Below are 144179 nucleotides of genomic sequence, written 5' to 3'. Positions count from 1 at the left end.
GTTAGTAAGTGACTTAGTGAGTAGATGAGTTAGTAAGTGACTTAGTGAGTTGGTGAGGGAATTATCCCTAAGTGAGTAGGTGAGTTAGTAAGTGACTTAGTGAGTTGGTGAGAGAATTATCCCTAAGTGAGTAGATGAGTTAGTAAGTGACTTAGTGAGTTGGTGAGGGAAGTATTAAGTGGGTAGGTGAGTTAGTAAGTGACTTAATGAGTTGGTGAGTGAATTATCCCTAAGTGGGTAGATGAGTTAGTAAGTGACTTAGTGAGTTGGTGAGGGAAGTATCCCTAAGTGGGTAGATTGAGTAGGTGGGTGTGCAGGTGAATAAGGTGAGTTGGTGAGTAGTAAATGTGCATGTGTGTTGGTGAGCAGATAGATGAGGGAAATAATCTTTCATTAATTTGTCACTTGCATTCGAATATCTCATTGCTTTATCATTAAACGGTAAAGTATATCGCTCTCAATTATTGTGTTCATCCCAAAACGTATAATTTTATCAGCTCCTAATGGTCATACACATCAGCAATATAGTTTTAGCATTAATGTCAGCAAAGGTAATTGTCACATCAAAGTGGAGACCCATACCATTTACTTTTGAGAATCTGAGCCCTGAAGGTTCAACTCCACACCTTCCAGTGAGATTCCAGTGATACCAGAGTTAACAGACTGGCGCAAATCTTATTTCACAGAGACAGCAACAATGATGCTGGTGACACCATGAGCTTGTGAACTGATGTGCATGTTTGGCCGATAGCCTCTTTTTTGGAGGACGCATCGTGGCAATTTCAGACACGCTTTGGTTCCAAGCCGGCGAGGGGATAGGTGGAATAACTTTTAACATTTAAAGCCGTCAGTACTTCGTTGTTTCACCACCACCGCTATTTGGAATGAAACATGCAGCAAGATTCGATTCCTTTTCAGCCGGACGAACAACACTTTTCCTCGGCCTGAGATGATTTCTCAGCAATAATCAAGTTATTAATGAGAAGGTGAGAGAGTGGGTAAGTAATTAGGTGAGTGAGTTGGTTAGTGGGTTGAGTAGATAGTAGGTGAGGGGATGATTGAGTGATAAGGTAAGTGAGCAGTCCTTTGAGTAGTTGTCAGCTGATGAGTAGGAGAGTAGCTGAGTGAGTAGTAGATAAGTAGGTGCGTGAGTGAATATGGAAGTGTATGAGAAGGTAAATGAATGCGTGTTTGAGTAAGTGATCTCGTGGGTGAAAATGTGAGTGAGCGTTTGATTGAGTAGGTGAGCTCATCATTGAGAATGTGAGTGAGTGCTTGATTGAGCAGGTGAGCTCATGAGTGAGAATGTGAGTGAGTGTTTGATTGAATAGGTGAACTCGTGGGTGAGAATGTGAATGAGTGCTTGATTGAGTAGGTGAGCTCGTGGGTGAAAATGTGAGTGAGCGTTTGATTGAGTAGGTGAGCTCATCATTGAGAATGTGAGTGAGCGCTTGATTGAGCAGGTGAGCTCATGAGTGAGAATGTGAATGAGTGTTTGATTGAGTAGGTGACCTAGTAGGTGAACATGCGAATAAGTGCGTGGTTGTGAAGGTAAGCTCGTCAGAGAGACGGTGAGTGGGAAGTAGAGTGACTGCGTTAGTGAGTGATATGAACATATTTTACACTGCACTCATGCGCATCTCTATTGCCCAATGTCTACCGTGTGATCTAACTGTGAACTCACAGCAGAAGATTCTAGGACAGTTTAAGCTCATTTCCAGCGAAACCTGTGTCATCTCAGTATCTTCCGGTGTAATGTATGTGTGTATCAGATGTATTCCGGTGTAAGTAGTGTATTCTGATGTGACTTCAGTATGTCTCCACTGGCTCCCCATCAGATACAGAATCATGTTTAAGATTCTCATCTTTGTGTTCAACTCTCTCCATCTTCTGGCACCAGTATATATCAGTGACTTGATCTCACTTTACAACCCCAGAAGAGCACTGAGACCCAACTCCTCACGAGTGCTACAGATTCCACTGACAAGAAAAACGGATTTCGGTGACAGAGCTTTTTCTAAAGCAGGACCGTGTCTGTGGAATAACTTGCCACCAAACATCCAGAACATTGAAGACCTTGAACAATTCAAATGTGTCTTGAAAACTCACTTTTTTGACAGTGCCTTTGCCTACGCGCCTCTGAGCAAAGTTGTTGGAAAAGGCGCTATATAAATACTAACTTTATTATTTATTATTATGTAATCCCAGAGAGTATCAGATGTACATCCGGTGTAATTACGGTTGTATTCTGATGTAACTTTGATGAACATCTGACTGAATCAGTGTCTCCCAGTTTAACCTGAGTGTACATCGGGTATAATCCAATCTCATCCAAAAATAACCCAACATACACAAGATAATTAGACAATTAGTTTTATTAGAAAAGTTTAACATACAAACTATTTACATCAATGCAGATTACATACAAGGTTCTGCAGTGTAGGCGATGTAAGCTAACATTATACAAAATATACAAATATGAGTGGCGTCTACATGCTGGAATGTGTTACATGGAACTAATGAATGCCGCATAATCACAAATAGTTTCTGATACCAGGCCTCCAAAATAACAAATGAAATTATTTTAATGGATCACAACAAATGACTTTTTTGTAAACGTGCAAACATTTCCAGCCCAAATCGGCAGGGAGGTAAAATTTCCGGATAAATAAGATTCCGGACTAATCAGGTTGAACTGTATATCTGAAATTCTTTGTGTGATTAATTCCGGTGTATGTCCTTTCCGGTTCATGGAATGGACTAATGAAAGAAGAATCTGAGAACAATGTAATGAAAAACATCAGCATCAGAATAATCTGTCTCGACTATCCAACAAACACACTCGGCGTAACATGCAACACAGAGGTGACAATTGTATTAATGAACCACTGAAACTAAGCCAGGAAGTGTCTACATTCATAATGAAACTTGATTATGTGTTTGGTGAAAGCTACAATAATTATGACTTGCAAAACGTTTTTGATATAATCCTGTCAATGATTGAAGTGATGTTGATTTCATAATCTATGCCACCTTAACGTGAAAAGACCATTACCATAAGTAACCGCCCTTCCATATATGTAAACAAAAGTGAAATTAATTACATCATCATGTCATGGACAGTTGTAATTCGTCACCGGCTTGTCAGGCACATTGTTAAGTCTCAAGCACTATAACAGTGGGTTCTGTTTAAATACACTGTATTACCTGTGGTATTATCTGATATTATCATTTGTCCAATATGAAGTGTCAGTTCCTTGACAAGTTCAAAAGCTTGACTGGAACTGACATAGTTTGATTAGAAGTGTCATTGCTTGGTTAGAAGTGTCATTTCCTGATTGTTGTGTCATTGTTTGATATGAGTTGTGTCATTGCTTGACTGAAGTGTTATTGCTTGATCTGAGTTGTGATTGTTTGATTAGGTGTGTAATTGCTTGACACGAACCGAAATAGCTTGATAAGAAGTGCCATTGCTTCATTGTAGTTATTATTGCTTGATCAGCAGTAAATATGTCACCAAGGACATGACAAGTCCTGAGCACACAGTCACAGAATCCCCAGCGTTAGTTATCTTCTCGTCATCTGTATCATCATCTGAATGGCGTCTTGATTTCAGTCCCACCTTCAGCCCCAGCTTCTCATCGTCCTTCAAGAATGGTGGCAGAGTCTTGAGGATCTGCTCAGGGACCTTGTCCCCAGAGAGTCCAGGAGCTTTGTCTTTAGGCTTGTGTGTGCTGTCCACAGATGACTTGGCCGTAGCTGTGTAAGATGGGGAGTGTTTCTGGAAAGGTGACACTCCCAGCAAGGTGGCGGTTTCCTCTGACGTGCGGAGAGGTTTGTTCGTGGTGACATCTCCTGTGGAAGTTATAGATGAGTTGCTGTCCGAGCATGTGTTGGGCACAAACGATAGGATGAAGTCAGCGTGCAGGTTGGCTTGTTGTTCACCACAGTTCTCCTTCACGGACGCCCGTTGACACTCAGCAAGAATATTGAAGAACCTGTAAGCCACAAACAGGTTAGTATATAGGAGGATGTTGAAATGTAAGAAATAAATATACGTAATGTTTGACAAGTGTTTTGATTTTAGGTATGTCGTGGTATTCGTTCAATTCAAACTCAAAGACCACACGTCATTTCGATAAGGCATCAATGAATCAACAACAAAATTTGTGAACGAACTGTCGGTTCTTATCGCAAGAGGATGGGTTGGGTAGCCAAGTGATTAAATCATTCGCTCGTCACACCGGGTTTGATTCTCCACATGGGTACAATGTGGGAAGCCCATTTCCGGATAAAAACCATACTCATTCATTCTTATCGCAAGAAAGTTCCTTAATCCCTTATTGCACAATTCAACTCTTTTGCTGCTCATCTGATTGTTCTTGGACGAATTGTCACGATATGGCTGAAATACTGCCGCTGTGACTATAAACTTTAACTCACTCACTCACTCTTGGGCGAACTGCAGTGTGTTCCTGTTCGCAATTGTCTATTCAGGTCCCTTTGCTGGGTGACAGTGTTATATATCACGCTGATGCCTTAGTGATGTATACACTACACCCACCTGCACTGCACGATGAACAAGGCGGAGACATTACGGGGAGTCTCGGCCATCCCTTTCTTGATCATCTCCTTGGCTGAGTTCTTGCAGTTGGAGTCCCGCGTCATCTCTCGGTTCAGGCACTCTGCAGATCCTTCAATCACTAGAACAAAGACGATAGGAAATTAATGGCTTTTCTTAATCACTGTGTTTATCCGGGTTAGAAGTGGTCTTCAGTATCCAAATCAGAGAGCCGGACCACCGATCCCGTTAGTCGCCTGTAATGGCAATGCATAACCGCACCTTATGACAAGCTTGCTGAGGGCCTGTCATTCTCACCGCATTTCTAGCGGGGAAAGTGTGTCGTTAGACATGTTCTAATGAAACGCTTAATTTCCTAAAGGATATGGATATCATGTTTTAGTTAATTATGAAAAGTAAATTCAAATTCTTCTAATAAAATATTGCATAGTCCTTTGACCAAATGACATAAATATACTTACAATCAATATTTCCGCATAGATTTGGGACACTTGTGCGCACGCGCTCAGGATTGATGATCTGAAGTAACACTTCCGCTTCCTGTGCGTTTTCACACTGTCGCTGCAGATTGTCAATGCATGACAGGAAACGGGTCATGTGACCTCCCCTGAAATACAGAAAACCATTGGGTTACACATCAGCGGATCCTGTATCTAAGGTAGGTAACTGTACGTGTTGCCCCGCGTTGGAGCGTTTGGACAACCAAACCACCCAAAAGAGACATATTGTTATATGTTGACTCGCTGAGCCCTAATTATATACCTACAACATAATGCAGGAGATTATTATACTTGAAACCTGAGATTAATGGAAACACTTTAGGCTGAAATACAATCGAGACACTAGCTTTTAATTTAGATAACAATACATTACGTGTTTGGTCACGATAAAAGCATCAGAGAGCAATTGCGTGAAATACGTGAACTGGTTTCGCTTGACTGCCCATCGGCGAGAACCTGTTGCTCTGTTTGTCCATATACGTATTCAATGCAGTTACCACTTTCAAAGACAGGTTATTATTAATCAAGAAGATACATTCTAAGAGAACAAATTAAAATGAAGCTTGACTGTGCTTGTTTTCTTTTTGGTTGCTGTTTAAAGTCGCACTCTATAGGCAGGCTGTAAGACGAGGGACTGTAAATAATCGAAATATACTCTTAAAACAAGCAGGGGAGCATTTTTACTTTACGATTGAAAAAATATGGGAGGTATATCGGAGTCAAACAATGTTGATATGATAACAATAATGAATATTTTGAGAATGCATCCCCGGTTGCACTTCCTTATGACCATAGTTGTTTGTACACTAATCGCTCTTGAAAGATGATTGGTGTTTGACGAGAAATTTGCATGTGTACGAATTTCATTTTCAAACCAAAAAACGGCTAGAAACAAACACTAACAACTGTGTGATGCAAGATGATTGTCAAAATTAATGGTCTTCAGTGATTTATCGACCTTGAAAAACGTCAAAATCAATAATGACACCCCATGCACGTGTATGGGGGCTACTGCGTTGTGCACGTGTATGTGTTGTGTTTAGGGGTGGTGATCAAGAGAACTGGTGGTGCGTTCATAAGACGTCTGTCTTTGGAAAGTTTGTTAAGGCTTAAAGGTTCCCCTACGTTTTTTTAAGTGATTGAGGGAATTTAGTTTTACGCCGCGCTCAGCAATATTCCAGCTATGTGGCGGCGGTCTGTAAATAATCGAGTCGGGACCAGACAATCCAGGGATCAACAGCATCGATCTGTGCAATTGGGAACCGATGACATGTGTCAACCAAGCCTGCGAGCCTGACCACCCGATCCCGTTAGTCGCCTCTTACGACAGGCATGGGTTAATGAAGGTTCATTCTAACCCGGACCTTCACGGGTACGTTTTTTAAGAGTATATATAAAATATGTCTGGAACGTCAACGCCAGACAAAAATAGTTTTGCGAAAATATATGTACATGTGTAACTCTGTATCATTGACAGTTTCATTAAAATAATATATTACTGAGTCCACAGCTTCATATTGAAGATATATTGATTGCGAATATGCCGTTAAAAGACACGGGCAAGTTCTTACTATAAAACTCAAAATAACAACAAAACATCCTTAAATATTAAAAAGCATCTATAAACAATTACTTCCACCTATTCGCGAACACCTTGCATCATTACTAATTATAATATATGATGAATCGTATATTGTACACTAATGAATTAGAAATGAATGTTACTGTTGCTATATTTGAAATAATTTTCAGGTGTAGTGAAAGAGAATCAATTCGGAATGTGTACATTTTGAAAAGTCAGGTATGTGGCAATGATATTTAGACAGGCTTACTCTTGACAATATTCTCTGATCATGTGGTAGTCCAAAGGCATGGATCTTGCAAACTGAGCGGGCTGACCCTTAGTGACCCCTGATGCCAAGTCCGAGAAACATCCCATAGCCTTTTTTAATGATATCCTTTGGACATTCGCTGGTGGAATCACTCGCTGGTTGGGACAATGCACCTGCAAGACAAAATATGTAACAGCGGTTTAATATATATATATATAACCTCTCCAACTGGTAGATCCATCTTGACTTGTCAAGTTTAGTATAACAAAGAAGGAAAATCAAATTTGCTGTGATCACGAAAGATCAATATCTGAATTCTTCTGGATGTCTTCCACTCATATATAATTAATGTTGGTTAGTATATTTCAACACTAGTAAGACTCTCGACGAGGAAATGTGAACTCGAAATGCATCAGACCTTGATGTAAGTACTGTTTGGTTTGACTGCCATTACAAATACCAAATACAATTATAGCAATACACCTGATTTTTATATTAGTGTTAAATGTGTGCCTATAATGTGCTGTATGCCAATGCTATTGTCTATTGTGTAAATGGAGGCAGCAGTGTTTCATGTATATAAGGAGGCACTAGCGCATCGTGTGTCGAGAGACAATGGTGTTAAGGGTGAAATAGTGTGTCATGGCGTGGAGGCAATATTGTATGATGCGTGATGCACACAAAGGGATGTCATGTGTCGTGAGAGTATAAGAAGCCAGAGGTCATGTTTGTGAAGACATTAGCATGTCATGAAAAGACAATAATGACAAAGACGGATAAGGAGTGAGTGAGTGAGTGAGTTAGTTTTACTCTGCACTCAGCAATATTCCACCTATATGGCGGCGGTCTGTACCTAATCGAGTCTGGACCAGACAATCCAGTGATCGACAGCATGAGCATCAATCTACGCAACTGGGATACGATGACATGTGTCAAATAAGTCAGCGAGATTGACCACCCGATCCCGATAGTGGCCTCTTACGACAAGTATTGGTTACTGAAGATCAATTCTAACCCAGATCTTCACAGGTCAAGACGGGCAAGGAACATGAGTATGACATCCATGGTCATGTCAAATCTATCAACCAGACACGAAACGAAGAATCCCTCTTTTCTGTCATGAGAAGGAAATGACAGTTTCCAGCGACAGTTTTTCAAAATACAGCATCTCGTAGTATTTCTCAAACACATGTGAATTTTCCCTTTCTCTCTTGCCCAGATTGGAACGAAATCCTCAGTTTGATGACTATTGCCAACTGTTTGCCAACAAATCAATTTGTCACCTCGTCAAATAATTATAAAAACATCAAATATTTCTACTTTAAACAAAGGATATGAACAGAGCGTGAGAGTCTCCCGGTTTCTAACAATGACGTCATACCTTAATTCAGTTACAGCAAAGGCCAAACAAGTATCCCATGTAATGTATTACTTAACCAAACGAGTATACTTGATGACGACCGAGAGGCCGAAAGCTTGAGACAATATTTATATACATGTATTCATTTACAATCCCCAATGAAAACAGGCATGAAAGAAAACATAATATCAGGGTTACTCAAAAAATACTGACAATTCAAATTTTTCTATTTCTATATTTAGTAGAATAGATATCAGTACTATAAGAAGGAATTGTTGCTTCCATCTCCATCGAAATTTGCATTGAAAGAATGAATAATCAAAACATTGAAATCCGATACGAAGACCAATCATCTTATCAATGATAATAATTATACTCCCAAACGTGTCTTCAAGAATCTCTATAAAATAACATGTATTCGGGATCGAGCCCACCTGTGACCGGGTGTAAAAACCTTGGAGTCAGCTTTGTGTGCAGACTCTTTCAGTGTTGGCACAACCCCTAGTGTACAGGACACAACCCTGTGCACTTAAAAGAACCCACGAATCCGTTGGTATTTGACCAGATGGTGGCCACATGAATACGTGCAAACACCTAGTTGCGGGTACAGCAACGTGCAGTGAACATGGACAAAGTACTGTGACTATGTGTCCCAGTCCACCCAGCTGTGAATGGGTACCTCGTTAGGATGAGAAAGCCACAATAACTCGGTGCGCCTAGTGGCTGCAAGAGTTGTATACTCCCCAGGGAGTTGAGATTGATAATGCGATGTGCCGTTGAGATTGACATCCAATGATCGAGAGAAAAAATACCAGCTCCTTGAGCATGCACTAGTGCGGGATATGTGCGCTATATAAATATCCTATAATAATAATGTATTTTACGTGGTATATAAGATTTCGATATTTTATTTATATGTTTTCCTATATGGATCTCACATGGTATATGTGAAACAATGTCTGTTATGACCTTTAGTTCACACAGATATTGGACAACACGAGATGCTCTGTAAACATAACACAACCGAAAGAATTAAATATGTTGGCTTAAACTAGGACAGCAATACCTTCAGCCGGATATTAGACGAGCTTCGATTATGACAGAAATGTGGGGTCACAAGTATCATTGATCCAGGAAATCGGGACAAAAATGTACGAATGTTATCTGTGGGACGTGAATATGATTTGTTAGTGGCGTGTTTGTTGTCAATGTTATGATATTACATTGAGAATACCATAGGAAACAGGGTGAGAAGATTGATGTTTGTTCTCTTTTGTTCTGCATACTCATCATAGTTGGACCTTCTGGAGCAAACAGGTACACACAACACACGTCACAAGATATGGTGTATGCCATTTCCCTTGGGAATAACAGGTTTAAATGAGTGTTACGTTTGCGTTTTATTTTGTAAACGATCGTGGTCATGTTTGATATTTATATGAACTCACCACAAATATTTTCAGGTCTTGAAAGATACCTGAACATTACCTCGAAATGTTTTACATTGAATAGATGTTTGACATCATTGACTGAAATATTAGTTTAGTATTTTCGAAGGCAATTAATGAATGCTAACAACTGAGTACAGTTATATAAAATGTATCTCTGGAGGAAATGATTTTACAATAGTCTTAAATACTATTTACTATTTGAATTTAGATAAGCCTTGTTATGTTGTTATGTTTGAATCAGGGAGTATTCTAGTAAAAGAAAATTAATAAATCTGATAAATATATCCACATAATCTGGACCATGTTACCTATTCTTTCAGACAAAATGTAAGCATTGCATTTAAGATTTAAAATCAAAAACTTGCCTTTTAAAGAGCCTTGACCTCGCCCCATCAACCCCATTTTGAAAGGAACAGTGAGGCTAATGACTCCAGTTCCAACACAATGTGTAGTCAGTGAGTGAGTGAGTTTAGTTTTACGTCGCTTTTAGCAATATTCCTGCAATATCACGGCGAGGGACACCAGAAATGGGCTTCACACATTGTACCCATGTGGGGAATCGAACCCGTGTCTTCGGCGTGAAGAGCGAATGCTTTCACCACTAGGCTTCCCCACCGCCCCGTGTAGTCAATGGGCTACATAGGGTTATAGGTAATGGCTGAAAGTGACATATATATTTAATACATAGAGTAAACATAAACATATAATATGAACAAGGGAAATCACAGGTTCATGGTAATTTACGTGTCATCGTGTATATTTAGGACATTCTACCACCGTCACTAATTGTGTTGCTATGATGTATAAGTTCATGATCAAAACTACAGAAAATTATCATTTTTGGCTTGATAATGGTGTTAAGATTTACACCGAAACGTCGCATCTATTGCAATAACGAAGTTGTCTATCCACAAAAAGTACTCATCTACATCGTACCAGCTCCTAAATGTCACTTACAGATGCAAGAAAATTGTCATGTAACAGTTTGAATCAAAGTAGACAAATACGATATATGTTGATTGAAAGACCTTTCTCTCAGAATATTTCACAATTATCAAGATCAAGATAATTTTCAGGAATGATGCAGTTACTGGAATGGTATTATCAAGTTATGATCATGTATATCTAGTTATGTTCTTGTTAAAAACAACATTCCACATAATGTAGACCATGACTTAAAAACTTGTATCTACTGATGTCGTCAATTTGGACAGATTGTGTTCATATGTAAATATGTATGTACACCAATATTGAACTATTTTAGCATTTTAGTCATGAAGGTTGTCATAAATATTGTCATAAAAACGTGTTGGTAAAGTTCTACATAACGGGTATTACCGGTACGGCTGATATGGTCAAACAATGTCGAGACACCGGGTGTTCAGAGTATTTGCATTGTTCCAAGTGTAACGGGATTTTCGTACATGACGTCATGCATGTTAGGCCATCTTGACGTTGTCTCTAACTTCAACAACGATATTGAAATGTCGTGCTTCCTAAAACCTTGTGTTGACATCATCATGTAGTCAAATTGGCATTACGTTCCAACAAACATCAGAACGATTCACATATTGTTTACTTCTTTCGGTGCCATTGTGATGAGTAAACACGCATCATTCCATGAATAAACATCATTGATAGCTTTCCCATAACATGTTAATTATCAATGGCAGACGGAAATAAACACGTATATACATTTTTTCAAACGTACTCATGGTACCTTTGATATTGTGCATTTGAATCTCGAGAGAAATATTCTCAAGAACAACTATTCTCAAATTGCTTTCGCAGAGCTAGAGATTTCTTGTAAACAAAATTTCTGTGAAGGGAATCCAATTATGTCTACAACTTAATCCTTTGAACTGCAAGACAAAGCTGGAATTATTTGTATAAGCTACATATATTGATTTGCTATACGATCTACAGCGTAGAGCTTCCCTTTAATCCAAGACCTTTTTCAGACTCTTTGCAGAACCAAGGAAATTATGACAGTCACGTCGGAGCCGATTTGTGGTGTTTGAAGACCATGTTGACTGTTTGGGCAGTTGGGTTAATATTGACAGTGTTTGTCAACAAGCGGCGTGTCTAACTGCCCTCTTGCCACTACAAAGGGGGCTTGAGGACGTGAGGGACGAACAATTAACACAAGGTCATTGTCGACGTAATGACGGGAAACACAGCGGTGACCTTGGCCGAAATTGGTCAAGTGCGGAGGACTCATATCACGATAGCAAACACAGACCTTTACTATTTTTGTGTAATCGTTAATAGCACTGGGATGTCAGGAACATCATCAACGTTATATGGAGTTTGATCAAGAGATAAAGGAGAATTGTTTATAGTTGAGGGCGGTATTTGATTATGTTGGGCTGGGTTTGTATGAAGTTGTATCAGAGGATTTTGTACGAAAACTATTTTCGTCCCATGATCTCGCTGGAGTACACCGCATTTTAGAAGACGTTATGTTTGATCAGCATACGAAGGCATCGTTTGATCATAAACTTCATAATTATTACAAATGCAATTGAGAATATTGACAAGATATACTGAACGAAAACGTTCTGGCATACACATGACGTGATTATTGGTGTGTAATTCAAAATGAAATCGGAAATTCATCGTTTATGTGAAAAATATATTTAGGTGAATGCAATAAATGTTCACAGGACTTAATTTGCCTGTGTGTGCGTTGTGATAGGTGCCTCTGGAGGCAGGGTGTGTGGACGGAATCGAACCATTAACTCTGCTTTTAGCAAAGACTTCTTATTATTGTGTAAGAGTATTGTATTTTAAATCAGATCGCCTCTGTGGTGTAGTGGATGGACCCTCTGTCAGGTGGTGAGTTTGAATCTTGGCCAAAAGATGATCTGTCAAGTCATGACTTTTGGGGGACAAGGACAGGATCGTTTGCCTCGTGGGTATACTGTCAGGGGTAGGTGTTATCTCAGTGAATTGACTCTATATAAATGTAAAACGCAACCACAGACACATACACGTGCATGCACAATGCAATGTAAGCGTTATAATCTTGAACACTTAAAGCTCACCTCATCTCACCTCACTTCACCTCACCTCGTCTCACCTGGCCTCGTCTCACCTCACCTCACCTGGACTCACCTCATCTCACCTCACCTGGACTCGCCTCACCTCACCTCACCTCACATCACATCACATCACATCACATCACATCACATCACATCACCTCACATCACATCACATCACATCAAATCACCTGGCCTCGCCTCGTTTCACCTCACATCACATCACATTTTATATCAGAATATAATCCATCTTCAAAAGAAGCCATATGTGATGAGACTCAACCTTTTCATATCAATAATGCAATGTTATCATATTTCTATCGGTTAAATGCTATTTGTATGATTAAGATATGGTCATAAAAGCTGAACCAGGGCCACTACACTCCAAGAATTCGAAATACGTTAGCAACTGACAAATAATGGAATTAAAAGCATTGTGAACGTATGCTATAAGTTAGTATTGTATGGACTATATTTCTTCGTGGTTCTAGTGTTTAAAATATAATTTGATTTATATAGTTTGAAAAATCAACGAAAATAGCATAATACCCAACTTGATGTGTAGCATAGTCATAATTTGTCATTGAAAAATCAATGACTTTCAATTTTGTTTTTCTTTTCTTTTTTTTTACCAGGGGGGCACATTTTGAAAATTCAGTTGTAACCATTTCTTCATGAAACAATTTTTTGCATCATATTACCTCGCCACAAATTACAAACTGTTGCTGGAATAAGTGATCAATAAGATTAATCAAATTTAACAATAGTTCTTTCACATTTTAATTACATAAGAAACAAATACTTTCTATATAGTTTCTGCTTCATCACATTTTATCTGAGCAGGTTAAAAACAACTTGGTGTTTAGTTAGTTTAGTTAAACAGAATACATCATTTGGTGTCCCATGCCTGAATTTGATTTAACCTAAACCTTGTTTTTTTATGAAAATGTTTCCCTTGACATCGCCCGTCACATCATATGTTAAATCTGTGTATGCACAATGCAGCTGACTATCGCCCTTGACATATAGCAACATAACAGATTGGATGTATCGCTTACCATGTGTTCCCAACAAATACTGCAGACTCGGTGATAGATAACCCATGTTATCAGTGCAGTATTAACTCTTTAACAAGCCTGACAAATGCGCTTGTTATTAATATTGACCAAATTCCAAAGTGGCAACGGTTTAAATGTCATGGGGTGCCTTTCGTCCTCAAATACATTATTTGATTTGAATGAAGTCGAAGCTTTTAAAAATAAAAATTCGAGTCATTGAAAATATATGTTAGTATGTATAACCTTTTTGAACTGGTATACCTGATGTGCTGCATTTGTGTGTGAGACAGTATCACAGATTTCTAAACACGTGTGTGTGTGTGTGTGTGTGTGTACAAATATACATATGGGTGTGTCCTCATTCATTCAATCCATTCACTCATATATTTTATCTATTTACTTATATTAATGTTTAAGGAAAATATAATCATACAATTAGTCGCTATCATACATGCTGTTGTTCACAGATAAGATAATATTGATATATACTTTCAATACATGTAATGTTGAAGCTGATACATGACAGTGCAGATTCTTGAACTTATGGACACAGTTGTCGTATATTAAGCTAGGGGTTTATCTGAATTACAACTGGTCTTCAGCTACTCTAACGGGATCTGATGATGAGGCTCTCTGCAGTCCATCATTGAAGCAAGCCATCGTATCCTAACCGCATAGATTGGTCACGATGTCAGGTTGTTTGGTTCAAACTTGAGTATTTATTGACCGACGTCATGTAGCTGGAATACTGCTGAGTGCGGTGTTAAACAGCCAGTAAACAAACAATATTTTTATATCAAAATGCACTCTCTTGCTGGTTTAAGTGCCATTGCCTGCACAAAGTGTAAACAAATAAGTCTGTCTCCTGCAGCTAAGTACAATCCTTAATCCAACCAAAAACAAATATACATTGTATCTGAACTGTGACACATAAAGGCATGACATGAACTTGGGTGACGAGTGGGACTTGGCCTGGCAAATATACCCAACACGTAACGGTTTGTCATTTTGAATTTCAAAAACTCGACCAGCTTGAATCCCTAACGGTCTCACATACGACAAATAATCGCAATGCTGGGGTATCGGCGTTACATATTGGAGTCAACAGGCAAGCGTCTGAGAGGCCACCAAAGTGAATTCAAATTTGATTCTCATGACTAGGATGACATTCTAAGCAACAAAAACTGAAACATTCAGCGTTGGGAGGAAATATTAAACCGATTACACACACAGCGTATGAAATATTTCGTGGGCATGTACAAGACTATGTCACGTGGCTTTAAAGATTAGGAAACACGATCCGAACCCTTTCAACCTGCTTGCTTGTGTCGTTTCGCTGTTTCGTACAATGATTTCTATATTTTGACAGAGTTGTTATAGAATTATACAGGGGAAAAATGTGATAATTCGAGATCGCTTTTTTACTTTCCGCACTAATGTATGCATAAACTTATACATTCATAAACACTTGCTTACGATATAGTCAGGATCATATACTGGGAATTGCAAAGTTGAAGTTTCTGATGATATTGAAAATGGATTTATTGCGAATTATTTATATTTAAAAAATATGAATTTGTGCAGCGAAGTGAACATTCATTGTCAGGTGGTAATTGTTTGGATCTTACCAGGGAATCAAAGTTTTGATGATGGTTCCTACTTTATGTGAACATCATATAACTATTTTTTTACTCTTCGGTCTTGTGAAATAAATAGAGACTGGATACCTGCATGGAAAGATGCCCCCATTTTATGTTTGTTCGTTTTCTGAAAAGCCTAATCCCTTAAACCATTTATTAGTCGAGTGAGAGCCTTAACCATTTATTAGTCGAGTGAGAGTTAGGTTTCACGCCACTTTTAACAATATTCCAGTAATTTCATGACAGGGTACACCATGAATAGACTTTACACACAGTTCCCATGCGGGGAATAGAACCTGGTACTTCGGGGTGACTAGCGAAAGCTTTAACCACTAGGCTCCCCGACCGCCATTAACCACTTAATGAACATTAGACACTTGATAACAACTTCTGTGAGGAAAAGATAATATGTGAATTTGTAAATCTACGAAAGAAAATGGCATAAAACACTGATATGAGTACAAGACATTGAGACGAAGAAATGGTTTCAGAGTTCCGTTTGAAGTCTTCTACCCATACTATTGTAGGGATCACCAAGAAAGGGCTTTACTCGTTATAACCATGTTGGAATCGAACCCATGTTTTCACAGTTATTTTTCCGTTACACCAAGCGGAATTATTTTGCCATGCCCAATTCAACATGCCCCTCCGACGGTCTTACCACTATTCACTCACATCTACTTCTTTAAGTCGAACCTAACCTTTTTGCTTCCGTGATGGCATCAGAGATTTTGTTTATCCGTTCGTTACATCCAGACAGACAGGGCTGTCTAGTCCCTACTGAGACGAGACAAGCACATTGTGACACGTAAAACAATACAAGTCTTGTTCTGTTACAACAAAGACAACCAGTAGATGCAAATTGTTTTGTTATTTATTTCATTTTTGTTGCATGTGTGTAAACCATGCTTTACATTCTTTACAAGATATGTTTTAGGTTTAATGAATCTCTCTGCTCAGGTTGGGAACGTTCTATTTTAACGTATAAACAAATATGAGGTCAACTGATTTGCAAAACCTTGTTGTGTGGTTGTTTGCATAATATCAGACTGTTCATGGCATGGGTAAATCCATGTGAACAGGACATATTTATTATTGTTAAATATTTTTTTTTTTTGTTTTATATATTTGTTTAATGTTTGGTTTGTTTTTGTTAACGCCGCACTTCACAATGTTAAAGTTATATGACGGCGGTCTGTAAATATACGTGTCTGGATCAGACAACCCTGTGACTGATATCATGAGCATCGATCTACACAGGTGGGATGACAAATTGGAATGTTAGTTTGTCGTGTTCAGGAAATGTTTGTTTATCGTGTTCAAGGAAGCGGCAGATTGACCTGTTCAAGGCAGTGGTAGACTGCCGTGATCAAGGCAATGGTTGATTACCGTGTTCTGGGAAATGGTAGATTGGCTAGTTCAAGGCAAGACAGCAGAAACCGTCTGGATGATGTCCACATGTCCGTCACTGGATTGACTGATCCAGACACGATAGTTTACATCATCATCATCATCATCATCATCATCATCATCATCATCATGTCAGTTAAACTTCGCTTCAGCACTGGTCCACTGATGCCTATTTGATAATCTGTTTGATTGGCATTTTAGAAGTTTGTGAGTAATAAGAAAATAAGAGTGACTCTAAGTTGACAACAGTATTATAACCTGTAACGTTGCATCATAGCATGATAAAGAAGTTGTGACCCATAAAGTACCTTCTTTTCGTATTGCCTATTCAATAGACTGACACATTTCAGAGTTCGTTTTAATTTTCTTAACTTTCGACACCCTGTTTTTATACATGAATATGTCTGACATTTAAATGCAGGGCTGATCAGATATACATGTATGTTTGGTATGACAACACCGGATAGAGTTATTGACAGTTTCTTTTTTAAAATTGAATACACCCATAGCGTTAGAGACAATGAAGCAGACTAATGCCTATGCTTGTCAGGCCGATGACACAAGCTTCATCTCCCAACACAAGGAACGATAGATGCAATTGTCGCCCTACTGCAAATGACGTGAAACCAATGTTTCCATAACCAGCTTGCAATACGTTATAAGGCAGACTTGAAGTCATTTGCGAATGCTACGCACCAGTGAGATTTTAAGTAATTTCCGATTTTTACCATGTGTTTTCATGTGTGTTCAGGTGAACACTTGCCTTGCCTTTCCACGTGTTTGGGAGGATTTTTATACCTCATGACATGTAAGAACATGCTAGCATAATACAGTAAAAAGTATGTTGGGTTATTCAGTGAAATAATGGCATCAACAATGCAAAGATTCTGTTAGATACGCAGAATCTGATAAAGATGCATGTTTGCTATTTTGAAAGACAAAATATTCAACATTGTATTATTATTTTCAGAATCATATTCACAAGCATGAATAATGTGATTATCAACCTGTCCAACGAAGTGACGGCAATACAGACTATATATATATATAAAAGTATAACATATATATTTTAAGGAAATGCATAATCCTCTTTCACCATGCACAAAACATCACCCTCCAAATGAATGAATACAAGCGACAAAACCCTTTCTATAATCATGAAAACTCAGCTAAAAGCAGATCCCATTGTACGATTCCGACTACAGCCTAACTATATCTTAACAAATCACCATCCAAAAGTGCAGATAGCAGGTGGTTGAGAAAAGGCATGTATCCCTCCCCGATGGCACCCTTCATAAAAAAATCATATCAATTTACCTGTAATCAGCGCGATGAAGCAGGTAAGCCATCTTGTAGCGTCCATGTCTCAGAGATGTGGGTGGGGATGACTGAGTCCTGTCTTGGTTTGATGCCGACTGTTGGGTCACCAACTCTTTGTCTCCACGCAGTTCTTGTGTTTGCCTGGCGCGAACAGGAAGGTGTTTACAATGGAACGATGGGATCAACATTGAGCGCATGCCTTCGGGAGGGGATAGAGGGGGACAGAGAGATGCCATTTGGACACGCAAACTGAGGCTGGTTACATCATTTTTTTTCAATTCTGAGATACCTCGTCTATCAGGGATGATGGTTAACCGTCTGGCGTCTTTTTCATTATTTGAGAGTAGTTCGCCATGCATTGGGACATATAAAAGTGATGACGTATGCATGTTATTAATGTTATTAATAATTATGAGTGTAATACTTCATAATATTGTTCACGTTATTCTTAAAAATAATTTTGTTTTGAGAATTTATTAATAGTTTTCAAACATGTCTTTAGGATATTAATAATAAATCATTTGTCTGATCCTTCACAATCATTTATAATACCCATACATTGCTAATACATAATTTGTCTGCCCCTTCACAATTATCTATAATACCCATACATTGCTAATACATATTTGTCTGCCCCTTCACAATTACCTATAATACCCATACATTGCTAATACATAATTTATCTGCCCCTTCACAATTATCTATAATACCCATACATTGCTAATACATAATTTGTCTGCCCCTTCACAATTATCTATAATACCCATACATTGCTAATACATAATTTGTCTGCCCCTTCACAATTATCTATAATACCCATACATTGCTAATACATAATCTGTCTGCCCCTTCACAATCATCTATAATACCCATACATTGCTAATACATATTTGTCTGCCCCTTCACAATTACCTATAATACCCATACATTGCTAATACATAATTTATCTGCCCCTTCACAATTATCTATAATACCCATACATTGCTAATACATATTTGTCTGCCCCTTCACAATTACCTATAATACCCATACATTGCTCATACATAATTTATCTGCCCTTCACAATTATCTATAATACCCATACATTGCTAATACATAATTTGTCTGCCCTTCACAATTATCTATAATACCCATACATTGCTAATACATATTTGTCTGCCCCTTCACAATTACCTATAATACCCATACATTGCTCATACATAATTTATCTGCCCCTTCACAATTATCTATAATACCCATACATTGCTAATACATAATTTGTCTGCCCCTTCACAATTATCTATAATACCCATACATTGCTAATACATAATTTGTCTGATCCTTCACAATTATCTATAATACCCATACATTGCTAATACATAATTTGTCTGCCCCTTCACAATTATCTATAATACCCATACATTGCTAATACATAATCTGTCTGCCCCTTCACAATTATCTATAATACCCATACATTGCTAATACATAATTTGTCTGATCCTTCACAACCATGTATAATATATATACATATATAATACATCATTTAACTGCCCCTTGTAAAATGTCAATACATTACCAATACATCATTTATCTGACTTTTCACAATCATCCTTAATACCAATTCATTGTGAATACATCATTTATCTGACCTTTCACAATCAATCAACACATTAGCAATATATCTGACTCTCCCAACTCCAAATTGATACATCTATATTAAGGCCAGTACATATATGTAGTCTTTCGCGCTTTCCTCCTACAGTAACCCCTGAAGATCCGGGTTAGAATTGGTCTTCAGCATCCCATGCTTGTCGTAAGAGGCGACTAACGGGATAGGGTGGTCAGGCTTGCTGACATGGTTCACACAGTTCATCGTATCCCTAAAGGGAAGAATGATGCTCATGTTGTGGATCACTGGATGGTCTGGTCTAGACGCCATTATTTAAAGACCGCCGCCGTATAGCTGGAATATTGCTTAGTGCGGCGTTAAAAACAAACCAACCAACTTCCCACAGTAAGCTGACATGTCGTGATATAACTGAAATATTGATAAAGCGGTATTAAACCAGACACACCCACACAGACCAATGCTTTACACTTCGCGCTCTCCTCCAACAATAAGCTGATATGAGAGGTTAATTAAATACAGTCCCAGTCAAACTAAAACGTCAACAAACTCCAGGAATATCACGACAGGGGAATGGGCTTCACACATTGAACCCATGTGGAGTATCGAACCCGGGTCTTTGTTATGACGAGCTAACGCTTTAACCACTAGGCTACCCCAACTGCAAAATCAATGTATGATTACCAGCGTATTTACTCGACATCAATAGTTAGATCCTTCAAAGTCATGTACAATTACCACTGAATTTACTGCACATCATTGCCAGATTCATCAACCCATATAGAATAACAACTAAATGTACTTGACGAAAATCGTTAGATCAGTCAAAGCCATGTACAATTACCACTAAATCGACTTCACATCAATAGATAGATCGATCAATCCCAAGCACAATTACCACTGGATTTACTGTACATGAATAGCTACATCCATAATAGTCACCTGCAATTACAATTGACACATAAACAGTAAGACCGTCGAAAGGTGTGTATCAATGGATGTATAACAACTTATTTTTAGATCCAACGAAACCCATGTACAATTATCAATGGATTCACTATACATCATTGTCCCAACACATAAACAGTTCACTTATCAATATGCATGATTATGCCATCTTCTTCCAAACTGGAGCTCAGTCAGACTTCCTCATATTCAACCTCCTTAAGCTAAGGCTTGCATATCTTGAGTTTTACATCTTCATTCCAAACACACAAACATTAAATCCAAGCACGGCTTAAACGACATACATCACTATTGTTGAGTCTTCAATACTTCTTTCAATGTATTTGTCTTTACGTTGAAACAGTTTACCTCATCTGTTTACCAAACAATACATATTTGGATTCGACAGATATAAGCCCCCTTCTTCCTGTTTCTTATGATGGTATTTTTCCTGATGTTGAGTTGCTGGTATAAGAATACAATCTGGTTGGCAATGTGTCTGGTTGGCAATGTGTTTTCATCCGAGGTTGTAGTCGTTGTTTGTACTTCTTTATCCGATGTTGTATTGGTTATAGTTTGTGTCAACTGTCATTTATCATTGTATTCCTATTTAAAATATCCAGGTATGATGACAAGAATGTGTATGCAAATGAAGGTGCTTGCTGTTGATGGTGGTTGAGGATATTATGTTGTATATTTGTCTGTACTGATTGGAACTTGAGGATACGGTGTTTTATATCTCCTCAGCCGAATGAGGTATAAATGCTGTGGTAATCACTCTGTGTGAAACTGTTTGTATGGGAGGACACGTTCACTTTTTCGCGAACACCTGGCATCTTCACCAAGTGGTAGTGATTTTTAAACCATCATGATGACGTCCGGCTCTTGAGTTTATTTTAATTGATTATGAGCCAGGAATTCACTGGCTCTCTGAACGTACTTTAACAAGTAAACTTGAAGCAACTATTGGTCATTGTGCAAAATATCTGACAAATCAATTAATTTATTTTTGGAGGTTTAACAGATACTCGAGGTGATAAAGTATCAGGGGACAACCGAAGTGATCCGGTATCACGGGACACCCGAAGTAATGCAGTGTTAATTTGGAGATACACACGATGTTTGGTACTGACATACAAAGTATCTTTAACAATGTTGAGCTTATCTTGGATTAGTTGCCACGATGCCAGGATAATGACATATCTAAGGGGCGTAACTCTGCACATAGTATCGCTTTAATCTTTGCTGTTACCTGTCACATAGGAGGATTTTGTGTATTTCGGTGTCCAGATGATTTATAAACAAAAGGCAAAAGAAAACACACATAAACTTATTTATTTACTTGAACAAGCATGAACTTTCTCAGTTGTTACTAGGAATTTGTCACTTCTTTCTAGGGAACTCATGGTAATGTATTATAGACTATCTAAACAAAATGCTGTTCTATCATAGTATATATTAATTTACCTGACTAAATGTCAAAACGGTAGTTCTCAACACAGTCAACCTCTACACCACCTTGTACTGATCCAGATAATATGTGCGCGTCTCTCCGCCGCCTTAGCGTTCACCAGGTAATATGTGTGTAGCATCTCGCAGTGTGCTTCTCTCCGCCGCCTTAGAGTGCATCAGGTAATATGTGTGTAGTATCTCTCTCCGCCGCCTTAGAGTGCATCAGGTAAATGTGTGTGTAGTATCTCGCAGTGTGCGTCTCTCCGCCGCCTTAGAGTGTATCAGGTAACATGTGTGTAGCATCTCGCAGTGTGCGTCTCTCCGCCGCCTTAGAGCGTATCAGGTAACATGTGTGTAGCATCTCGCAGTGTGCGTCTCTCCGCCGCCTTAGAGTGCATCAGGTAATGTGTGTGTGTAGTAGCATCTCGCAGTGTGCGTCTCCGCCGCCTTAGAGCTTATCAGGTAACATGTGTGTAGCATCTCGCACTTTGTAGCATCGTCGTCTCCGCCGCCTTAGAGTGCATCAGGTAATATGTGTGTAGGTGCGTCTCTCCGCCGCCTTGTGTGTATATGTGTGTAGCATCTCGCAGTGTAGCATCTCGCGGTGTGCGTCTCCGCCGCCTTAGAGTGTATCAGGTATCATGTGTGTAGCATCTCGCAGTGTGCGTCTCTCCGCCTCCTTAAATTGCATCAGGTGCAAGGTGGTATGTGTAGCATCTCGCAGTGTGCGTCTCCGCCGCCTTATAGCTATAGAGCGTATCAGGTTATATGTGTGTAGCATGTGTAGCGCGGTGTGCGTCTCTCCGCCGCCTTAGCGTGCACCAGGTAATATGTGTGTAGCATCTCGCAGTGTGCGTCTCTCCGCCGCCTTAGATCTCGCAGTGTGCGCATCAGGTAATATGTGTGTAGCATCTCGCAGTGTGCGTGTCTCCGCCGCCTTAGAGTGCATCAGGTAATATGTGTGTAGCATCTCGCAGTGTGCGTCTCTCCGCCGCCTTAGAGCGTATCAGGTAACATGTGTGTAGCATCTCGCACTTTGCGTCTCTCCGCCTCCTTAAATTGCATCAGGTAATATGTGTGTAGCATATCGCAGTGTGCGTCTCTCCGCCGCCTTAGAGCGTATCAGGTTATATGTGTGTAGCATCTCGCAGTGTGCGTCTCTCCGCCGCCTTAGCGTGCACCAGGTAATATGTGTGTAGCATCTCGCAGTGTGCGTGTCTCCGCCGCCTTAGAGTGCATCAGGTAATATGTGTGTAGCATCTCGCAGTGTGCGTCTCTCCGCCGCCTTAGAGCGTATCAGGTAACATGTGTGTAGCATCTCGCACTTTGCGTCTCTCCGCCGCCTTAGAGTCCATCAGGTAATATGTGTGTAGCATCTCGCAGTATGCGTCTCTCCGCCGCCTTAGAATGCATCAGGTAATATGTGTGTAGCATCTCGCAGTGTGCGTCTCTCCGCCGCCTTAGAGTGCATCAGGTTATATGTTTGTACTATCTCGCAGTGTGCGTCTCTCCGCCGCCTTAGAGTGCATCAGGTAATATGTGTGTAGTACCTCACAGTGTGCGTCTCTCCGCTGCCTTATAGTGCATCAGGTAATGTGTGTGTAGTACCTCGCAGTGTGCGTCTGTCCGTCGCCTTAGAGTGCATCAGGTAATATGTGTGTAGTACCTCACAGTGTGCGTCTCTCCGTCGCCTTAGAGTGCATCAGAAAATACATTCATGTTACAATTAGTATCAGCGCTATGCAAAGACGAAAATACTTGGGTGGTGACATGAATGTATGAACATAGATGAATGTGCGTCAGGTGTTTCAGCCTCTACCATTCCACCAGGGCAGTATTATCAAATGAGGTATACTGGAAATGAGCCTCACACATTGAAACCATTTGGGGAATCGAACAAGGGTGGTAATTTGTGTTGGGGCTTCGACGAGGTGATGATAAACTGCACCAAGTAATATGCGGTTGAAGCACTACTTGGTGAGTTTCTTCCTATACAGTACCAGATAATATGTATGTGGACAGCAACAAGGTGAGTCTCTCCACCACCTTGGACTGCACCAGATAATATGTGTGGTGTGGGTGGGGGTAGGGGTGCACCAAGGTGAGTCTCTCCACCACCTTAGACTACACCAGATAATATGTGTGGTGTGGGTGGGGGGTAGAGGTGTAACAAGGTGAGTCTCTCCACCAACTTGGACTGCACCAGATAAAATATGTGTGGGGTGGGTGGGGGTGCAACAAGGTGAGTCTCTCCGCTACCTTAGACTGCACCAGATAATATGTGTGTGTGTGTGGGGTAGGGGTGCAACAAGGTGGGTCTCTCCACCACCTTGGACTGCACCAAATAATATGGGTGGGGTGGGTGGTGGGTAAGGGGTGCAACAAGGTGGGTCTCTCCACCACCTTAGACTGCACCAGATAATAAGTGCGGGGTGATTGGAGGGTAGGGGGTGCAACAAGGTGGGTCTCTATACCGCGTTGGACTGCAACAGGCGATATGTGTGGGTGGGGTGGTGGTGGGGTACACTGCACCAGGGAATAGGTGTTGAAGAAAGATGGAAGGGGTACCTCAAGGTGACACTTTGTGACCACCTTAGACTGCACTACGTAATATGTCTTTGAGATTGTTCCTTTGATCTATTTTCTCAAGTTGGGTTCGCCTCCTTTGTTTGCAAACATAATCCACGTTATGAGATCCCATTGTGTTCTAAAGCAGTACAACATACAAAGTCATTCTACAATTAGAGTGCTGTGGCCCATGATAATCTCAACTCGAGCTCTAGCATATTCATCACACCATCACACCACACAGACACTCACGTATAAAGGATAGGGTCAGCGTGTCTAGCTACACAAATAGTAATAGATACCAGTATGTGTGCTTACACATCAGTGTTAATAACACCTTATATCGTTCCTATTGTCATGCCCAATGATATATTGAATAACAAGTATATCCAAGAATGTATACCGATAATGAACATTTGAAAGCAATTATTATTCATTTATAAAAGCATATTCTGTTTACTTCAGTTGAAAACCGTTCAGGTCCAATTAATGCTTTCACGTTTCATCTGAAGGTAAAAGAACAAGAGACCATTGCAATTCTCTGTATGTGTTTGGTAGGGTGTATATTTCAGACATCCTTGGCCCGTCTACATTTACTGTCATCACCTCGCCCTCGTACACGTCTACAATGCGAGAAACTTCGTCAGACAGTCTTCCTCTATGTCCACAACACAGCCATGATTGTTCTCAAAGAAGAACATTTTACCTATCCCTTACATCAGCCTACTGTTATGTGGAGAGCGCCAGACACCTTTCCACACAAATAGTTCTGTGAATTGTTTTCTTGGTGGTGATTTATCGGAATGAATAAACATGGTTCGAACCTCTGAATATTTATTTGGGTTCTATATAAACATAGCTCGTCGGTTAGAGGTGGTGGTGTGGGAGTTTCACTTATTGTTTTCTCGGTTGTGGTTTATCAGAATGCATTAACAAAGTTCGAATCTTTAAATGTTTAGTTTTCTTATAGATTATTGGTTAAACTTGGTGTTCTTATTAAGTGGTGATTCGTTATCTTTCTCCAATTATTTTAAGTCCTTTTTTTAGCGTCCCCTGCCGTGTTATTGCTGGTATAATCTAAATTCGGCGTAAAACTAAACTCACTCTGTCACTATTTTTTTAAATTGTTGGTTAACCGTAGAAACACAATATATGGTTTATTGCGAACGTTTTAGAAGTCCTGAGACAATCAGTGTTGCATAAGTTTTTGTTTTTTCTATATTTAATTTTCTGAGAACTCTTACAGTAAATGTGATAATGAGAGAGAGAAAGAAATTTATTCAGTAGTATTTGGGCCATAAGGCCTATGATACAGTTGTCAAATACAATTTAAATTACATGCGATCATAAACATTTGGGTTTCATATTGATCTTATTTTGAATATTTCATTGAGACAGATAGCTGTTAGATGCTGGACATTACTATTTTGTGACATGAAAATTGCCTGAATGGTTAGTGGGCCTCTGTAGACTGATTGTAGCTTCTGTAGATATAGTCTAAGAGTTCTGGCTTGTTTATACTTGTCACAAACAAAAAATACAAGGTTCTCATCTTCATTAAGGTTATGATTACAAAGTTCACAGATGGGGTTGATTGCCGTTGTATCTTTATTGGTTCTTAGCTTATTTATCTTGAAGTTTGTTAAACTCACTCTGTCACGATTTTTTTTAATTGTTGGTTACTCTTCGACTGAGAAACACAATATATGGTTTATTGCGAACGTTTTAGAAGTCCTGAGACAATCAGTGTTGCATAAGTTTTTGTTTTTCTATATTTAATTTTCTGAGAACTCTTACAGTAAATGTGATAATGCTAGGCCATGATTTGTGCTATAAATGTATAGTTCTTATTTAGCTGCGTTTTCTGTAACACTGATTACGTCTGAAACTTTAAGCAATGACATATTAATAAACTTTACAATACTTCGAAAAAAACAGGACCACATGCTGGTTCGCACCCCCTGGTTTTATTACTATTTGATAGTGGTTCACAAACGCATCTTCATGATGTAATCAGAATCATCCAATCGACTCTGCAGTTCCCGAGATTTCTTATAAATATTAAAAGGTTCGAAGCTCAGTTGTTTTTATTAGCATAAGAATAAAAGCACGTTCAATAACTGTCTGTCGTACATGAATGGCAAACTAGTCATCAGTCGTGGTGCCTCAACCGTTGTCCTTGACTGTGCCAGTTCATGTTGTTGTTGGTACAGTACCATACGCCCCATCATGTGAGTCAGCAAGGTGACGAAGGTCTAAGGTCTGGATACCGTTGGGCAGTGCCTCCATGTGACTATAGCAGAGTCATGCCCCAACTCAATAATTCACTCCAGATAATCCCCAACAGATCAACAACTATAGCATAATGCAACATACGGGCGATCTGTCAACTCTGACACAGATGACGTCATATGCGGATTTAAAATAATGAGCTTTAAATGCGCTATTGAAATATGACAAAGCATATGGAAAGAATGAATGCAGTACACATTGACACACTTGGTGAGTTATAAGATTATATTAGGTCAGTTTCTACGGCGTGTTTGTACTTGCGTAATTGTCTGTGTGTGTGTGTGTGTGTGCGTGCGTGCGTGTGCGTGCGTGTGCGTGTGCGTGTGTGTGTGTGTGCGTGTGTGTGTAAGGGAGAGAGTGTGTTATCCAATACATTTAACTATCTCTACTGCTAACAAAAGCAACAAAACCCCTCCATAAGCAGTGTCCACTGTACGATTCCGAGTATAGTAAGCTACGGTTATCACGAACTCAAAGGGACCACTAATTTCAGTTCATAATAATCGTAGATCGTTATAACCGTAGTTCGTTATAACGAACTACATAACCGTAGTGCGCTATAACCGTAGTTTAGATCGTTATAACCGTAGTTCGTAATAATCGTAGATCGTTATAATCGTAGATCGTTATAACCGTAGTTCGTTATAACCGTAGTTCGTTATAACTGTAGATCGTTATAATCGTAGTTCGTAATAATCGTAGATCGTTATAACCGTAGTTCGCTATAACCGTAGTTTAGATCGTAATAACCGTAGTTTAGATCGTTATAACCGTATTTTAGATCGTAATAACCGTAGTTCGTAATAATCGTAGTTCGTAATAATCGTAGATCGTTATAATCGTAGATCGTTATAAGCGTAGTTTAGATGGTTATAACCATAGTTCGTAAAAAACGTAGATCGTTAAATGTATTTCGACTAAAATATACAGAAAGTGACAGGGACGAAAACAACGATTCGTTATATCCATCAGTTGGTTATAAACGTGTTCGCTATAAACGCGCTGCACTGCATATCATAAGCATAAAGACATCTTCTATTGTAATGTTTCTCTTCTTCATAGCATGTTTTATTTCCAACTCATAATCATCAATCATACTATATCATACATTCACATATATTCTCTTGGTCATAACATAGTGGTATAGTGTGTCATTCACCTCTGTGTTAATCAGGGACAAGGGTTAACGACCTGTGTACAATACTGTATCAATCAGCGCCTAATCTACCTATCGGTCACCTGGTTAAGGTAATTCCATACAACCATCCATCGCCAGAAATACCTCAACAGCTACAGTGGTAATCAGATTTAAGATCGGTTGTCATTCACGAGCGAGGGACTTGGGTTTCAGTGTATTCCACATTTTAATGGTGATGATATATATCATTAACAAAACTATGTTAATAATCATACGACGTTTCCACTAGAAGCAGAGTACTGTATATAGAAATCCAAATATACATGTCATAAGCACGCGTTTTATGAATCACTTCCAAACAGTGATGATACCAAGTTTTCGTGACTCTACGGTAAAAAGATAGGAGTGAGAGAGCGGCTGTTTTTATTAAATGAATTATTTTCATAAAGTTCTTGAAAACAACTATTTTTTCAGTTACCTAAAATGAGTTGAAAGGAAAGTCTGTAAATCAATGTATGTCTGTGACGTTTTCTGGTTTACAGATTTTGGCAGTGGAAAATTTAGTACGTAGCTCGAAAACAACATAATGCATTGTACGTGATTTTTTGTAATCGTCTTAAGTTTGCTTGGATCAGTAGGTCATAACAGAAAAAACTTTCCCTGTTTTTTCTTATAATTATTATAAAATTAGAATCATATAGGGGCATTTCATTGTTATTATATATTTTCAAAGCTATCTTAACCGTGGGTGTTATAAAAACTTGTCATTCCGATGCTTTCTGAAGTTTCCATTTCTATGTTGGCGAATCCATAAACAAATTAAACCAGAAAGTGTAAGGTCATACAAAAGAATGTGTTCATCAGACACGGCTTTCCTATCTTTTGGGGCGGTGGGGTAGCCTAATGGTTAAGGCGTTCGCTCGTCACGCCGAAGAAACGGGTTCGATTCCCCACATGGGTACAATGTGTTAAGCATATTTCTGGTGTCCCCCGCCGTGATATTGCTGGAATATTGCTAAAAGCGGCGTAAAACCAAACTCACTCACTCACTCACTCACTCACTCCTATCTTTTTATTAATCCAATCTGCATTATCCTATTTCCTGATATTTAATTAAGTTAGTCAGAAGAACATATTTCCTTAATGCATATGCATACGTACTGGCAACATAATTAGTCTAGTAGGTAGAGCGGCTGTCGGGAGAGAGGACGTTCGGGGATCGATCCCTACTGCGTCATACCAAACCTCGTTAAAATACGGCACTTGTTGCCTTGCCTGACGTTTTACATGTATGGGTGAAAGAAGGACTGATCGGCTCGGGGTCAGTATGCCGTGACTGTGTGGGGTATCTATGTTAAACTGATGCTTGGTAATTCAGTGGTGTAGCATCATAATACCGGCACAAGTTCCGACAAGCAGACCCGTGAAGATCCGAGTTAGAATTGGTCTTCAGCAACCATGCTTGTCGTAAGAGGCGACTAACAGGATTGGGTGGTCAGACTCGCTGACTTGGTTCTCACATGCCATTGTATGCCAATTACGTATATCGATGCTCATGCTGTTGATCACTGGATTGTCTGGTCCAGGCTTGATTATGTACAGACAGTCGTCATAAAGCTGAAATATTGTCGTGTGCGGCGTTACAACAACCGACCCGACAAGCAGACGTTGCAAACTTCGCTCACCTCACCTCACTTCAACTTTGCAAGTTTAAACACTGCAATAAGACAGTTAGTGGAGTTCTCATGTCGACAAGTATGTATATTCTGATGGCAACACTGACATACATCCACATCAATCCGGTCCAGTCGATTTGAGGCATCGATTACACCACAGTCGATTTCCTATATAACAACATCAGCCCTAAGCATTGCTCATCAACGTTATTGAACCTATGAATATTGACCATTTTATCTGAAGACGGTCCATGACTTGGCTATGCCAAAGTACAGACAGTGTATCGTCGGGCTGGGGTGTACAGGAATGAAACATTACTCTTTGTAATAAAGGTTATTTCTTTGCACACACGCAAATATATCACGTTAACGCCAAAATTAAATATTCTCTGTTGTCCGCGAAACAGATTCCACTTGACGTGAAGCAAATGGTGTTCAAAATTATACGGTTGAATCACTGAAAATATAGACCTGGTGCTCGTGTAAAGAGTAACCATGTCATGATCAACAACCAACGGTAGCACCGATGACCTATGTAATTTGCAGACCTGGGGCCCGTTCCTCAAAGCGATCGTAGCGCTAAGATGATCGTAACTCCCATACTTTAACATAGACTTACAACTGTCGTAGCGCTACGATCGCTTTGAGGAACGGGGCCCAGACCATCACTGATGGTGATGGACCAAAAATCCAGTGACGCGAAAACGCATTTAAGGATTTTTGAAACCTAACGCCATTTTCTCAGCAAAAAAAGTATAAGGAGTAAGTTCGTTGAGTATATCATTTTATAACTAGTTGTAATATTTGAAAGAAATGACATATTTCCTCTTATATAGTTTTTCATAGTTTATATATTTTCTTTATATATTGTAGTTTTCACTGAGTGCCAGGCTGTATATGATTGAAAACTGATAGTTGAAATAAAAACTGATCGGGCGGTGGAGTAGCCTTGTGGTTAAAGCGTTTGCTCGACACTACGAGGCGCTGGATTCGATTTCATGAAAGTGTGGAAATGAATAATCTATGAGGGACATTTCTGTGTGCCGCCGAAACAGTATTGCTAAAAACGGCGTAAATCACTCACTCAGTATAAAAGAATCTTTCCTCCCGGTCCAACATGGCAGAAGGATATGCTATGGAAAGTAGTCCTTGAAAATGTAAATATTTAATAATCACCGAATGACCCAATTTTAATATGAATCTGTGACGAGAAATGTAACACTGACATAACTTTAATATGCAATGATGTGGTTGAGGTTCTGATCAGTAGAAGGATTTACTTCGGGATAAAAAAATTTCATAGGTCGAAACCTTTGTTTGCGTGTTGCTTCCTGATAACTTTAACAATCGAACAAATTTGCTAGATTTTCACAATTTATGGAGTGAATTTTCTTTTTCGCCGTTGAAAAAGGCTTTCAGCTGTCAATCTGACGAAGCAGAAAATCTCAAAGTGATGCATGTCTCAACAATTGTTGTTTTACTTTGCTGAAACCCATGGTAACGGGAATGGTCTTAACAAACCTAGAAACAGGATCTGGGTTAACCCGGGATTCGAACCCACGACATGGACTCTGGTAAGCATATCGAAACACATCGCCTTAGACAGCTAGGCGCCGACCAAGGCTTTCGTTTGTAACCTCGCCGTTCACTGCCCTTTCTCACCCATAAATCCGTTCTCCTCTGCTGCTCTAGTACGAGGCTTATTGTCATATTCAATCAAAATTGCGCATTGATAGACAAGTAGAGCTTAGTCAACGATAGCGCCGTCGTGTTGCATGCTTGAGTGAGGCCACGCTAATAAGACGATCAATTTGTATACCCCTGGCTGTGAACGGTTTACAGCTATCATATGAAAAGGGAGTATGGGGACAGTGTGTAATGGATATATAGATACATACAGGGAAAGGTTATTAAGTGAATAGCTGGTCCATGTTCTCCCAGAGTGGAAGTGCCAACGTGACCAAACAGATTTCTCACATTTCTGGCAAAGTCGTAAACAATTTCGTTGACCTGTTTCTCGAAGACCTTCTAAGTGGTTTAGTTGCTAGAACGTTTGCGGAGAGGTGAAGGTCACATTTTCGATCCCTGACAGCGTCATGCTATAAGACGTTAGAAGGTACTTGTTGTTACCCTGCCTGCTCTTGACATTGACGGGCTTGAACAAGGACTGGTCGGTTCATATATATTCTTTTATTCCTCCATAGGGGATTACAAGAACAGCCGGAAAAAACAATTAAATTAGATCATTGATAGTTTGTTACTCGTGTAATTTAAGAGTCAGTAGAGTGACAGAGGCTGTAGAACCCCTCGATCAGCACAGACTGGTACAGCTGGAGGTCGTCTTCCTGCAGGGTGACTGGGGGCTGACAGGACAGGATGCAGGATACTAAGTCTGCGTCAGATCTGGTGTGGAGTCTGACACTCAGCTCAGTTGGGTTGATACTGTCGATGTTGCACCACAGAGTGTCTCTCACAGACTCGTTAGCAACACAGCAACATACAATATGTGTTGTGATCACAGCCACAGTCAGAACCCGTACCAGGAACTTTGTCTGGGCGCTATGCAGAACACATTTGCACTAGGAATGTGCACTTTTTCTTCAGTCTTGGAAAGACCTTTGCAATCTTCCAGGCTGGATGAGGTTTGATGGAAGAATGAATATTCAGAAAGTGTTTGAGGTCTGGATCTGACGACGTCCGGTGCAGCCACTCTTCCTCCGCCTGTTCCTGTATAGCTTTCTTCACAATTCTCTTCCATGATGGTTGAGGCATAAACCGATGAGTCTGTAGGAAGGAATGTAGGTGAGGCAGCAGATTATAATGTTCAAGAATTTGGCATATATCCGGAAGGAATCCTTGAGTATGTCCTGTGAATTTGTTCTTGAAGGCATGAAGTCTGTTGAGGAACACCTGGTGTGCAAGGAGATGGTGTTGGGTATTGCAGAGGATACCAAAGAAGAACAACTTTCTCATATGTATTGCTGCTTCCAAAGGGATCCATCCTATCAATGAGTTACAGATGTCTGTTCTTGTTGATCTTGGTAAGCCTTGGCACACTTTTAGGCAGAAACGTTGGGCTCGTTCGAGAGTTATAATCTCACCTTTAGTAAGGTTACACCACAACTCTGAGCCGAATAGGGCCCTTGGGATGCTTACAGTTCTTACAAGGTTTGCACTAGTGATGGGGTTTAAACCTTTACAGTGGCAGCCAGACTTCATCAGCATCATCGTTGAAGATTTCATTTTGGAGCTTGCACTGACCGTCCTGTCCAAGGAGTTGAATTGTGAATTAAGAAGAGTCACACCAACATGCTTAAGTGAGTCTGAGATTGGTATTTCTTTTTGACAGAGGATTATGTTGCAATCCGTCATTTTTGATTTACCAAATAGCATTACATTGATCTTAACAGGTGAGAAGGTGAATCTCCATTGTTTGCTTAAAGTCTCACAAAGAGCGACCATATCCTGAAGATAAGAAGTGATTGGGCTGATGAGACAGATGTCATCAGCTTGTGTCGGTGCTGCAATATTGAGGTCTAACACCATTGCCCCCTTCTTTGTCGAGTCCAGGGCTTTCAGAAGGTCATTGATGTAAACGAGATATAATTTTGCCGAGAGCACACTCCCTTGCCTCACTCCCCTTTCAAGAGTAAACCAGTCTGCCATAGTTCCATTGACCATTACACTGCTCGTCATGCCTTTGTATGTGTTGTCAAGGGCCTTCCATACGGATCTAGGTATATCTAGCTGGTTCAGTTGCCAAAGAAGCCCTCGTGCCACACTGTATCGAAAGCTTTGGTGCTATCAAGAAAGACAACTTGAACTTTATCATCCCTCTCCAATCTGTTCACTTCACCTTTCCAGAAGGGTTTGATGAACGACCTGTAGTGTTTCTTAGGAATCCAGTCATTTGCAGCTTGTGACAGTGTTTGTATGATGAGGCTATACAACATTTCTATAAGAACAGTGAGGTGGTGGAAGTTGAGATCCCCAGAGAGTATGTGAAACTTGAGAGGTGAATTCTTTGATAGAGTCATCTCGCAGAGCTTTGTCCCAGGCTGGCCTCGAGAGGCTGTGGTTAGGCATTTCATGTTCCCTGAAGCTAACGTTAAAAGAGCAAATCACCGGGTGATGGTCCGAAATATTGGGGGGATTATCTCCCCTGACCTCTGCACTGGTAATTGATGCCATTAGGTCCTTTGGTACTATAATGTGATCGATAGGCGATTGCGGACCTCCGCGTAGAATGTGTCCATAGGACCAGTGCAGATGTAATGCATGTTCACGGAAACAAGACAGGACTCCTTTAAAAACGTTTCCAGCTCTAGGCTTCTTTTGTCAGGGTTTACATTATATCTGGGTCCATTGATCCTGGCATTAAAGTCCCCAAGAAGTACCACATTTCCCTTTGGAGAAAACGCTTCATAAAGTTCATATCATTGCACAAGATAGTGTTGGAAAAGCTGAAATGATCGGTTAGAGGGCGGCATATATACACTGAATAGGAAGATTTTGTCGTGACCTGGGTTCCTTTCCTGCGACTCTGTTGTAATCAAGGTTGAGATCGTTAGTATATGGTTGAATTCGCTTGTGGCATAGAAACGAAGTACTTCCGGACTTCAGGGAGTTGCTCTCTGTATCCATATCATATGGACTGGAAGCAGCAGCAAAATAGTCCTGGTTGAGGGAGTCCAGAAAGGAGATGTTATGTATGCCGAGCTGGTGGTCGGAGAGTGCGCAGATATCATGCTCTTTGAGGCAGGTGTTGAGGTAGGGAACACTTGACTTTACACTCCGGCAATTCCATGCCATGGCTGTCAATCGTTCATGCATGTTTGTATGAGCGTTCATTACAGGACGCTATGGAGGAGATGCTTCAACATGTTCATCATTGTGAGTATTGTTGTCGAACTGTCGCCAAAATTTCTGTCTGCTCAGCCATGGTTTTACAATTATGTGGCGTTCCCAGACATCTGGGTTCTCAACTTAATTTTGTCATCAGCGAGCACATTCAACTGTGCCGAGGCAAAGTGTCTGTCTGGTTTGTTGAAGTACTTTATGTGAGTCACAGTCACTCCCCTTTGAGTGATATAGTTTCTTATAGTCTCTTCTGAGCATTTACTATTTATTCGACCAATGTAATATCTTCTGGTTCTGAACCGGGATGGAGCTGCACAGAATTCTTCATCTTTGAGATTCCTAGTTGCAGAGCATTGGTCTGTACCAACAACTACTTTAATAGAGTGGTTCGAGGACGAGTGTTGGGACATATCCTTCACTATATTGGATTTGTAACTTCCTCTGGCCTGTGATTATTCACTTGATTAGGGTGAACAAGGGTTCCTCCATGTTTGACGTGAAAGGATGGTATAATCTAAGCAATGTTTTCGCTGCATGTAGGATTATCCTGGTGGCATACGGGTTTCATAACCTGGTGTCTCCTAAGCTGGACGTCAGTTTCATCACTCTAGTAAGTAACGAGTCCGTCTCCTGCACGGGGTGCGTCTTTATTGTTTCTATCGCGTGTGTCATGGTTGTGCTCTGTCACCTGAGTTGTAGCATTGTTGTCTGTAGTAGGAATGACGTCACAAAACCTGACTGGTCACTTCTTTGTGAAAACTTTAACGATTGTGAATGGCTGAGTTGGTCCATACTTTTGGTGCAAATTACAGTATCTTTCTTCTGAGCACTGTTCCTTGTAATATCAGCGTATGTTGTTTTTGTTTCTTTCTTATCTCCTTCTCCAATGAGTTGAACAAGGACTGGTCGGTTCATAGTATATACTGTATAGTGAGACTGAATTGGATCCATATTAAACTGCGGCATGTTATCGCATTATAAAACCGACATGTGTCAACCAAATCAGAGACCACCCGATCCGTCAGTCACCTCTTACAACAAGCATGGGTTGCTGAAGACCAATTCTAACCCCGGTCTTCACTGGCGTCAATATAGAAAGACAATTTTAGCTATACTGCTGAAAGTGATGTAAAAGAATATCGATACTCATTCAGACTCATTTTAATCATCATCGAAGTTAAAATACAAGATGTTAAATGAAATGCGGAATAAGAGAAAAAATTTATCATCATAACATTCATGTTATTAATCTATGATAACTTTAACATACATGTTACCATAAAAAGTATCCTGGCCTTCGCGTGGTAACGCTTGCCCAGAAATAATATCCATAATAACAATAGATCCCCCTATTCACCGAACTGAATATAATAACAATGTGTTATTGTAAGCTAATACTACACAAGAGGAACATAGGAAGCCTTATCTATGTAATCACACTGCAAACATGTACAGGGCCACTGTAGGGTTGTCAAGCTGTCAAAATCATGTGCCCGCCGCCGGACTGACGTCAAACGTTTTTGGCTCGTTACAAGCGGTGTTAATTTTCAACAGCATGGTTAAATGTTGATATTATCCCTCCGGCGTTTTTCACACTAGGGTCGTTCCTCCCGCCTCACACAATGAAATCACATAGCCATGATTGCTGCCAATTAACAACGTTTCGAGCAAAGATTTGAACAACTGATCAGCTGGGTGTTATATTGGATTTCATTGTTTGACATAAGGATACATTCCTAACATTTTAGCATCAGTCTTCGAAATTCCATTCTGATTATACCCTTAATGTGTGCCTGAAACAGTAGCGTGTTTGAAGTATTATCTGCTTATAATTACTACAATAAAAACGTAATTAAAACTTGATATCGTTGGCATTATACAAGAAGATATGCTGATCCGAATGAAAAAAAACTGCACTAACAACAACAACATTAAATCAACATCATCAATTCAGCTCAATATGAAAATTCCCTGTGCCCCATCACGCAATGTACCCATGTGGAGAATCGAACCCTGATCTTGAGTGTGACGAGCTAACGCTTCAACCACTAGGCTACTCCACCGCCCCTTCATATTAGGCTATATTACTATAGCCGGGACGTATTTACTATAGGTATATGAACATTCGGGGTTCGTTAATTTTATCGTGTGGTCTGGCTTCGTGTGTCGATGTTGTTGAACCTTACCTCGATGTTTCTGACACCGGGCTCTGTGATAAAGGCACGATTGTCGTGATATAGTTTTAATAGCGAGGTATTCATGAACATTCACTACCTGCTATTCCACATTTTTTCTGACAAATAGATACGAAGCACCATCGTAAACTCCCACCAAGACGAACCCGTGAAGATACGGGTTAGAATGAACCTTCATTAACCCATGCTTGTCGTAAGAGGCCACTAAAGGGATCGGGTGGTCAGGCTCGCAGGCTTGGTTGACACATGTCATCAGTTCCCAATTGCGCAGACCGATGCTCATGCTGTTGATCAGTGGATTGCCTGGTCCAAACTCGATTATTTACAGACCGCCGCCATATAGCTGGAATATTGCTGAGTGCGACGTAAAACTAACCTCACTAACTCACTCACCCACCAAGACGCTTTGAGTTGATAGGCTAAGGTCATCAAACCGTATTATTTATGAAAAAGAATTCTTGCCATACTGACTACAAGACATAAGTAATGACAGTAACTTCGAATACAACATATATTTATGCATAACTTATTTTCATAATCAATTATTCTATTACTAGTATATAGTTGATCCTTGGGAATTTACACATACAAAAATATTAATGTCAAAATTTCAGTACAGATTACGTCCCTTGTTATGCGTGTGTGTGTGTGCGCGCATGCTTGCATCCGTAATCACAGAAATACGTTAAAACATTTCCCTTTTGTGAAATAGAAATATTCACCTGACTGAGTTTGTGATAAGCATTTTGTTCTCACTAGAATTTTAGAGTATTAAATACTCATTAACGCCCGCAAATCTGCTCAAGAGTATCAAACTGAAGTACAAAGAAAGTTGCATAACATGCACGTGTAATTCAACAAAAATCGCGATGGTCATGAAATTCCCCAGACATCGCTGTAAAGTATATTTACGTCTTTTTGCAACGTGTACACAATGTTTGTGACTTATAGGTCACCATGAAAACGCATTTCAAAATATTGACGTTGTTTTAAGGTCAATGATGCCCAAACACCAGGTGTCTACTTTCATCTGTACGTCAGTTTAATAGCTATCATGTGAATAAACATAGTCACGTATTCGTACGGATCTTTAAAAAAGGTTTTCTGCCTGATAATGGTTTAATATTCATTTGTCTTATAATGGCCAGTGCCTAATCAGCAGGTATTTGGAGATACTTGATTGGTGCAGATCTTTTCGTGTACACTTCCCCTTTAACACTACCTGTGATTTACACAGCCTGACTCTATCAGATTAGCCCAGACTGACGGATTAGCGATTATAACGCGCTCGTGGACGCATTGAAGCAATGCAATACAAGTTAACATTGTCAAGGTGGGAGGAAGGGTGACTCGCGACTCATGCACTCACAAGTCCACACCGGTATTTACAGCATGCTTTATGTAGGTAACACAGCCAGGACTAACGTATATCACTCGCTGCTTAATTCGAAATCAGTCATGAGCCTGTAGACTGTGCCAAGTTATGTCAGGTCCTTTTGTGGCGCGTTTCATGCGCTGATAATACCCTCTCGCGGCCTACCGGGCTTACACAAAACAACTTGGTAACGTCCACACCCGTTCCGATCCAGTGAGGAAAAATCCATAGGGCACAAAAGGCTATCAAACGGATCTAAAAAAATCAATGAGGCCCGTAGCCACCCCGTAACTGTGAGATTTGTCCATTTGTTTGTGGGACTGTGTTGAGAAAGCTTGGCGTGTGCTGGGCGACTCTGTCTTCGGGATTCGGGTAGATTTCAAGCACGGATTTAAACCAAGGCAGGGCGAGTTTAATGATTTACCTAAGAACATTAAAAGTAAGACTGTGGATACCTTAAGATATTGGATTAATTGGATTCAAACAGTTGACAGGTTCATGGGACTCTGAACTGGGATTGACTAAAGGTGGATGTGTGTGTCTGGGACTTTCTGGAGTGTCTTAAGACACGGTGTACACACGTGTATGAACTTGAACCACGGCCCGTTGATGGTTTCAGGATCCTCATCAAGATCTGGATACTTGCTGTGAGACAGAGATGAACATACAGAGCTTCATCACTCGATAGGTGTAACAGTGGTGTCCCTGGACAGACACAGGTGACGGAATGAGTGGCGTCACCCTACCCCCCATCCCCGGCGCTGTCCCGGCCCCCATTCCAACTGAGTCCCGACCCAGCAGCCGGAGCAGCACGTGCAGCACCTCCATGACCATCGTCCCCCACGTGTACTACACAGGTGAGTCGACAACGTCTCACAACGACGTTGCTTAGAGATATATTTCTTCAGACTGTTGAGCTTTCTCATTAGCCATATGGCCTTGTATCAGAAAATACATCATGGACCTGTTTGTCAATTGTGATTAGTCATAGCGATCCTTGAGCGATAAGGGGGTGGTGGGGTAGCCAAGTGGTTAAAGGGTTCGCTTGTCACGACGTTGGCCCGGGTTCTATCCACCAGGTACAATGTGTGAAGCCCATTTTTGGTGTCCTCCGCCGTGATATTGCTGGAATATTGCTAAAAGTGGCGTAAAACCACTCACCGTCGTGGAAAATCAACGTCCACAACGTCATTCACTGTGACGATATTTTACCCCAACTTCACCTGAGGCAGCTCTCTACTATACTCATGCCAATAATGGTTGTCACCCCTTCAATTTTTGAATTGGGAGGGGTGTGTGGGTGGGGTGTGGGTGTGAGGTGTGGGTGGGGTTGGGGTGGGGAGGGGTGACAACCATTATTGGCATGAGTATATTTGTTGTTGGGTTTATACTTTAATTTATACGATAGATAACTCTAAATCAACTGTTTAAATGAATTATGCATAGCCTAACTACCTTATAAGTGTCACTTGAAAAATGTCAGTACTTTCCAAACTGTTAGCCCATTATAAGTGCATTATAAACTGAATATTGAATGGTATAAGATTGTGTCAGTGCACACACACACAGACAAACACATGCAAATTTTTAACCTATAACAGATTAACTGGAACATGTTTTGAATGTCGAGAAACTCACTACTTAATGATACTGGATGAATTACCTTGCTGTCAAATATATACAAGAAATATCAGGGGGATAGATAATATACAACAACGATATATTCCAGACCTTGTTTTATAATTTATTCAAATGTTAATGGTAATTTTGTATTGTATGTATACAGAAGAATTACAAATAAAATCCTTCCTAAGGTCACTAAAGTTATGTATACAGCTCAGAAGAAATATATTAAAATTATATTGACGACGTATTAATCTGGCTCAATGCACACACTTCATATACCGTTTGGTTAACGTATTGACAGACAGAATTCTCACTACCGTGTCAGCAATCTGGAGACAAGGTATTATTTCCGGAGCAAGTAGTGGTATAGGCTTCCTTTCGTGTTTTATTATCCTTTCATAGAATAAGATTCTTTTATGATCACAGTGATACTCATTTAGCTTTGAGTTACCTTTAATCCTTGTCTGTCCTGGTTGTATGGAGAAGTAGTGGTTAAGATTGAACAGGAATTTCGCCTGCTATACTGTTACCGGTGTATTCATGTAACCCCAAACGCTCAATATTGTACGTCACTCTCAAATGATTTTTTTTTAAATCGGCATATGCATGTAGTAAATTTAGTTTACGGTGAAATATATTTCCTTTCAGTTCTGTTCAAAAACATAATACACTTTTCTGTATTACACTACAGATGAAACAAGAAGGTTTTTCGATGGAGATGAATTTGATAGGGGTATCATAGTTGGGTTTCTTAAACTTAATCTTTAGTATGTATATATGTATGTATGTATGTATGTATGTATGTATGTATGTATGTATGTATGTATGTATGTATGTATGTATGTATGTATGTATGTATGTGTGTGTGTATGTATGTGTGTGTGTGTGTGTGTGTGTGTGTGTATGTATGTATGTATGTTTGTATGTATGTGTGTGTGTGTGTATGTATGTATGTTTGTATGTATGTATGTATGTATGTATGTATGTATGTATGTATGTATGTATGTATGTATGTATGTATGTATGTATGTATGTATGTATGTATGTATGTATGTATGTATGTATGTATGTATGTATGTATGTATGTATGTATGTATATGTTAATGTGAATAGTCGAACTAAGAGAAAGCTGCGATAGAGATGGCGTGTCGTTAATCACTAATCATTAATCATATTAATAGCGAAATCCCTATCGATCTCAGATATATTAACGCTGGTCTATTGTATCAGGATATATGCAAGGTAGTTAATCCCTTAATAGCTTTAACTATTACATGAAGGAGATATACAGCTTACTTGCTGCATCATTAATATAATATATTATTGGAAAAAACAAATTGATTGTGCGATACTGTAGCAAGGCTGGATCAAATAATATTGTATATTACAATACAAGTACAAAATATCATGATTCTTGAAAACATAGATGTTTAAAGCGTATATTTCATTAATGAAGGGTATTTAGAAGTCGTATATCCTTACATTGTTTGAGTGAGCCACTTATTTTACCATTGCAAAGAAGCGCTTTACCTTTTAGTGCAAAACAAAGCGTTTTATCATTTAACGCAAATGAAGTGCATTACCATTTAATGTAAATGAAGTGCTTTACAATTTAGTGTAAATGAAGTGCTTTATTACTTATTACAAACAAAGTGAAACAATGCCACTCAGCAGAAACAGAAACCACTGTCAATGTATGTCTAGAAGAGTAATCAATACTTATTGATACAGAGGCCATTCCTAGGTGACCCAATTTGCATATTTATAGGATCATGGTACCAAAACCATCAGATTGGATTGTATCATCGATAACACAAGCCGTTACATAAATAACGTTCAAATTGTTTGAGTATTTGCACCAAATTCATATTTCAAGAATCTAAGAGGAGGTGGCGAGGTGTGGAGGTGTACAGAGTACTGTTGCCATACCTCCAATTTGTTACACAAAAAAGAAAGGACGATGTTCATTTAAACTGAATTGAAATTTCAATTATTTTTCGTTGAATAGTGACTGAAGGAATCTGCTTCGATCAATATTAAAGTAATGTCACAGTGGATGAACACCAGAAATAGGCTTCCGACGTTGTACAGTCCCATGTGCAGAATAGATCCCATGACTTCGGAGTGACGAGCGAACACTTTCCCGCAAGGCTCCCAATTGCAACCGACCCTTATGGGAATCGTGTCATAACGCGCATTTTCATGCGGATTTTTTGAAACAATAATCATTGTTGTCTTTTTTTGCAGAGACTGGTGGATCTTTAAATATAATTCAATATAATTTAGTTTGATTTAATTCAACGTGAACCTGTGCATGTTCATCAAGATCCAATTGTACAATTACTTGAAGCCTATTGCTTTCTTACTGGAACTTATTGCTTTTTTTCATACAATTACTTCAAGCTCATTGCACGGGGAACAAAACTGCCTCTCACATTCTAAACTTTATATGATTGCAAGTTATTGCAAAAAAATCAATCAGCGATCAATGTTTCTATATAAATTGGTCTGGTGTTCGGCAAATATCTTTATCGGACTGTAATAAATCTACAAGCCCTGTGACGTGGGTTATCAGATTCAGGCGATGACTTTCAGTAATAACACTAAGGTGAAACTATCAGGACTTTATCAACAGTTCCCACTGAGACTAGCAATCAAGATAAGTTGGGTATTAGCTTTATCAGAATCTTGTTCAAAGTGCGGGCAATGTGTTTGGAACGAGTATTCAGAGACTGGCAGCCGGGATTAAAGTCTCAGCCCTAATCCTTCGTCAGACGTATCATAATCTGACGGATTAAGTCGATAACTCACCTACCTTGCAAGAAGTGAATGCAGAATTAGAAGTCTACTTTGATACTTTTTGTTGATGTGATATTATTACATGGAAACCATTAAACCTAGTCTGTACATGATTGGCCATCTCATAGGACCAACAGAAGTACAGTTCATATTCGTGTTTTCGAAAACAAAAACAAAGCTGTTAGTACGACAGTTTCCATAACATCATCTTTGATCGAGTGGGTCTTTTTTGCATTTAGAATTATTGATGCAATTAAACGCTATCAGTGCAGTTAATCAAATTGGAATTATGCTAACGATGCCATTATAATTGCTTTTTTATTTGGTGTTTAACGCCGAAATATTCAAGCTATATGTCGGTGGTCTGTAAATATTCGAGTCTTACAACTCAGTGATTGAACTCATAAGCATCGATCTCCGAATTTGGGTTTGTTTGTTTCTTTATTGTTTATATCTATAAATGAACGGTCTGTAAATAAACTAGTCTTGACCTTATAATACAGTGAGCATCTATTTATCCGTTAAGGATGCAATGACAAGCAACAACCTAGTTACCGAGTCCGGCCGACAGATACACTTACGACAAGCACTAATCTGTGATCACCAGTTCTAATCCGGATCATCGCGGGTCCATTAAATTGACTGGAAGACGGAAAAACTAATCTATTTCAAGAAGTACCAGGATTCACACCACGTTCACAACAAAACTGTTTGGTCGAGATTCTAGGTGTCCTGGAAAACATATGTTATGAAACCCGCTTTCAGAGAAAACAACCGTCATGGAAAAATATTCTGCCCGTAACAAAAAGCTACGATCCCAGACCAAAATATTATTAGCTATGTTTTATACTGCTTTTTATTCCGTTATATTCCAGCAATAATACATGGGGGCATACAAAATAGGTGTCACACTTCATTGCATATCGAACCCAGGTCTTTAGCAAAAGCTTTAACCACACATACAATACCGCCAGCCCTTCCGATATGATATATAATGTTCGAACCCCATGCCATCAATGCATGGCAATGTATATGAATTATGAATTATGTATTATGTATAATGAATTATGCCATTCTCACATGGCCTGTGGCCTCAGTGGGTCGAGACATGGTTGCATATATCTTGAACACAAGGTCTATTCTACCTCATTACTATACATGGTTTAGTTAGGGTGAAGTTGGATTGTAGCTTTTACTGGCTTCAGTTTACCTCGTAAGTTATAGCAGCGAGTAACATTTATTTAATACCTGTGACTTTAACAGTTACACAAATTTCACTTAACATAAAGACATTTCAGATTCGTGTGACAAACCTAATAGTCCAGAGGTATTGCGACATTTGACAGTAATGTGTCTGGAAAATACCCCTGTAGTGTCGTTTAAAATAGAAAAGACCATTCTACAAAGCTGTTATTTCGACCGCATAACTAAAGCAGTTTATGTAGGATTTTGTTGACTTTTACACGTTACAGGCATGTTAATAAAATACTTTTTCCATCCTTTTAAAGTCACACTTCCAAAATGTACATTTTACAATTAATTCAACCAGATTGCATTACACAACCATTGTTAAAGCATTCTTCCAGTCGGCAGCGTTTGTGCTACTTCCCGAGATTAGCAACCAAGTTGTAAAAAGCGTTGTTTGCAATATGCGCCTTGTATGACTCCAGTCAACAAGTGAAACATTCGCAACAAGGAGAACTACGTCAAGTCTGCACAAACAAATTACTGGATTGAAATAGTGTAATCCTTGTGTCCGATACTAGGATACTGGGCAGTTGTATCTTATCTGCTCCTTCACATAGCTACCTCACGGCAAACACAACCTTTGAACATGAATAGATCGTGTACATACATTACCATCGCTGTTTGTAGTGCTGTGGAGGTTTTATAGAAGAGTTCGTGATCCCCAATATTTTCATTGTTAGGGGGTACTTGTTAAGTCTATCGATCTTGACTCTCTAAGTATGCGTAGTAGATTTATAGTCTTCTATTATTCATGATTTTTTCTTTTATTGCCTTTAAGCTAATTTTTATATTTTGTTTGGTTTGGTTGTTGTTTCATACTACACTCAACAATATTCCAACTGTTTAGCGGCGGCCTGTAATATAATCGAATCTGGGCCAGAAATTCATGGCTTCATATTATGAACATAGGCTTAGGGAGCGATGGCTCGTAATCAATTGCATGCAAGCGACTGTTATTTTAAGGTACCGGTATAGGTTGCTGTGGACCTATTTCAACCCCGAAGTATTGATCTTGACGTGAGGACATTGAGGAGAAACAAATTTACTATTTACAAAAGAATTTAACAATTTTACTTAAGGGGTCATTATTTTAAACCTGTGTTGATGCATGTTGATGTACAAAAGCTCATAAGACATTAATGCCATTGGCCGGTAATTAATCCTTTCATCATTTAACTAAGGTTATTAAAGAAGTATTGACACAGACCCTCGTCTTTACATGTTTACTCGATCCCTCAAAAACATTAAGGATTGAATAAATACTTGACTAGGCAGATTTCCACTTGTTATATAAGTGCAAAAAGCGTCCTTCATTCTCAAACATCCTCGGCACACAGCTCATCTTATGACGTAAGAGATCACGTGACTCAACGCAGAGATTTCAGGATCGCAGAGAATCACTTTTATAAGTACACGTTCCTGTTGCTGTGGTGTCACATCGTGCACGGTGTCTGTTGTCAATGATCATCAGTCAGTGATAAGGTGTTCCAGTGGAGTGATAATGATTATTAGGTTTAGTTAGCGTCGTAGTTATGCCTACATTTGTAGAACTCGTTGCTCCCGTTCATCTCAGTCAAACATTACTTTTTTGAAGGCCTAAACGCAATAACTTCCTTTAATGACATACACAATTAACCGGTGTTTAATTTAATTAAAATAAATAAAACAGACAATATTTTTAATAGGTCATTACCTGTCATTTCCCCGTTACCATATGGTAAGCAGTGTACTTTTCTTATCGCGTGTTACACCTGTTTACCTATATCAGCCAATCAACATACCTGTGGAGGCAGTGATACTGTGATTAACACAGGTAATAACAAGACAGCACTGCTCACACATGATATCGGTAGATATGACATGCTGCACACGTGGACGTTATAAACGTCCACGCTGTCGACAATTCCCGAGATAAATAATGTAGACAACACGTCCTATATTCCGAAATCCGATCCAGACATAGCCACCATTATGTAATCTTATGCAGCATTTGAGAGATATAATGACATGTTATTATGTGTGTAGGTTCCCCTGTGATACTATCAATGGTAACCGGTACATCGTGAACACCTGGTGTCGCCACTGATCTTCAGTGATTCATTTATACATTTTGTACCACTATGTTGACTTTAATGCCCAGCGGAATCCGTGACAGATATTCGAAGAATATTGTTTTCTGGCGTTGAGTGAAGAGGTGTGACTGAAAAGGTTATGCTTGCTGAATTGCGAGTCAGTTAGTTAAGCAATATTCCAGCAACATCACGGCGGGGGACACCAGAAATGGGCTTCACATATTGTACCCATGTAGGGAATCGAACCCAGGTCTTCGGCGTGACGAGCGAACATTTTAACCACTAGGCTACCCCACCGCCTTTTTTGTTGAATAGAGAAACGGTCATGATAAATGACTTGATTCATAGCGTCACAACATTCTCGACGGCTTTGGAAGTTGCTCTTACAATTAATCACTGGTTTGTGTGGTCAAACTTCGATTATTTAAGGCTGTTTAAACCTGAACAATTACTTAGTACACCTTTAATCGAAAAACTTCATTCCTTCAATGTCATCCTGGCTAAAATCCAGCCGTCGAGATATCGTTCAAAACGACGTTTCCGGAAGACACGTTGACGTCGTCGACGCGATCATCGAGCATACTGAACGACATGTTTTGGAACCATGATATTGAACTATTACACCTCTCGATAAAGGTTATCATGAATGTCATCATAAAGGTTATCCTGGTATGATCATTATTTGATAGTGGTCCAGATTCACATGGTCATGATAAAGTCGGAATCGTACGATTGACGATTCTCTTGATTTCTTACAGATCTGCAAAGGGTTTTATCCCTTTTATCATCGAAGTATATCAATCTGCTTGCATTTGTGTAGTTTACCCATGGTTAATCTTACCCTACCACTTCACAGCCCAGTCGCCGTCCATTAAACCGATTTATATTGATCAGATCCTTATGTCTTAAGGAATACGGTCAATATCGAGCTGACCATGGTCATTCAGAATTACCATTGCTCGATAGTGTATCTATAATTACCTGCGCGTTGATTAAGCCAAGCAGGTACAGGTCAGATGTAAGACGATTCCATCTACCGTAACTACACTGAGTGTGTTTGTTTGAAGGTCAACACCATGGAGATATGAATGTCCAAGAACATCTTGAGACACCATCTTCACAAATCAGACCAAAGGTGGCATTAACAGAGACACATGGTGTCATCACTGATGTTTCGGTTGTTTGCTCTTTGGTGTCGCTTATAGGAATATGCAAGCTATGTGGGCTCATATAAATCAGCACGTAATCGGGTCTGGACCAATATATCCAGTGATTGATATCATGAGCATAGATCTATGTTACTGACACACGATGACATGCTTTTATTAAGTCCCCGGGCCTGACCACCCGATCCCGTTAGTCGCCTCTTACAGGTATCGGTAGCTGGAAATCAATTCTAACACGTCTTAACGTGTAACCCAATTCGGTCGCCTGTTTCGACCAGCAGTGAGGTACTGGGGATGTATTCTACCCCGGGTCCCTACGGGGTGATTTCCAGGAATCTATTTTGCCTTTGATTACCGCGGATAATCGATGTTTCTGCTGGCGGACTGAAGTCCCAAAGTTTTATCATAAGTTCAGTAGAAACGGTAGTGGTTGTACTTAGCAGTACGTAGTAGTAGAAGTAGTAGTAGCAACAGGAGTAGACGTGTTGGCTCTAAGAGCGGTGGTGTTGTTGATAGTAGCTGCAGTGGCATTAGCAGAAGCAGTAGTAGTAGTAGTAGTAGTAGTAGTAGTAGCAGTAGCTGTAGTAGTAGTAGTAGTAGCACTAATAGTAGACCTGTTGGTGCTGGTAGTATTGACGGTAGTAGTAGTACTATAGTAGTAGTAGTAGCTGTAGTGCTGTAGTAGTAGTAGTAGTAGTACCTATAGTAGTTGTAGTTGTTTTTATTGTAGTAGTAGTAGTAGTAGTAGTAGTAGTAGTATAGTAGTAGAAGTTGTTGTTGTTATTGTAGTAGTAGTAGTAGCTATAGTAGTAGTAGTATTTTGAGGCTATGGACACATTAAATTCGATTTTATCAGCGTGAAAGAATTCGCCGGAACCTGACACAATCGAGAATTCGTCACATCAGAGTTATATTTAAGCTTGCTCAAGAGGCACCAATGCAATTCAGGCTAACGTGTCTCTTGAGTATACACATACATGTTGTAGAGCGATAGCTGTATATATATCGACCATGGCAGATGTCGCTTGCTGGTGATTCAAAACACCTGGTTATTACAATGGCAGGATATCTGTTCTGGACAGTTGATTGGCAGCGTGTAAGCTTGGCATTGTAATGGAAGGAAATAAATCTAGGTAAGACATGTTTAATGACTGATCACCAATGGTCAGCTGAAACGCGATATTGATTCTATTATTGAGTCATGTCCAAATCTACCGATACAATGGTCAGTGTGGTTTGAGGTCTTCTTACAGGCGAACAACACGGAGGAGTGGCAACCACTTATACAAGCTGGACACCTGGTCGCTTTTGCTGACCACAAAATGTCAGTATTGCAATGAGACCCTTCAATTCGAACCCCAAGTGTAATCGAATATATGTCGAAGAATCCGTAGTTCGAGACAAGTGGAATTCCCATGTTAGACACTGTTGAAACTGATTATATCGGAAACTTTCAGTTCTCCTGGACCCTGGGAGTGGGGAGGTGAGCCGGGAGAACTGTTTTTTTCTCTCTGTATTTTTTTCATTCCTTTCGATCCACCAGTCCAGTGAAGGTTTGTTTTTGTTTTGTTTTTGTGTGTGTGTGTGTGCGTGCGCGTGCGCGTGCGTGTATGTGTGTGTGTGTGTGCGCGTGCGTGCGTGCGCGCGTGTGCGTGCGTGCGTGTACGTGTGTGTGTGTGTGTGTGTGTGTGTGTGTGTGTGTGTGTGTGCGCGCGCGTGCGTATTTTGGTAATTCGAATGGAACATATGATCCCAACATCTTCTAGAACTGATTATCAACTGAACAAATGGTCGAATGGTCAGGCTGTTCATGGGTCGTGCTGTCCAATTGCTTTACCGCCTACAGCATTACCAGTCCTCAAAAGGTCGAAATTAGATGTCCAGTGTTTTGTATCTCAGACATGCTAGAAATTCAGGATCTGCAGTTAAAATCCTGATTCGCCAAGAAAAAGGTTTCTGGGTCTGACAACCCCAAACAAACTCCCGTTAGGTTCAGTAGGCAATAGGTGGGGTGAGGTGAAATTGGGTTTATCGTCGTGCTTGAGAATATTTCGCTCATATGACGACGTGCATGCGTGTGTATGTGTATGTGCGGCTGCTTGTACTAGCCCAGACTGAAGCTGGTTTTATAGTGCTAGCCCACTGAGATACCATGCCCCAGTGAAGCATGAATACCCCACTAGACACATTATACTGACTCCGAGCCGACCAGTCCTTGTTGTACCCATTAATGCCGAGCGCCAGGCAGGGACCAACAAGTACCATATTTTAACGTCTTTTGGTATGACACGGTCGGGGATCGAACCCGCGACCTTCCGCTCTCCGGGCGGACGCTCTTACCACAACACCACGGAGGCGGTCAGTAGGCAATACATCATGTGGACATGTATATATACATGTATAAGTGAAATACTTTTCGGTGGCGTGAAACTCAGTCTATTGTGACCGTATATTATATACATGCATAGAACACCACCTCCATGTGGTACTTGACGTCAACGTGGCGCATCACTGACTCCCAAGTACACACTGAAGCACATCTAGTACAGACTACTGACCCATATCACACTGACACAATGGATTTTAACATTGATTAACTGAATAGAGGGACGATGGGGTAGCCCAGTGGGTTAAACGTCCGCTCGTCACACTGAAGACTCGGGTTCGATTCCCCACATGGGTACAACGGTGAAGACCATTTCTGGTGACCCCGCCGTGATGTTGCTGGAAATATTGCTAAAAGCGGCGTAAAAGTACCCTACTCACTCAGCTAAATATATGGTTTGGGGTTGGTTTTGTTGTTGTTGGTTTTGTGTTTTTTGGTTGTTGTTGTTGTTTTTGTTTTGTTGTTTTGTTTTTTGGGAGGGGTATTTGGTTTGTTTGTTTGGGTTTTTTGGGGTGTGTTGTTGAACTATTCAGGAAACCTATGCTGATTGTGTAAAAGAATTCACAAAAACAAATACAATTACAGAAAAGCTGTCATATACTTTCAAGATCTCAAACCCAACTCACGTGTGGAATAAAACCCCAGTACTGTTGTGCGAGTCGACTAAAGTGATAATCGGGTGTTACACTATGGCTCTATGAGTATAATCGAACCGGGATGGTTGGATCGTTACTCAAGCTATTGACCACTGGTTTGCCTGGTCCAGGTTCGATCATTTTCTTTAAGGGTCGCCGTGATATCAACATCCGGGTTAAAGAACGTACATTTTAATGCAAAATTCATTACTGTTTACCTTGTAAGTACAAGTCTCTTGTTTAGGTGTATATCTCTTTTATATAATGGATTTAATTTTCATGGTTCTCGTATCAGGTACATCGTAAATGAATGCCCATGTCTTGTGTGTGTTAGCCACTGTCAAACTGGTTTGTGAATTTTCTTTTGTCCGGCACGTTAACTGAAATACTGCTGAATGCGGATTAAAACAACATTCACCCACTTTCGAAACACCACTGTTTTATGTCCATGTCAAGACAGAGGGATAAATGTATACGCTAGTAACACCGCGATCCTTTCAATATTAAACAAGTCCTCTTTACGTAAGTCGGACATTCCTTCAAGAACGTCAAAAGTCAGATGCACCAACCAGATTAGGCCCACGTAATCGCTGGATCAATCCAATACTCTATAAAACCAATGTATGCATTAGACTTTGATGCACATTTTGACAAACCGTTCTTGATCCAAAGTAGCCAGAGCCTGTGTCTTGATCACTGTGTCAATCCCCAGGTGTTCAGCGATGTCATCAGACATTTGACAGGCTCGTGTGATCCCTGGATCAGAGGAACATCTCCTGGTATGCGGATCTGGACAGTCGTCGTGGTGGCGATGTCACGTCCACTGCGGGGGACGGGGGAGTCGGAACCCAGGGATGTTACTGTGACAACGTCCAGTAACAACAAAATGAGAAACGTCACCAACAGGCGAGAATGTCGTTGTGGTCCGATACGGAAGTAACGAACTGTTTAAACATGTTCACTCGACCATTAACACTTGCTATCTCAGCTCAAACCGGTACTTTATAAAGCCACATGTGCATTTTACTTTAACACACATTTTGGCAACCATTTTATATTTAAAATAGTTCAGGTTTTATTGTGGGCATGTCTATCAAGTAACAATTGAATGTTAAACAATTGAACGCTCTGGCAATATAACTGCTCGAAGACCCCATCTGCGTCAGAATTAAACATTTGCATTTTAACACCATTTAAACATTCCTACAGATGTAATGTAATCTCAGTGTGCTGAAGGAAGGAAATGGGCTTCTGGAGTAAAAAGGTGATTAAGCAAATCGCTGGGTTGCGTAATTAAGGCACGCCAGGAACCTAGGTTCGTGGGTTCGAATCCGGTTCGTCCCGATTGTGTTTGTGGGTTTGTCTATACCGTTACCAGAGTGGTAACCGTCAAACTGTAGACGCTCCATTATGTAACTGGAACTATGATATTCAAAGTGGCGTTGAACCCAATTCACTCACTTACTCACTATGTTTTCTCAGTGAGTTTAGGATCAGAGGAAGGGACATCAATTAAATGAAGTGTCTTTACAGAGACTGTGATTTGTTTGCGTGTTTGTGTGTTTTTGTGTTGTTTAACGCCACACTCAGCAATATTCTTGTTGTAAATATTCGGTCTGTAAATAATTGAGTCTGAACAGGCAATCCAGTATTCAACAACATGATTTGTCGATCACAAAAAGTTGTAAAATGAGGGCAGCGAAGGGCAGTATGAATTGTATAAAAATATGCCCGAATAAAATTGAAGGATCAAACAAACAAATGTGATGGTGTGCTTTTTAATCTGGTCGCTTGTCTTTCTACTTAGCACAAACATGCATTATGAATTTTAAGAACTTTGCAAATTCTTAAACCAAGCTGTTTGTCCAGTGACTATTTGCCGTCTCCTCACGTCCCGTTAAATCAACAGAAGTCAAGTGTCTTCAAGTGTTGGACATATTGCCCATATCCTTACCACTGATGCCGCCCTATGATAACATACCCCGTAGTAAGTCTATCTCCCATCTCAGTTACCGGAACAGTCTGACTCCAAGACACAACAGAATACATTAAAATACATCTAACGAAAGACTAGAATGAAATTGGAAAGTCTAGAATGACAGGTCAGAAAATGATTAACACGAACGAATTTTTATGGACAGACAACTTCTTTATTGCATGATATATATTCTCCTTGTCCATAATGATGCGTATCACGTGCTTGATAACGGTGTTAGCATCTACACGGAAACGTGGCATCCATTGCAATAAAGAAGTTGTCTATCCATAAGACATCGTTTCTGTTCATCATACCAGCTTCTAAATGCCACTCAAAGAAGTCAGAAAATAATCATTGCTCTGACCTCTATTTTAGTATGTCTCTCCGACCCTGAGAAATAATTTAAAAAGGAGTCCAACTCAAGTTTAGAATGATTGGGCAACTCTCGATTGCCGCAGCCGTAGAAACATTTGGTCTAGCCTCCGTATGGATGTTATTTATTTATGTAAATATATTATCAATATAGAAATTATGTACTTTGCCTCTAAATTTCTTGCACTAAATGTCAGTCTAGGAACCATTCGGATTTCTTTTTTGTCTTTTTTATTTTATGATATTTTATGATGTGATAACTTTATTTCTGGCACTAATTATTCGTGTATTGCTGGCACCTCAATGCACTGTAGCGGGCTTAACACTGATAGGTCAAGTATATCTTCCGATTGTCAATAGGCTGATGTCCATAAAATGCCCTCAAACAGCTCCTTGGAAAGAGGGAGAGATTCAGTTTTATTTTTCGGATTAGAAAAGGTGAAAGCTATTTACTCATTGGCAACAGAAAGTAACTAGCTCAGGGGTTAAGTTCACGTACCGACACAAGAGACGTTCCCCTCTTTAAGTGAGTGAGTGAGTGAGTTTGGTTTTACGCCGCTTTTAGCAATATTCCAGCAATATCACGGCGGGGGACACCAGAAATGGGCTTCACACAATGTACCCATGTGGAGATTCGAACCCGGGTCTTCGGCGTGACGAGCGAACGCTTTAACCACTAGGCTACCCCACCGCCCCTTCCCTCTTTAAGGCTTGCATAGGACTTTGATGTTTCCATCGTTCCAAATCCATTCCACCCTATCCTAAACCACACCAAACACGTTATTACATGATATTTTAATTAATTTTTAACCAATTAACCCCCAGACCTAGTATAACTTCCCCATTCGCCCCTCCGCCCCGTCAGAGACGTTTCCCTTTTTCAGGCCTAAAATAGGATATTTTGATGATTTCATCATTCCAAATCCACCCCACCCTTTCCCAAACCAGACCAAACACGTTATTACATGTCTCTTCCCCAATTAACCCCCAGACCTGGCATTATTTCGCCATGCGCCCCTCTACCCCGTCAGAGTCATCGACGCTTCCATTTTTCAGGCCTTGTACAGGGCTTTTTCGTTTTCGTCATTCCAAATCCATAGCCAACTTATCCCAAAATATATTACAAAAACACGTTATTGCATGTTATTTTATTTATTTCTTCCCCAAGTAACCCCCGACGTCACATCTTCCCTATACCCCTACCACCCCTTCACCCACCTACTACCCCTCTAACACCACCCCCTCCACCGTCTGTGTCGTGTCCCCTACTTGAGAGACGATAACATTTGTTGTGATATTTCCAGCTGAGATAAGTCCCTCTCGTAGTGTGTCTACCTACTCGGGGTGCGTCTTAGCAACTCCGACATGGGCTTAACACAAGGATATGGTCCCTCCTATTGGTCCGTATCAAGGGCTTACGGATTAACTCATTGACAGTTTCAGATCGATTTTCTTCCGCGTTAAAATAGACACTGAGATATAAGTATCTATAGACCTGCCATAACTCCGGCATAATCCCTTGCAATGCATATATCTCACAACTCTGTTTATCTTTAATCGATAGTCTATTAAATATTCAACAGAAATACCTTCCACACTAACCACGTAATCGCATAACATATCAGAAATTTAATAACACGTCAAAATCCTAATAATCTGACGGACAAAAAGGTTAATATGGTTTCATTTCTATCAAATTAATTTCCTTTCGGGCTAAGCTAGTCATCAGATTACTTCACACCATATATACTGACGGATTAACATAGTATACTCCATGGCTGGTGGTAGCTGAAGCTGAAACAAGCAAGAAATGGTCATTCGATGGCGATGAATTTTGATACGAATATCATGGCAGGGTTTTAGAGTGAGTGGGTATGGTTTTACGTCGCTTTAAGCAATATTCCCGCAATATCACGGCGGGGGACACCAGAAATGGGCTTCACACATTGTACCCAATTAGGGAATCGAACCCGGGTCCTCGGCGTGACCCCACCGGTCCGCTAGGTGTAAGAGGCTTGCAGAATTTCGGCGACACTTTTCAGTTTCACACTGTGTAGATAAGGTTTGTAATCTTTCCTTCAAATGAAATTTTGCTCTTATTTGACAAGCTGGTCAATACAATTAGGTGTTTAAATCTATTGTCTCCCGACAGTTTGTATACGTGCAATGTGAGATAAAATATCAATATTAGTTCAGCAAACAATTCAATTTTTTAATCAGAAGCAAATCTTTTTGTGTACGTTAAATTGTTTGTTTTACGTAACGTAATTATTTTATGGTAATATTGATTCAAGCTCGTGTCATTTTTTTTATTATAACCAAGACAAATAATATGACACGACAATATATTTGTGTGTTCAACATGTGCCATGCACACTATATAGTTTCCCCATAATGGGACGCCATACCTGTGGGCTATCAGGTTACCTGATCTACCTGTGGCTAATCAATCACCAAGGCACCGCTCCTCTGCGCGCCGGATAGGTAAGAACTACTGGTGTTGAGTGTTACCTATTAAATCCGGTGGATGTCACATCAGGCGGATCAAACACTTCACACCTAGTGTTGTTGGATACAATTACACCAACAATAAATCAGTTGTGTTACACAACTGTAGAATGAGCTGCTGGTTAGTGGACTGACCCTAGAAGTACGGAAGTCTTTGGGGGCCATTCGGGGATTTTCATCATTTCCTTCTGGAAATGTCGGGGCGGTGGGGTAGCCTAGTGGTTAAAGTGTTCTCTCATCACGCCGAAGACCCTGGTTCGATTCCCCACATGGCTACAATGTGTGAAGCCCATATCTGGTGTCCCCCGCCGTGGTATTGGTGGAATATTGCTTAAAGCGCGTAAAACAATACTCACCCACTCTTGAAATATCAAGACACGATGTCGAAATTTCAAGACGCTACGGATAATGATCTTGAAATTTCAGGATAATAGGTTCCAATATGAAGATAATATGAATAATAACATATTATATATATTATATATATCATATGAAATTTCAACATAATGCATGAAACCTTTAATAAACATGTAACGTAAACTTTCAGCTTAGTGTCTTAACATTTCAACATAGCATCTTGACATTTCAACTATATATCTTGAAAAATATATAAAACGAATGGCCCTAAAAGGTTTCCTTGCAGAACGGCACGCTTAGTGGCCTATAAATCACGTGTGTATCAGTGAAGCCTTACTCTTTCCTGCAGGTGTGATCTATATGCGTACATGCACGTACTTTGTTTGCTGGTTAACGCTCACTCAGCAATATCCAATGACGGCGGTCTGTAAATATCCGAATCTGGACTAGCTAATGTAGTGACTGATATCATAAGCATCACCTACGCATTTGCAAACTTACAAATACGACCATACACTCCTGCTCCTCCTCACGCGGAACTAATGCGATATGGCCGCGTTACAATTGCGAATGTAACGCGTTAGTATCGCGGTATCATCGAGCGCGTTCGCGATACATTTGCGAAACCTACTGCCAAGAAGAGGTAATCAGTTTTGAGCAGTACTGTATTAATACAAACGTTATGATTCAATACTAATAGTATTTTGTTTTCTCTTCATTTACAGACCACTGTGTATTTAAGACTCCTCGTTCCAACGGCGTTCCAAGAGCTTACGGCAAGCTCCCGTCCCTCCGAAACAACGGGAAAAGGCTTGTAAGTAGACATTTACAACTTTCTGGGAGAATACAATTTGAACTGTGTTATTCTGCTTGTGAGCGTATATCCTAGTCTGCATATATTGTCCATAGCACGTTGATTAAATCGTAGGTACTGATCATCACCAGGACCTCGTCACGAACTGTTAAGTTGAAATCAGTGTTTTTGCAGCCAGTATCGACGGTGTCGGTCCAGTGCCAGTGTTACAATTGTATGGGTTTCGTGAGAAAGTCCTCTGGGGTTTCATTCTTTGCAATTGTTTCGGGTTTCCAAGATCAATAGATGTAGGTCGCGATGACATACTGTGATTTAATCACACCGACACGACAGAGTGGAGGAAAACAATGTTTTAGTTTGGAAACAAACAACGGATGATTCGGCAATTCAACAAGTACATCATTGATGTTTAGAAATAGTTGTTGGGAGTCGCCATTTGTTTGTTACATCTCTCTCTCTCTCTCCCCCCTCTCTCTCTCTCTCTCTCTCTCTCTCTCTCTCTCTCTCTCTCTCTCTCTCTCTCTGTCTCTCTCTCTCTCTCTCTCTCTCTCTCTCTCTCTCTCTCTCTCTCTCTCTCTCTCTCTCTCTCTCTCTGTCTCTCTCTCTCTCTCTCTCTCTCTCTCTCTCTCTCTCTCTCTCTCTCTGATATATATATATATCTCTCTCTCTCTCTCTCTCTGTCTCTCTCTCTCTCTCTCTCTCTCTCTCTCTCTCTCTCTCTCTCTGTCTCTCTCTCTCTCTCTCTCTCTCTCTCTGTCTCTCTCTCTGTCTCTCTCTCTCTCTCTCTCTCTCTCTCTCTCTCTCTCTCTCTCTCTCTCTCTCTCTGTCTCTCTCTGTCTCTCTCTGTCTCTCTCTCTCTGTCTCTCTCTCTCTCTCTCTCTCTCTCTCTCTCTCTCTCTCTCTCTCTCTCTCTGTCTCTCTCTCTCTCTCTCTGTCTCTCTCTCTCTGTCTCTCTCTCTCTCTCTCTCTCTCTCTCTCTCTGTCTCTCTCTCTCTCTCTCTCTCTCTCTCTCTCTCTCTGTCTCTGTCTCTCTCTCTCTGTCTCTCTCTCTCTCTCTCTCTCTCTCTCTCTCTCTGTCTCCTCTCTCTCTCTCTCTCTCTCTCTCAGTCTCTCTCTCTCCCTCTCTCTCTCTCTCTCCCTCTCTCTCTCTCTCTGAATAAGTAAAGTTCATTGTGTCGAAAAGCCTCTTTCTTTATGTCACCCTCGCTCTTTCTCTCTCATTCATGCCTTGTTAGAAGATATTACAAATCTCCTGTTAAGTAATTACCACAAGAATATGCAAACATCACAACGGTGCAAATTGTCGTGTTTTTCACAGTTCCTCTCTACATATTTTACACATCCCAGCCTTAAAAAACTAAAAATACAATCTAAAAATACAAACATGTTAGCGGAGACGTGTTTACTCGCCCTTCTTAAATTCATGGCATGGTCTCACGAGATGAACCTCTGCTGAAATCGTTTAATGGAATGATTTTACTAAATAGCTTCTTAAACGATCGCTTTGATGCTATTTAAACGAAGATTACTAGGTCAAGCGTTCGACAGGGCTTTGCTTTCAGATTTTCTTTCCACAACAGGTATCACATAACGACCACACATAAAGGGACAGATCCTGTCAATGGGTAAAAAGTCTTTATCAGTGAACGGGCTCCATCAATCAGACAAACAAAAAATATATGGTAAATTGATTTAATGTGTTGGGTGTTGACGAAGGTCTGTAACCCATGGCTCTGTCTGTGAGGAAAACAAATTCCAGTGTTTGATCAGACGAACAAGTTAACCCAGGACGTCAATATTTATTATTTCTATGGTGAGAAATCATGTTTTGTCACTGATTTCGCAATGTCTGTCTATCATATCATGAACGATTTAATATATTCGGGTTTCCTACTCAAAACATTTCCGTTTTTGTACTGATTATGTTTAAATTTCTAGTTTTGCAAGCACCATATTCGTGCTGGCTTGTTTCACCTAAAATTATAGTAATATATATGTCTGAAACTAACATCGCTTCCGACATTCTTCACACGTCAAGCTGAGACGCTGTATAATATTAACCAAAATACTCTCTGAAACTGCGTTCAGCTCAACTCACACACTTGCTGAAATAATAGCATGAATGTATGATTGAAGGGTTGCACAAAACCAAATATTTTCTCTAGATTTCTAAAGGGATATTATCATTGTTTGTTTCTGTGATTTTCGAGTGTGTTGTTATTTAAGTATTAAGCGTCCACCAGCTTATTACACGTGCATGTGTGCACAGGGGCGGTGGGCTAGCCTAGTGGCTAGCCCAAGGCCCGGGTTCGATTCCCTACATGGGTACACTTGTGAAGCCTGTTTATGGTGTCCCCCACTGTGATGTTGCTGGAATATTGCTAAAGCGGAACCCTGAAGATCCGGGGTAGAATATTGATCTTCAGTAACCCATGCTTGTCGTAAGAGGCGACTAACGGGATCGAGCGGTCAGTCTCGCAGATTTGGTTGACACATGTCATCGGTTCCCAACTGCGTAGATCGATGCTCATGCCGTTGATCACTGGATTGTCTGGTCCAGACTCGATTATTTACAGACCGCCGCCATACTGCTGGAATATTGCTGAGTGTGGCGTAAAACTAAACTCACTCACTCACTAAAGCGGATTAAAACTATACTCACTCGCCCACTCACTCACTCACTCACTCACTCACTCACTCACTCACTCACTCACTCACCTAAAAACAACCTTCAGCATACATCATCATGTTAAAAACTAAATATTGAAAATGGTCCGTTCCGACTACTGGGTGGATGTTCACTTTTTTTTTTTAAATTAACAGTTTTTTATAAAATCGTCTAATCACAGTTGCAAAATGTCTCAATCTGCACTGAAGACCCTCAGTCTGTCACACAGACTCTGAAAGCAATATATCCAATATAGTGAGTGAGTTTAGTTTTACGCCGCACACAGTAATATTCCAGCTATATGGTGGCGGTCTGTAAATAATCGAATCTGGACCAGACAATCCAGTGACCAACAGCATAAGCATCGATATGCGCAATTGGGAACCGATGACATGTGTCAACCAAGTCAGCGAGCCTAACCACCCGATCCCGTTAGTCGCCTCCTACGACAAGCGTAGTCGCCTTTTGTGGCAAGCATGGGCTGCTGAAACCTATTCTACCCCGGATCTTCACGGGTCTTATATCCAATATAGCCCATGCAAGTTTGGTTTAGTTTCAGGTTCTGAAAATGAAGAAAGACTGTCTGCTTCTTTTTATTATATTTTATCAACATAAGAATATAAGAACGGACTTTTCCTTAACATATGTTCATGTCAGAGACTATGAAGACCCTGTACGAAAAGCTGGTCAAACGACTCATTCTGACTTGGTGTAGAAAACCTGAAAACGATTCAATGATTTTACACGCGCATCTTTCAACTTATCCGGACAATGCGAACGGAGTTATTTCCCTTAGATCAGTTTCCCAATTCAATTGCCACAACCATTTCTCCTTCTCAGTACACAACCCGAACAGCGAACTTGATCATAAATCATATTCTTTAACAAGCATATGTCATAAAAATTGCTCGATATTGCAGTAAGTGTCGGACATAGAGAAACGATACATTTATATCAATATAAACTGACTATTTTGATGACGTGATTGTTGGGAATTCTAAAGATCTTTTCCACATCAATCCACATATTCAATGTTCATTTATGTTATTATGAACCCGAGACGAAAAAACAATTTTTTGCGACCATCACGTGTAAAGAGACATTTGGAATTATTGTTCCGGGTTTGACAAATGGGTCCTATACACAAGGCATTATTTGACACAGACTAACAGGAGACGTGAGTTTATATTACCCAAATCCCTTGCAGAAATATTCTTTATAGCACCATGACTAATTTAATCACACGAGGCTGATACATAAATATGTTTACGTTAGGGAAAGCAAACTACAAGATTTTATCTTTATGCAAATGATAATGAGTTATTTACGTGTTTATCAGTGATAATTCAAACGCTCCGATACTTCTGACACCCTCTGTGTCTCCAAGTAGCACACGTGCAAGGTTTTATGCTCAAGAAGCGCCACCTAGCGGCAGCAGTTCTAATTTCAGAGACGCTTGGTATCAACCAACAATCTTTACTTTCCCTTGATATCCATAAATATCGATCTGCCCGTTCTGATCGAAAGATTAAGCTTATTCATCGATACTACTGGCGCTGGAACCTACTCGCCCCCTCTCTACGAGCTATATTGATTAGGAAATAGTTAGGTTTAATTACTGTTAATGACCCCCAGCTCTTGAACCAACAGCAATTACTTTGCACGGACTTCTCGTGGTTTTGAGGTTGCATACGTCATTTGGACAAATATCACATTTGCCCTTTTATAGCCGAGAATAATATTGGCTTCACAACGCAAATGAACGACGCTCTATTGCTAACCACGGGCTTTTAGTTGTGTAAATATGGAATGGTTTAGCACAGCCTTGAACATCACTCACCTAGATTAGAAAAGAATTGTTTCAGCGCATCTTGATGTTCTTTTCGAAGAAGGAGCAATGCAATTAATGAACTTCAGTTTTTCAAGAAATAATCTAAACCTGTAAAGTTGATGTTTCTACATTTCGTAATTATTTTCATGTGCATGATATATGATCATATTGAGTTTGTTTTTTTAAATATTCTCGTTTCCTTGCAATAGACGTATAACCTCTCTTTGGCATGTTCAAGCGTAATACGGGTTCTGCTGTGTGTATGGTTTGTCGACCTGACAATCATCTTGTGACACGATCATTGTAACACAGAGACATTCTGTAGGTAACAGGAACATTGTGTCTGTATTTCTAGAATCAAGTAGTAAATTTCAGAGCTATTGTGTCAGTGATGGGAACATTGGGCTGGTGACAGGGACATTGTGTCAGTGATAGGAACATCGTGTCCGTGATAGGAACATTGTATCAGTGATAGGAACATTGTGTCAGTGATAGGAACATTATGTCAGTGATAGGAACATTGTGTCACTGATAGGAACATTGTGTCAGTGACAGGGGCATTGTGTCAGTGATAGGAACATCGTGTCAGTGACAGGGGCATTGTGTCAGTGATAGGAACACCGTGTCAGTGATAGGAGCATTGTGTCCGTGATAGGAACATTGTGTCAGTGATAGGAACATCGTGTCAGTGATAGGAACATTGTGTCCGTGATAGGAACATTGTGTCCGTGATAGGAACATTGTGTCCATGATAGGAACATTGTGTCAGTGATTGGAACATTGTGTCAGTGATAGGAACATTGTGTCTTTGACGGTAACGTTGTTAAAGGAACATTGTCAGTGATAGGAACATTGTATCCGTGACAGGAACGTGTCTTTGATAGGAACATTGTGTCAGTGAAAGGAACATTGTGTCTTTGACCCGTAACGTTGTGTCAGGAACATTGCCAGTGATAGGAACATTGTCAGTGTCGGGAACATCGCGTATGTGATAGGAACATTGCGTCAGTGATAGGAACATTGTGTCCGTGCTAGAGACAATGTGTTCATTGATAGGAACATTGTGTCAGTGAAAGGAACATTTTGTCAGTGAAAGGAACATTGTGTCAGGAGCATTGTCAGTGATAGGAACATTGTGTCTTTGACGGTTACGTTGTGTCAGGAACATTGTCAGTGAAAGAAACATTGTCAGTGATAGGAACATTGTGTCTTTGACGGTAACGTTGTTTAAGGAACATTGTCAGTGATAGGAACATTGTATCCGTGACAGGAACGTGTCTTTGATAGGAACATTGTGTCAGTGAAAGGAACATTGTGTCTTTGACCCGTAACGTTGTGTCAGGAACATTGCCAGTGATAGGAACATTGTCAGTGTCGGGAACATCGCGTATGTGATAGGAACATTGCGTCAGTGATAGGAACATTGTGTCCGTGCTAGAGACAATGTGTTCATTGATAGGAACATTGTGTCAGTGAAAGGAACATTTTGTCAGTGAAAGGAACATTGTGTCAGGAGCATTGTCAGTGATAGGAACATTGTGTCTTTGACGGTAACGTTGTGTGAGGAACATTGTCAGTGACGGGAACATCGGGTATGTGATAGGTGCATTGTGCCAGTGATAGGAACATTGTGTCAGGAGCGTTGTCAGTGATAGGAACATTGTGTCTTTGACGGTAACGTTGTGTGAGGAACATTGTCAGTGACGGGAACATCGGGTATGTGATAGGTGCATTGTGCCAGTGATAGGAACATTGTGTCCGTGACAGGAACGTTGTGTCAGTGCTAGGGACATTGTGTCTTTGATAGGAACATTGTGTCAGTGAAAGGAACATTGTGTCAGGAGCATTGTCAGTGATAGGAACATTGTCAGTGACGGGAACATCGCTTATGTGTTTGGTGCATTGTGCCAGTGGTAGGAACATTATGTCCGTGACAGGAACGTTGTGTCAATGCTAGGGACATTGTGTTTTTGATAGGAACATTGTGTCAGTGAAAGAAACGTTGTGTCTTTGATAGGAACATTGTGTCAGTGAAAGGAACATTATGTCAGTGAAAGGAACATTTTGTCAGGAGCATTATCAGTGATAGGAACATTGTGTCTTTGACGGTAACGTTGTGTCAGAAAACATTGTCAGTGAAAGGAACATTGTCAGTGACGGGAACATCGGGTATATGATAGGTGCATTGTGCCAGTGATAGGAACAATGTGTCCGTGACAGGAACATTGTGTCTTTGACGAGAACATTGTTTCATGGATAGAAACATTGCGTAAAAGATAAGGGCTAAACAGAAAACACCGAGGCAATAGGATTTGACTTTAGTAATATATCGACCCATTTGGGTCAAAAAGACAATAGGTGTATATCGCGTTATATATCGCGTTATATACCCCCCTATATACCTCACTCATTCAGGTCTCAGCTCTAGCAGAGAATACCCATTCTCTAGTCTTAACAGTAACAACCTATACTCATTCTTGTCTCAGCTACAGCAGCCTATGCTCACTTCAGCTGACCAAATTCATTTGAGTCTCAGCTTTTGCAGTTGATACACATACTGGCCTCATCTCCAGCGGCCTATACTCATTCGTGTATCATATCTAGCAGACTATACTCATTCTAGTCTCAGCTCTAACATCCTATACTCATTCTAGTACCAGCACTAGCATCCTATACTCATTCTTGTCTCAGCTGTAACATCCTATACTCATTCCAGTCTCGGGTCTAGCATCCCATACTCATTCTTGTCTCAGCTCCAATATCCTATAATCATTCTATTCTCAGCTCCTACATCCTATACTCATTCTATTCTCAGCTCCAACATCCTATAATCATTCTTGTCTCGACTCCAACATCCTATACTCAATCTTGTCTCAGCTCCAACATCCTATACTCATTCTAGATTAAGCTCCAATATAATATACTCAATCTAGTCTCAACTCCAACATCCTATACTCATTCTTGTCTCAGCTCCAACATCCTATACTCATTCTTGTCTCAGCTCCAACATCCTATACTCATTCATGTCTCAATTCCAACATCCTATACTCATTCTATTCTCAGCTCCAACATCCTATTCTCATTCATGTCTCAACTCCAACATGCTATACTCATTCTATTCTCAGCTCCAACATCCTATACTCATTCTTGTCTCAGCTCCAACATCCTATACTCATTCTATTCTCAGTTCCAACATCCTAAACTCATTCTTGTCTCAGCTCAAACATCCTATACTCATTCTTGTCTCAGCTCCAACATCCTATACTCATTCTATTCTCAGCTCCAACATCCTATACTCATTCTTGTCTCAGCTCCAACATCCTATACTCATTCTTGTCTCAACATCCTATACTCATTCTTGTCTCAGCTCCAACATCCTATACTCATTCTTGTCTCAGCTCCAACATCCTATACTCATTCTTGTCTCAGTTCCAACATCCTATACTCATTCTTGTCTCAGCTCCAACATCCTATACTCATTCTATTCTCAGCTCCAACATCCTATACTCATTCTTGTCTCAGTTCCAACATCCTATACTCATTCTTGTCTCAGCTCCAACATCCTATACTCATTCTAGTCTCAGCATCAACATCCTATGCTCATTTTAGTACCAGCTCCAACACCCTATACTCATTCTAGTACCAGCTCCAACATCCTATACTCATTCTAGTACCAGCTCCAACAGACTATACTCATAATTGTCTCAGCTTTTGCAGTTGATACACATACTGGCCTCATCTCCAGCGGCCTATACTCATTCGTGTATCATATCTAGCAGACTATACTCATTCTAGTCTCAGCTCTAACATCCTATACTCATTCTTGTCTCAGCTCTTCCATCCTATACTCATAATAATATTAGCTCCGACATCCTATATTCAATCTTGTCTTGGTTCCATCCTATACTCATTCTTGTCTCAACTCCAATATCCTATACTCATTCTTGTCTCAGCTCCAACATCCTATACTCATTCTTGTCTCAGCTCCAACATCCTATAATCATTCTTGTCTCAACTCCAACATCCTATACTCATTCTTGTCTGAGCCCCAACATCCTATACTCAATCTTGTCTCAACTCCAACATCATATACTCATTCTTGTCTCAGCTCCAACATCCTATACTCATTCTTGTCTCAGCCCCAACATCCTATACTCATTCTAGATTAAGCTCCAACATCCTATACTCATTCTTGTCTAAGCTCCAACATCCTATACTCATTCTTGTCTCAGCTCCTACATCCTATACTCAATCTTGTCTCAACTCAAACATCTTATACTCATTCTTATCTCAGCTCCAACATCCTATACTCATTCTTATCTCAACTCCAAAACCCTATACTCATTCTAGTCTCAGCTCTAACATCCTATAATCAATCTTGTCTCAACTCCAACATCTTATACTCATGCTAGTCTCAACTCCAACATCATATACTTATTCTTGTCTCAGCTCCTACATCCTATACTCAATCTTGTCTCAACTCAAACATCTTATACTCATTCTTGTCTCAGCATCCACATCCTATACTCAATTTACTCTCAGTTCTAGCAGCATATAGTTATTCAAGTATCAGCCCTAACAGGCTATACTCATTCCAGTATTAGCTTCACAGACTTTTTCATCGTCTCAGCCCGGAAAAGGAGGCACCTCAATTTCCCCAATACTCGTTGGCCCCCTACGATATATCCATAACTGTACTTCAGGAAAGTTATGTTCGTCTAGTGATGAAGCAAATATACAGGTTGATAGGCTTTATTAAAAGCCTCTTGTAATGAGTACTTTTGTTATCTGATAATACTTAAGATAGATCATTTCAGCATGTATGTGTATGTACGTTATTGACATCAGTCATGTAGTAGATATATTCATCAATGTCTCATTTGCGAATAATTATCAACGTCAACTCAAACCTTAGGCAACGCAGAAGACACAACAGTAGTCAATAACAATGTCAAATATATGTGTTTAATGTGCGTGGTGCGAAGGTCAGCTGTTCGTTCACAGACACAAAAGCATGAATCGGGGTTGAAGATGTAATGCTAGATAAAACAATGCCAAAACACTACTCAAAGAGTGGCTCTGTGTCTACCCCAAATATTGACAATGGCCTTTTATAGCGGAGTAATCCTTGACACATAGCATTGGGTCTAGCCATGCATACTGACGATATGCGGGTCACGAACGAGGGGATTTGTCAACATCTTATTGCGATACAAATTGATTCTGTGGTTATACAATGCGTTCAACTACCGTAATGTATGTGACCTCACACCTAGGAAAATTCATTGCTCAAAACTTTATTTATTCGTTCTTTCGTTTGTTCGTTCGTTCGTTCGCCCGTCCGTTTATTCACTCATTCATTCATCGTGATTCCTCTTCATTCGTTCGTTCGTCCGTCCGTCCGTTCGTTCGTTCGTTCATTCATTCGTTCTTGCTTTCATTTCTTCGTTCGTTCCTTCCTTCTTTCGTAAGTGAGTGAGTATAACACTCTTTTTCACAGAAATTTCATCTTTCTCTATTGTAATCTTGATGTCAGACGAAAGCACGAAATGATGTTAGTCCAACATCTAGCACAACGACGAAACCTACACTGGATATCAATTTAAACCGAGGATAAACAGAGCATGGTTTTGAGCTAACGTTCACTGAATCCTGGCTCCCATTGGGGCGCAACTCTGCATAAGCACATCATCAAATCAGCTGTACGTATTTTTTAATGAAGACGGTCGAAGGGAATCATTGCGGTATATGATACACAGTCACTATAGACGAGCACTCAAATCTGTAAAGAGAAGTAGACAGAAATCTAGACCCAGAAATAAATCGTCTTGATTTTAAAATATTCAGTATAGTATTTTAAAATATGCACCAACATTCAGTGAAAAGAAAAATTCAAATGAAGCCCAGAACAATGCTGAATTATAAAGAGGCAATCTAGACTTGCTGCTTCATAGGTTCTTTAGAGGAAAGGGTAATGTACTTATAAACAAACTGCACTTGGAATCATTGCATTGACGAACTCCTGTTATCTCAAAGTTAAAGAAACTAAATGATAATATTTATGTTGGTTTTGATATATTTCGAGACCAGCACATGCATTATGTTCGAGATACACGGATTTCGAAGTACACCGTGTGTTATCCTGTAATCGTGATTTACTTACTTATTCAACTCGCGTTGTCTCGAACTATGGCAAAGAACATAGATTAGTGTCAGTTTACGCGTATTGTTGTAATTAAAAAGTCATGTCAATCCTCTTGTTTCAAGACACCGTTATCTCGACGACCCTTTTGGTAAACGAACTTCGAGAGACCAGGTGACCCATTTATGCATATTCCTGTCCATACCACAAAACCCCAAATAAATACCTAAATTCGAAATTTTATAACGCGATATTACCTATACGTCGAACTTATTGCCCGGCACAAACCCTACAGGTTTACGTTTAAATATTGTCATTCCGGTTGTCACGAAGTTCGAGTAACTCGATATTACGCATCGGGTATGAAATAAACATATCAAATAATTTTTGTATTTCTTCTTATAAAATCTACAGTAAATATTTGCCGTACATATCAACGTTAACAGAAAATGAAGCATAAGCACAATCAAGTCCAAATATTTTGAAATATCTCTCATACCTAATTGATCTCGTGTCCTCAAAATCCACCTGCCGAGATTAGGCTAATACGATTTACCTGTACACACCTGGCGCGTTCAGTACGTCAGGTAGCACCCTGTCTACCTGGCTTAGTGTCTATTACGGTTCGTGACCAGGTACAATGAGCGCTACACTCAAAGTCGTACACAGAATACTGTAGACTACTCCGACTATAACGGGCTGTAAACATGGTGAAGACATGTCGGTGGGCGGAATGAAGACAGTCGGAAGGATAGATGGAAGGAAGAAGGGCAGCAGAAGACGAATACATGGGAATACTGTTGCTCCTGTTTTCAGAGATTATGATCATGAACATTTATTGAAATGTGCTGAGGAGATTCTGGGAGTCCAACATGAGGTATTGGAGAAGGTAGGCTAAGGTGTTGTATGGATGATTGACTCGCTTAGGATAATCACAGGTCCCAGTACAGACGGTTAATGGGGACTAACTGGTAATGGATATACTGTCACACACCGTGGGACTTATGTAAATACCTCGACTTATCCGAGGTTCGACACAACCACAAATAATTACTTAAGGTGGAATACACAGGGACCTAGGTTTCTATTTCGAGACAACAGTGTGTTCGACACATCCAAGTTCCACACATTTGACTGTAAACAAGGCAGATTTGGTTCGTCATGAGGATGCAAATATACAGTGATCATGTATTTATTGATTGTCAGAATACAATCTAGCACTTTATTATGGAACTAAAGACTGCATCCTTAACAATTGCAATGTGCGTTTCGGAGTAAAATCGTGAAGATCAGCGCGAAGACAACGTAATAAAGAGAACTTGTTTTTATATCAAATGACGTGTCTTAAAAAGGTTAATGTGGCTGCCTCACTCATAAAAATATCAAGTTGGTGATCTTGTCTCGCAGTGTCATAAACCTATGATTTATATTATTGTATAAGAAAAAAAACAGTATGAGATTACTCTAATACACAATTAGGTTGCTTTTACCACACGTCAGCATCTTGAATATATGCAGGAAGCTGTTTTGAATATATTAAGTCAGTGTTCAAGGTAAGTCGAACCACCTTGTGTCGAATTTGGATGTGTCTACCGGTCGTCTCGAATTAATCTTCCGGTCCCTGGGACTTCCTTCCAATATTTCAATTCGGATATGTCGAATACAAGTACATAACAAAGTGAAGAACATACAGCTGTTGATACTTCCATCTTATGACGGCCAATCGAGTATGAAGATGTTGGTATGACCTTACGTCATTATGTTTGTTACGTCATTATGTTTGCTTTCAGAAGTTCTGGCGAACACTGACATCGAGCTAAACCGTATATTACAATACCGTTTGTTTTTTGGTGTGTGTGTGTGTGTGTGTGTGTGTGTGTGTGTGTGTGTGTGTGTGTGTGTGTGTGTGTGTGTGTGTGTGTGTGTGTGTGTGTGTGTGTGTGTGTGTGTGTGTGTGTGTGTGTGTGTGTGTGTGTGTGTGTGTGTGTTCTGATCCACATACAGAAGTTACCTAACATATCAAGCTACACATAAATAACTTGGTAGGCATATATGAACGACAGGAGTACTGCTCTCCACGTCAGGACACAAACAGTTCTTTCCCCAAGAGCGGTGGGGTAGCCTAGTGGTTAAAGCGTTCGCTCATCACGCCATCACTACCCTTTTCGCGAACACCTGGTGTCATCACTACTTTTCATCAATTATCCATTTATATAGTTTGATCATTATTTTGCCCTTTACGACCAGTGAAATCTGTATCGGTTGATAATCGGAATAAAGTACAGATTTTGGTACTTTGTACATGTACTTAACTCAGAATGTGTAATCCCAAATATAACACCATATAAACTTGACCACTTTCTAAATGGCATTGTGTGATCATCTCGGGATCACATCTGTCAACAGTTACTCATTAATGCTGATGGTGTATTGTCTTTCACCAACACCAGTAACATGCCTATCAAGCATCTTACGTCAACCATGTTCATGGTACATTGTTTTCTAACAAAACCAGAACCCGTGCAGATACGGGTTAGACTTGACCTTCAGAAACCCATGCTTGTCGTAAGAGGCGACTGACGGAATCGGGTGGTCAGGCTCAATGACTTGGTTGACACATGTCATCGGTTCCCAACTCTATCGATCCATTGTCTTGATCACTGGATTGTCTGGTCGAAATTGTTTCTAACAAAACCAGAACCCGTGCAGATACGGGTTAGAATTGACCTTCAGAAACCCATCCTTGTCGTAAGGGGCGACAGACGGAATCGGGTGGTCAGGCTCAATGACTTGGTTGACACATGTCATCGGTTCCCAACTCCATCGATCGATTGTCCTGATCACTGGATTGTCTGGTCCAGATTCGATTATTTACAGACTGCCGTCATATAGCAATATATTGTTGAGTGTGGTGTTAAACACCAAACAAACAACACCAGAAGCTTGTCTATTGACTGTCAATCATCACTGCTAATAGTATATTATCTTATACCAACATCAGAATTATGTTTACCAACCACCAATCATGAATGGTAATGGTATACTTTCTTATACCAACATCAGGATCGTACCTATTACCTACCACTCATCAATACTGATGAGGTCAGTGTTTTAACCTTTCTTTTCCTGTTCATATCAGTCAATCCGAATAACAAGCACCAGACCCTGTATCTCCTCCAGACTTTGATACTCAACAAGACGGTATTGTTGTCTTTATTAGTGAGTGAGTATGCCGTACGCCAATATTCCAGCAACATCACGGCGGGGGACACCAGAAATTGGACTCACACACTATACCCATGTGGGAATCGAACCCGGGTCTTCGGCGTGACGAGCGAACGCTTTAACCTCTAGGCTACCCCACCGCCCGTTATCTGTAATAACACTAACAGTTAATCTTTATAGCTTCTACATGCTATGGCATCGGAGCCCGATAATGTTTATTCAAAATATGTTTTATTTCTGACACAACAAACATGTCATCGTATATTTGTTCTCGAAGGGCAAAGGACTTATGATATTCATAGAGATATTATCAGTAGCCTTGAGATGCCCCATGTTAACAGCATATGTTGATGTGGGGCAGCAATACAAATCACATATGACGATGAACATGATTACATGAACGCTGCATCATCTGAGGGCGTGATGTGACGCAAACAAGTGTTTCTTTTGTCACATTTCTCCCAGGTTCCCAGTTCTCGTGATAGAACAGGGGCCCTGGCGATACCTGATGATTCCTGCAAGTCGAGTTGTGGGTTTTTCTATCAGCATTTACTTGTTAACCTGTCAGGAGAGATATGTTAGAAGTAATGAATACATGAATGTAATACCCAGTTTTTCATTGATGGTGTGGCAATACCCAACAGAGATTAAATCATTGTGACTAGCAATGAATCCCTATGGACACAGACTTTATTGACAGATTCTCACACACGTGTCTTGACAATGAATACATCTCGAGAGTCTATATACATGTAACAGACTTGCTGAGGGGGTTTTGAACTAGTATCAGTCCAAATATCATTGATATCAAACGGTATTCTACAGATCATAAAACACATTTTACTATGTATTTTGAAAACCGTAATATGCAGTTTCTTGAGTGAGTGAGTGAGTTTAGTTTTACGCCGCACTCAGCAATATTCCAGCTTTATGGCGGCGGTCTGTAAATAATCGAGTCTGGACCAGACAATCCAGTGATCAACAGCATGAGCATCGATCTGCGCAGTTGGGAATCGATGACATGTGGCAACCAAGTCAGCGATCCTGACCACCCGATCCCGTTAGTCGCCTTTTACGACAAGCATAGTTGCCTTTTATGACAAGAATGGGTTGCTGAAGACCTATTCTACCCCGGATCTTCACGGGTCTGCAGTTTCTTGAGTTAAGAAAGCATGGAACCATGGAGATTCGGGCTAGAAATGGTCTTCAGCAACCCATGCTTGCGGTAAGAGCCAACTAACGGGATCGGATGGTCTGGCTCACTGACTTTTCACTGACTTGGTTGACACATGTCATCGTATCCCAACTGCGTAGATCGATGATCATGCTGTTGATCACTGGATTGTCTGGTCCAGACTCGATTATTTACAGACTGTCGCCATGTAGCTGGAATAGTGCTGAGTTTTCCGTTAAACAACAAACAAACAAAACTGACAAGTAAATTCATGTCTACCAAACTCACAAGAGTTTGTGATATCTTTTGTTTGTGACGTCACGGTAGCATTGTAGTGCAGTTTCAATAAGGTCATGTCACCTAAGCGATATCTCCTGTGGATTCCAGGACCGGGTGATAAATAGTACTACATAAATGCTGGACGTATATTACACGCATATACAGTCCAAAACGGCTGTGTCGAAGTTGCAGTGACCTAAGTAAATACTTCCAGTTATCCAAAGTTTGACACAACCCTCAAATCATGCCTAATGAAGAACACGTAAGCTTTTACTTCGAGAGAACCAAAGGTTCGACACATCAAGGTTCAACAGTGTTTGATGGCATTTTATAATTATGAAATTAGTGTAATTGAATACGGATAGGCATAAATATGAGACGTCAACACAAGAGTGAGTGAGTTTAGTTTTACGTCGCTTTTAACAATATTCCAGCAACATCACGGCAGGGGACACCAGAAATGGGCTTCACACATTGTACCCATGTGGGGAATCGAACCCGGGTCTTCAGCGTGACGAGCGGACGCTTTAACCATTAGAATACCCCACCGCCCCTCAACGCAAAAAAATAATCAGTTGGGTGTAACAGGCATTTAGTAGTGAATGAATCGATCCCTTCCGGCACCAGGTGTTCGCGAGTCCTATGTTGCGATGAATACCAGATGATTATGTTTTCTGGCTCGTTCATTTTAATCATAACGTGTCATTCGACAGAATATGAAATATACTTTCATGTGGTAAATATGTTTATCTCGCTTAATGACTATTTTAACAATCAGGCGTGCAGTCTTAATCTAGCAGACTACAATGCATTATTTAAAATTTTCTCAATTCCCAGGGGAGAATACACTGATAACGGACTGATCAAGCACGTTATGATTGTTATCCGTTGTACGGTTAGATTGACGTTTGTAATCATCTTTATGGGCTGATCGCGCCGATTAGGAACTGTTTATATCTTGACTCGTAGATAAATGCTTATGATATACATTCTGACACACATATGAATTAGAGCTGTCAATCAACATCAAATCTTTCAGAGTTCTACGCGCTTGTTGATACTTTTTTTAGGTTTCTTATTATATATACAGTTTGTGTCTCCTTGACAGACTTAAGAGTACGTATGTTTCTATTACGAAGAAGTCACCGCACTTTTTGATCGAGGAGAATTACTTATCCCCTTCTCAACTCTTGCAGCATCCATTCAACTCCACTGTTACTTCCTGTTAGTCAAGGAAAATGAATAAAAAGGGAAAATTTACCATTTACATAACCTTATTTCGGTAATTATGCTAGTCTACGAAAATGTGTGAAAGAGGAAGATTTACCTTCTACATAACATTATTTCTTTAGCTATATGTTAGTCTGGGAAATGTGAAACAGGAAAATTTACCATTTACTTAACTTTATTTCGGTAACTATATGTTAGTCTAGGGAAATGTGTGAAAGGGAGGAATTTGCCTTCTACGTTTGTCTTGGAAAATGTGTAAAAGAGGAATATGTTTTTTTCACCCTCAACATAACATTATTTCGGTAACTAACTCTTAGTATAGGAACATGTGTAAAAAAGGAAAATTTACCATTTACATAACATTATTTCCATAACTAAATGCTAGTCTACGGAAATGGGTGAAAGGGGAAGATTTACCTTCTACATAACATTATTTCGGCAACTAAGTGTTAGCCTAGGAACATATGTAAATGATGAATATGATTTTCTTTGCTTCATACGTAACTGTTAACTGATGTTGGCAACCATCCGTTAGACTAGAAATATGAAGAAGAAGCACTGATTGCATTGCCACGTGAATCATTGTTCCCAGTCCTTTCCTTGGGCTTAGATTGATTAACAAAGAACATGTAAACAGGAGTCCTTTGGGCTTACAACATGTATTTACGACAGGTAATCAGTTATGTGAGAATGGTGTGGGTGTTGCTATTTATTACCCATTAATAGACGGGAAGTGCAGAAAGTTTTAACACGCCGGTTTGACGCCAGTATGCCTTTGATTTACTTGGCAATCATTCACGGACTGACGGTAGACACGGGCATGTCTACATGTCCGAGATAATGTGTTTACTGATTAAAATAGAAAGGTATTGTTCAGTTCTGCATGTTTCTTTAATAATGAATTATATGCTGATGGTAAAAGAAGGAGAAAAAACATATAAATGGTGATGAATATTTTTTTCTGTTTGGAGGAAAGGTGGTTATCGATGGATTTAGACTGAGGGGGTTGTGTGGTCATGCTGTTGCTGAATGTTATATGATTTATTTCGGTTGCTTCCGGGGTATATAACGTATACCTTTATGAGTTGTTGTTTAGCTGGACAGTGCTTATGCTTGCTGGCTACTTTTCGCTCACTTACTCACTCAGTCACTCACTCATGAAGATCCGGGTTAGAATTGATCTTCAATAACCCATGTTTGTTGTAAGAGACGACTAGCGGGATTGGGTGGTCAGGCTCGCTGACCTGGGTAACACACATCATCGTATCCAAATTGCGTAGACCGACAGTCATGATGTCAGTCACTAGATTGTTTGGTCCGGAATCGATTATTCACAGACCAGCGTTAGTCTGTATCTCCAATCTCAAATTGGCTCCTTTTCAATGTTTGTTACTATCAAGAAACAAATGTATTTTCTGAGACTAACCATCTTTAGTCGTTTCTCAGACCCTTGAGAACAAATCCAAAATAGATTCCTATTCAAGTCAAGAGTAATGAGGCATGTCTAGATTGCGTCAGCTCTAGGTCTGAATTCTTCAGGGATCTTTCATTTTATTGATTGCTTTTGTGAGTATATATTTTTAAATAGGAGAACGTTATTTGGGGTCTAAAAGTCACCCTAAAACGTCTTCTGTAAGCATGAGACTATAACCTATTCCGCTACCACCCGTTGTGCCAGCCCTAGCGGGTGTAGGTGCCCTGTAACCCAATCAAGGGAGACGTGTGTTATCGCTCATATCTTTGTGCTCATGTACACCTAATTTCGCGGTAGGAGACTCCATATAATGGGCTCCTGGTTGAGAAGGATATATGACGCTACAGTGGTCATCTCCTCGTGTACTATTACCCCGCAGACAAATCAAGAACATGCATAGTCTTTGTCATTTAGAGGTCAAGTTTATCTGTAACTGAACGGCTCACCGCCAGGAATGTGACTTGACGCCCATGTTGGTGTGTTCGAAGATTGGGTTCTTTTTTGGTGTTTGGTTATAGATATGCTACCAGATTAACGAATAAAACTAATCAATTTGGGTTACATACAGATCATCATACTAATTGTACAACGTGATTCTAGATCGTTATGAAACCTTCCACTGACTACTAAAAAGCAGTAAATGTAAACTGAAGGACAAAAGAAAGTATACACCTAGGTATTGAAGGTGGCTGGTATGAAACATTAAAATTGGTTATTCGATGGTGATACATTTTATGCGAATATCAGACACGTCTTTCGGTTTTTTAGTCTGCAATGCATTGGCGATTGGTTGTAACCTAGTATAGTTTAAACAACATCTACATTGTTTGGGTCAAATTCAGAGTTTTTACATCCCCTTGCGCAGCAGTTTAAATGTGTGCTTCTTTCGTTTTATAACTGGTTTACCTAGACCTGTCGTGGAAATTGTCGGAATTCCATATTAAGAGTTGTGTCCCCTGAGTGTGGCAGAATCCGACCATTGTGGTTTCGATTCTCTGATTTGCAGCACCATATCCGGGCTTCTAACTGTAAACCCCTAAGACTGCATCATGTCGGGACATCCTCCCACATGAACCTCATATGCCGTGACACAACAAAACTACTGTTTAGACTGGTACTGAACTCAATTCACTCACTCACTCATTGTATAAGTTCCTGTCACGTCGTGTATAAACATTGTTTGTCGGCAACTAGTAGTTTCCAGATATGGACGCCGAATGCCCTCGCGTTCTTTTTAGGTAAATGGTGATACGTATGCATCAGTCTATTTTCAACCATCTAAACTTATAATCTTATGAAATAATTGAGTCTGGATCAGATAATCAGCATGAACATAAACTACGCAATTGGGATACAATGACACGTGTCAATCAAGTCAGCGAGCCTGACCACCTGATCCCGTTAGTCGCATCTAACTACAAGCATGGGTTGCTGAAGACCAGTTATAACCCGGATCTTCACGGGTTCACGATCACGGAACAGTGTTGGATGTCGTTTCACATTGCATTCACTAACTCATAAAATACAAGATTTAAAAATCGTTTGGAAAAATCAATTTTACAAAACATATTACTTACTGTCCTAAACAAATTATGTATGTGAAACATATGTCCGGTTACTGATCTACATTCGGTTGTTGGCAATCTATAGCCTGTTTTTATATTGTATTATGAATACGAAGAAACAAATGGTAGGAGAATCGTGCAGGATGTAAGTCTGAAGGTCTATATAGATTTGACATTTTCCATGTTTCAGAGTCGACAGTCATCAGAAGTGAGTGCCAGATATTCCGCGAAGTATAGACAGACCCCTCGCTCTGGTTCTGTTGTCAGTGCCAATTCTCCATATTTGCCTCAGGTAAGGGAAGTAACCCAAACGAAGAGAAGCAACTCTTCCTTAAAATATGTAATAATGAACGCCCACGATGAAGGTTTAAAGAAGTACAGATCTTTTAACATATCAAATATCAGATTTTGTGTAACATGCAATCAAGTTCAAAAGGTTAGGATAAATCAAATCAGTCGACATATTTTTCGTATCTTAATCTTTGTAATTTTATCCGACTACATGCACACTCGAGAAAATCGATCTGTTTACCGTTTCCTGTGCTCGAACAAACTGTAATTGAGATGAAAATAGGAAATTAACTTCTTTAGTCGGAAAGCAGAACCGTGTTCCTACGTCAAGAACATCTTAAGTTTGTTTCTAGCTCGGACAATTTAACTAATATGTATGTATCAAATGTGCATGGAATCCTTTGTTTCAGAGTACATCTGAAGAGTGCCTTAAATGCCTACTCAGAGTCCCACACAAGAAATGCGAATCGGTATGTTATTGAATTTACTTCTCAAAAGACAAATGACTCTCACAATTGCAATCATTAAGGACTGTTTTGTGATTAAATGCCACAGCTCATGAATTTCAGAGCGGACCTAACTAAAAAAATAGCTGACTTTATTCCCACACAAACGGATTTCGTTTCTTTAACCAAATTAATACAGATAATATTTGGAGATTAGGTACACAGACGTGTATGAAGGGTAATTGAAGTAGTTTCAAGTATGACAAAATTTACATTCTTTCGACCTCGAAAGCAAATACGAAAACACGAAGCCCCTAATTGTAACAGTTGAAGAGATTAACAATTTGTAACTTGTGTTTTGGGGACTTTCTGTCTTCTGGAAGAAGAAAACACTTCAAAGACACCGTGTATTTGGTCAGAATTAACACGACCTTGAGAATACCCTATTGGCCTTCGCTTCTGTTTTGTTGGAGGGAACGCTGTGGGTTTTTCTTTGTTGCTAAATATTCTCTTGTGCAATGTGGGGCTTTCTAGTCTCGTTAATGCCTTCTCTTGGTCAACGAGGGGTGACGGCGTTTTATCGACTTCCGCCTCCTTCATCAGCTTGTAAATACTGGCTTACGTTTTATGTCAATATTTCTGGATGAGCACAGAGAGTTGCTAACACTCTGTCCGTGTAATATTGAGTATTTTAGAGTTCATGTTTGCCTTGGAAATTACAGAATCAATTTTCTCAGTTTGAAGCATTTGATAATGAAAATCAAATTTAAATCTAATGCCAGGTAATGACAATCTTAAATCTTTGTCAACAAATTTTGCTTTCCTCTTTTCATGCCAAATTGGACATTTTCGACTCTATGTCTGTAATTTCTGGAATTCGTTTACGACTTCAAAAAACAATCTTTTATATGACATTTTTTAATTAAAACACATATGAAACATTTGTTTGTGTAGTGCAAGCATTCAATGAGAGCCCGATATTCAACGATATTTTTGTCAGACAAGTTATTTTAGCAATAATTATTCACCGGATTTAGAGAAATAGGTTAGAGCAATAATTATTTAGCTTGGTGTGGCGTGTTTATGGATGGGTAGTCCAATAATGAGACCAGAAAAAACAAATTAATTGTTGGTGTAGAGAATATTTATACATCAAGTAATTATACATTGTGTTTCTATCTTTTCACGATCTTTCATTTCATTTCTTTCATTTGGTAATAAATTTACTTATTTTCTAATGTTCCAGCACAAATACATCCGAGTAGGTGGAGGTTATCGCCATGGCTACTGGTATATCAAATGTCTTCTGGAAGAGTTGGAGATGCAGGTAATGTAAAATCACTACAATCACCATTATCATCTCCATCAGATAACCATCATATCACCATCATCACATCACGCCATTACATATCCACTATAATCACATCACCATCATCACACCATCACATCACTTCTGTCATCACACCATCAGCACACTCACACCATCAGATAACCATCATATCATCATCATCACATCACGCCATTACATAGCCACTATAATCGCATCACCATCATCACATCATCACATCACCTCTTTCATCACACCATCAGCAGCACATCAGATAACCACACCATCAGATAACCATCATATCATCATCATCACATCACGTCATTACATATCCACTATAATCACATCACCATCATCACACCATCACATCACCTCTGTCATCACACCATCAGCACACTCACACCATCAGATAACCATCATATCATCATCACACCATCATCATCATCACACCATCACATCACCACTGTCATCACACCATCAGCACACTCACACCATCAGATAACCAACATAGCATCATCATCATCACACCATCACATCACCACTGTCATCACACCATCAGCACACTCACACCATCAGATAACCATCATATCAGCATCATCACACCATCAAATCACGTCCATCATCACCAACATCATTACACGATTACCTCACCATCACATCATCTGCACCATCACATCGCCACTATCAGCATCATCACGACCATTACACCATTACATCGCATTACATCACCATCATATCACGTCCATCATCACCACCACCACCACCATCATCATCACACTACCACTACATCACGCCTTATACTGTCTCGTCAACCACCACGATATTGCCACCAGTATACCTTCACCTCACACTGCTCCGGATGTTCCACTTATCCTGATGATAAATGAACTGAAGACTGCTTATATAGCCCACAGACGTTGCACTACAGGCATGTTGGCTTACAGTATGATGTCCCCTCGATGAGTCAAAATCTATACAAGTCTCAATATATTGGTCTGGCGTCTTCTCTAACGTCCAGTAACATTTTTAAAATAAATATCAACTTTACAACAAGGGGCTGCAGTCTTCTCCGGTATTTCAAGGACTTTGATCGGGAAAACATTTTTCAACATGGAGTATATCGTATCAGCAACATCAATAACCTCACCACGCGCCTTTCCGTTGAACTACGTGACTGGCCCCAACAAAACTTATTTCGATGAACGAAAATCATCTGGAACCCATCTTAATTATATAAACCTCGCGCACGTAAACATTCTTAGGATGAACCTATCCACTATTCCAGTTGAAGATATTTAGTTGCTTCGTTTAGTAAGTGAGTGATCTAAGCTACGCTTGGCAAAGTATACTATTCACACTTTGCTAAGGATCAAATCATGGATTCAGCAGAAAGCTATGATGTGGGGTCTAATTTGGTTTAAATACCTAAGCTTATTGTAAGCATGGACCCTAGGTTTCAGTATGTCCTTTCATCTTGTGGATCCCATACCTGCTACTGACAGGTGTTGTGTACTTGTCAATGACTCGTTCCATGATTTGCAAAATGGTTGACTGGTGCCATGAAAACCATTCTTATGGTTATTTATGTATCAAGTGCATAAGGTTAGATTAAAGTGACTGTTTGCCTAAAGAGGTGTTACCATATTATTATCTATCCAGTTTTAAATGGATACAATTTAAAATTATGAATCTACGTTTAAGTAAAGTTGTGAATTTTTGTGATCCTTACAAAATGTGAGTAGTATATTATAGTTATATCACGACATCACAATTTAAGTATAACAAATTTACTGTTACGATGAAATCCACGAGCAGTGTTTGTTACTTACCAATTCACATGGTGTTAGTCATAATAATAACATTTCATTATTCATTGTATACAAGCCTGTTAATTTATGTCACTACTCCATTATATTGTTATTTATATTTCAGAGACAACGTGAGTTGTTGAGGCAACAACGACTTGAAGCCATCAAAGAAAGTAGTAAGTGATGTGTAAAATATCTTACATCACATGGACGTTTGTCAATTGAAGTTCATTAAATTCAAAATAAATAAAAAAAATATTAAATTCAAATGGCACTGGAGTCTTATGACAGAAACTAAGTAATGAAAGAATGAACAAACGAATGAATGAAAGAATGAATGAACGTAGGAAAAAATTGAAGGAAGGAAGGAAGGAACGTATAGTCCAACACTGCAGTTAGCAATAGTACTTCAGTTATATCACGAAGGTCTTAACATGATATGTTCCGTACAAAGAAAACAATGGGCCTCAGCTTCAGCAACTATGATGGCACACAATCAGCCAGGTCATACATTGTGATTAATTCATCCTAAATAATTCTGTTCTTTCGACACATGGTGATGAAACCCATTTTTACACCGAATCTACAAACCAGAGAAGCAAATAAGTATATTCTTGTTTTCCTGTTTTAGATGTGAAGGCAATCAAGACATACATACGCACAAAGAGTGGACGGTTGGTGGAGCGTATCGTGTTCCTGAACGAAGAGGACTACGAGGCCTTCAAACAGGGCAAGAATGTACAGGACATCCTGAAGCGATACCTCAACAAAGATGAGGCAGCAGGACTGGAGTCTTGGGACAAGGATGAAGTAAAGGCCATAAAGACATTAGTGAGAACCAAGAGTGGACGTCTCATAGAGAAGCTTGTGTATGTGTCAAAGAAGGACTTCGAGGACATCAAGGCAGGGAGGGTGGACGCCAAGAATGTCCTCAAGAAGTACGTGAAGACCGAGGACGGTGAGCAGATAGAAGGATGGGGAGAGGCCAAGATGAAGACAATAAAGACGTACGTGAGGACAAAGAGTGGACGGTTGATTGAGAAGGTGATTATGATATCACAGGACGATTATGATGCTATGATAAGGGATGGGAAGGATCCCAGTGAGATCATCAAGAAGTATCTTCCTCTGGAGGAGGGGCAGACGCTGGAGTCCTGGCAGAGTGCGGAGCCTATGAAGGCTATCAAGACAAAGGTGCGGACCAAGAGTGGTCGTATCATAGAGAAGACGATCTACGTGAGCGCTGATGACTATGACAAGATGACAAGGGGAGGGGGGGATCCGAACGATATTTTGAAGAAGTACCTGAACCCAGAAGACGGAGACACTATAGAGTCATGGGAGAAGGCTCCTGATGGGCAGCCAATGAAGGTAAGGCTTCCTTGTCAACAACAATAAACATGATTATATCCCACAACCTCGCTCTTCCATCAATCGCTTAGTTTTACCAATTGATAATGGTGTCAAGAATGGTTTATTAAAGTGCAGTTCTTCATGCAGAATGTTATTGTCCACTTTTGCACTCTTTTATGGGTGTGATGATCCTCTTGTGAAGCGTGTCAGGCATTGTGAGGTTTATATATAGAGCCAAGGTCTGAGTGTTGGTGTTGAAATAGATGATGGTTTTGTACCGCTTGACAGATCATCTGTCAACAAAGCGAAGTCCGATCAGCACAGGTTGTTTTTCAAGGGAAGGCTCTCTGACTGACCACTGCACTGAGCATATGTCCAGTGTGTTGAGAAGATGAGCAAGTTTGCAGAGTCATTTGTTTGGATGAAGTCGACTGGCCCGAAAAGTAAAATGTAGATTATGTAATGAAGTTTATGAGACTGCCAGTGATTACAACGCGTTCTCACAAACACAATACCATCCTCGTGATTTGGGTAGGCTGTCAGTTTTACCTGAAGTCATGGCGATGCATACCATAGAGATGATCCGTAAAAGTATGATCTTTCCTTTCGTTACTGTCTTCCCCATGGGAGCGGTGGGGTAGCCTAGTGGTTAAAGCGTTGGCTCGTCACGCCGAAGACCCGGGTTCGAATCCCCACATGGGTACAAAGTGGCGTAAAACCAAACTCAGTCAGTCAGTCAGTCAGTCTTCCCCATGCTTGTGGTTTTAACTCACAGCACTTCCTGGGAGAATTCCCATTCGAACTCTGGACGAACTCTGTGGAGGGAACATGGACCCTGAGCCCTGTAAAGTGTAATAGAAATAAGAATGATATAACTACCACACATCTTTCTACTTTTACGATAACTAATGATGATAATGAGGAGGAGGAGGATAACGATGCCAAAGGATACCGTTGATGTGTAATAGTGATAAAATTTATATTCTACTGAAATTTATCATACAGTAGACAATGGAATCGGTACAAAACATATGTAACAATCATTTGCTCCAAACAAGAAGATGGTTAGGCCACGAACTGTTATAACATCCATTGTATTTATTAAATGTCAGCAAAACCCTCTGTCTCGCCAGGTTGTGAAGACCTACATCAGGACAAAGAGCGGGCGGCTGATTGAGAAGCAGGTGCTTCTGACCGAAGACGAGTTCAGGGCGTTCCAGGAATCTGGAGGAGATCCAGAGTTCCTCAAGAAGTTCATCAAGCTGGATAAAGGGGAGATCATCGAGGACTGGGAGAAGGCGTCAACTATCTACTCTGCCACTGATGAACCCGACGTCCAAGCTGGTAAGGATGCATCTGTCTCTAAGTCATTGGAGAATACATTCAAAAATGAATCCAACTTCACTACAGAATGATTTGTGAAGATTCCCACAGCTTTCGGAACTTAAGGATTGTTTTTGGCTTCATTTAGAATATATTTGGTATATTGTAGAATGTAAATATTTCAGAATAGGAAACTTTATTTGTGGGACCCACAGCGGCTGTATGTTGAAATCGTTGACCAGCAATCGTGTTTAGCAAACAGTTCTATTTCAAAGTTAATCACGGATTGGCGTTGGAATCTTTGACTTTCGGTCATTTTTAGACAGACACTTTCATTTGGCGATTTATCGACAAAAATTGGGAATCTTTGACAATTAGTTGATGTGAGACTGTCTGATTTCACAAGTTGTCACGGGTGGGATTCTTTGACCACCAGACGTGTCATTAACATGAGATATATGGTACAATTAGGAACACTGTTCTTATGTTATTTTCAGCAAAACCCGGAACGCGCCTGGTGGGTAAAGATGGCGTTGTCTATGAGGTTGTTGTCGACCCGGTCACAGGGAAAAAGTACAAAAAGTAGGTATCTTGCCATCTCCCAAGTGCATAATATGAAACGTGCTTATTGGCTGTTCGTTATGTGCTAAGTGACTGTCTAATCTAGAATCCTAAATTACCACCCCGCTCAAAAATAAAGAATAAATAGTAAATAAACAGTGACATGACATTGCTGATTCTAGATCTGTTTTAAGCAGTCAGCTACCCTAAAAGAGAGATCGGGTAATACGAACTGGACATATGAGTGTCAACCATACGAATAAATTATCTCATTCCATGCACACCATTTTGGATCAGTTCGTACTGACATATTTTACACCGCTTTCAACAATATTCCTTTCATATTAAGTAGGATATACTAATTCCAAGTTGGGAATCGAACCCTATCTTTGGCGGGATGAGCGGATACTTCACCCACTATATATATATATAGCTAAGCAGCCCCACATCACTTCGAAGAATGAATTTCGGATGCAACATACCAAGGATAGATTTCAATTTATTACATAAATATTTGTTGATCGGTTGTTTAACACCAATATTTCGGTTACATTAACGCGCTCTGTATGTATTCTAGTTTGAAATTGGCAAGGGTAGTCTAGTGGTTAAAGCGTTCGCTCGTCACGCCGAAGATCCGGGTTCGATTCCCCATGAGTATAATCTGTGAAGCCCATTTCTAGTGACCCTGCGGTGATATTGCTGGACTATTGTTAAAAGCGGCATAAAATAGACTCACTTACTGAAATAACCAAACCAGTGATTGATATCAGCAACAACGTTGTCATCAAGCCTTTCGATCTATGTAGACGACTCGTATGACAAAAATAGGCTGTTGGGGATGTATTCAAACCGTGAATCCCTAGGGCTTAATGCATTGGTAGGCACGCAGATCGATGTCGCTGTTGACTCCTACGTGTTTGGAAGTATAATGATTTTACGTCTTTCAGAAAAATTGGACAACAAGAATCTGACGTCGACAGCGGCATCGCGTCCATGACTCGGGGTAAAGGGGGGAAGCGAAGAGGCGGTAAGGGAGGGGGGATTGATGAAGAAGAGACGCCGGAGGAACGACAGAGACGGAAACTTGGGCGGAGGGACGCTGACAGCGACAGCGACTACAGTTACAAAAGTCACCGAAGCGCCGGCGGCACACGTCACGTCACACGACGGCGGAAAAGGGCGGATGGCACTTACAGCGACGGTGAGTAAGACTGACCTTTCTGGGTCTTGGGTTTGACAACATCTCATTAACACGACCGGAGAACGCCACTTTGAGGTCATTACAGGGCATCTGGTCAAGGCGAAACTTTGTATTGGAGGGCAAATCGAAATGTTGGCAAACCGATCCGAATCATAACGGTATCGACGCTATTCTTTATGAAATTCATTTTTCTCGAGTCCCCTCTTTGTAGAAATCGGGTAAATTGATAAAAGGGGCAGATATTCATTATGCAGAGTTGCGTCCCGTGAAAGTGCAAGGATGTTGGTTCATCGCTTCCATTACGATTACCCATGTATGACTGGTTCTTTATGGATCTCACGAGAAAGGTAATATCTGCAAACTGGACTTTGCCACCTTGACCTGCCGTCCACTCTAATCTGACATGCCGTGAAAAAAACTGAAATTAGGTCAGAAATACACTTTTGTAAAATAATCTCTTTTCCAAGAACCCAAGTTCTCATTGCAATGGACTGTACCGTAAATATCTGAATTGTGATTTATTTTTCGATATTGGTATGGAACAGATGCATAGAGAAGTGAGAATACTGGAAGACACTGCTTAGGGTATTTTGTTGGTTAGACGGGATGACTTGTCATCGTATCCTAGCTAACTTCGTATGCTACTCATGATATCAGTCACTGGTTTGCCGGATTCAATCATGACTAGTTATATGCCTCCTTCATATAGCTGAAATATAGCTATGAATACACAATGCCATTTGGGATTACACTTTCTCACAACTTTCGCCCGTGGGAGCCGTGCCAATTTAAACCTGTCCGTGACCTAGACTACCAGTTGTCCGACTTCCATTTTTGTGGAAACCGTGACGGCTGAGTGGGTTAGATTACTCTGTGAACTGGCGATTAGGTGTCTGACTCTCAGGGTGTGAGTTCGAATCCCGGATGGGTCTCAACCCAACAAAAGTACTAGAATCTGTATTTTATTGAGAAAGTGTAATCCCAAATATAACGTTTGTTGTATAGCTGAAAATACATGCTGTATTCAATGAACATGAGCAAATGAGCGTAAAGTCAAAATGTCAAATGTAACGTTATCTCAGTGAGTGTAATACTTTTCCAACAGCTGAATCGTATCACAGCAGCCAAGATGAGGATGGTCAGGCTCGACGACGACGTCGACGACGAGAGAGGAAACACGGTTCAGATAGCGCTCATAGTTACTGCAGTGTCGTCAGTGCCGGAGGCACACGTCACGTCAAACGACGTCGTAAACGCGCTGACGGGACGTATTCAGCAAGTGAGTCCTACCACAGTTCTGACAGTGATGAACCTGGCGGAGGAAGAGCGAAGAACCGGAAGAAGAAGAAGAAGGAACGGCGTGAACATGGCAGCGACAGTGACCACAGCTACTACAGTGACGTCAGCGCCGGCGGCACGCATCACAGGAAGAGGAGAAAGAGAATCCGAGACGAGCATGGTAACGTCATCGGCCATGGCAAGGTCGAGAACTACACCAGTCCTGGTAAGCAGCTTATCTTCCACTGTAACTAGATGGTGTTGTATATTTCTTTTTGAGCGGGACAGTGAGGTAGCCTTATCGTTAAAGCTTCCGCTCGTCACGCCGAAAACCCGGGTTCGATTCCCAATATCGGTACAATGTGTGAAGCCAATTTTGGAGTCCCCCGCCGGATATTGCTAAAAGCGGTGTAAAACCTCACTCACTCACTTTTTGGTGCAGACCGTTGACCCCTGACGCGGAAGGTCGTTGTCTGATTCCTTGTCCACGTCATACCAAAAGACGTTAAATGATGGTACTTTTTGTCACCTTGCCTCTTTGCATTAAACGATTAAGAATTCCACTCGGCTCGGGGGCAGCCGAATGTGTCAGGAAGTGATGCATCCATATTAAACTGTGATGATATTTCAGTAGGTTAGCATCATGAAACCGGATTACGTGCTTAGAGACTTCATTAACGAAAGATTCTTGAATGTGACATTAATCACCACGTCACATCTCTTATTGTATCTGTGAAATCAGAAATAACGACTGTTCAAACAAAATTGTAAAGAAATATAATATTATTCGTAATTATTACTTTGTGCCTACATTAAGCAAACATTAGTTATGTTAGATGTTTAATCGTCTTTGACGTTGTTTCTGGAACATTTGCACAATTATTTATTAGAAACAGTTATTTCTTAAATTGTTTTACGACCGAAAACATAGTTAACTTGAAATATGAATGTGATGTTTTTTTCAATTCATTGATGCTTTATACTTTTTCAGAAAATTCCGACGATGAAAGGTATGATGTATATATGAATTATATTGGAGTAGTGGAAATTCGTCTTTCAATTTTAAAAGCGATTTCTTCAATTATTATTAATAAGGACACTTACATGTACAATATAAGTTTGGATTATGATTTAGTTTTCTAGATGTAATTTTTTCTACTAACGTGGATTATCGTACATGGTATTTATTTATTTCATATACTGAAGGGCAAAAGAAACAATACCGATTTCGTGTTTTTGTGATTGAAATCGAAATGCGATTGTGACTATAGAGCGTCAACCATTCCTGCAAATGTTTGTGACCTATGGGTTATTCTGTGTAAAAATATTTTGATTCAAAGACAACGGGGATATAAAGGCGACAAAATTATAAGAAATTGATTTTCTACCATATCACCTTTAGCATGTGTAAAAAAATTGTTCAAAGAAAGCAAATGTTATTTTCAACAGTAAGATGCCCCGGATAAACCTCAGTATTGTATTCCGCGATTGTATGTTTCCATTTCAATCGTATAAAAAGCATGTAGAAGTATTTTATGAATGATGACTAAGCGCCAGTATCATATAGTTTGTTTTGTGGTATCAGCAGCTAAAGATTTTATCAAACGTATGAACATCAACTCATGAACACATACTCATGCCAATAATGGTTTGTCACCCCAAAATTTTTAATTGAGGGGTTGGGGTTGTGAAAGTGTGTGTGGGGTTGGGGTGGGAGAGGGGTGACAACCATTATTGGCATAAGTATATTATGCCTTGCCCCTTCGTGTATATATCAGTCTCACATCAATTCTATTGTACTGTCTTAAGTTTGTTGTCAGTCAACTAACAATGGTTTTAGCATGGTATGGAATGTCTCTCGGGTCTTTTGGTGTAGATGTGGATAGATGTGTAATGTGATTGTAGTGAATAGAGGGTTAAGATGTCAATCATTGTTGTACATAACCAATGTTACAATTTTCTTCATTTTAGAAAATATGACTTTTATTTCTTCCAAACTTGTTAGTGTAACCATGAAAAGGGATTTTAGCACGTGTTTCAACGTAGTTGACATACGAACTTTCAGCTACATCTAGCCATTTTAATGTAACTGACATACGAACTTTCAGCTACATCTAGCCATTTTAATGTAACTGACATACGAACTTTCAGATATATCTAGCCATTTTAAATATATCTAGCCACTTTAATGTAACTGACATACGAACTTTCAGCTACATCTAGCCATTTTAATGTAACTGACATACGAACTTTCAGATATATCTAGCCATTTTAATGTAACTGACATACGAACTTTCAGCTACATCTAGCCATTTTAATGTAACTGACATACAAACTTTCAGCTACATCTAGCCATTTTAATGTAACTGACATACGAACTTTCAGCTATATCTAGCCATTTTAATGTAGCTGACTTACGAACTTTCAGTAATATCTAGCCCTGTCTCACAGCCGAAATACGCACTAGCCACTTTTAAATACATGTAGTAGATGTAGGAACTTTCACCTTTCAGGCTTTATAACGTGACCGACATAAGAATTTCAGTTAAATCTAGTCCTGTCTACGTAGCTGACATACGAACTTTCCGTTATATCTAGCTATTTTTATGTATTTAGCATGCGAACGCTCAGTTATATATAGCATTTTTAAGGTACCTAACGTGCGATTTTCAACTATATCTAGCCATGTTTACATAGTTGACATAAAAACATTATGATATATCCAGCAATTTGTTCGCAGCTGAAATAGGAACTTTCCGTTATATCTAGCCATTTTACGTTGCTGACATACATGCAATGATCATCTAGCCATATGACAATATCTAGCCATGACATGTGTGTGACAATCCCCCAGTGTGTACACCACGGTGTCGGATGGAAAAGGCGGCAAAGTCCGCGTGAAGAAGGAGAAACCCGGGAAAGGCGGTAAAGGCGGGAAAGGCGGTAAAGGCGGAAAAGGTGGGAAAGGTGGGAAAAAAGGCCGGAACTACACCGGCGTCTTCAGCGACGAATCTAGCGACGATGACGACGTTGATTTGTCGAATATGACAGAGGAAGAGAAGAAAACATATTTCGCAGAGAAGGCAAAGAGGAAGGCAGAACGAGAGAAGAGAAGAAGGGAGAAATACGGCGACAAATATGACGAGATGGTCGCCAAACATGAAAAGTTCGTAAAGCCGTATAGTAGCTTGCGTGGAATGTTTGACATATTTTTTATATATCTTTGACATAACACGTGTGTGCGACACGTATATCTCGAATTTGCACTGTTTCCTCTGTTACTTTCAACACATCTCTTTCCATAATGCATATAAACAAATCCGTCTGTGATTTCAACACATCGCTTTCCATGATGAATATAAAGAATTCCATCTGTGATTTCAACACATCTCTTTCCATATTGCATATAAAAAAGTCAATCCGTGATTTCAACACATTTCTTTCCATAAAGCATATAAACAATTCCATCTCTGATTTTAACATAGCTCTTCCCATAACGCATATAAACCATTCCATCTCTGATTTTAACATAGCTCTTCCCATAACGCATATAATCAATTCCATCTCCGGTTTCAATATACCTCTTTCCATAATGTTTAAGAACATTTCCTCCTCTGATTTCAACATTTTCCATAATGCATATATACATTCCATCTGTGATTTCAACACATCTCTTCCCATAATGCATATAGAAATTTCCAACACATCTCTTTCCATAATGCATATAGACAATTCAATGTGTGATTTCAACACATCTCTTCCCATAATGCATGTAGACAATTCCGTCTTGCACATATTCTTGATATCATAACTGTTTGAGAACGGCAATGGTTGTTTCAGCACGAACTGTTGTTTGACAATGCATTCTAACACCCTGTGCAATTATCGTGTTATCCTGTCTATATTCGCCTTCTGTGGCGATGTAACCTGAACTATTTCTTGCTAATGCACGCTGATTTGATACCTTTTATCAAATTATCTTTTCGATTTTTCGTACGGTTGAAATTCGACATTTTAGTGAACGACTGTCTGAAACGTCTATCGAAATTTCGTTCCAACTTTGTTTTTAACCATTGACCAAGTTGAGCTTCATGAGTTCTGGGCCCTGTTCTGCAATGCGCTGTTGCCCTTAGATAATTGTACTCCTATACTTTATATAGGTTCACGGTCGTCTTTCCTCTGAAGTTGAGTTATGGAATATGGTCTGATCTTTGAATTAACGTACAGTAAAATGGCTAATATTCTTATTTATGTGCCAATGGGTTTTAAAGATATTTACATAACATAAGTGCTTAAATGTTTAAAGGCAAGAGAAACTATTTTCCTTATAACTGTCTAACTGTTGGTATCGATGTATTATATGGTGAGGGTTCGATGATATCACTCCTTCAGAACTTCTTACCTTCCTGTTCTCCAACAATGTAGACAGATTTATCTAGATCGGACCTTATCCAACTCTGTCATGCACACAGACACCATCACTCATAAGACTCTATCTATCAGACTGAAGAAAGCATGGAGCAAACCCGTCTTCAGCGACGAATCTAGCGACGATGACGACGTTGATTTGTCGAATATGACAGAGGAAGAGAAGAAGAAATATTTCGCAGAGAAGGCAAAGAGGAAGGAGGAACGGGAGAAGAGAAGAAGGGAGAAATATGGCGACAAATATGACGAAATGATGGCAGAGCATGAAAAGTTCGTAAATTGCACCAACTGTTGCATGCGTTGTGCAGTGATTTACCGACCCACATATAATCCCAAACTCATATATAACACAACATCCATCTATAGCATAATCTTCATCCTCAATATATAACATCCATATATATAACTGAACCTGGACTTTCTCTAATCTTGCTGTGAATGAATATTAACTGCCATTAATACCTTCCGGCATATGACGTATTGCTTATCAGAGGTTGTGGGTTCATCGAAAAGGTTCTTCCAATTGCTTGACTCGTATTCACGCCTCCTGACAAATTGCGTTAGTGTTTGCATTTAAACCAGTCATGCATGATGCCAATATTTTCTGGTTTTGGGTGTTGTTATTGCTCAGCAACAGGTCCTATTAAACGCTTCTATTTAAAATTACAGAGCTACATGCGGCTATTCCGTCATAGTTCTACTAACAGGAATAATCACGTATTTTCTATCTTTGTGATGGTATCATTTGTAGCATGATCAATTAAATTATATTGGAGCTTTATTAACAGTTCGTTGATAATTGTATCGTATGGGTATCACTGTAGCGTGTACACGTCTGAGTTGCTGTCGGCGACCTGGGTAGCCCGGTTCACTTTTACGCCTCTAGCATTTATTGTACAGAGTTGCAGTTCAGAATCTGATGGTCATGGGCTCGAATCCCAGATGTGGTTCTGGTTTCCTGTCAGCACCAGGGGTCTGCTAAAGTTGTAAATGTCTTTGATCTGGATCTTTCTCACACATGAAGCTGACACGCCGTGATGTAACTGAAATACTGTCCAAAGCGGCTTTAAACCAAACTCACTCAATCAATCTTGTAACTGCGGCGGTGGGGTAGCCTGATGGTTAAAGCGTTCGCTCGTCACGCTGAAGACCCAGGTTCGATTCCCCACATGCCAGTACAATGTGTGAAAACCATGTCTGGTGTTCCCCGTCAATCTTGTATCTGCTTTGGTTATATGAACAATATTCAGTCTCATTTCGTCATCACTTGAGATTTTGTTTTATTTGGTATTTTGTTTTATAAATATACATTTCACACTATATTTCAATGCAATTCTTTTCCACTGTCCTATAATATCAGGGAATGCCATTTTGGTTTCTATAGAACAAATCATTAATCTCGGCACCCTGCCTTATCAATGGGACGAAGACCTCTCTCAGCACGACGTGTGTAATGGATTAGGCGTGATCAACATGGAGGCATTTGTCAGTATCACGTAACACTTTATCTTCCATCAGGGGATATATTCTGTCTCGGAAGGAATGTGTGGGACATGGGATATTATAATTATGGTAACCAATCACAGTCTCCTTTAGCCATTCCCTGCGCCCCCCAGCGAGACCCAATAACCTCGACATGAAACCCCTTATCCACCGATAAGTGTTAACATGCCATACTTTCATTAAATGTAACTTATGCCCAGTTCCTCTGATTATCTCCCTTGATCTTCACCTCCACCCGCAATGGCGTCGTATCACGTGACACGGGTTGTATCTGTCCCACTTTGTCCGAAGCATGGTTGCTTATGGTTCCCTTGTCACGCAACCTGGGATGACATCTTGATGTACTTCGTATACACACAGATCTCTTATCTTAAGAAACTGACGTGACATCAACCGTTGCCTAGCAGTACTGCAGCAGAAAGCGTTTGCAAGTTATATGGCGCTCACCTAGTTCAGGCTTTAAGGCGTTCAAGCTTAATATCCCCGTTACGTTAAAGAGGGTGTTTTTCCATTGAAACCAAGACTGGTTATGCGTCAGGATAACGCGAGTGGACTTTGATTCTTGTTCGTCGTTTCAAACGGAGGGATTAATATTCTCGGATTGTTCACTCTCCCAGTGCATCACGCCTGTAGGTTTATGAATTTATAATAGTAGCCACGAATCTTGGTCGTGTAAGTATACCAACCATTTACGATGAGTAAGAATGTCAGTTTCTCAGCCCCTTTGTCCTCCAATCTTAGACGTAAGAAAGATATACGACGTGAGGAACGTCGTCGTCTCGGCCTCAACAGCGCCTCCTCGTCTGAGTACGACGAACTCGGCAACAAGAAGCCCAAAACCAAAGGGGCCAGGAAGGATGGTCTAGGTGATGAAGAGGGTGGCCCTGATGGGTGAGTCCGGCGGTTGCTGTGACGCTGGTTCGAACCCTGTTTGTGTGAAACCCGATGTGTGTGCTGTGCTAAGGGTTCGAACCCCATATTCTGTGATGGGCGTTTTCTTTTCAGATTATTCGGTTTGAAGGAAATATATTTTTTAGTTTAGAGACAAGTACATGAATATTATTATAGCTGCATCTTGTGTCACGTGTTGAGTGATTACGTAACAGTTCCACCTTAGATGTAGATATTGAAAGTTATTGTTTTTCTGTGTATTAAATTTTATTTTAAGTATTTCAATCATTATAGTTTAACGAGTCTGATTTTTACAACCATATTTACGGATAAGTTATCGTTCTTCTGTTTGGTGACTAGGATCCATAAAGGGACCCAATGGAACATAACGCTCTTAATATGCTCACCGCGAGAAAGTGCTATAACGTCGTTATACAGCATGTGAAGTGGTCAATAGTATGTCTTCTTACCCAATTTGCGTGAATCGTTGCTCATACTATCAGCCACTGGTTTGCTGGTCGAATGTTATTATTGATTGATCAGCGTGATGCAGCTGTAACTAGTATGAAACAACATTCACGAACTTAGGACACAAAGATCTACATATCTGAAGACTGTTTATTGGTGTTGGGAATAACACATGACCTTGCTTGTTTTAGTACTAATTTTAAGGCTACGGTTAAAAATGATCAACACAATCCTCCAAATGGCCCAGTCGTGTGTGTTTTTATATATTGTTTTCAGTTTGTATTTTTGTTTCAGTGTAGTTAAGTCGTTGGTTTAAACAACCACTAGAGCAAGGCGATCTTGTTTTGCATGTTTAACATCGTACATAATCAAAAATGTTCTATTTTCGTTTTCTCTGTTTCAGCTGACTATCATTTAAAAGACTACGAATATTTCCATTTTAATTACATAATAACAATATCAGCCTTTTAAATATTTTAATTTCATATTATTTCCATAAATAATCATTTTCGAAATTATATTAAAATTCAATTATTTTATACACTTTTAAAACAAATCTTAAAATAGTCATAATTTTGTGACGAGTTCAGGTAACAAAATCTTTCATGTTTTAAAACTTTCCTGTTTTGAACTCAAAGTAACTAAATGGTTCTGTTTGTCAGGAGGAAGAAGGGCCGTAGAAATAAAGACGGCAACGAAGGTGATGATGAAAGTGACGATAGTAAGTATTGTGTGAATCACGTGACACGGTTGCCTAGCAATACACAAAAACAACACATGTTTAACATACATCCAGTAGTTACATTATTAACATTGATTTCAAATTATTTGATTATTTGTTTCAAAGATGAACACACGTACCTACGTTCTGATTCTAATAACGGATTCAGTTTTCAAGCATCCAGTATTCGCGTCGGACATTTTTCTTCGTTGATTTCAATAAGGAGAATACACTACAGTTGTGAAGTCATTTGTCCTTCAAAATAAAGAAGATATCTTGGTTCGTACCACCCCATAAATTATTTTTCCTGCACAAATATGACCCACATGCATGATTTATAACAACCGTTAGGTTGGTTTCATAGTTTTACTTACATACACCTTCGCACGTTTGAAGAATGCAACGAATCCCATTTCCTCGGATCTCTATATGGTTTAATGTTAATTGCCTTGCAAAATAAATAAAATTATAAAACATTTTTCATAAAAGTTAAAAATACGTTTAAAATGTTTAAGATTTTATTTAATAGAAAATTGAAGTTAAATAAACTTTGAAACTAACACTCACACACGTTCACCTTACAACCTGAAGGTACAAACACTGTTAAAGTCTTGATTTATCCGACACATGGTTCTCCAAAACAGTTTACTCAGAGGAGCATTTGCCAAATTTCTTCACACCTTGAACTTTTGACATAGTGTTGTACCTTTAGGAACTACTGGATGTGTTGATGTCACTGGTGCCCACGTTTTCTGTCACCTGGTTTGATTGGCACCCCTCTAACAACGAATGCATGCATTTGAAGGAAAACTTTGTGTTGATAATGTTCGACCAATTTTGTACAGATTATGACTTGACTGGCCGGAGAAAGAAGAAGGGAGGTCACAGACCAGGGTCAGGAGATGGTTATGAATATGTAAGTATGTAATAAAGTTTAACGTCGTATTCAAGGATTATTGAACGTATATTCAGTCATTTTCAGGTGATATTACTGTCCGTGATGAGATATCCGGTTGCTGTCTTTGTCAGCATAGTGGATGGGGTATCCGGGTGATATCACTGTGAGTGCAGTAGGTGAGATATCCATCGCATATCATTGTCCATGTAGTGGCGAGATATTCAGGTGATATCACAGTGCGTGACCAGATATTCAGGTGATATCACTGTCCGTGATGAGATATCCGGTTGCTGTCTTTGTCAGCATAGTGGATGAGGTATCCGGGTGATATCTGTGGAGTGCAGTATAGGTGAGATGTCCATCGCATATCATTGTCCATGTAGTGGCGAGATATTCAGGTGATATCACAGTGCGTGACCAGATATTCAGGTGATATCACTGTCCGTGATGAGATATCCGGTTGCTGTCTTTGTCAGCATAGTGGATGAGGTATCCGGGTGATATCACTGTGAGTGCAGTAGGTGAGATACCCATCGCATATCATTGTCCATGTAGTGGCGTGATATTCAGGTGATATCACAGTGCGTGACCAGATATTCAGGTGATATCACTGTAGTTATGAAATATTCTATTGATAGCTCTGTCACAATAGTTGATGATAGCACTGCGAGTGTAGTAAATGAGATATCCGTCGTATATCATTGTCCATGCTGTTATGAGATATACTGATGATATCACTGTCCGTGATGAGATATCCGATTGATATCACTGTCAGCATAGTGGATGAGGTATCCATGTGATAACACTGTGACTGCAGGAGTGAGTGAGTTTAGTTTTACGCCGCACTCAGCAATATTCCAGCTATATGGCGGCGGTCTGTAAATAATCCTGTCTGGACCATACAATCCAGTAATCAACAGCATGAGCATCGATCTGCGAAATTGGGAACCGATGACATGTGTCAACCAAGTCAGCGAGCCTGACCACCCGATCCCGTTAGTCGCCTCTTACGACAAGCATGGGTTACTGAAGATCAATATTCTAACCCGGATCTTCACGGGTGTGACTGTAGGAGGTGAGATATGCGTCGCATATTATTGTCCATGTAATGGTGAGATGTTCAGGTGATATCACTGTCCGTGCAGAAGATCAGATATCCGTTTGATATCACTGTCAGCATAGTGGATGATATCCCTGTGATTATAGTCGGCGAGATATCCATCGCATATCATTGTCCATGTAGTGGCGAGATATTCAGGTGATATTACTCTCGATGTGCTGTGTAGTGGGTGCGGAGGGGGTATCACCTTGAATGCTTTGGATGAAATACCCGGATCTACCTTCCTGTATGTTTACTTCATTCTGATTGGCCTATATTACAGAACAGATATTTACCAATTTTCAAACTAATTTCCACACCACGTTACATTTTTAAATTTCACATGTTTTGGGTTACAGAAATACGATGACAAGGGAAGAATCATCTCCAAGAAACGAATTAAAAAGGTAAATAAGGCACTACAGTTGAGTTCCACATACAAATAACTATTATTTGGTGTACCGGTTAGTGACGTTAACACTACAGAAACACTGGATAATGAACTTCCTTCTCTGTTTCAGGATGGTGACAGTAGCGGCTCTGAATATGAATATGAATATGGTAAGATATTATCAATATTATTGAAAGATAGTAGTAGTATCAGTAATAGTAGTAGTAACAGCAGCAGCATTAGTAGAAGCAGCGGTATCAGTAGTAGTAGTAGTAGAAGTAGTAGCAGTAGTAGTAGTAGTAGAAGTAGTAGCAGTAGAAGTAGTAGCAGTAGCAGTAGTAGTAGTAGTAGTAGTAGTAGTAGTAGTAGCAGTAGTAGTAGTAGTAGCAGTAGTAGTAGCAGTAGTAGTAGCAGTAGCAGTAGTAGTAGTAGTAGCAGTAAAGTAGTAGTAAGTAGCAGCAGCATTAGTGGAAGTGAGTAGTATCAGTAGTAGCAGCAGTAGTAGAAGTGAGTAGCAGCAGTAGTAGCAGTAGCAGTAGTAGTAGTAGTAGTAGTAGTAGTAGCAGTAGTAGTAGTAGTAGTAGTAGTAGTAGTAGTAGTAGTAGTAGTAGTAGTAGTAGTAGTAGTAGTAGTAGTAGAAGTAGTAGTAGTAGTAGTAGTAGTAGTAGTAGTAGTAGCGGTAGTAGTGGTGGCAGTGGAAGTAGTAGCAGTAGTAGCAGCAGCAGTAGTAGTAGAAGCAGTAAGTAGTAGCAGTAGTAGTAGTGGCAGTAGTAGTAGCAGTAGTAGTAGTAGTAGTAGTAGAAGCAGTAGTAGCAGTAGTGGTAGTAGTAGCAGTGGTAGTAGTAGTAGTAGTAGCAGTGGTAGTAGTAGTAGTAGTGAAGTAGTAGCAGTAGTAGTAGTAGCAGTAGTAGTAGCAGTAGTAGTAGTAGTAGTAGTAGTAGTAGTAGTAGTAGTAGTAGTAGTAGTGGTAGTAGTAGCAGTGGTAGGTAGTAGTAGTAGTAGTAAGTAGTAGTAGTAGTAGGTGAGTGGTAGTAGCAGTAGTGGTAGTAGTAGTAGTGGTAGTAGTAGAAGTAGTAGTAGTAGTAGTAGCAGTAGTAGTAGAAGTAGTAGTAAGTAACAGCAGCAGTAGCAGTTAGAGTGACATTAGTAGCAACAGCAACTAATAGTAATTAGTAGTAGTAGCAGCAGCCTTTGTTTGCCATAGTTAGCCATTGTGTTATGTTTATGCACCACGTGCATTTAAAGTCGATAAATATTTACAATACGCACCATCGTTTTGCCGGAAGGATATTCCGTTCCAGACATAAAATATATCGGCAAAATGTGTCCACTGGTTATGGTTGCTCCAGTTATTAGTGGGAATAATATCACCACTAACCAATAACATTAAAGTATTTGTATGGTTAGATAAGTACATGTATGATACTTTCAACCCGCAGACGCTGACGGAAACGTCAAGGCCGTCAAGAAGAAACGTAAAGGAAGTGAGTACCGAACTTAGTCACATTCAACGAGAAGTTCATAATAACTTGTTTCGAAGAAACACTCAATAATTTATAAAACAAATTCCAGTTTCCTAATTTCCTGTCAGGAGACAATAATTACTATATCAAGAAAAAGTGTGTAGGTCCCCTCTTTGTATATTGGACAAAAATAGTTAGGGATATATGTAAATTTTGAAATTATGAATAACAATTATCTGTTTATTCATTGACACACTGATATAATATCAATCATAAAATACCAATATCCCTAACTTATTTTGTCCAGTATAGATACGGACTTGAATGTGACACAGTGAGTGGATGCGTTTTGTTTTACGCCGCTTTGGCACTGTTCCGGCATTTTCGCAACAGAGGAACCTGGAAAGTGTTTCACACACGTTACTTGTGTTAGTGAAGATGAGAGACGTTAAACTACATATCAATATACTAGTACTGTACACTATGTTTATAACGCTTATACCGAACTGACGGATGTAACGAACTGTATTTGTCACGACCACTGGCTCTATATTTCAGTCGAAAAGCGTATAACGAACTGCGAACAAAAATTATTTTCCCCTTTTGTGTTCGTTATAACTCTATGTGTGAAGCTTCCTTTTGGGACCAGGGTGAGCATGCATACCCAGGACTCCATCACTTGTGGTGGATAGATCAGGATGGGCGTGTCCAAATGGCATGGATCGCTGCTCAGGTCGTGGGTTTTCCTGTTCAGATTGCATCTTTTATGTTTTGCTGCAATGGTGCTGAAACATGGATTGGTGCCTTAAACAGCTGTACATAATCGCCAAATGACACAGGTGACCATCTGAGAAAGCCTCATGATATGATTTGGAAGATGAGTTCGGATGGTCGTTACTGTTGCAGGCGCAGAGTCAGACGGGGATTACTTTGAGGTTGATGAGAAGGGTCAGATTAAACTGAAGGAGGGCAAGAAGAAGATTGACCTCAGTAAACTGACTGCAGATGACCTCCGGAAACTCGGCATTGACCCCAATCTCTCCAAACACGAGATTGCCCGGCTCCTGAAGGTACTGTTTCAGAACTGATTAAAGAGTATGTCTACTGCTATATGTGTACAATAAGATTATCGAGTATTGGGTGGCAGTTTCTTTGGGGCTTATGTGTAATATGGGGTGACAATTTTTTTGTTGCTGTTTTTGGTTTTGTTTGTTGTGTTGTGTTTTGTGTGTAGGTGTATGATGATAGGGTAAAAGCATTGCTGTGTGTGAAATAATGGAGTAGGCAGTGCTGTGTGTGTAATATGCGGGTAAGCATTGCTGTGTGTGTGTAATGTTAGGGTAAGCATTGGTGTGTGTGAAATAATGGAGTGCAGTGCTGTGTGTGTAATAAGGCAGTGCTGCTGTGTGTAATATGTAAGCAGTGTTGTGTGTGTAATAAGGGGTGAGCAGTGCTCTGTGTGCAGTAAGCTGTGCTGTGTGTGTAATATAGGGATAAACAGTGCTCTGTGTGTAATATGTGTAATATGTTGTGTTTGTAATATAGGGTAAGTACTCTGTGTGTAATATGCAGTGTGTGTGTGTAATATAGGGTAAGCAGTGCTGTGTGTAATAATATAGGTAAGCAGTGTGTAATATGTAAGCAGTGTGTGTAATATAGGGTAAGCAGTGCTCTGTGTGTAATATAGGGGTAAGCAGTGCTGTGTGTGTAATATAGGGGTAAGCAGTGCTCTGTGTGTAATATAGGGGTAAGCTGTGTTGTGTGTGTGTGTAATATAGGGGGTATAGTGTTGTGTGTGTAAAGGTAAGCAGTGTTGTGTTTGTAATATAGGGGTAAGCAGTGTTGTGTGTGTAATATAGGGTAAGCAGTGCTCTGTGTGTGTAATATAGGGGTAAGCAGTGTTGTGTAATTTGTAAATATGTGTGTAAATAGGGTAAAGCAGTGCTGTGTGTGTAATATAGGGGTAAGCAGTGTTGTGTGTGTAATATAGGGGTAAGCAGTGTTGTGTGGTAATAAGCAGTGCAGTGTTTGTGTGTGTAATATATAGGTAAGCAGTGTTGTGTTTTGTAAGCAGTGTTGTGTGTAATATAGGGGTAAGCAGTGTTGTATGTGTGTAATATAGGGGTAAGCAGTGCAGTGTGTGTGTATAGGGGTAAGCAGTGTTGTGTTTGTAATATAGGGTAAGCAGTGTTGTGTGTGTAATATAGGGGTTAGCAGTGTTGTATGTGTGTAATATAGGGGTAAGCAGTGTTGTGTGTGTAATATAGGGGTAAGCAGTGTTGTGTGTGTAATATAGGGGTAAGCAGTGTTGTGTGTAATATAGGGGTAAGCAGTGTTGTGTGTAAAATGTATTGGGTAAGCAGTGTATGTGTGTAATATAGGGGTAAGCAGTGCTGTGTGTAAAATGTATTGGGAAGCAGTGCTGTGTGTAAAATGTATTGGGTAAGCAGTGCTATGTGTGTAATATAGGGGTAAGCAGTGCTGTGTGTAAATGTATTTGGTAAGCAGTGCTGTGTGCGTAATATGGGGTAAACAGTGCTCTGTGTGAGTAATATACACGTGTGTCATGTTGGAGGTAAGCATTGTGTGGAATGGATTGATACACTGTATGTGGCAATGGGATTACTTTGTAAACGTGTGTCCGTGCATTTGTGTAGTGTATTGTAGTGTGTTGGTTAACAGTATGTAGCATAGGTTGTATGACCCAGATAACCGTTTAGCGACGAAGGTAGTTGATCTTCAATACAACATAAATATGATTAATGGTCAGGACTGAAAATAAAACTTTCTTCTGTGCATTCAGTAATTACGCTTTCAAGGAGCTCGGATTTCAATAAGAATGTTGTCGCCTGGTAAATAATACGAAACAGGCTTTTTAATGTCATCATCATTATAATAATGTTGGTATTATCAAAACTTTGTCCTCAGCACGAAAGTAGAAATTAAATTTGTAGAATGTTTAATTTACTTGTATATAGATACTTCTGTAATTCATCACTAAAGACTATTTTTGTTTTCTCATTTTGTGAAAAACAACTCATATCGTACATTGCTTCAACTGATAGTAAAACCTACGTGACGCCAAGGACGCCATTATAATGCCAGTCATACGTGTCCTTACTTTCGGAAGAGCTATAAACAAACACAAAAAACACGCTCAGGTTAATCAGTTTGTGAGGCCATACACGCATAACGCTACACTAGCTCGTAAAGGGTACATGTCAACCGTCTATAACTTTAAAGTGACTCTACAACCTGTGTGTAATGGGATTTCAGTATAATGATATGTATACGGCATTCTGCCACGCAGCGCCCTAGTGTATTTTCACGGAAGCCGTGTAACCGCATAAACACCTTTTTGCGTGCTGAATGTGAAAATTGAGTTTCTTTAGACTTGGTGATGACAATAAGGTGTTGCTAGCGTGTCTGGTTCCAACCTCGCGTCTTCCTCGTCTCCAACGTTGTTATCAAGTAAACGCACGACATCGTCTATTTTATGCTGTACGTGGCTTAATTATGTAACCACAGACTAGAGGGTCGACTATGCAAATATGGAATTATTGTTTAAAGGTGCTGTAGATCGATAGTTTCTTGTTAATGTATCTGCCTGTTAATGGATTAGTGCTAGGAATTGATAATATTTTGACATTTTATCACTTTGGGGTCTTTTAGTGAAGGCAAATTGATTTTAAAGTTATGTCAGCTGAATAATTCGTACCTTTAATGGATGCACCTGTTGAGCGTTGATGGCTGTGTAGTGCCAGTTATGTTGTTTTGGCACGTACAGTTTCTCGACGAGACTGGACTGGGATTTATATGGAGACAAAGTTCGAGACAGTTTTATGAATTTGCATATTTATTTCACAAATATAAGTGTAATTACCAACCTGGAGTGAGAAAACGAATAGGGATGAATAATTCATTTTGTTTTAGTTTGGTTGTATAACGCCGCACGCAGCAATATTCTAGCTATATGGCGGCGGCCTGTAAATAATCGAGTCCGGACCAGACAATCCAGTGATCAACAGCATGAGCATCGATACGATACGATGACATGTCAACCAAGTCAGCGAGTCTGACCATCCGATCTCGTAAGTCGCCTCTTACGACAAACATGGGTTGCTGAAGACCAATTCTAACGCGGATTTTTCGGGTTCATTTAGACATCATCCCAAGTTTGGTTATTTTTATTAGAGTGTGGTTATACTCTCCACACGTGAATGGAAGTTGGCCAGAAATTGTGGCATGGAAGTGACTAATAGCTTCTGAAGATTTGTCCCACATGTACATGATTGTTAGAATATGAATATCGAGCGAGCATATTATAACAATAGCGAGCCTAACTGAGCAAAGATAATCCTCAGATACACGTTTGTTATCATGTTATTATTGAATGTTGTTTTGCGCCACACTCAACAGTATTCCAGCTATATGACTGGTCACGGTTTCAGTCTCTTCCTAGACCTTGTACATGATAACAGACCCGTGAAGATCTCTTCCTAGACCTTGTACATGATAACAGACCCGTGAAGATCCGGGTTAGAATCGGTCTTCCGTAACCAAGTTTGTCGTAAGAGGCGACTAACAGGGTCGGGTGGTCAGGTTCGCTGACTTGGTTGACGCATGTCATCGTATCCCAATTGCTCATGCTGTTGATCACTGGATTGTCTGGTCCTAGATTTACAGAACGCCATCATTTGGCTGGAATACTGCTGAGTGTGGTGTTAAACATCAAACAAACAACTAAGTTAAACAAGGTGTCCCTCCATTTAAACGGAGTCTGAATCAGAAGCCGAAAGGCTCGTAAAAGTGAGTGAGTACGATTTTACGACACTTTCAGCAATATCACTACTCACTCACTCACCTTTTAGCGCAGGACATATTAATAATGATATTGATAACAGTTATACCCTTTAGGTGATGAAGAAAATATATATTTTTATAGGAGAAGTTTGGTGGAGCGATCCAGATTGTGGACAAGAAGAAAACGGTTGGCACAAAGAAACTGGGTGAATACGACAGTGACGTCAATACTGACGACCTCGCCAACGACAGCGACCTGGATGTGTCGACATGTAAGTCTGTTCGGGTATATATATTTGTCTTCAGCACCGTCTAATACTTATGCAAACGTGTCGTAAATGACAAAGAAATTCTTATGACAGGAATATGTTGATTGTTTCATTGTTGAGTTGTTATAGAATGTATGGAAGTAAACTGAGTCGATGGTTCGTGATATCCGACCTCAATATGGTCGATAGTTCGTGATATCTGACCACAATATGGTCGATGTTCCGTGATAGTTGGTGATATCCGACCACAATATGGTTGACGGTTTGTGATAGTTCATCATATCCGATCACAGTATGGTCGATGATTCGTGATATCCGATATCCCTGAAATACTTCTATAAGTATGGATAGGTAAAAGACATTTAATAAAATTCAAAATCAGCCACGTTGAGGCATTTCTAAACACTGCAGTCAAAATAAAGTAGAAATCAGTAGATGAAAACCAAAACAGTATTTGGAGCAGTCAAGCAAGTCAATCAGCCATGTTAACAGAAAACAGTAAACTACGTTTATAACGAATACGCTTATTTCGAACTGACGAGTACAATGAATTGCTGTTTCGGCCTCAGCCTCTTGCTGTATGTTATAGTCGAAATGCGTATAAGATACTAGGGTTATAACGAACTACAATAAGTAGTTCCCTTTGAGTTCGGTATAACGGTAGTTTACCGTCAACAATTGGTTTTTCAAGCATATATGATGTTACAGGATGTTAAATAGTCTGTCTCGCAGTCCCTGAACCACATTAGTTTCCCTACTGCCTAGCCCTCCCTGCAATGTAGTCTGTCTCACAGTCCCTGAACCACATTATTTTCCCTACTGCCTAGCCCTCCCTGCAATGTAGTCTGTCTCACAGTCCCTGAACCACATTATTTTCCCTACTGCCTAGCCCTCCCTGCAATGTAGCCTGTCTCACAGTCCCTGAACCACATTATTGTCCCTACTGCCTAGCCCTCCCTGCAATGTAGCCTGTCTCAGAGTCCCTGAACCACATTATTTCCCTACTGCCTAGCCCTCCCTGCAATGTAGTCTGTCTCAGAGTCCCTGAACCACATTATTTTCCCTACTGCCTAGCCCTCCCTGCAATGTAGTCTGTCTCAGAGTCCCTGAACCACATTAGTTCCCCTACTGCCTAGCCCTCCCTGCAATGTTAAAGCCCTAAATGAAGCAAGTCTGTGCTGAATCTCCCAGCTCACAGGGGTCCTTTCCTATTTAAATGGGTATATTTGTTACTATCAACATTATATGTATTCGGGGACTAAGCATTAGTCCAGATGTTAAACAGTGCTTGATAACTTACACCTCATTGCTCTCTACAGTGCGCGGGCCACGACGTGTGAACGTGCTGATGAGGAGAGGTGGACAGGCTATTCTTGACCACATCAGGAAGGTGATGGACCAGTCCAACCTCGGGGAGGACTACGCCAAGGACCTGGATGAGAAGGGTCAGTCCACCTCACAGAATAGCCACTGTTTCCGTGACTCATAACGGATACATTTAGGCACTGGTTCCCAAGTCACGTCTTTCCCAATGCAGAGTTGCTTCCCTTTGATGTGCAAGAATCCGATGATCATGGGTTTTACTCTCCCTGATTATGATTCTTTGTTTGTTAGTTGCACCATGCTAATGGGTCCAAAGGTTTTCATCCCAGGTGATACAATTGAAATAGGGGAAAAGGGCAGACGGGGAAAGTTTGGGTACACCGAATTGTCTCTCGATTATATAGGAGGCCAGAAAAATTGAGACTGTTTAAATGTTTTGAAATAGATAAATTTGAATTTAAACTTTATTTCGGGGCAGGGCATTAATCTTAAGGGGACGGGGGAATCCCAAAAGTGTCACATTGAGAACCTAAAGACCTTGTGCTCGACCACATTGAAATGTTATTTTTGATGGGTCGAAAAATCTATAATTCGACCTTGACCTTGTAGGTGACATTGACTTCCTGTCTCACTACCGCCTGGTCGACCCGAAGAAGTTGGAAGCGTACGCAAAATGTTTTGCGGTGGAAGACGAGGATTATGATACCGTCATTAACGCAGGGGTAGGTCTTTTACAACGTCATATCTGGAAGGTGTATGGGTGGCCGAGCGATCTACACTGCATAGCAATTCGCCGTGCAGAGTTGCGTCCCTTGGAAACCCCAGAAACCCATGAATATGGGTTCGATTACACCTCCGCACCGTTGAAGTTTGTAAAGTTTTCAGCACCATTCTCGTGTTCGGCGGTTTCACAAACGTAGAAAACGTCACTAAAACGTCACTTTCGGCTTTGTGCCCACGTTAGGCTTACACGCCGTGATCTAACTGGAATACTGATCAAATCGGCGTCAAACCAAACTCACCCACTCACCATATCGACCATACTGTGATCGGATATGATGAACTATCACAAACGTTAACCATATTGTGGTCGGATATCACTCACTCACTAAAATAGTAATGAAAATAAACACGTTGTATGGGCGTGAATTAGCTGGTAAGTCTAAAAGATGAATTCATGAAGACCATTTACCATGTTAGACGTTGATTTCGGACGATCGGAAAATACGACTTACTTGTGGTGGGATATTCGCTAAAACCACATCGGGACATGATGGTCAGTGACAGAGGTTAGACGTTGAATCTGCTTTAGTAACCGGCAGAAACATCCACAGACAGCAACGTCCAAACCTTGACCTTTGACGGGCGGTGAACTTTCCTAGTGGTTGAAGCATTTGTTCGACTGACTGACTGACTGAGTTTGGTTTTACGCCGCTTTTAGCAATATTCCAGCACCATCACGGCTGGGGACACCAGAAATGGGCTTCACACATTGTACCCATGTGAGAATTCGAACCCGGGTCTTCGGCGTGACGAGCCAACGAGCATTTGTTCGAAACGTCGAAGGCCCAGGTTCGATTCACAGAAGGGTAAAATCTGTGAAGCCCAATTCTGGTGTTCCCCCGGCAAGATATTGCTGGAATATTGTTAAGAGCGACGTAAAACTCAACTCAGTCAGCAATTCAGCCTTTGCATTTGATGTATTCATAGTCTTTTCAGAAGATGTATACATTTTTTATCAGCTTTTTCATTAGTTTTTGATATAAAATGTCCTTTTTTGTTGTTAGGAGACCCGGGTCGCTCTTGATGGCGTGCCCACTATACAACAGATGACCCCTAAACAGATGGAATACGTCCTCAAGGTGAGGTCAAGAGATGATTCTCCTTCGTGATGACCACCACACGTTGTTTCATTGTAAACTGTTCAGTGCAGGGTGTTGAGGTGATATTGGTGAGGTGGAAACTGGCGGAAACTGGTTTCACGTTGTATTAAATATAATGGCGATCGCAGACGTGCATGCACGTGTGTGAGGCTGATTGTGACAACCCCGCCTATTTATTGAGTCATTTCGTGTTTAGATGCTACGGCACCGTCTCTCGATTTAGCATGGGTGTCACACTCAGAAACATTGATTGCTATCTCGCTCAGACACACTGATGTCACATTCATTGATATCCTACTAAGACACATTGACGGATATCCCACTCAGACACACTGATGTCACATTCATTGATATCCTACTAAGACACATTGACGGATATCCCACTCAGACACACTGATGTCACATTCATTGATATCCTACTAAGACTCATTGACAGATATCCCACTCAGACACACTGATGTCACATTCATTGATATCCTACTAAGACACATTGACGGATATCCCACTCAGACACACTGATGTCACATTCATTGATATCCTACTAAGACACATTGACGGATATCCCACTCAGACACACTGATGTCACATTCATTGATATCCTACTAAGACACATTGACAGATATCCCACTCAGACACACTGATGTCACATTCATTGATATCCTACTAAGACTCATTGACGGATATCCCACTCAGACACACTGATGTCACATTCATTGATATCCTACTAAGACACATTGACGGATATCCCACTCAGACACACTGATGTCACATTCATTGATATCCTACTAAGACACATTGACGGATATCCCACTCACACACTGATGTCACATTCATTGATATCCTACTAAGACACATTGACGGATATCCCACTCAGACACACTGATGTCACATTCATTGATATCCTACTAAGACACATTGACGGATATCCCACTCAGACACACTGATGTCACATTCATTGATATCCTACTAAGACACATTGACGGATATCCCACTCAGACACACTGATGTCACATTCATTGATATCCTACTAAGACACATTGATGGATATCCCACTCAGACACACTGATGTCACATTCATTGATATCCTACTAAGACACATTGACGGATATCCCACTCAGACACACTGATGTCACATTCATTGATATCCTACTAAGACACATTGACGGATATCCCACTCAGACACACTGATGTCACATTCATTGATATCCTACTAAGACACATTGACGGATATCCCACTCACACACTGATGTCACATTCATTGATATCCTACTAAGACACATTGATGGATATCCCACTCAGACACACTGATGTCACATTCATTGATATCCTACTAAGACACATTGATGGATATCAGACCACTCACAGACACACTGATGTCACATTCATTGATATCCTACTAAGACTCATTGACAGATATCCCACTCAGACACACTGATGTCACATTCATTGATATCCTACTAAGACTCATTGACGGATATCCCACTCAGACACTGATGTCACCTTCATTGATATCCTACTAAGACACATTGACGGATATCCCACTAAGAGACACTGATGTCACATTCATTGATATCCTACTAAGACACATTGATGGATATCCCACTCACACACACTGATGTCACATTCATTGATATCCTACTAAGACACATTGATGGATATCCCACTCAGACACTACTGATGTCACATTCATTGATATCCTACTAAGACACATTGACGGATATCCCACTCAGACACTGATGTCACATTCATTGATATCCTACTAAGACTCATTGACAGATATCCCACTCAGACACTGATGTCACATTCATTGATATCCTACTAAGACACATTGATGGATATCCCACTCAGACACTGATGTCACATTCATTGATATCCTACTAAGACACATTGATGGATATCCCACTCAGACACACTGATGTCACATTCATTGATATCCTACTAAGACTCATTGACAGATATCCCACTCAGACACACTGATGTCACATTCATTGATATCCTACTAAGACTCATTGACAGATATCCCACTCAGACACACTGATGTCACATTCATTGATATCCTACTAAGACACATTGACGGATATCCCACTCAGACACACTGATGTCACATTCATTGATATCCTACTAAGACTCATTGATGGATATCCCACTCAGACACACTGATGTCACATTCATTGATATCCTACTAAGACTCATTGATGGATATCCCACTCAGACACACTGATGTCACATTCATTGATATCCTACTAAGACTCATTGACAGATATCCCACTCAGACACACTGATGTCACATTCATTGATATCCTACTAAGACTCATTGACAGATATCCCACTCAGACACACTGATGTCACATTCATTGATATCCTACTAAGACACATTGACAGATATCCCACTCAGACACATAGTTAAACATCTAATTAAGACACATTGCTTGATATCCCACTCGACACATTCATTGATATCCTACTAAGACACGCTGCTGGATATCCCACTCAGACACATTGAACTGACTCCCGAGACGTTAACCTCTTTGTTTAACCTCTAAATGCCGAGGGACAGGCAAGGAAACAAGAGAGAGCCGACAGGGGAGTTCGATCCCCACGACGTTAAAAGTAGTCCGGACTAGTAGAAGCAGCCACAACGACGCACAAACACACAAGTCTCTATATTAATGCCATTACCTTGAGCGCCTTAGAATGACATCTTGTCAGCCAATGAGAACACAGAACAACTTTCAGGGCACACACTACTGACAAATAGCCAGTCTGATGCCGACGTAATTGGACAAAACGGAAAACAGTGAAAGCAACAAGTACGTCATGATTTGCCGTTGTATTCGGCAATGTTTCAAGTAGACTGCAGCATTTAGGGCTCCAAACCGAAAAGAACGTTATATAGCGAAACATTTTCAAGCTCATGTAAAATCTCTTACTGATTTTGATAACATATATCTCATGGGTACCAGTCGAACTGCCCCAGCTACAAAATGCCCCAGCAAATTTAGTCATTCATTCTAATTTGGCCAAATGTATTTAAAATGATTAAATATATGCCGTAAATGCATAGTTATTGTCAACTTTGATATTATGTTCTTCATATAAAAGTTATTAGGAAGTAATATTTCTGATAAATTTTCCATTAGTAAACTCATAACTATGTATATACTTTTATTTGTAAAACATAATATCAAAGTTGACAAAACATATGCATTTATGGCCTATATTTAATCATTTTAAATACACTGGGGCGTTTTGACTACCCACTAGGGCAATTTGACCAAAACTTCGGAGCACTTTGACTAAATTTGCTAGGGCAATTTGTAGCTGGGGCAATTCGACTGGCAATCGGACTTTAATCTAATTTATGTTAAAAATACCACTGACAGTAAGTTGTAACAGGGTATGATGGAGTATAAATGAATCTCGTGGGTACTTCTTTCTTCTTTAGCCCAGCTGTGGGATTTTCATACCCCATGTGTGCATGTCTCTTTCGTATCGAAACTCGGAATGATCAGAGCATTTCTCCTGCCTAAATCTGTCTCTTTACTTGGAAAACGGAAGAGATGGTGGCTCTTTCCATTGTTCGATGATTCCGTGCATCCCCAGGCAACGGAATACACCATCGTACCATTTACAAAACGTCAGAAACAACACGATTTGTATTACTGTAGCGCTTGCTCTTTGGCAATATGGCGGACGCTTGTCACATATGACGTCACGAGCGCAAAGGTCACGTGAGTTCCACTGGAATACATGTATTCATAATGGCCGAAGCTCAGATAACAGAAACTGTTTTCGCGATAAAAACATAATAAACCATATTTTTTAAATAAAAATCGCGGTACATGTTTCTGATAACGTTATCTTTCACCCAGCAAATTATTGCAATTGTCTCGTATTCTCCTTTAAACCACCTTTCACCTAAACCTTGAAATTCATGCTATGAACTGGTATCGTAATGACTTTTATGTGTGCTTCAATTAGTTTTAGCTTCCCTCGCCTTAACACTGGTATGTGAACTTAATGACTTACTGCTTTGAAGGTCGTGGCGTAGCTGACTAATATTTCAATTCGGCGTACAATGACGTCGAACTGGTGTACCAACACGTACTGGTGTAATGGTGTACGTGTCTGTACATAAACGGTTTCATCAGCGTTATAACGCAATATTATGTCAAAAAATTGTTCGCTCATGGTGAAAAAGGAAACAGTGGTTTTAAAAATCTTTTTAAACTGCTTCGACCATCCACGCTGAAATTGCTTCCATAAAATAACACGCTGGTGAAAAAAACCTTTGTAATAGGTAACCATCCCGAAAGGTTTCTTGGCGGAGAGATCGCATCTGCGTAGACAATTCCGATATTTTCTCGATGCAATCACTCTGGCGCCTCGCTCAACTCCCTGTGCGCTCATCTATATCTGTTTTCTATGTTAATCTTTACAAAACAACGCTGTCGCGAGCCCATGGGGACTTTAACTCGCTGCACGAGAATTAAGGAAATCACACACAACCGTGCCACGCAGTAATCTAAAGCCGTACTCCACTATTCCGCTTATATTTTATTCACATTTATAATCAAAATTGGTTGTTTTTATGTGAATTCACAAAAGTGCATTTCCATGGTCGTCATTTGATTTATGAAATTGAATTTTAAGAGAAAAATTCGGTCTATTCGTGCGTTTCACGTAATCGTGATTTAAATTTAAACCAATTTAAATTTCTTCCTTAGAACTTAGTTTTGCATGGCATTTACACATTGGCGTAATAATGAAATAATGCGGTGTTAATGGTATCGGTGACCTTGTAATTAATGGATTAAGTAGAACGCGGAGTGATACAGCGGTTAGTTGTGAGCAATCCATCACCGCGGATGAGCTTAGGATTCGGATTGAGTGTTAGCGTGTCATAGTCCCATCTGGTGACTCCGATTAGCGAAAAACGGCCCGATGTCCGAGCCAACGACGATCGTATTATGTGCTTTAATGAAGGAGACCCGTGGTCGCGCTGGTCATAAAAACGTCGAAGCAGGGACTACAGGCAACGTTGAGCTTTCTCCGATAAGATAGGTTGCAGTGATACATGCGACTTGACAAATGCTTCATTGAACCGGGGATCGACGGCGATCCTTGTCAGGAAATATGTCGGAGTTTGTAGGCAAGCTTGTGCAATGTGAGATGAAAGGCTTTCAAACCGCGAAGTCACGGTGCCCGCGACATCTCACACTCTTGTCAATTTGTTAACATTAGATTTTGAAAAATGAATGTTCGTAATTTTGCAATTAAAATTGTATTTCCCTTACTTCATGATTTAATTTGTAACACAGAGTTTGATGAGGTGAGGTTTCTTACAACGCGTGAGCAACTTGTTTATGTTTACAGAAATGTGTGCCCTTATACGCGATGAAGTGTCTTAGAATAGTCCATGTAATGTTCAGTCCCTCGAAGGTCTGTAACACGAACGCCCTGAGAAGTCAAGATCATACAAACCTACACTTATTACAAACCCGTGAAGATCCGAGTTGAATTGGTCTTCAGCAACATATGCTTGCCACAAAAGTCGACTATGCTAGTCTAAGAGGCGAATAACGGGACCGGATGGCCTGGCTCGCTGACTTGGTTGACACATGTCATCGTATCCCAGACTCTTGGTATCTCTCTCCTACACGGCGAATAGCGGTGACCTAATGAGTTTACTACCAACATATAGAGTTATATACCGTAGTATCAAACCTGAGTGAATGAGTGAGTGAGTTCAGTTTTACGCCGCACTCAGTATTCCAGCTATATGGCGGCGGTCTGTAGATAATCGAGTCCTGACCAGACAATCCAGTGATCAACAGCATGAGCATCGATCTACCCAATTGGGATACGATGACATGTGTCAACCAAGTCAGCGAGCCTGACCACCCGATCCCGTTAGTCGCCTCTTACGACAAGCATGAGTTACTGAAGATCAATTCTAACCCAGATCTTCACTGGACACTTCAGCTTTCGACACGGCAGTATTTAACTGTATACGCAACACCTTATACAGACACTACGTGTGACAGAGAATTTGAGCATTTTGGGATAATTACTTTGTGGAAAAGAATAGCCATTCTCTCACAAATACAGAGATAGGCATCACGTGTATGAATGTATTGCTCAAGACTGTTGGAGCGCTAGTAATCTGTGTCTTTTTCCGATTGGATAAAATCGATCCATCTTTTTATTGGAGTGAAGAAGGTCATCTCCAGATACGAATCTGTATGCTGGAAGCACGATGTTCTGAACGACTTGAATACTGCACGGAGTCGCAGTTTAGAGGCAGACCCAGTCGTCTAGGTCGCTGTAGAGGTGTACCGTGTGTTGTTGACCTGCTAGAAACGTATGATCGTGGGCCCGAAGCCCGGTTTGCTCCGATCATGTTCCTTGGTTTCGGCACTATTTATTTCTGCTTCTGCTATTCACCGTAACATCTGAATGTGAGTGAGTGAGTTTAGTTATACGCCACGTTGAGCAACATTCCAGCAATATCACGGCGGGAACACAAGAAATAGGCTTCACACATTGTACCCATGTGGGAATCGAACCCAGGCATTCGGCTTGACGAGAGAATGTTTAAACCACTGGGCTAGCCACCGACCATCGTAACATCCGAGATTTGCATCCCTTACCTCATCAAACGGGGCGCTGGGGCAGGCTCCTGATTCACGCTTTCTCTCTTCACCCCTTAGCCCCGGAATTCGATTCCCACATGGGTACAATATTGGAAGCCCATCTCTGGTGCCCCTGCCGTGGAATATTGCTTAAAGCGGCGCAAACCCCAAAGTACTCACTCCAACATTAAGCTGGAGTCTTGATTTAATTGAAATAGCATTCAAAGCAGCGTAAAACCATACTCACTCACTTACTCACTCACTCATGGCTAGCGACTATACATGACAGGTTTATACAACAGTAAATTAGTCAAGTACTGGAGGTGTTACATCAGTTCCTGATGAGCTCCTTTTAAAATTGATTTTCTGCACAAATGCAAAGTGATTACTATCGATGAATTTGTAATCACCGTTGTTCGTTTGTCCAGGTGTTGAAGATCGATGACGCCAGCCAGGTGACCTTCAGGATGTTTGCAGTCATCTCAGCTCTCTCGGAAAGGGTCACGATGATGGAGTGAGTTTGAACGACATTTTTTATTCGAACGACTTATAAACACAGAAACAGCTTCAGCCAGCTGTATGGCAGCGTTCAGTCGGGCTGGCCCTCATAGAATATTGATCAGTAGCGTGCTTGACGCCTTCATCCTACCCAAGACACTCGATCCACACTGAATTTGGTTTAACAGAAAAGATCCGCACCAAAAAATAGCTGGGTAATATTGATTAATAATTACAAATCTCACATTCCGAAACATCGACTCCAACAAAGTAAATTAATTCCGCATCTGTTCTAATTAACGTCTCTAGTTGTTTGAGTAATGAATTTCGGTTGAACAATTGACAGAGAGCCCCTCGAAGTTCGTGACATCAGGACTTGGACGTACATGTAATATAATGAATTTTAAACAACGTTATAGGCCCTGGCTTGTGGTGCTGGATGTACTGTTAGGGTAGCCTAGTGGTTAAAGTGTCATCTTATTGCGCCAATGGTCCGTGTTCGATTCCCCTCAAGGTTACAATAGGCAAGGACAATGTTACGCGTCCTCCTGTGTCAAAGCAAGAGAGGGGAACCTTCTATCTTTTCCAACATTATGGGCTGTGGGTTCGAATCCCGATACTCTACCGTTATGTCAGCACCATATCTGTGCTCTTTAAATTCACTAAAGACCTAAACGTTTCAATAAAAGTGCGACAAAACAGATCAATACCCACGAGAAACCTCTGCAGGAAACATAATTACCTTACCATTCTGACAGTATATGTTTTAAGCATAAGCATCTGTTTGGAGTTTTTATCAAGCGGTAAAGACACATGGTGTTCTTGAAAACACGGGCTGAACCTTTTACAAACACATGCAAAGGCTAGTTAAGTATTCAGCTGAAAAGTTAAACGGATACATCCTGCATCACTCCGGGCTTTCCAGTCACGCATGCCGAGATGTAACTGAAGTACTTATCCAAACGGCCGATCTACCCACTGACTTCAGCAATGGTTAAAACCTCACTCACTCACACACTCTATCGTTCCAGCCCCGTGTCAAAACACTTGATTGAGATATGTGACCTACTGGACATCCAGCGTAAGATGGACCTTTACAAAGCCATGTTCTACTGCAACGTCAACTCCGACAGAAACTCCAACTTCATCAAGGCAGATTCCCTGCGTATAGAACTCATCGCCGGCGGCCTGAACTGGAAACAACAACAGTACATCATGGAACGACTCCAACCCAACTATTTCAACGAGGTTTGTTTGTTTTCTTTTGTTTTGTTTATTTTTAGGTTTGTCTTTTTGTCTTTCATTTTTCTTATAGTTTTATTCCAGCTAATTGGGAGCTGTATCCCAGTGGTTGAAGCCTGGTATGCTAAAGAGCCGTTTCGATTTCCGCTTTGGTGCAATATGTGAAGCTCATTTCTGGCATTGTCCGCCTTGCAATTAGTGGAATCATGCTAAAAGTGGCGTAAAACGTCACTCACACTTACTCTATGGATGTTGTTTGTAATTAATCCAGTCTCAACGAAACCGTCTAGTGATTGACATCCTGAGCATCGATCCATGCAAATGAGATACGATTGAAGGATATATGTTTATCTGGGAGTACGTTTAGCCATTCTTGGTTATCAGAGATATATCTCCTTTCTTTAACGGTAAATACCCTCGAGACCATAGCTTCTTCCAATTAGAAATGGGCGACATTAAAAAATTGCTGTCGACCCTGATAACCTTTGAGCGAGAGAATATACATGCGAGGCTTACTGATAGGAGAGTCGGAGAATGTGAAGTGGCTGCTTGAACGATGTTATGGTGACGTATCGGCCAAGGGTACTTATAATAATACATGGACATACGATACGAGGGCTGGCATGGGTAACCCGGATACCCGGGACGGGTGGGTAATGAGTTGGACCCGGGTACCTGTCTCAATACCCGGACCCGTTATGATCATGCGACTAATAGATTAAACAACGTAATATGTTATTCTTTAATGATTGAAAGGTTGTATTATCTTTGAAGATTTAGGCATAATTACAGTCACTACTTTTGAATATAATACATGGTTAAGATATTGAAAAACTCGAAATTTTAGCCTCCGAGCTGAAGAATCTATTGTCATTTCTTACAAATTTGATGTCAGGAATTAACATAACGGGTATCCGGGTAGGCAGGGTAATAGGTGGTGGGGTACCCGGGTAGAAAATTTGTACCCGCCCCAGCTCTATACGATACAGGATAATCGAGAACGAGTCACGCGTGGATGGACAGCTACAATTCTGACAAGCTGTATGGATAACAACTTCTTTATTTCGTGAGTGCGACGCTTCGATACAGAATCTTGTACCTTTGTCAAGCAGGAAGGAGTCTGTATGGAAACGTCGCACTCACGAAATAAAGAAGTTGCTACCCATAAAGTCCATCTATATTGTACTTCCCAACTTCTAAAATGCCACTCAAAGAAGAGCCTATATTAGCCCCCAGAGAGTTGTCTCCCTTTATTGTGTCAGGAATCGGTGATGTTAGGTTTACTCTACTATCAATTTCGTGATTGTGGGTGTTATCAAAGTAGAAAATTTCTAACCAGTGCCCTTTTAGACTCTCTTCCCATGTTTGTCAGTTGGGTTTAACTGACTGACTGACTAGGTTTGGTTTTACGCCGCTTTTAGCAATATTCCAGCAACATCACGGCGGGGGACACCAGAAATGGGCTTCACACATTGTGCCCATGTGGGGATTCGAACCCGGGTCTTCGGCGTGAAGTTGGGTTTAAAGCCGCTTTGAACAGTATTTCAACAATATCCAGACATGTCACCCTGATGAGGGAGGAAATCCCGAAGTAAAGCATGGCTGAGACGCTCACAACATTGACAAAACCCATGGTACGGATACAGTGCTGACAGGTTCAAACATAATGCGTAGAACCGAGATTCGAACCTATCCAAAACTGTGAGTGAGTTAGCATAATATAACGCCATGTTTTCAATACCCAATCAATATCACAACAGCGACACCAGAAATTGTCAGGCAATACCATTCAGTATGGAAATTCTTGTTTACCTGGTTTTCCTAAGCACATTTACATTTTCGATAAAGGACGCTATTTCGATTTAAAACGTCAAAAAATCTCAATTCTATTCACAAACTGTGAGTGCAGACAATCTAATGGTAGAAAGGTTATCGAGGTCCCTGTGACTTTGTATCAGAATAGTCTTGTGAAAGCGGAGGATTCGTAAGGAGAATACAGGCGGGATAATTTGAAAATCGATCCATGCCAGAATTAACGAAACATGGACCACGTAGACCTCAGAGTGTGTTAATATATCCCACAACGACCCGGCAATAAACCTCAACAAGATATTTATTGTCACATGAGAATTGATTTTTCTCAGTTTCATTCCAAACCGACATCGCGACGGTCTGAGCATCGAAGCTCGTTTCTGCACATGTCCATTGTCTCAAGGCTATTAGTAGACATGATTGCAATGGTGAATTTGCATGGTGTGGTGTAATGCAATCCTAGCATTCACACTCTCACTAGACTCCCTGTAATGTTCTTTAGAAATACGATTCCTTGAATCAGACAGGCCACTTTGCCATAGGAACCCTCAGACACTACGGTATTGCTTTTGCGACGAAGATCCTTTCTGCTTCCCAATCATGATGGCGTCGTCTGTATACTGTTGTGCTCCATTTCACACAACACTTCCCTCCTAAATATCCCTAATTGATCGAGATTTCCCTTTTAAAAAATGCAATCTTTTGACCTCATAATTGTCCATTTGTTCAATTCCCGATCCCAGAAACATATTTCCTAAACACAATTAACTAGAAAATGTCAAGGCGGTTACCGGGAATCTTCTATACGCCTTTCCCAACAACCAACTACCGTGAGACGGCAGAACACATCCGTCAGCCGTGTTTCCATGAAAAGCCCGCTCAGTCTAACTCTTCCAAAGAGGTCTGTCTCCACAAAGTGCTCTTTTAACACAGATGAGTCTAGACTCTAATAGTGTTTTGATGAAATCATATCCATAAATAAGTGGATTTCCTGAGTTAATGACAACAGGCAAGTAGTCTTTCTGTCACTTACGGCCAGTTTAGAATACATATAAGCGTAATATTGGCGTTGCAAAGAGTATCACCCTTTAGAACTCGCTATTAAGAGTTCACTGTAAGTGATTTACATTTGGTCAAAGCGGCTTCTCAAGGATTGCCTGTCGTTAACGGCCCATTAAGTCTTGTTTCCACGTATCAGAGGCGATACTGTCATCTTTTTTTAATTTACTCCTATCTCAAAAGAACGTACATTTCAATCGATGAAGTGTGGGCGTGCTGGTTTTACTCAATTAGTATATCGGATGCCTGCTAAGTGTCTTATATACTGATAATACTGCTGTAGAAAGGGTCTCTGAACAGATTCCACCTCTCAGAGGCTAGCTAGTATCTCATCATTGTTCATCGTTCTTGTTCATGATCATAAAGCGACTGCATTTAAGTGAGTGAGTGAGTTAGGTTTTACGCCGCTTTTAGCAATATTCTAGCAATATCGCGGCGGGGGACATCAGAAATGGGCTTCACACATTGTACCCATGTGAGTGAGTTTAGTTTTACGCCGTACTCAGCAATATTCCAGCTATATGGTGGCGGTCTGTAAATAATCCAGTCTGGGCCAGACAATCCAATGATCAACAGCATGAGCATCGATCTACGCAATTGGGATACGATGACATGTGTCAACCCGATCCCGTTAGTTGCCTCTTACGACAAGCTTGGGTTGCTGAAGATCAATTCTAACCCGGATCTTCACGGGTCTTGTACCCATGTGGGGAATCAAACCCGGGCCTTCGGTGCGACATGCGAACGCTTTAACCACACCGCTCCGACTGCATTAAAGACTTGTGGGATGAAATAACCATGTTTAGGAGGGTTATCTTTATTAATTATGTAGTATATTTAAAGTGTGTCTGTACGTGTGGTATAATCAACGACACTACACGACCAACTCCGTCTTGCAACGTCCAGCACATATCTAATCCATTAACGTCCCACCAAGTAACGTGGATATTGCAAAATACATGATCATATATCATTGGGTATTCGTTTCATTTTACCATTAAATAATTACCACTCTTCCATGAAAGAAAGTTTGTTGACTTGGACATGATATGTGAGGATTTCTTTTTCGTCGCGATACGTTTCCAGGAAATATGTAAGCACAGCAGTTGTATCTTTAAGTCATAAGCAGTACAGTTTGGCATTTTCTTCCCTTAAATAATATACAGTCTTTGCAAGCGGTATCGGGTATGAGCACTCTCTATTAGGACCTTTCAGTATAACTCTCACCTCCAAAAAATCATTCCAGATGTCTGTGTCAATATTTTGTTAATTTTGAATCTTTTAAAACAATACTTTTCTCTGTATGTCAACCATGATGTTAAAGATGATTCTATTCCTTATCGGACCCCCTCCTCCACAGATTGAGCTGTGTAAATACTGTGAATTCATGCTGTTTCTACTGTTACATTGTAACGGAGAGCGGAAGGTCGCGCGTTCGATCCCCGACCGCGTCATACCAAAAGACGTTAAAATATGGTACTTGTTGGTCTCTGCCTGGCGTTCGGCATTAATGGGTACAACCAGGACTGGTCGGCTTGGAGTCAGTATAATGTGTCTGAGTGGGGTATTCATGCTTCACTGCGGCATGGTATCTCAGTGGGCTAGCTCTCAGCTTAAGTCTGGGCTAGTACAAGCAGCCGCACATACCTATACACAAGCATGCACGTCGTCATATGAGCGAAATATTCTCAAGCACGACGTTAAACCCAATTTCACCTCACCTCACCTCTATTCCTTATCTTTGAATGATAAACTTGGTGTTTTACATGGCTCTATTGATGATAGGCGGGATGTTAAGATGAATTAATTCAAAACTTCAACGCCAGGGAATGATCAGTCTCGAATATCTGTCGAATCTGATTCTGTTGGGCGTAAAGTTCAAAACAGTGAAGAAAAGCATTTAAATTGATCGCCGCAAAACTTGATGACATCAGATCGCAAAAGTAAGCTCGTCCTCGTCTTCTCACAAGTTTCATTAGCCAGTGAGTAATGGCCATAGAGTGGGATAGCATCTCTTACAGGCAACGTGTTGTATTCAGTTTCTCTGAATATCTAGCATATATTCCTGGAATGACTTCACCAGGTTTTGAATGGCATTTAGTGATACACATAAGGAAGAGAGTTTTATGGATGTCAAGTTCTTTATTATGAGGAACACAACGTATCGGGGTATAACCTTACCAGGGGTGGAAATAACCCATTGCCCGACGTCCGAGTCCAGTGTTTTTTCTGTCGGGCAAGCAAATTTGTATATCACACTGTACCGGTGTCCATTAACTTTCCAATGTTAATTATGTTGTTGATTTAAAAAATCAGCAGGAAAACGTCGGTATAGTGGAAAAAATTATCAGGGCAAGTGACATTACATGTGCCACTGTACCGGAGTACACTATCAATTTTAAAGTTATTTCCACCCCTGCTTACTCCTTCATCAATGAATGAGGCAGAGATCATATGTATGTATATGTAAGAACAACAACAGACAACAAAGATGCAGGCTAAACAAGGAGTTAGGATACTCCGTGTGTTCTCATAATAACGAAGTTGACATCCATAAAACTCTTTTCCTGAGGCCTTTGTGGGTGAAACCTTGATTGCAAAGTTTCTCTGTAAGTTAAATGGATTTTGATTAAGTTTAAATAAAAATATACATGTACAACTAAACAACTGAAAATGCAGACGCTACACCGTTCGCATGAAGACGAAATTCAAGACTAGAAAATCGAAATCATCCTCCTTCTCGGTACAGAGGCTGAGATCATCTTCTATGCACAGTTCCAGATAAGACACTAGATATGATTTTACAGATATTATTTATTTAAACTCCTATGTGAAGTGGCAAAAGTCATTTATCTTGTTGGAAGAAATACACCAGGATCGTTTTGCAGTTCTCTGTATGAAGACAATATGTTACGTATGATAGGAATTACGAGGTTCAGCATGGTTCGTTTTCCACTTGTCTGCAGGCTTACCATGATGTTAAAGATGAGGGTAAGCAGATATCTGCTTCTGGTCTGGATGTTAAGCTTAGCTCCTGTATCAAGTCTCCGTATAATGTCAATGATAATGACGTTATGCGTGGATGAAAAGATTGAATGTGTGAAGCATGATTCCTGATTTTTCACGAATGAAAGCAACTACATGCAGTTTGTTTCTTTTTGTTTAGTTCCTGTTTGATATCGCTGTATGGTTTACATTCCAGATCTCCTTCCTCGACTACATATGCTACATCCCGCTCTTCCTCTCCATGCACGACAACATCGTCGACAACCCCCTGGACATGTCCGACGACAAGTACGACTCCATGCTCCGCAAGCCGTCAGGAGGTCATCGCCAGAGGGACGTCAACCCTCTTGGTCAACCGCTGGACAAGAAGTCTTCATATCAGTTGCGGCAACAGGCCCTGGATCTACTGGAAGGTCGCATCAACATCGACGACGTGAAGAAGGAGGACAGGGAGATGCTGCAGAAATACACGACGTGAGATTTCATAAAGATTAAGTTTTAGCGCCATGTTAGAGTTTTGATGGTTAAACAGTGAAGGTATATATTTTGCAGGATATCTTTTTGACATGTTTCCTCAAAACATCGCCACACCAAAAGCATGTTCAGCATGTTAATTACTCAGTGTGCTATCGTTTTCATTTTCAACTCCTTTGGAAGTATACAAAACAAATTGCCTAGCTGAGGCTCTTAAAAATTAACAGTCACATTTCTATCTCTTCCTACCGGGTACCCATTACTGACGGTTGAGGTGTTAACTCACGAATGATATGATTTGCAGGATACGTTCGGTTTCAAATTATTGCCCCAATGTGGTTTTATTTAAAATCTAGCATTTCCGATATACTTTGTCATTGGTAAGGGAATTAATATTGTTATGTGCCTTTCGTCCGTGCATCAGGTCATATTTTGCTTACGATTTTTATTCTTTAACTTTGCATGCACCATTATTCAACAGTTGTATGATTCTTGCGGATAACTTTCATCCTTGAATTTTATCAATCACGTTTATTGCCCAGCTCTGATGTCAATCGTTTCAATCATTGTGTAAATAGAGACAGCCATGGTCATGCTGGTGGAAATATATTTGGCAGACCCGTCCTGTTAGCGGCTGTTTTCGAGAAACGTTGTATTTAAGACTCCATCTGCTCATAAATATGCCATTCTACAATAGAATTTACACAGAGACCCATGTGTGCGTTTGTGTGAATGGGAAACAGACATGAAAAGGGGTTCGTGAATTATTCGCTGTCTCCATCGCCGACCATTGTAAAAGATTTAGTATTTGACCGTCTTAATTTTGGTTTGAATAATCGTGAACACTTCGTGACCACCCGGTGTCATGTCTGACTTTCAGCAATCCATTTATTAAATTTCACCAATATTTTCCCTTTCAACCCTGACATTCCATATTGATGAGCGCAACTAACTGAATAAAACATTCTGGTTACATTAGCATACCATTATGTATGCCAGGTTGTTGTGAGATGCGTCATCGCACTGAAATGTATTTCAAACGAACACATGTATAACGTAAAGCTACCAAGCACTAATACAGTTTTTAAAGTCCCAAGTCCTGGCTAAACAATCAGCATTTGCTATATCGTATATCTTCAAGACATCCTTGCTCTCTGATTTTTAAATTTGTTATTTGACAGACTTTGGGAAGCTGATTAAAAAAAGATTTCATTGTAATGTTTGTGCATGTGTATGTTGGGCGATGGGGTAGCCTAGTGGTTAAAGCGTTCGCTCGTCACGCCGAAGACCCGGGTTCGATTCCCCACATGGGTACAATTTGTGAAGTCCATTTCTGGTGTCGCTCGCCGTGATATTGCTGGAATGTTGCTAAAAGCGGCGTTAAACCATACTCACTCACTCATGGGTATGTTTGCTATGTCCTATATAGTTTCTGAACTATAGGTCTATAGTCGGTCCATGGCAGAGTTGAGAAAGAACTCTTTCTGGAGCAGATGCGTGCTATGTACGGTCTTATTTTGGAAATTCGTAGCATTATAATTTGATGTGTAATTTCTAAGTTATGACATGACGTCAGTTAATAATGCTGGGTGGCTATATGTTAATATGATTAACATTTTCACTTGTCCCTTCCACCGTGCGGAAGTCCCTTTAATTAAATGTTGCGTCTGATCAAGCCAATGGTCTGTTATGTCTGATCAGAAACGGGTCTGTGTTATTTCAGCAAATACAGTGTTCGTGTTGTTTGATCACACTCAGGATCTGGGTTGTGTTTCAAAAATGGAAATCACCAGTTTAACCCAGAAATCGGTTCGAGCTGGATCATGAAATCAGTAAATGACCTCTACGGAGCAATGAATGATCAATTCATTATATGTTATTTTAACATACACAGTTTAGGTTTACATTAAAATGGCGAAACAACGGGTCAAATAGCAGCAATAAGTAATAGGTTCCGTAAAATACCCTAGTACATGTCGAATGATTAGAAGTAGGGCTCCGCTCTTGTATACAGAATGCTGTTTAAAAGGTGGTACGAAACCAAACAAGTATCTGTAGCGCACATGATAAGTATATACATGTAAGTCAGGTCGCCTAATCACCTCTTGTCACTCTTAAAGGACCGCCTCCGTGGTATAATGGTTAGAGCGTCCGCCCGGAGTGCGGAAGGTCGCGGGTTTGATCCCCGGCCGCGTCATACCAAAACGACGTTAAAATGTGGTACTTGTTGGTCCCTGCCTGGCGCTCGGCATTTATGGGTACAACAAGGACTGGTCGGCTCGGAATCAGTATAATGTGTCTGAGTGGGGTATTCATGCTTCACTGCGGCATGGTATCTCAGTGGGCTAGCACTATAAAACCAGCTTAAGTCTGGGCTAGTACAAGCACCCACACACGCATGCACGTCGTCATATGAGCGAAATATTCTCAAGCACGACGTTAAACCCAATTTCACCTCACCTCACTCTTAAAAGCTACAGACAGCCTTCTAAGAACTGTCCCATCCAGAAACTTCTCCAACGATCAAGACTGCCACGTTCATGTAGACAGCAAATTTTAATTATAGTCCTCTCGTTGTTGCCGATCACTGTTCAGTTCTGGCACTTAATATTGCGTTTAGTAGTTCAAACATTTTCTGCTACTAGCAATGTCTAAATATATATTTACAACAGATTCTCCCGACCAAAATGTAGCTTGCAAATAACAGTTGTTCGGTCAGGGTCTCATGGGTCCCTGATGTTTGATATCAAAGACTTCATTCATGTCTATGGTCTGCCAGTTGAGTTGCCACGACACTAATACGTTCAGGGTCTCGTTTCACAAAGAGCTCGTAGCCTCTGATTGTAGTAAACTTATGTTGAAGTATGGGAGATACGACCACTATAGCCTTGAGATCGTATTGTGGAGGTTGACCGAGGTTAATAGACTGTCTGACTTTGTACATAATATGTATAGGTTTAAGTACAACTGAAGACACAGCACGTTCTTTGAACACGTGTAAAGGCCTAAATATGTTTAAGTTTCAATCATATTTCGAATTGTCTGTACAGAATGTTTCTTACACTAACATCTAATCTCGGAAATTAACATATTTTATGAAATTATGAAAAAAACGTTTCTAAATTATGTCCATAAAATATAATAAAAATGAGCTCCGAGACTTTCTTCATTTTCAGAATGGTAATCTAGACTTGCACATATTCTAGACTGACATGGGCTGCGTTGGGTATATAATTTTCAGGGTATCTATGACAGATTATATGTTTATGATCTAAATGGTTTCGTGCGCATCTTTCATTAGGTAGTGAGTTCAATAAGACTACTTGGGTTACTTCTTCCATTATGTGGTAATATGTCAAACGAACATGTATGATATCATAATTTTTCAGTTTTGAATAATTTCTATTTAGTTTAAAATATCCAAAGAGACATTAACGTTAACACCGTCATGATCATGACCTTGACCTTTGTCCTTTCAGATTACCCAAGATCCTTGAGTCCGCTCCTCCAACGCCAAGATCGACATCAAGCCTTGGATGACAAGAGCCATTGATTCACTTAAACCGACAAAACCAACACGTGAAAAATGCAAAGAGAGAAAGAAGCAAGATAATCGAAAATGATAAATAAAGACTTTTGCGAATGCAATTCAATTAAGAACGCTCATTTAATCATAGTTTTTTTGAAGATGAAAATTGTCAGAAAACGAACTGTTCCTCTAATTTGGCGAGAGTGGGATTCATATGAAATGGACAACCTCCATTGTGATAGTGAGAAACCTCAAAATGTTTGGACATTTTAGTCCGGACACCACGCATACCGGACAGTGAATATAATGAATGTCCACATATAGAGAATATATTTCAATGTCAGATGAATCAAAACGAGTCCATAAAATCAAAACTACGAGACTTGACGATAAATAGATATAAAGCGAATATCACTCCCAATATCAAATTTCAGCAACTACAAGTAACTGAAAAGTTAAAACTTCGGGGCTTGCCAAAATAATTCTTCCAACCGTTTTTTTAATCAGTTTGTAATCATTCCTAATGATTTCACCAAAAGCTATTTTGTCCGGAAAAAACGGGGTTATTCTTTTATTTCATACAGGAAAATTGTAATTTTCAGTTAGGAGTGTGTGTATTTCGTTTCCTTACAGTTACCAGTTTTGTATATATAAATCTAAAATGTCTAATTTATTTTCTTAAATGTGTGAAACTGTATAAAATGGTGCTAATACTTACCGCTAGATATCATAACGTGTTGATTATGAGAGAATAACATATCTTTGTGTGTCAATCACGATATTTTGATTGTCGTATTATATACTGAACTTCAGTATTCAGATTTGTGTGAAATATCGGATTCCAAACCTAGTGTTTGCTATGCATCTTAAAGTGCTCCTTCGTATCTCTGACAACACTAATTGTTTTGAAATGTAATGATTTTATGCGTGTTATGAGTGGGAATGTTCTCAAGTGAAAGATCGTAACTGTTTCTGTAGTCGTTAAGATCTTAATAACTGGATACACTGCTATTCCCTTTCATGTTATGACTTGGCTTAAGACAATTAATGTCAAGTTTCTCTATTTTCACTGTTTCACATTTTACCGTAATACAAATAATTCTTTCTAATGTCTTATAAACATTCATGTTTAGTTTGACCATTCTCGTCAAATAGTTTCATAATATTCTCGTAACAAAAGCCAAAGGTTAAATAGCAATAAAAATTCAACTTCTAAATGAGCTCGCCTAGCGTTATGATGTAATGTATAATTTATTAATCATTCAACTGACACAATAAACAATTAATATTTTCTTATTGATCTAGGTTTTCTATTAAATGTGTTGAAAGCTCAAGAAGAAAATACACTACTACATTTCATGTATGTCTGCGGTTCCATAAAACAGGTAATATAAAATCCCTCAGTTGTTTGTTTATAAATCGGCAGCAGTTGGATCTGTGTGTGTTTGTTTTAAATAATGTGACCTTTAACCTCTTAACGAATGCACCGTGATGGCCGCGTCGCCATATTGTTTTAATCTCCAAGCTAAAGAGCTGTGATAACAAGTTTGATACCCGTTTGGTACTTATCCGTCCTGTTCCAATGTGCCAATATTTGTTTATGTTTATAATGTTTGTAAGAGTGATTTGAATAAACATCAGCAACTGAGTGGAGTTTTTTGTGTTTCTCAATCATGAATTACAATCAATTATGTTGCAATTGATCTATAAATATTCACAAACCACCTGCATGACCTGATGGTACATAGATGACACAGCACGGTAAGATCTTACTGATCTGTTACTGCACGATAGCATGTTAGTGAGATGTTATTGCACGATCTGATGGTACTGAACTATCATCGCACACCTAATAACACTTTGCTTTTATCGCATGACCTGGTGTTACTGAACTGTTATTACATGACTTGGTGTTACTGAACTGTTATCGCATGACCTGGTGTTACTGAACTGTTATCGCATGACCTGGTGTTACTGAACTGTTCTCGCATGACCTGGTGTTATTGAACTGTTATCGCATGACCTGGTGTTACTGAACTGTTGTTGCATGACCTGGTGTTACTGAACTGTTATTGTATGACATGGTGTTACTGAACTGTTATTGCATGGCTACTGTTACTGAACCTGGTGTTACTGAACTGTTATTGCATGACCTGGTGTTACTGAACTGTTATCTCATGACCTAGTGTTACTGAACTGTTGTCGCATGACCTGGTGTTACTGAACTGTTATCGCATGACCTGATGTTACTGAACTGTTGTTGCATGACCTGGTGTTACTGAACTGTTATCGCATGACCTGGTGTTACTGAACTGTTATTGCATGACCTGGTGTTACTGAACTGTTATCGCATGACCTGGTGTTACTGAACTGTTATCGCATGACTTGGTGTTACTGAACTGTTATCGCATGACTTGGCGTTACTGAACGTTTATGGCATGATGATATTGAGCTGTTATCGCATCTCCTGATTTCCACTGGGTTGTTACCGCACGCCTGATAACACTTTGCTGTTATCGCACGACCTGATGTTATTGAGCTGTTATCGCATAACCTGGAGTTACAATGCTGTTATTGCACGGCCTAAAGTTATTGAACTGTTATTGCACACCTGCTAGCCCATTGCTGTTATCGCACGATCTGATGTTATTGAGCTTTTATCGCATGACCTGAAGTTACAAGGCTGTTATCGCATGACCTGAAGTTACAAGGCTGTTATCGCACGACCTGAAGTTACAAAAAAAAGCTGTTATCGGACGACCTGAGGTTGTGCAGCTAATCGCATTGATCTTATAGATAGATCATTGACACTAGGTATGACGGGGTAGCCCAGGGGTTAAAGCGATCGCTCGTCACGCCGAAGACCCGGGTTCGATTCCCCACATGGGTACATTGCGTAAAGCCCATATCTTGTGTCCCCTGCCGTGATATTGCTAGAATATTGCTAAACGGCGCAAAACTGAACTCACTCACTCATTAACACTAACGGATTATGATGTGTCCGTTCCACTTTCCTTTTCTAAACTTGTAAACTCACGTTTCATCTCTCAAGATCGAATCACGCCAACCTCTCGCGAGATTACCAGTGAGAAGCCACAAGGTCACGTGTTTAATCAGCATCTGACGCACATATTCCTAATTAGCATAACAGCTCCCACTGTAGGAAGAGTAACCTACAATGAACGCTCAGAGTCACAACCACGTATACCCACGTCTACAGCGCCATCATGTAACCGGTTTCATCCACAGAATTGCACGTCTTCACGGGCACACTCACGTTCATATTTAAACACTCACTCATTCCTTCACTCACTCACGCACACAGGCAATATTATTTAACAGAATAATTGGCAATTTTAACATCTTGGCAAGGCTCAAATGATGATTCCAACTCGGTGAGTTGAAACAAACTTTTCAAATCTTCCTTCTGGATTATGTCAGTAACTAATATTGGTAGACACATAAACATCAATGTCTCGTTGTAACAGCTTTTGAGAAGTCCATATCTGGTGTCTGCCACCGTGATATTGCTGGAATATTAATAAATGCGGCATAAAACCATATCCTTCTGCGTCTGTGACACTGTCAGCTGACTGTCGTCTTCATAATGGGATCAATATAAAATATCTAACAGATAGAGCATTTAGCGTTTTGGGTTCAAAAGCATACTTCTGTAATCACGTGACCTAATGAATACATATTTTATTTAATGACGCAGATAACCTTTGAGTCTTATGCTTCGTCTCAATAAAATTAACAAGCATGACATTAGGAAGTTCGATATTGAAACGTTTTTCTTTTCGTATAACAGAGCACTATAACATGCGTGCGATCCACTGCACTCCACCTATTGAAACCAGTAGATCTATCTTAGCGTACACCCGTGAAGATCCGGGTTACTACATAATTAATTAAGATAACCCTCCCAAAGTCTTTAATGCAGTCGGAGCGGTGGAGTAGCGAAGTTGTTAAAGCGTTCGCAGGTCGCACCGAAGACCTAGTGTGGGTACAAGACCCGTGAAGATCCAGGTTAGAATTGATCTTCAGTAACCCATGCTTGTCGTAAGAGGGGACTAACGGGATCGGGTGATCAGGCTCGCTGACTAGGTTGACACATGTCATCGGTTCCCAAATGCGTAGATCGATGCTCATGCTGTTGATCACTGCTTTGTCTACTCCAAACTCGATTATTTACAGACAGCCGCCATATAGCTGGAATATTGCAGAGTGCAGCGAAAAACTAAACTCACTGACTCACTATCTTAGCGTACACCTATTTAGACTGTTGGTCTTTTTCACGAGTGCTTAAATCCGAATTGGTATGGATACCAGGGTTTTTCCACCTGGCGTAGTTTATCCTAGATCTGTATCATTCGGACAATATTGTACATATCAGATCTTTACATCATTGATTTGAGGTAAACGATTCCGGTTTGTATATTCCGAATGTAATGACAACAGTTCGGCAAATCGAGAGGAAATGTACATCATATGTTAGCGGGTACGCTGAGTGTTCTCAACCAATCAGAATCGACCTTCATATGTACGGTAAGATGTTTGTCTACAACCTTGTAACCTTCTGTAAACGTATTTGTTTATATGTATATAAGTTGAGATTATAAAATTATCTAAGTTTGAAAAGTGTAATAAGAACCCCAAACAGTTCGAGACATTTTAGTCACGAGATCACCTATTACCATGACAACGCTCACGTGCATGACGCGTATATTACATAGACAAATGAACCAATTTCGTCAGACTTCAGATCAATAAACATCAAATACCATTGGTAATTACTCACAGTATCATTGTGTTGACTTACAAACCTCATACGGACAAATATTATCACATGGGGTATTTATTAAAGAAATAATATTTGATTTCAAATTTCGTTATATCTGTCTCATCACATTCTCACGACTGGTTTAGTAATAACGCTACGCTATGAATGGAACGCTATTTAGCGTCATGGTTTTGTTTTGAACGTACGAAATGAAGGGAAGGTCCTTTATTCCCTAATAGTTTCAAGGCGAGTGGGTCAGCTCTCTGAAACTGTTATCACTCCAAACACCCATCCCTCTGTTGAAGGTGGCCTCAGAGACCAGTGAGTTTAAATAAAGAAATAAAATCAACTTAGTGAGTGTTATCAGTTCCAATTGGGAAAACAGAGCGCTAGAGACGAAGCAATGTTTAGACTGAACTCTCCATTAGTGTCAAGAGCTCATTTTGACGCACACTGCTGCAATATTTGTTCAAATCAAGCGTTTTTGTTTTATCTAGGCTTTTTTCCACACAAGAAATGTTTTTATTTTCTCAACATGAGAGTCATTACCGTATGTGATGACAATCTTATCATGAACACAATCAATCAGTTTAATGGCTGCAGAATCCATCGGTCCATGCAACGTCTTGTTAGAGTTATTCCCCTTAGACCGCCTAGATGGCGCTGAGTCCGATTAGCGCAGACGCATTAACGCATTATTGTCTCGCTTTGGTAGAGATTTACAACAGGAAGACACAGCGCGGAGGCGATGACTTCGATTAGACGAGAATTTATTGCCTTTTATCGATTACTTACCATTTGATTGGCCGATTAATGCAGTAATTAAATCCAGGCACTTCGAAGTGCGTCCATTATAAGCTGCCACTTCCACTGTATATCATTGCTGTCGTACCAGATCGGCGGAGATTAATGGCGATCAATTCAAAAGTCCCACACACATTTCTAAATTACAGGAAAAGGACTCCCGAGTTTATGAGTCTCGATGCGTTCAAATGGGAGCTCTAGACATCACTATTACTTCGACGCGTAAGAATATTACATTGATAAGACACACGTCGTCCGCCGTTGTATTAACTTCTATTGTGTGATATAACCGCCCGAATCTTAAAGTTAATACAACTCGGACAATCGCACCTTGCAGTTGAGCGCTTTAATGTAATCAGCTTTTTGAAGCTATTCATAAAAGGACATTTCAGATTATTTTCTGTCCATAATTGAATAAAACGCACTTGACGGTGTGAATCAGAATTAAATGTTTTAGAGGAAGGGGTTGTTGAATGCATGATCAATCAAGCGATACGTTACAATCGGGAAACTGATTAAATTTGATTGATCTGGTATTCGGGACATACTCAGAAGAGCAGTGTTATCGGACCATCAACACACAAGAACGTTCACACACAAGATGAAAAATATGCATGATGGGTACTCGCTGTAGCAATATTTACATAAAAAACATTACGCATTTTTTGCGTGAATTAATGTTCCCGTATTCGTTTAATGTGATATTACATCTTGTAAATAGACACTATAAAGGTTTGTTGGATAATGTTGCACGGTGGATGTGAATTGGATTGCCCAATAGACGATGTTATTTTATACTCTGGGAATAGATAGATGCCTTTCATACGTAGATGATATACTTTGTGTAAACTAAACTGTATTCAACATGGCGTGTACATACGTATAGCCGTGTATAATCAGTCTCTCTGGGATGCAGAGATGCAGCAATCCTCAGCATCTCATTGAAGTAAAGGGCACGACCCAGCTCTTCAATCTCACGGAACGTCTTTTTACAGGAAGGCTAGATGAGTAAGCGTATATATGATACCACGTTACTATTTTGCAACAACGTTAGTATATTTACGACAAAGTATACTAACGTTTTGCAAACGGGGATACCTCAATTTGTCCAAGCTTTTAACGTGTACATGAAATACTGTAGATTTCCTAACATTAAGTTTGTAATGCGTTTCCAAGTTCAAAGGCTTAATTTTCCATGGTACTATGATGGATCATTTTCATCAGAGAACCTGTCATTCCAAACCGAACAAACTGATAACCTTGATGGTATCAGCTGACTTCTCTATTTGAAGCCAGATCTATTTGATGAAACGAATTCTGCTTTTATAACGACCCACGACCACTACGAGCTTGGAGCAACCGGGGCTGTATAACAATATTCTTAAAGGCTTTGATATGGCAATGATGGCTGTGGTGCCATTGTTGGTGCCCCTTCCCCGCCCCAAGGAAAAAAACTAAATAATCACCGTTTTCTTTTTTTCTCATAGTTGATGGCAACGAGCGCCGGAACACGAAGAAGGGGAAAATGCTTAAAACGTAAGTTTCGTCTACAGTGGAACCTCGTTAACCCGGATACCTCTCCTTCCGCAGGGCTTTCACGAAATGCAATATTCACTTGATGTGACATTACTGTAAAGCACTATTCGTTGATCCGGATATTTGATAATACGGACGATCTGTTTGACCATGGAGAGTCCGGATTAATGGGGTTTCGTTGTAGAGAAAGCATTAGTTTTGAAGTGAAATATAATACGAATATTCGTCATATATGAAAGTTTGGAAATGTTCTCCTATGTCCATTTTGTCGCAGAAACTTTCGTTTATATATTGAAAGCTGGAACATGGATTTTCATGTTACTTGGTCACCATCTTAAACATGATCTAGGGTCCCACCAAACTGTTAAACGTCTAAGACCTGCATCCCCATAGGTTTCCTCCAAAATCAAGTGGGTGAGTGAGTGAATTTTACGCCGCACTCAGCAATACTCCAGCTATATGGCGGCGGTCTGTAGATAATCGAGTCTGGCCCAGACAATCCAGTAATCAACAGCATGAGCAACGATCTATGCAATTGGGATACGATGACATGTGTCAACCAAGTCAGCGAGCCTGACCACCCGATCCCGTTAGTCGCCTCTTACGACAAGCATGAGTTACTGAAGACCAATTCTAACCCGGATCTTCACGGGTTCCAAAATCAAGGGGCGGTGGGGTGGCCTAATGGTTAAAACGTTCGCTTGTCAAGCCGAAGACACGGGTTCGACTCCCCACATGGGTACGATGTCCATTTCTGTGATGCAAATTTCTGGTTCCCCCGCCGTGATATTGCTTGAATATTACAGCGTAAAACTAAACTCACTCACCAACTCACTCCAAAATCAAGTTGACATATTTCAAATATAGTTCAGGGAATCTCTAATCCTCACACATCCACTCTTCCAGTAAAGAAGCAAGACGGGACAGCAAGGCTAGGCGCGACAGCAGGGACGTGAAGGTAGGGAAGAAGAACGACGCTGGAGACAAGAAAGGCCGTGGTTTAAGTACGCCGAAAGGTCGGAACATGACGAAAGAACAGTTAGCAAAGTACAAGTCAGGGGGACGCAACTCAGGCAGCGACAGCGACTACAGTTATCGCAGTGTCTACACTCCAGGTGGAACACGTCGTGTACGACGGCGTCGACGACGATCTGATGGCAACTACAGTGACAGCGAATCCTATGATAGCGAGAAGGTAATATTCGTGGTTTACATCGCACAGTTAGACCTGAACGTGTCACTTTTTCTATTGATCGCAACATGTTCCAGAGAAAAAACGTTTGCCCTTATGGAATCATGTATTATTCGTATGACACGCAATGTCCGTGGGAAAAAATGTGCTCTACAAAATAAACAATTTCTTGTCCTTGACCAGGCTGCAAATGTGTGTTTTGAAACCGTCACCGACCCAAAAACCCGTGAACAACAAAAATCACAGCTCCCCAGAATGTTAAAGTTCTGAGAATATGAGAGTATCATGAGAAAATGCTCATTCCCGAAGTGTGTCTGTTCGGTTTTTTACGCCGCACTCAGCAACACTCCAGCTATATGGCGGCAGTTTGTAAAAAATCCTGTCTGGACCAGACAACCCAGTGATTAACAGCATGAGCATCGATCTCACCAATTGGGATGCGATGACATGTGTCAACCATGTCAGCGAGCCTGACCAGCCGATCCGGTTAGTCGCCTCTTACGACAAGCATGGGTTACTGAAGACCAATTCTAACCCGGATCTTCCCGGGTGATTCCGAAAGTGGAATAAGTAATATCTGTTTTGATTACTGTTCTATATCGCATTATATGCCCCAATTTTATGACGGCGTTCTTGTAAGTAATCGATCCTGGACCTGAAAATCCAGTGGTTGATATCGTGACCTTCGATCTACACTTCTGGGATATGATGAAGGGCCGGGGTGTTTCTGAATCCGGTGTCAACAAACGCTAGTTTATTTCTCCGACCGAAACCATGTTATTAGTTGGTACAGTCTTCTCGTATAAAGGGGCGGTGGGGTAGCCTAGTGGTTAAAGCGTCCGCTCGTCAAGCTGAAGACCCGGGTTCGATTCCCCACATGGGTACGATGTTTGAGTCCCCATTTCTGGTGTCCCCTGCTGTGATATTGATGGAATATTGCTAAAAGCGGCGTAAACCTAAACTCACTCACATACTGTCCAACTTTGTAAAATTTCCGACACTTTATCTCTTATGGCTACACCTGTGACGATACGGGTTAGAATTTATCTTCAGTAACCAATGTTTGTCGTAAGAGGCGACTAACGGAATCGTACGGTCAGGCTCGCTGACTTGGTTGACACAGTCATCGTATCCCAGTTACGAAGAACGATGCTCATGATGCTGATCACTGGATTGTCTGGTCCAGACTTGATTATTTACAGACCGCCGCCATATAGCTGGAATATTCCTGAGTGCGGCGTAAAACTAAACTCACTCAATATCTAACAGCTACAGTAGGATTATTGGTAAATCTTGTAACAGCTACATGAAGTGACAATGTTATGCAGATATTGCGAAATATATTTTCTTGATTATTTTCCAGGACCTGAGTGGGAAGGAACGACGATTACAACGACGAGTACAACGAGAAAGAGCAAGAACAACAAATCCAAGAGGAAATGGCGCAAGCGCGGGAAATATTAAATAGTGCCCATAGTTACTACTCCTATGTGAGTGATGGCGGAACGCGTCACGTGAAACGTCGGAAACGTCACGAGGACGGGACCTACAGCGACAGTGAGTCATGTGACGAGGACATGTTAGAACATTACGAGGACATAAAGAAAGCAAAGGAAATACTAGGTGAGGACATCGACGAAAGTAAAAAGAGACACTGGAAAAAGAAACGGAAAGAGATCGGCGATGACGTCGAGGCCGAACTACGTAGCGACGGATGTTCCCCTGACCGCCTAAATATGGCGCGGGATGCGGAAGAGGACATGACTCGTGCATATTCCGTTATCAGTGACGTCAGTGAAGGGGGGACGCGGAGACGTTACAGGCGTAAGGTGTTACGGGATGACGATGGCAACGTCATCGGCTTCGGGTCCCCCGAACTCATGTCTCCAGGGGAAAGTGATGAGGAATCAGTGAGAATAAGACGAGGTAATGGGATTACAACTGTTCACCATGGCCTCCTTTCACAAAGCACTAAGGTGATCGTAAGTCACTAAGGTAACCTTAGTGCAATGTTAAAGAATGGGAGTTAAGGTTAACCTTAGTAAAGGTTGCTACGTGAAAGGAGCCCCATATTTGTTTCTTCATTTCTTTGAAACATGTATGGCGGTGCTAACCAAATTAGAATTGAAATCAGACAGTTTGTTTAGAATTACATTAATGGTTTCCGTATTGTGTACTCATGTCTCTACGATCACCGTCATCATGAGGTATCACCATCATTATAACACTACTACCACCACCATCACCATCATGATCATAAACACTACCAACACCACCACCATCATCATCATAAACACTACCACCATCACCATCATCATCATCTTGAACATTACCACCACCACCATCATCACCATCATTATAACACTACTACCACCACCATCATCACCATCATTATAAACACTACTACTACAACCATCACCATCATTATAAACACTACTACTACCACCATCACCATCATCATCATCTTGAACACTACCACCACCACCACCACCACCACCACCACCATTATCACCATCATGAACACTACGACCACCACCATCATCATCATCATGAACATACGACCACCACCACCACCACTCAACACTACCACCACATCATTCATCACCATCATGAACACTACGACCACCACCACCACCACACCATCATCATCATCATGAACACTACGACCACCATCACCATCATCATCATCATGAACACTACCACCTCCACCATCATGAACACTACGACCACCACCACCACCACCATCATCATCATCATGAACACTACGACCACCATCACCATCATCATCATCATCATCATCATGAACACTACCACCTCCACCATCATGAACACTACGACCACCACCACCACCACCATCATCATCATCATGAACACTACGACCACCATCACCATCATCATCATCATGAACACTACGACCACCACCACCACCATCATCATCATCATGAACACTACGACCACCACCATTATCATCATCATCACCATCATGAACACTACGACCACCACCACCACCATCATCATCATCATGAACACTACGACCACCACCACCACCACCATCATCATCATCATGAACACTACGACCACCACCATTATCATCATCATCACCATCATGAACACTACGACCACCACCACCACCATTATCACCATCATGAACACTACGACACCACCATCAGCATCATCAACATCATCATCATCATCATCATCATCATCGTCAACCACCACCATCATCATCATCATCACCATCATGAACACTACGACCACCACCACCACCACCATCACCATCATGAACACTACGACCACCACCATCATCATCATCATCAACACTACCATCATCATCATCATCACTCATCATCACCACCACCATCATCATCATCATCATCATCATCACACTACCACCATCATCATCATCATCATCATGAACACTACGACCACCACCACCACCACCATCATCATCATCATGAACACTACGACCACCACCATTATCATCATCATCACCATCATGAACACTACGACACCACCATCAGCATCATCAACATCATCATCATCATCATCATCATCATCATCATCATCATCATCATCATCGTCATCATCATCACTACCACTACCACCATAATCATCATAATTATGAACACTACGACCACCACCACCACCATCATCATCATCATCACCATCATGAACACTACGACCACCACCACCACCATTATCACCATCATGAACACTACGACACCACCATCAGCATCATCAACATCATCATCATCATCATCATCATCACCATCATCATCGTTATCATCATCACTACTATCACTACCACCATAATCATCATAATTATGAACACTACGACCACCACCACCACCATCATCATCATCATCACCATCATGAACACTACGACCACCACCACCACCATTATCACCATCATGAACACTACGACCACCACCACCACCATCATCATCATCATCACCATCATGAACACTACGACCACCACCACCACCATTATCACCATCATGAACACTACGACACCACCATCAGCATCATCAACATCATCATCATCATCGTCATCATCATCACTACTATCACTACCACCATAATCATCATAATTATGAACACTACGACCACCACCATCATCATCATAAACACTACTACTATCACCGTCATCACATCATCATCATCACCACGACCATCACATCACGTACATTATCTGACTGACTGACTGAGTTGGGTTTTACGCCGCTTTTAGCAATATTCCAGCAATATCACGGCGGGGGACACCAGAAATGGGCTTAACACATTGTGCCCATGTGGGAATCGAACCCGGGTCTTCGGCGTGACGAGCCAACGCTTTAACCACTAGGCTACCCCACCGCCCCACGTACATTATCACTATCATCACACTACCATTGCATCATGCCTTATCACCATTTTCACAAACACTTCTACCACTATAATCATTATGAACACTACCACCACCATCATCATCATAAACACTACTATCACCACCCCCATCATCATCTTCATCATCATGTCTATTTATATCCATAGTTGACAAGACCCAGAGTCATAAGATGATATTTAGAAAGAAACAGATTTACAAACACGCGTGTAAAACAATGAAATGAAAACTTATACTCCGAACTGAAACAAAAAGAAATGCAGTTGTGTAATTGTGTGCCATTCCGTCTGTTTCAGGCTCCATATCGGAGGACGAGTAAGTATACGTGATCATCATTGCTCCACGTACATGGCTGACGCAACAGCCATGTTTCCCTGTGGCGTCGTGAAGTCTGTAGCGAGACAATGTGATTTCTGAAACTGTGACCTTTCAGTTCTTGGCCATGGGTTATCAATACAATCCCAGTAAAACAAAAATACGCTAACAAATCACATTGACCAAATCACATTACAATACTAATTAAATAAACACAGTTATTCGTTTTTTCTAAAATTCTGAGGAGTATATTTCCAGGAAATGGTGCGTCGTCACGACATGTGAATACATGCGTGATGAGAGTTATAATATTGTCATTGAATTTTTTTTTCCATAATTGAATTTACTGTACAATATGAATTACCCCCCGTGGAATTTGAAGAACAAAGATAACATGTAAACCTATAAACATCATATAACTTAATGGTGAGATAAAATGGGTTTAAAGTCACGTTCAAGGTTGAATCTTTATATCGACGTGCATCCATATGGGTACATCAGACTCCTTGTACCAGTCTAGACTATTCCCGGATTTATAGTGCTAACCCACTGAGATACCATACTCAGTTTAACATGGAATTCCACTCAGACACAGTGTTCTGCGAGTCGGCCATTTCTTGTTTTATCACCTTAATGCCGAGCGCCAGACAAGGTGACCATGTTTTGGTGTGACGAGATTCACCGACCTTGACCTTCCGGTCAGACAGTGTAGCCACGTGACCATGGCGGCGATCTTTAACTAAACGACGTGATTTGTTTTCAAAATCACCAGATGAATCCTTAGTGACGTATCTGTATCTCAAAATCGGTGTAATATCAGTTTTTGTAATATAGTTAAGGCGTCAAGTATTCGAGTTTTTCAAAAATTTCGATTTTCGAAACTGGAATTCTTCGTGAACACCTTTGTTATGTGGCTGAAATGGTATAAAATGGCTGAAATCAGATGAAATGTCGCTCACTCATTTTATTCCATACACCTGACAGAAGGGCCTCCTCTCTGGTCTTCTTGATGGGGTGAAAGAGGAAGTACAATTTTACGCCGCTTGCAGCTATATTCCAACAATATTAGGGCAGAGTGCACTAGAAACTTGCACATTCTACCCACTGAAGATATTGACATCACACACAGTACCTGGGTTTACGGACTGATTATCGAACGTTTTAGCTTCAGTGACACCCTACTGTCCCAAGTGAGTGAGTGAATTTAGTTTTACGCCTCTTTTAGCAATTTTCCAGCAATATCACGGCAGGGGGACACCAGAAATGGGATTCAAACATTGTACCCATGTGGGGAATAGAACCAGGTTCTTCGGCGTGACGAGCGAAAGCTTTAACCACTAGACTAACCCACTGCGCCCTGCCCCAAGCGTAGAGAGCGGATCCCCTTTTGCGTCATACTGGATGACGTTAAAATACGGTATCGAACTGGCTCGGAGCTACTGTCTCGCTCGTGATATTCATGTTAGACTATGGAGAAACACACAGAAACCTGCGTTCTCACACGAACAGACACACAAATATGTGAACACACGCCTACTAAAGTATCTATGTGGGTTGAATGATCTTGCACATAGAGTTAAGCCCAACTTCACCCTTACTTCACATGACAGAGTACCCATGAAGACCCGGGTTAGAATTGGTCTTCAGTAACCAATGCCTGTCGTAAGAGGCGATTAACGGGATCGGGCGATCAGGCTCGCTGATTTGGTTGACACATGTCATCGTATCCCAGTTGAGTACATCGATACTAATGCTGTTCATCACTGGATTATCTGACCCAGACTCGATTATTTACAAACAGCAAACAAAACAAAACAAAACACATGACAGAGATTTCGCAAATCCGCCATGTTTCCCCTGAAATGGTAATTTAACTCACTCTTGTTGTTCCAGTTACCTCACAGAGACTGCTCGGGGGAAGAAGGACCTCCGTCGTCTTCAGAGAATGATAGAACGCCCCCTCCGTCGATCAGGGCAGCAGAAACACGACAACGTCCCGCAGAAGCCATGGATCGAAGAGGTCATGGAGGGCCTGCCGTTGAAGCAGAGGCAGTTCCAGAAGACGTCCGAACAAGCGGGCAGCAACGGCATCGACCTGCACGGGCTTGACATGCCCACCGCCGGCCCAAGGTCACGGCGGAAGTCGAATATGGATGGAATTGAAGAAGATGATTATTTCAGCGACTCCTCTGAAGAAGAGCCGGACCTGTCAGCCATGACGGAGGAAGAGAGGAAGGAGTACCTAGAGGCGAGGGAGAAGAGGAGAAAGGAGAGAGAAAAGAGGATGAGGGAGAAATTCGGAGACAAATATGACGAGATGAAGAGGAAGAAGAGAGAGTAGGAATCTTTGTCTTTCATTGATTAGCATCAATAAGCTGTCACTGTTGACACTTTAATGACTGATTATTATCACAATCGATAAACACGAAAAAATGAAAATATAGGTAATTTGCCACAAAAATGCATCTGCAAAAGAAATGGCCCAAGACATTTCAAAGACTGACTGAGTGAGTGAGTATGGTTTTACGCCGCTTTAGCAATATTTCAGCAATATTACGGCGTGGGACACCCGGATTCACACATTGAACCCATATGGGGAATCGAACCTCAGTCTTGGGTGTGACGAGTGAACGCTGTAAGTCCTCCAGGCTACCCCAACGCCCTTGATTCGTTAATGACGGAACGACATAAATGACAGTCCGTGCGTATATGTGTGCGTACGCGTTAGTGTGTGTTTCTTATTTATTGCAACGTTCAGCAATACCCCATCAATATGACGACTACCTCTACATTATAAAGTAACCAAACAATCCAATGCTTGATTTTATATGTAACGATCCACGCCATTGGCGTACTCAACACGTCGTCACCTACTTTGACTGATATATGAACAGCACTTGTAGCGAGGACATGTCCTAACCCAGGCTCCCACTTATAAACAGCATAAAAAGGATGCTTGACTTATTGTTTAGGGTCCCGATCCACAAAACGTTCGTAGCGCTACGACATTCGTAAGTCTGTGATAAACTACAGAGTTACGACAGGTCCTAACGTTGCGAACGCTTTGTGGATCGAGACCCTGTACCTCATTCCTCACGCAGTAACTCCGTACACGTTGCAACATATGTGGTATGCAAACGAGAGGCTGCGTGTTCTTAGGTGTCATATTGCTGAGTGTGGCGTAAAACTCAACTCAACTCACTCACAGACCGCCGTCATACAGCTGTAAATTGCGGAGTTAAACAAGAGCCAACCAACCTTAAAATTGTGATGATACGAACAACCTTTCATGTTCTCTGATATTCAAATTGCTAACATGTTTTCATCTTATAAATATTTCAACCGCAGACAAAGGGAGGCTGAAACTCGAGCCAAAGCAGAAGCCGCGGCAGCAGCAGCAGCGGCGGCGGCGGCGGCAGAAACAGCAACAGAAGACGGATCAGACAACACAAAAGGGAGAGGCCCCAGCGGGCCTATCAGAGACATGTCCACACTGCAGTCAAAGGCGAGGCAGAAGCCGAAGAGCATGGTGTCTTATGAGCGTGGTCCTGCCAGAGATGTTGGTGGCACCATCGAGAAGACCGATGCCAGAGACATAGGACCTTCACATTCAAAGTGAGCCTAAGACCTCATTGACGCCGCTGGCTGATAAACGTTATCTGTTTTTACATTTAAAGAGTTTATTTTCATTTTATACTAGTTGAGTTAACATGAATACAAAATATCAAAGTGAAATAGAAAGGTTATCAGTTAAAATCATTTGACTCTACGTGAATTCTCGCAGTTTTGAGACAGATATGACATAAGTTTGAAATGCTCTGACTTCAGGTTGGATTGTTAGGACGTGAACATACTTCCGTGATAATAAACCCGCCTTGGTAGATCGAACTTATAATTAATGAATGTGATTGACGTTTCACGAAGCCAAATGATAGGCTAATGCTTTTTTTCAAATCTGATATTAGAGAACAAGAAAGTAGATTTCTGTGGTTCAAAGCCCATCGCGGCCATTTTCTAGCAAACAGGCACGTTCATTTTTATTATTCAATTTATTATTATATTTATCTAATAAACATATCAAATAGCATGTTCCAGTGAATCGTACCAGTTTACTTGTGTTATGTTCTGTTCTTGAGAAAAAATATTTACATTCAATTTTTTACAGATTTTATAAATATTTTATATTATCAGTATTTCAAGAATAACATGAACATTGTATATATTATTACCATGTGTTTTTCGATGGTTTATGTAGATTCCATGGATTATGTCTTCTAGCTAGCCGTTTTATAGGATGTGTGTATCATTGTATTGTGTATTGTACATACATGTGAAACATACAATTGTACTTTCCAGTTGGACGAAGAAGACGCCTACAGCCAGAGACATGCCGAGGAAAAGCCGGGGTGAGATATGTGATCGTTCACCGTGTTGAGTCTATCAAATCTGGGAGGTGGGATAGCCTAGTAGTTAAAGCGTTCGCTCGTCACGCCGAAGACCCGAGTTCGATTCCCAAAATGGGTACAATGTGTGAAGCCCGTTTGTGGTGTCCTCCGCCGTGATATTGCTGGAATATTGCTAAAAGCGGCGTAAAACTAAACTCACCCAATCCTTCCATCAAATCAGATACAGTTAAAGTTTAAACGTTTTCAAGTTCAAGCTCGCGTGCCCACGGTTAACATTCATTCCTTTCAACAGAAGATACACTTAGTTTTTTAATCCTGCGTAAAGTATTGGGAACTATAATAGACGAAAATATTTCACAGTGCACAAGCATAGCATTGAAGCCCAAATCTATCGTTCATGCAGACATTGTGCTTACCACACATTGGATACCCGCATGCGAAATTGAGAATTGTCACAACATGTGAATATTGTGTTTTTCTTTCATTACATTATTTATTTTCTCTTCAGATGACGGGTTTAATTTCGAATTCAAGCCATCGAAGATGCCTGCTCTAAAGTTAAATATAGGTGATGACAAAGGTAAAATATACATAATATGCAACACTGTACGATATTTGGGAAACCAATGTTTGATTAGAAGTGTTCTATGTTGGAACGGTGATGTGTTCATGGTCTTGTTCGTCAGGCCAAAGGCGTCGGTTCGATTCTTTACTAAACACAACACAATCTGTCTGTAGATGATCTTTATCAACCCATGCTTAACGTGAGAGGTGACTAACGGGATCGGCTGGCCAGGCTCGCTCACTTGGTTGACACAATGTCATGTCATCGTATCCCAATTGCGTAGATCGATGCTCATGCTCGATTGTCTGGTCCAGACTCGATTACTTACAGACCGCCGCCTTATAGCTGAAATATTGCTGAGTGCAGCTCAAACTCACTCACTCTACTCTAGGCAGCTGTCGTATATCTCGATCTACTCTAGGCCGCTGTCGTATATCTCGATCTACTCTAGGCCGCTGTCGTATATCTCGATCTACTCTAGGCCGCTGTCGTATATCTCGATCTACTCTAGGCCGCTGTCGTATATCTCGAACAATCTCGAACAAAGTGCGAGTTAAACGACAAACAAACATAGACACAGCATGTGTTTGCAAAGACAAGCGAATGATCAAAAGGTTTTCTGATTTGGCGCAGCTTGTTAGCCATGTGAATAATGGCTGTTTGTGAAGGAGGCACAAAACACACTTCAGATGTATGTATCTTGAAACATCAATAGTTTGTGTTGTGTTCACCTAGTGGTGGTGTGTGGTCCTGTGCACAGAGCTCACGTCACAAATCAGTCGAAGTTAATCAACATTGGGCGGGGAGAGTCTTGGATGGGTAACCGTGTTTCGCAGCTTGGCTCCTGAGAGTTTCTAAGACTACAGTCCTGTCCCACAACGAAGCACATATGATACATGTGGTCTCACCTTAGGCAAGTGACTTTGTTAAAATTTGCCTCTGTTCACCCAGCAGAAAACGGGTACCCGGTGGGTTAGGTCATGTGGCTATAACCTTCTAACACGCCTAACAGGCAACTTGGGTTATCCGGGGTAATAATGTGTTAGCGCTTTGGGCATGTACAAGTGTGTGGAAACAGGCGCTTTATAAATGGCCATTATTATTATTATTTCAGATGTAAGACGGAAGAGTCGAGCAGGACAAGGGGTAAGTAAAGGCTATCATCTTGCGTATATAGGACTAGAACACTAGCCACGTCACAGTGGTTTGGTAGCGAGGTGGTTTAAACGCTAGCTTGTCACGCTGAAGTCCAAGGTTCGATTCCCCATCTGGATACAATTTGTCGTTGCCAATTCTGTGTGTCTCTACCGTTGTATCGCCGTTATACTCTTCTCACTCACTAATGACTAATAATAGCTTGTTTCAACACTGCTGAATCACTCTGGCCCACACAGACCACATGGGTTCACGCTGAAATGTTAAAATGATAAAAACACTAAGTTAGTGAGCTCCAGGAATATCAAGCAGGGGGACACCAGAAATGGGCGTCACTCATTATACCCATGTGGTGAATCGAACCGGAATCTTCAGCGTGATGAGCGAACGCTTTAACCACTTGGCTACCTCGTCGCTTCTCCTTTTAATAGACGAGTAGGTTCAGGTCCAAGAGGATGGCACAAAATACAAAATAATCGCCATGACCAGACAGGAATTGGGTTGCTTGCGTTCACACACTCGCATGAAAAGCATAAAACTCACAAAGCAAAACTTGTAAAAGAGTATGCAAAGCAGTGTTTTCAGTTTTTATGTTACTTCTTTACAGATCTTTATTCGGACCATTTTGCTGCACAAATGGTCATCCCGCATTTTAGCAAAATTAATTCATCCTCCCGGGTACCCATGTGGTGATGGGTAAACAAAGACATATTTCGAAAGACGTCGCTTGCCCAAGGGTATCTGATTGATCTTCTGTGATAACTCTGTAAATCAGCTACTTCGGCCCATCATTGCCCCTGATTGTATTATACATATTTACCGCACATGAAGAGAACCATCAGTACCCAACACTCATCTTTTTAAACGTAACCATGGAAATCAAATACCCATTCAGTTCCATTATACGTTTTATTGCTCATTTGAAGCAATTTATCCTTTGTCTCTCCAGAATGTAATAAGCTTAATGTTTTCCACGGCAATACGCGGCACTGAATTTAGTCTTCGTAGCTTTGAATGCATTTATCCTGTCTGAAAATGTCGTTCTATAATTTGGCGGGATCTATTTAGTTTTGTTAGATACTCTCTCCATCCCGTACTCCGTGGCCTATGTTCAAAGTTGCCAGCCGCCCACAACAAAAACAATTTTTTTAAGAACATTTGTAGTATTTAAAACTACCTACACAGTGGAAATTGAATTTAAAGAAA

The 144179-nt window shown here is 40.4% G+C and overlaps 1 protein-coding gene and 1 pseudogene across 4 annotated transcripts; one reads left to right on the top strand and one right to left on the bottom strand.

Annotated features, from left to right (window-relative positions):
* Window positions 1-38629: 38629 nt before the first annotated feature.
* LOC124272090 (titin homolog) lies at window positions 38630-125481 on the top strand. Of its 4 annotated transcripts, XM_046707233.1 has the most exons (29): window positions 38630-39158; window positions 56174-56262; window positions 76041-76142; window positions 76552-76611; window positions 77834-77914; window positions 79847-79898; window positions 80354-81093; window positions 82209-82419; window positions 82896-82980; window positions 83907-84160; window positions 85266-85664; window positions 86430-86448; window positions 88293-88604; window positions 89942-90136; window positions 92111-92260; window positions 93391-93449; window positions 94295-94365; window positions 95806-95853; window positions 95968-96007; window positions 97277-97321; window positions 98207-98370; window positions 102246-102375; window positions 103692-103817; window positions 104305-104417; window positions 105483-105557; window positions 112642-112727; window positions 113743-113959; window positions 120027-120304; window positions 123784-125481. In XM_046707233.1, exons 1-29 carry the CDS (start codon window positions 39029-39031, stop codon window positions 123842-123844), a joined length of 4392 nt encoding a protein of 1463 aa, XP_046563189.1. In that variant the 5' UTR covers window positions 38630-39028; the 3' UTR covers window positions 123845-125481. The 4 variants fall into 4 exon arrangements, with proteins under 4 accessions (XP_046563189.1, XP_046563190.1, XP_046563191.1 ...); XM_046707234.1 differs by lacking the exon at window positions 92111-92260; XM_046707235.1 differs by lacking the exons at window positions 88293-88604; window positions 89942-90136.
* Window positions 81575-81676, bottom strand: LOC124272095 (annotated as a pseudogene).
* Window positions 125482-144179: the final 18698 nt, after the last annotated feature.

This window comes from Haliotis rubra, unplaced genomic scaffold (assembly GCF_003918875.1).
Source record: "Haliotis rubra isolate DU_JTF1 unplaced genomic scaffold, ASM391887v1 Scf166, whole genome shotgun sequence".
Taxonomy (NCBI): Eukaryota; Metazoa; Mollusca; class Gastropoda; order Lepetellida; family Haliotidae; genus Haliotis; species Haliotis rubra.
The sequence above is the reverse complement of the archived record's forward strand: the minus strand, read 5'-3'. Positions and strand labels throughout refer to the sequence as shown.

Bases quoted from the DNA above. Each gene is read 5' to 3' on its own strand.
- LOC124272090 (XM_046707233.1), top strand. From the start codon at position 39,029: ATGAGTGGCGTCACCCTACCCCCCATCCCCGGCGCTGTCCCGGCCCCC. The intron at 104,418-105,482 runs GTAGGTCTTTTA...TTTTGTTGTTAG, and splicing joins ATACCGTCATTAACGCAGGG to GAGACCCGGGTCGCTCTTGA. The intron at 120,305-123,783 runs GTGAGATTTCAT...TTGTCCTTTCAG, and splicing joins ATGCTGCAGAAATACACGAC to ATTACCCAAGATCCTTGAGT.